The sequence below is a fragment of the Leopardus geoffroyi genome, chromosome A1 (genome assembly GCF_018350155.1).
Source record: "Leopardus geoffroyi isolate Oge1 chromosome A1, O.geoffroyi_Oge1_pat1.0, whole genome shotgun sequence".
In the NCBI taxonomy this organism is placed as follows: Eukaryota; Metazoa; Chordata; class Mammalia; order Carnivora; family Felidae; genus Leopardus; species Leopardus geoffroyi.
This window is the reverse complement of record NC_059326.1, coordinates 203363491-203507669: the sequence shown is the minus strand read 5'-3', so window position 1 is coordinate 203507669 and position 144179 is coordinate 203363491. Positions and strand designations below refer to the sequence as shown.

At 37.7% G+C, this 144179-nt stretch overlaps 1 protein-coding gene and 3 long non-coding RNA genes across 10 annotated transcripts; 2 read left to right on the top strand and 2 right to left on the bottom strand.

Annotated features, from left to right (window-relative positions):
- Positions 1 to 36409: 36409 nt before the first annotated feature.
- On the bottom strand, positions 36410 to 115277 carry LOC123576921. 7 transcript variants are annotated; one of them, XR_006701636.1, is made up of 10 exons: positions 115170 to 115277; positions 81682 to 81846; positions 81445 to 81561; positions 80730 to 81029; positions 75658 to 75794; positions 70779 to 70872; positions 69786 to 69999; positions 67772 to 67922; positions 37429 to 37466; positions 36410 to 36609 (listed from the first exon to the last, which is right to left on the bottom strand). It is a non-coding gene; the product is annotated as an uncharacterized LOC123576921 (long non-coding RNA). The 7 variants fall into 7 exon arrangements; XR_006701631.1 differs by having other exon boundaries at positions 81445 to 81846; XR_006701632.1 differs by having other exon boundaries at positions 80954 to 81029; positions 81445 to 81846.
- LOC123576932 lies at positions 89703 to 95060 on the bottom strand. Its single transcript, XR_006701644.1, has 2 exons — positions 94857 to 95060; positions 89703 to 94820 (listed from the first exon to the last, which is right to left on the bottom strand). It is a non-coding gene; the product is annotated as an uncharacterized LOC123576932 (long non-coding RNA).
- Positions 115235 to 122793, top strand: MRPS30 (mitochondrial ribosomal protein S30). The gene is made up of 5 exons (XM_045438494.1): positions 115235 to 115875; positions 117470 to 117615; positions 118363 to 118468; positions 120151 to 120327; positions 122426 to 122793. The coding sequence occupies exons 1-5, from the start codon at positions 115287 to 115289 to the stop codon at positions 122713 to 122715; spliced, it is 1308 nt and encodes a 435-aa protein (XP_045294450.1). The 5' UTR covers positions 115235 to 115286; the 3' UTR covers positions 122716 to 122793.
- A 6474-nt stretch (positions 122794 to 129267) lies between these two features.
- Positions 129268 to 130189, top strand: LOC123605611. Its single transcript, XR_006715828.1, has 2 exons — positions 129268 to 129322; positions 129556 to 130189. It is a non-coding gene; the product is annotated as an uncharacterized LOC123605611 (long non-coding RNA).
- The last annotated feature ends 13990 nt before the right edge of the window (positions 130190 to 144179 follow it).

Below are 144179 nucleotides of genomic sequence, written 5' to 3'. Positions count from 1 at the left end.
TTGTTTCCCAGAGTTGTTTTACTACTTTACATCCCCAAGAGCCATTTATAAGAGTTTAAATTGTTCCACATCCTTACTAACACTTGGTATTTTCCGTTTTTATAGTTTTAGTCATTCTAACAGGTGTGCAATGGTAACTCATTATGATTTAAATTCACATTACTACATGAATAATAACATTGGGTATTTTTTTCATGTATTTTATTTGTCTGTCTTCTTTGGTATAGTGTCTATTTAAATATTCAGTCCTTTTTATTGGGTTATTATCGATATTATTTAGTTACAAATTCTTTACACATTGTAAGACACACATATTGTGAAGAATTTATTTCAGTCTATGGCTTTTCTTTTGATTTTGTAAAGGAGTTTTTCAAAGAGCAGACTTTTAAATTGTATACAACCTTATGAACGTTTAATTTATCTACTTTTAAATTATTAGTGATTTTGGTGTCCTGTTAAAAAATGTTTGCCTACTCTAAGGTCAGAAAGATTTTCAGCTATGCTTGCTTCCAGAAGTTCTGTAATTATAGCTCCTACATTCAAACGTATGATGGATTTCAAATTAATGTTTTATTTTGGTGTGATATAGGGTTGAGTTTCATTCTTTTTTGCCTATTATTTTTTGCCAAGTGTTTCAGTATCATTTGTTGAAAAGACTGTCTTTTAAACAGAACTACCATGGCACCTTTGTCAAATATCTACTGACTATATATGTCTATTTCTGGGTTTTCTCTTCTATTACATCTATCTATGTGTCTATCCTTATGCAACTTCTATACTGTTGTGGTTACTGTAAGTTTATGGTGTTACTTTAAATAAGAGAGTGGCATTTCTCTGAATTTGTCCTTAAAAAATTGTTCTGACTACTCTAGGTATTTTGCATTTCTATATAAATTTTACAACCATCTTTCAATTTTTACAAAAACAACTTGATAGTATTTTGATGGCTTTATATTTAATTAAGGGGAACTGAGCATTTAAAGAATATTGAGCCTTCCAAAACATGACTATGGTATATTATTCCATTTATTTCTTAATTTAACACATTAATTGCAATAGGATATTTGTAGATACCCAGGATGTCCTGTATATACCGTTATATTGTCCATAAATAAAGGCCATTTTATTTCTTTAATTCCAATATATTTCTACATCTGTCTGTCTATCTATCTACCTACCTACCTACCTACCTATCCATTCATCCATCCATCCATCCATCCATCTCTCTATATTTTGATTTCTTTTCTTACCTAATTATACTGGTCAAGACCTCTAGTATACTGTGGAACAATGATGGTGAAGGTAGACAGCCTTGCCTTTTTCCTAATCTTAAGGGAGAAGTGTTTCACAATTAATTAATATTAGTTGTAGGTGTATTGTATTTGCCATCATCATTTTGAGAAAATCTGCTATCATTCCTGGGTTGCTGAGACTTTTTATTATGAATGGATATTGAATCTTGTCAAATGTTTTTCAGCATATATTAAGGTAATTACATGTGGTTATTTTGCTAATAGGATCAATTGCTTTGATTTTTGATGACAAACTATCCTTGCATTTCTGGGATAATCTACTTTGCTATTTTTATATACAAAATATTTCACTAATATTTTGTTAGGAGCCTTCATTATTATGTTCCTGAGGAATCTTTGTAATTTTATTTCCTTGTTATGTCTTTGCCAGATTTGATTTCAGTGCAATGCTCGGTTCACAAAAAGAATTTGGAAACATTTTAGCCTCTTTTTATATTCTGAAAGGATTTGTGTAAAATTGGTGTTTTTTATATTAAATATCTGAAAAAAATTTCCTATAAGTCATCAGAGTCTGTAATTTTCTTTAAGGGGAGGAGATTTTTACTTGTAAATTTATTCTTTTTTTGGAGGGGGGAGAGTATGCAAGGAGGGGAGGGGCAGAGGGAGAGGGAGAGAGAGAATCTTAAACAGATTTCATGCTGAGCATGGGGCTCAATCCCACGACCATGAGATCATGACCTAAACCAAAATTGAGTGTCAGAGTTCAACTGACTGAGCCACCAGGCACCCTGTAAATTTTATTCTTTTAATCTTAAGCTATTCAGATTTTTGAAAATGTATTGTATTCTTGTGTCCGTTTGGAAATTAATGTCTCTCAAGAACTTTGTCCATGTCAACTTGAATTTATTGGCATAAATTTGTTTATTATATTCCTTTATTTTCTTTTAAATATGTCTAAGATCTGTGGTGATAATCTTTCTTTTATTCCTGATATTGGCAATTTGGGTTTCTCTCTCCTTTTTTCTTTATTTTTCTAGCTAGAGATTTAAAATTCTTATTGATTTTTCAAACTATCAGCTTATAGTTTCATTGATTTTCTTTTTTGTTTGTTTATTTTTTAATCTGTTTCACTTCTACTCTGATATTTCCTTCTTTCTACTTTGGATTCAACTTTCTCTTCAACGTTTAAGTTTGAAGCTTAGATTATTAATTTTTTATTTTCTTTTTCTAATACAAGCATTTAAAAATGTTTTGATGTTTATTTATTTTTGAGACAAAGAGAGAGAGAGAGAGAGACAGAGAGACAGAGCACAAATGGGAGAGGGGCAGAGAATGAGAAGGAGACACAGAATCTGAAGTAGGCTTCATTCAGGCTCTGACCTGTCAGCAGAGTCTGACATGGGGCTTGAACCCATGAACTGTGAGATCATGACCTGAGCCGAAGTTGAGCCACCCAGGCACCCCAGTTTCTTAATTTTTTAAATTGATTTCTGAATAGATTCATTATAGTCAGAGAACATAGTCTGCATTATTTCAACTTTTAAATTAATGCTTGTTTTATGTTCTATTAGTTTATACTGACGAATATTCCATATGCTCTTGAAAGAGTATGTTTTTCAACATTAGTGTGCATAGTGTTCTACAAATATCAATTAGGGTAATTTGTTGTTCAATTTTCTAACTACTTTTTATGTCTCCTTACTTTCTTGCTTCCTTCAGTTAGATATTCAACTGAAACTTAGATATGTCTGTTTCTCCTATCTATTTTTCACCTCTAGAAATTCATTGCGTTTTTTAAAATAAATATCTTCCACTTACCTCTTTATTATGTTCACACTTTCCTTCAAATACTCAGACATATGTAAAATAGCTGTTTGAAAGTCCCTGTCTGCTAATTCTATTATCTCTAATATTTCTGAATTTGTTTTGATTGATGGATAGTTCCACTGTTTATGGGAAACATTTTCCTACTTTTACACATGTGTAGTCATACTTTATGAGATCCTAACATTATGACTGCTACGTTGTTGAGTCTCTGGATTTTATAGTTTTCCTTTAAAGAGTGTTAAAGTTTGTTCTGACAGGCAATTAAGTGAGTTGTAGATAAGCCTGAGCCTTTTGAAGCTTGCTTGTAAACTTTGTCAGGGCAGGGATGTCTTGAATAGCCTTTACTTTAAGATGGTTTAGCTTTACTGTTAAAGCTAGACCCTGCTAGGGATACCATTATGTACCCCACATGTTTAACAAGTTTGTTTCTCTTTGGCTAGTCAGAGCGCAAGCATCTCGTAGCCAATGTTAGTTGTAGAAAGTGTTTAGCCTACAGCTCCCAGCACTTAACTCTTTTTCTGGCAGTTAGCTTTCGCCTGGCCTCATGGAGTTTCAGCCTACACAAGCACAGCTCGGTATTCAACTAGTCACTCAAAGAAGCTATGCAGATTTTTGGAACTCTATCTCTGCGTAGCACACTCCTTTCTGGTCTTCTTCAGAGGGACTGGCTTGCCCTGCTCGGGGTCTCCACAGTTTCTCACAGTCCAGAAAGCACCTACAGGCAGGACTCCGAAGAATTTGTAGGGCTCACTTGGTTTGCACCCTTTCTGTTAGAGATCATAGTCCAATATTGTCTGATGTAAAATGTCTAGAACCACTTGTGTCATATAGGTTGTGTAGGTTTTAGTTGCTTATCATGTGAGAGCAAGTCCAACACCAGCTACTTCATTATATCCCAGAATGGAGATCTACAGGTAAATATTTAGCTCGTAGAATGTTAACAGAGAAAAATGGGAAAATATATAGTGCGGTTTTATTTTTTAAAAGTTCATAAGCAATGAAAACTAAACTATATAAAAAAATCCACGTATAGATGGGAAAAATTTAAAAAAAAAAACAACAACAACAGGAAGATGAGAATAATGGTTAATTCAGGGTAAAGGATGGTGATCAGAGAAGGGTACACAGTGAGGCTAGGGGCTAGAAATGTTCTATATCTTAATATGGGTAGTGATTACAGTCTGTGTCTAATTTAAATTTATTCTTTGAAATATACACATAAGCTTTATGCATTACTCTGTATGTATGGCATATGTCACAATGTAAAAAATATTTTATACACATACATATATGCCTATAATGCTGAAACCACTGGGAGAAGATCCTATCTTTGATTTTGTCTCCTGCCCCTGTGTGATGACACTAGGGAGGGAATGGCTGGTCTTCACAGTCCATGAAGAATGGTCATGTGGTGCAAAATTTGGTATTGAGGTGGCACAGAGCTTAATAAAAGCTTCAGAATTTAGAAGCATTTACTCTTTCTCAGTATTTAAATAGAGTATTTTCCTCGAAAGGGTCTTCCCTGGAACAAAGAAATGCCTTGTAAGAGAAGTAATAGAAAAGTTTTGGCGAGCTTAGTGACACCTTTAATCTTCTAATTTTAGCATTTCAGAATTTTCCAGCAAAATATCAGACCATATGTCTTTGTTTTAGCCCTGAGGATCCTACTCATATTTGATGTCTGTAGATATCACTAGCAGATATCACTTTGTCTTACCTCTTGTGTATCATTTTGCCTTATTTGGTATCCAATGTGACTTGTTAGGAGGCAAACCTGAAAGCCAGAAAGGGGTTGCTTGAGAGTGCAAATCACTGTCAATTGCATTGGAGGAAAAATGTGCAATACCATAATTTTCTAGGAAAGAGTCTCTTATAATGTAGAAAATGTCCATTATTTAGTATTCAAGGCTTTCATGGTTAATTAACATCTGAGTAGAAAAAGACTCTTTTTTGCTTTCTGGGAAATGTTTATATTTCATTTACTTTTCTTCAGAATATTTAGTCCATTTCAGTTATCAGGTAAATCAGTTTGATTCCCAGCCATGAAAATAAAACTTTCCTTCTGATAATTACGATGTAAAGTTATGAAAGTTATTCCTGCCAGTATGTAGTCTCGTGTGCTCGATGGAATAATTGCTCTGTTTTGGGCTCTGGGTAAGGTGAGTCCAAATGCTTGAACTGACCCATGGTGTAGCTGTGGAACAACAATGTGAGTTCCAGCACATTAATTAGAGGGAAGTGGTAGGCATGGGAGGTTGTTTGCATTTATTTGTTTTGAAGTTTTACATCAATCAACCCAATATAATGGGGCTTCTCCAGTGTTAAGTTCATGGTTGAAAGAGAGGAATGTAAGGGAAACTAGTGCATTTAACCCACAATCTTTGCTTCACTGATTCTCCACTTCTTTTTGGATCTCATAAGAATGGAAAGAAAAAGATACAGCCCCATCTAATGGGAGAATGGTGTGTCTTGTTTCCACAATGCAATGTTTAGTGCTTAAGGATATTACTCAGAGTTATTGGATTGCCCAGATCTTTATTAAGAAAACAATCAACAAATGTAAGAGGTCCAGATATTTCAGAAGTGAGCTTCAACACCAAAACCTGCACATGTTTCTTGTGAAATTGCTCACTGTGAAGTTGTACTGTTCTATTTCAGACACCTCTAAATGAGATGATGAACTAGTAAGTTCAAGGAGTCAAGTCACATACTTCATTTCCATTCTTAACATGGATCCTACGTTTGTTATGTGACACTGAAATATGTTTGACTCTTAGTTCAATAAGACTTGTATTGAATGTATTTCTTTACTACTATGTTTGTGACCTCCAGCACGTTCATTTCTGGCCCTTGGGGCCTGAATTTTTCAAAGAGTGAATAGCATTTGTCTAATGGCCACTCTAGGATCTTTTCTGATGCCAGTTACTGAGATCTGCTTATACTAACAAGCACTATTTATTGAGGAATTAAGTCATGATTATATTCTAGGAATTGTGCTACACAGTGTAAACTCTATGAAGTTGAAAGTCATAAAAAAGTCAAAAAATGATTGAGATTAAATAATAACCAAAAGTAAAAAAAGTAAATGCCTAAGATAAAGATTGTATCCAGACTAAAAGCAAATTATAGAAAAAATTCACATTAGAAAATATAAGAACTATAATAAGCAGAATGAGCTTGATAATCACATTGAGTCTGAATACAGAGGAAAGGAAGAATAAGATCAAAACAATGGAAATGAAAGTAATAGTACAGCAAACAGAATTATAAAGAACAATAAAAATTAGAAGAGAATGCTGAATGTGCTCATTAGTATATACAAAAAACTGCCCCTTAAAAAATATTTTTTAAGTGTGAAAACTGAAAGGACTTGTTTCTTTCAGAAAAGAGAAAGTGAATATTGACCCACAAGTAAAAAGACATTTGGAACTTTTTTCATTTCAAGAAGAGGTTAAACCTTCAATAAGCAAGCAGGAAGAAAATGAGGTTGTGTACAAACAAGTAACATTCAGATTAAGATCCAGGCTTCTTTGCAACATTAAAAGCCAGATGCCAATGAAACAAAAATCTATGAAGTTTTGAAGCAAAATCTATAATCAGAGTTATATCCTCAGGCAAATAATCATTTTGTGATGACAACAGAAAAACTTTCTTGGTTGGCTAAGGATTCCAAAAGCATACCACCCATATTATGCTAAGTGAAATAAATCATTCAAAGACAAATATCATAAGATTTCACGTATATGTGGAATGTAAGAAAGAAAACAAATGAACACAGGGGAAGGGAAGGAAAAGTAAGATAAAACAGAGAGGAAGGCAAATCATAAGAGACTTTTAAATAAAGAGAACAAACTGAGGGTTGCTAGAAGGGAAGTTGGGGGGATGGGCTAAATGGGTGATGGGCATTAAGGAGGGCACTTGTTGGGATGAGCACTGGGTGTTATATGTAAGTGATGAATCACTGGGTTCTGCTCCTGAAACCAATACCACACTGTATGTTAACTGACTTGAATTTAAATAAATTAAAAAAAAACCGAATGTTATTTTTCCTTGAAATGATCATGCCACTTGGGTTTTAAGATTAAATCGACCAAAACCTGACAAAGCTATTGATATTCACTAGTGATTTTTCTATAGAATGTAATGCTTGTTGTATCAAACAAAATAAGGGTTTGATTAAATGTTGAAAACTGTACTATAAACTCTTAGTTAGCAATTTACCTAAAAAGATCTACTCATTCAGCAAATACTTATCCACCTCTCGTTACAGAGGTTTACAGTCTAGGAAGAAAAGCAGACCAGTGAATGGACAATCACATCACAGTGACTGGTGCTCTGATAGAGGAAATGAGTGGTGCTACAAAAACACAGAGCAGTCCCTGCCAATCACCTCCAGAGATAGCAGAAGCATTGTGGAAGAGGTTAACACCTAAGGCTCAACCTTAAAGGACACTGAAGAGGGGCACCTGGCTGGCTCAGTAGGTAGAGCATGCGACTCTTGATCTCCGGGTTGTAAATTCAAGCCCCACATTAGGGGCTCCAGCTCAGAGCCTGGAGTCTGCTCCAGATTCTGTGTCTCCCTCTCTCTCTGCCCCTCCTCCATTCACACTCTCCCTGTCTGTCAAAAATACGCAAATGTTAAAATTTTTTTTAAATAAAAAAAATAAAGCAAACCAAAGTAATCCAGGTCAAGGGAGGGTCTTAAAGGAACTGACAGGAGGGAGTTTCACATTGTAGAGCAGGTTATAAGTGAAGGGGCAGTAACAGACAGGGTCAGTGTCCATTGCAAACAGGTCTACTGATTGAAGTTTAAATGCTCTGTGGTCACTGTCACAAAATGCTTAAAAATTTTGTCTTCGGGTTTTTGTTTTAGAATTAATTCTAAAGTTTATTTATTTTGAGAGAGAGAGAGAGACAGAGACAGAGTATGAGCAGGGGAGGGGCAGAGACAGAGGGAGAGAGAGAGAATCCCAAGCAGGCTCTGTGCTGGCAGCCCCACACAGGGCTCTGTCTCATGAACCGTGAGATCAAGACCTGAACCAAAATCAAGAATTGGACACCAATTCTGAGCCACCCAGGCACCCCTAGAATTGAATTCTGATGAACCAATAGAGTACATGCCAGTGACCCAAAGTTGGGCTCACAGGCGATGCTAATTCCCATTGTGTGGACTATCCTGGATCAGTTGCCAGCCCCTGGGTCCCCAGAGCCCTGGGCCCTGCCCAGCCCAGTGATTGCTGCCCCATTCCACAGCTGCAAGATCTGGGCTCTGGAAGGTTGGAGTTCGTTGCCTCCAGAATCTGGCCTCTGAGAAGAGTCATCTCCTTTCTGCTGCTTTCTGCATAATGATTAGGACTAAAGGAATGGAGGGTTATATAGACCTACTCTGAAAAACTGGAATCGCACCCTGACTATTGCTAGGTCTGATGTGTCTTATTTCCCCTATTAGCAACTCTAGTCACAAGGTTAGTTGGAACATTATTCAGATGGCAGCTCACCCAAAAGAGGGTGAAGAGATTTCCAACTTCCATCTAGTTCAGCAGCTGTATTCTCCTGCTGTATTGTTCTGGTCCTAGATCATAAGGGCAATGGCCACTTGATCAAATACAGTTCTCATTAGGTCCCTCTACCTGAGCCTAAATGGAAGACATACTGAATCCCTGTCAGTTTACAAAAGTGCTCTTGTTCCTCATGCACCAGACCCTCTGGACAAACACTTCTGAGTGCAAGAAGAAGAGAAGTAGGGAAAAATGAACTAGAATGGAACACTCTGATTTTGTAGTGGTGGATGGAGAACAACATCCCCCAGGCCTACGGAAGGAGTAACTGACACCCCAGGAGGTATGGGGGAGGGACAGTAAGAATGATGTGTCTTTCATCTCTTGCCAAATAACTTTGACCATAATTTGACCACCATTCCCCTTGACCTTCCTGAGTGGTCTATCAGAGCAAGTTGGGAATGGCTCTAGCTCTTACATTTCCCATACAAAGCCCCTGCCACCTCCAGACCTATGTCTGTTGCTCAGTCATTTTGGGGTTCAGATGAATGCCCCATGGCTGGTGGTTTGGACATACAGGACATTTTGGACCTGCTACCCTCAGAGAGCCCCTTTAAGAATAAAAACTAGACTTGATTTTTCAAGCTGAGCTGAGAACCCAAAGCCTACCAGCCAGCCAGGGGGCACTGCCATGTTGTACCTCCAACTAATGCAGGTCTCACTTGGGGATCCCAACAATTACTAACATTTTCTTTCTAGGGGTACTATGTGTGACTTGGGATAGTAGTTTTTTTGGTAACATTTATTTATTTTTGAGAGAGAGAGTGAGAGAGGGTGCATGTGAGTGGGGGAGGGGCAGAGAGAAAGGAAGAGAATTTCAAGCAGGCTACACATTCTGTGCAGTGTTCGATGTGAGTCTCAATCTCATGAGTGGAAGATCACAACCTGAGCCAACATCAAGAGTCAGACACATAACCGACTGAGCCACCTAACCTCCCCTGGACAGTACTTCTTGAGAGGAGGCCAGGCACTAAGTTGTTAGTAGAGCAGTGGTTAGAGCCTTAATCAGCCCAAGAATCACAAAGAAAGTGAGGAAGTCCATGGCCTTATCCAAATTATAAGAATGATAACTTTTATCAAGAAGGGCCATCAAGAAAGCCATGGGCTTTTTCTTTTTGATCTTTTTTTTTGTGAAATTATTTTCTTTGTTTTTCTCCATTCTTTCTTTTCCTGGCATTTTTGTGTTCTGGTTATCCTTTTCTCCTCACATAAGTCATTCCATTCCTTTACATTACATCAGATCAGATAAAATGAAATTGCTCCTTAAGCGCAGATTCCCAGCCATTTAGAGCTATCTCCTAGACATATGTGGCCATTTAAATTTCAATTCACTGGGGCATCTGGATGGCTCAGTTGGTTGAGTGTCTGACTTCGGCTCAGGTCATGATTTTTTTTTTTTTAACGTTTATTTATTTTTGAGACAGAGAGAGACAAAGCATGAATGGGGGAGGGACAGAGAGAGAGGAAGACACAGAATCGAAAGCAGGCTCCAGGCTCTGAGCCATCAGCCCAGAGCCCGACGCGGGGCTCGAACTCATGGACCGTGAGATCGTGACCTGAGCTGAAGTCGGACGCTTAACTGACTGAGCCACCCAGGCGCCCCTCAGGTCATGATCTTAAGGTTCCTGAGTTCAAGCCCCACATCCAGCTCACTGCTGTCAGTGTGGAGCCCACTTCGGATCCTCTGTCCCCCTCTCTTTGCCCTTCCCCCGCTTGTGTGTGCTCTCTCTCAAAAATAAACACTTAAAAAATAAAAAATAAATTTCAATTATTTAAAATGAAATAAAATTTAGTCACCCAGTTGCACTAGCTGTATTTCAAGTGCTTCATAGCTACTGCATGGGACGGTGCAGATATAAAACCTTACCATTATTATAGAAAGTTGTATCAGTGATGATCTAGAATAACAACTCTCCCTGTCAACTCACATGATTTAATGACAGATCATTGCAGAATGTTAAATGCACCACTAGCTTCCAAACCTAGACAAACCTGGGCAGTTACTACAATGATAGTAATTAACTTCCTGGAAATTAAAATGTTATAATATTCTACTGATGTGATATTTATTTTAAGGCACATTGGATTTTTTAAGCATCGTATGGAAATATTTCTATAGTCCTGTTTTAATTTAGGTTTGAAACTTAAATATAATAACTTATGCTCTTTTATTGGTAGAAAAATACCGTTTAAAATTTGTTTTAAAGAGGGACATTTAACATATATACCCCCTCACACACCCTTCTAGGCCCACAAACAGGTTCCCAGCCTTGAGCAGACTGAACAGTTGTCTGTGCACTCATAGTTCCTTTCCATCCAAGTCATACGGTATTATTACACACATAAATATTCAGGTTACTTCCAGCACCCCCGCAACACTAAAGGAAGAATATTTGGGTAACATTTATAATTAGATGCTTAATTTTCGGTCTCACCCCCTAACTGTGAATGGCCACAGGTCAAACAACTACAAGCACATAAACAAATACTTCCTGCCATGCGCCCTTTATTCTCTGAAGATAGTACAATGGACAAACAAACACACAAGTGCATATTTTCTGGAGACCCTCAGTCTAGTGGTAACTGGGTCTCTTATTTACTTATTTCTTTAACACTCTTCTTGGCAATGTAGAGCAGCTTTTACCAAATGTTTGTGTATACTGATTTGAGGGCAAGGACCAACCCTCTAAGTAGACGAATGGCTCTCAAATGGAGTGATTTTGCCCCCTAGGGGATACCTGGCAATGTCTGGAGATATTATTGATTGTCACAACTAGAGGGATGCTACTAGCATTTAGTGGCTAGAGGCCGGGGATGCTGTTAAACATCCTACCATGCACAGGACAGCCTTTCACAACAAAGATTTATCTGGTACAAAATTTCAACTGTGGCAAGATTGAGAGACCAAGATATAGTCCAAAGAGTCTTAATCTGGGTTTAGCAAACCCCTAGTGGGTTAAACAAGACTTTAAGAGGTGATCCAGTAATTTTCAGAGATTGTATACAAAACGATGCATGTTTTCACGTGCACTTGTATTCTGAGGAAAGAAGTCCTTAGCTTTCAGTAAACTTTTAAAGAGGTTAAAAGCAAATGATTATGGGTAATGTAGATCCTCTCTATCGCCGACACTTGGCCTGGAGTCTCAATATCTTTCATTATTCCATTTACATGTTTAAGCAAACAGTTTCATTCCATATTCATATATTCTTAATGTAATGGTCTAACCTGTGATCCCAGGAGGAGGGAACCCTGGCCATTAGACAATGAAAAGAAGATATGCAAATAGAATATAATAAGGACTATATGAGCAGGTGCGACCACCTATGAGGAGTGTTCCAGAGGGAGGTGTTATGGGTTGAATTGTATTTCCCCAATATTCGTACATTGAAGTTCCATCCTTCGGTAGCTCAGAACGTGACTTTGCTTGGAAAGAGAGTCTTTGCAGGTGTAATTAGTTAGGATGAGGCCATAGTGGAGTAAGGTGGGCCCCTCATCTAGCATTACTGGTGTCTTTACAAAAAGACATGTCCTAAACCTGGAAATTTGAACGCAGGCCTGCACACGGGGAGAATGCATGCGAGCACAGAAGCGCGATCAGGGTGAAGGGACTACAAGAAAACCACAAAGGTTGCCAGCAAACCACCAGGAGCTTGGAAGAGGCATGGAGAGATTCTGCCATAGTTCTCCGAGGGAACCAACCCTGCTGACACGTTGATCTGAGACTTCCGGTCTCCAGAATTATGAGACAATATGAGTTCCTGTTGCTTAAGCCACCCAGTTTGTTGCACTTTGTTAAGGCAGCGCTAATGAATCCAGGAGGGGTTATTTTTCTCCACCTGCATAGAATAGACTTACTATCCCTTCTTCTCACTTTGATGCCACCTTACTAGATTATGTGATTAAAAAATAATAACACTGCTCTAACACGTACTGAGACTTTACATGCTATTTACCATGTGTCCACTTTAATCGGTTAGATGATTTATTCTTCACATTTTACTAAAAAGTTCAGTTCTGTTATTATCTCGTTTACACAGATAAGAATAAAGGGGCTTGAGCGCTGAGTAACCTTCTCCCAGCCGTAGAGCCAGTCGGTAGTCAGTAGAGTGAGGTTTGGATATCTGGCTGTGAGCTCCGCAGCTGATACGCTGGCTGTTCTGTTCCGCTCTCCTGTGGCCTTTTGGCATTCAGGTTGTGGCAAAGGACAAGCGGAGAACTGCACTGGCTTTCATCCTTGCTTCATGTCCTAAACCTGGGTCTCTTTCGCTAGTGCAGTTGGCGTGAGACCCGGCTTCTTACCCTCACCTGCCACAAACCTACTCACACCCGGTCTTCTATGCAGCGTGCCCTTCTGTCTTCATTTTCCTATTGAATCTTTGATCTCATGCTTCTGTTTTCTGAGCTATGCTGGACGTCAGAAAAACCAAAATTATTTTTAAGGTCATGTTAGTGTTCCAGTTATTCACAGAAAAAAGAGAAAGTTTACAATCCCCAATATAATTTTAGATAATGTTTTATTCACATTTTACCAGAAAAAGGCCATGGCTTTAAATATTCCTCACTTCTTTAAAAAAAATTTTTTTTACATTTATTTATTTTTGAGAAACAGAGAGAGACAGTGGGGGAGGAGCAGAGAGAGAAGGAGACACAGAATCTGAAGCCCGCTCCAGGCTCTGAGATATCAGCACAAAGCCCAGCGTGGGGCTCAAACCTACAAACTGTGAGGTCAACTCCCATGCTCAACCGACTGACCCCCCAGGTGCCCCTAAATATGTCTCAATTCTAAAGAAATCTTCGCTGTTTGCAAATGAAAATTAGGACTTACGTATTTAAAAATGTTAGACTCACTAGTTTTTTATGTATTTAAAAACATCTGGATAAGAAGAAAACATGAAGGTGTTTGGTGGGTTTTAAGTAGCACCCTAGAATACATGCCTGTGAGACTAAGTTGGAATATTCACCTCTGTGGTAGAGAATCAATGCGGAAATTATCCAAACTTGTGAAAATCAGAAATATAAAGTATTTGGGATTTGTTTTATAAATCTATTCTAATTTCATTACTCATTATCTCAAATAATGATCTATTGTAAATTCAATTAGAGGAATTCTACTAAAATAAGAGGTTAAATGATTAGCTTGATTAATGATATATATGTAGTTAATAATGTGGGGGGGGGGCACATATGTGAACTGACTACTCAATTCAGTAACAACATTTGCATATACTATAGAGATCTACCCAGCTCAGATCCCTAGTTGATACTTAGAGACTAAATGCAAGAAGTGTTCGTGCAAATTGCCAAAAGCTCAAAAGAGGCCTAATGTGTTGCTTGCTTTGTTTCCACAAAGAGATTAATGCTAAGCAGAGGAGTCATGATAGACTTAAGGCAACTATGTTTAATACCCTCCTTCTCAATGAGTTTTGTCATTCTCATTCAGTCAACTTGTCAATATAATCAAATGATGGACTCGTTTTTTAAAAAGCCAACCCAGTTGACGTGATAGACTTGACATAGGAAAATTCACTTTTTTTGTGTGGTAACTCCTGCTTTCAGAGATCTTTCCTCTTTCCCAAAACGCACACACGTACCGCTTGCTATGACCACACTGAAATTCCGTTCATTCCTGAATATGTCATCTTTTTTAAGGCACCTGTTAGTCTGCAGGCACTAAGTCAACCTGCCCTATTTTCAGAGCTCCTTTCCATGTCTTCAGACCCAGTTCCAATGTCGCCACCTACACGGTTTGATGTTAGTTTCTATTTGCTGCTGATTCAAATGAAGAGACTCACTGAAGGGACGCATCACTCTATCTTGAAATAAACAAAGGAGATTTCTGAGTGGAGACAAGTGATTTTCTTGAGAGATCATTGGAGCCAACCATTTGTCATAAAATCCCCCACGCCTGCGAGTCACAGCCTCGAGGAAATTGGTTTTTCCCTACATTCTGTGCACAAATGGGAAGCTGGGTCGTTCATTGAGATAGGATGTCTCACCTAATATCAGATGAGTAAAAAGGTATCTGCATTAGAGGGAAAAACGAGCCAGTGCTCTGACTAGAACATTTGATGAACTCATGGACTACTGACCCTGCAATTCTTCCTAGTGTCATCAGTTGCTGTTCAGAGATTTAAATTTCCTGAGAGGAATCAATAGTCTTGGGATAGCATCACTGATGAAACTGTAGAGATACCCAATTCCAAACCCACATAACTGGCATGGCATCAGTGTATTAAATCACTTCTCAGGGTGACTTAATAAAAGAAAAGTGACGAGAATATCATTTCTACATTAGAATTTTTGAGGAGAGAAGTAGGGTATAGGTAGTTTCCTCTGGGAAAATAAAAACAAGGAGAGATAAACATATAAACCAGAGTCTGAACCCTGACTAAATTAAAAAAAATAAAATTTCCTCTGTCCTGTCAAAGAAGGGGAAGGGTTTAATATTTTTCATAAAGGGTGACATATGAAAGAAAAAAACACGAATTAGCTTCTAGCTGATATGCTTGACTTAAAATTGTTTAATTTTGTAATACGTAATATAAAATTGATGTGGCCTAAAATCCTTAGGCTATCTGGAACTGCAGGAGGTAACGGTGACCAGGTCCTTGTGGCATCATGGGCTACCTTTGTGTGATTTAGCTATCAGAACTAACAGCATCATATGTCACCTCTTGGTTTTCCTTGTGGCAGCTCAAGAATCCTGAGCCTTGCAGGGTGTGCAGTCTTGCCTTTTCTTACTCTAATGCTGCCATTGTCATTCTTGAATCTGACCCATCCTCCAGCCTCCCACCCCTTCCAGATCCTTTTCCTATACTCCCAGAAACATCCCATCTGTGATCAATACCATCTCCTATATCCCCATCCTCTTCCAAATCTTTATTTCTCCGTTTTGCCTTGACTAAAACCAGATTAAGCTGCTTCCCCTGAGGACTTTTCAGATGGAGGCTATTTTTTGTTTCCCCAGGACCTGGCATTATGTTAGATGACCCCTTGCTGCCCATTGCTGCTTTGAAGCCACTTCATTTCCTTCTTCCTCCTTCTAAAACCCTAGGTCTTTTAACCTTCATTTCATCCAACTTTGCACTTCATATAGCTGCTCTCTAGGCCCCTGGTCACTCCCCCCCACTGACTGAGGGCTCTCATACTCTTTTCTACTTACAGCCCTGTCATATTCCTGATGACTCTAGCATCCAAGGGAGTGATATATATCACAATAGTCAATCATTTCCTTATCTGCCTCACATGCTACAATCTTTACAGTAGGCTTAGCCACTCACTCCCAAATCCATGCCCTGGGTTACTTTATCACTAGTAAGGGCACCATGTTTGAAATCCTGATTTCAAGTATTTCCCAATCCGATCACTATTTTCTTTATTTTCAGCTTGTTGCAGCAATTCTTCTGCCACATTGAGAGACCTCTAAACCAATCCACTCACTTCATCACTTTTTCAATGACTATCATTCCCTCCTGTCTTCACTTTTGTCCAATTCCATGATTCATTATTGTAATATTTGCTTGCGAATACACTAAGTTCCCCTACCTGGAACACTCTGACCCTCTTTGGATCCAAGTTTCTGCTTTCTTTATCATTGTGATTATTATCGAATAAAATGATATAAATGGTTTGACTGGTCTTATTTTAAGTTATCACTTGCAAATGCTCCTGTCAAATGAAATGGATCCCATCACTTCTTGTTCTCACAAGGATTTTGCCTCTATAATCATCTCTTGTATTTTATGCAGCATCAGTATTTCCTTTCTATTGAGTTATTCCCATCATAATTTAAAATGTTTTAATTTGTTCCACCCTTAAAAAATTAGCTTCCTTGGGGCATCTGGGTGGCTCAGTCGGTTGGGCATCCAACTTCAACTCAGGTCGTGATCTCATGGTTTGTGGGTTTGAGCCCTGTGTCGGGCTCTGTGCTGATAGCTCAGAGCCTGGAGTCTGCTTTGGATTCTGTGTTTTCCTCTCTTTGTCCCTCCTCTGCTCATTCTCTCTCTCTCTCTCTCTCTCTCTCTCTCTCTCTGTCTCAAAAATAAATAGACATTTAAAAAAGCTTCCTTTTAACGCCATTTTTTCTTCTAGCTGCTGTCCATTTCTGTGCTTAGCATCACAGCAAAGCCTCTTAAATAAATGATCTACACTTATAATATCCACACCTTCACCTCCCATTCAGATTCTGAGCCATTTTATTTTCACTTTTATCCCACCACCTTTGAAGCATCTCTTTCCAAAGTCACCAAAACCATCATACGACAATTCCAATGACATATCTCAGTCTTTATCTCCCTTGATTTCTCAGCGATGTTATACACAGTCAACTACTTAAAGACAACTCTTTAAAATACTCTCCTTGTCATTTTTGACATCACTGGCTCCTTATCTCCTTTTCAGTTTATCCTATTCATCTTGTATCTACTTCAACCTTGACTTTTTATGTTGGAGTTCCTCAATTTTCTTTCCTGCGTTCTGTTCTTTTTTTTTTTTTTTTTCATTTATACTCTTTGCCTAGGTGATATCATCAAGCCTCTTGACTTTAAATACAATCAATACTGATGATTTTCCTGTTTTATGTTGATATTTCTAGGCCAGATCATCCACTGAGCTCCATATTTGTATATACAACTGTCTATGTGATGAATGACTCAAAGTTATCATGTCCAAAATGTACTAACCTACAAAATCTGTTTCTCATCCAGTCGTCCACATCTCAGTTAATGCCATCCCCATCTACTCAAGCAAGCAAGCAAGGCAGAAAGCTAAAAATACTCCTTTTCTCTCACCATCTTTCATCAGATACATTAGTCTTTCAACAAGTTCTTGCGTATCTATCCAAAATATACCTAAAACCCACGAGTTTTTCTCCACTTATTTCTACTGCCACCATTCTAGTCTCTCACCTGAACAACTGCTTTGTACATCTCCATGCTTATATACATGCCCTCCCAATTTGTTTTATCCATAGGAAACAGACTGTTCTATTAAAATTGTAAGCCAGATCATGGTGGTCTCTTGCTTAAAAGAATTATGACTTCCATTTAGTTGGAATAAAACTAAAAATTCCTATTGTGATCATTTGACTCCTATCTACTTTTTTGTATTATCTCATAGATACTCACTTTTCTGGCAAATATACTGAAAATTATACTATATATATATATATACATATATATATATATACATATATATATATAATTATATATGTGTGTGTGCATGTGTGTATGTGTGTGTGTATAACTTCTTACTCCTTTTCTTAACATCCTTAGTTATGCAGATGTAGCATTGCTATAAAAACATCTCTCCCAGGTTCCTCAGTTGATTGTTGCCATTTTATATCCTGGATTTAGTCTAGGTATTTTTGTAGGACATAATCTTTCTGGGCATGGTTTGCCATTTTAAGTTCACTTCCACCTCCACAATCATGGACTTGCTATCATTTCTACCTCCCATAAACATAGATATCAGAGTCACATAATCTATCCTGATCCGTGAACTGTCTGGTTGGGCCTCTTTCTAGCCTGCTTTTGCCAGGAATTAGATTTCATCATTACAGACATAGTGAAATCTCATTAATTAATAATAATGGCGGGTATAAATTAGTTTAACTCAAATGATTTCCTTAAATAAAGATGCACGACAAAATTTCAATTTAGAGTTGATCTTTTTTACAGAGTAAGGTGTAACAAATCTGTAAAGCATAATCAATAATCTTTTGTGGGATGCTGAAACTGAAGCTTGGTGGAAGGATTAAACATCTGTTTCATCCTAACTTTGAATACATTGCTGATTTTAGCCTCAAGGACTTGTAAGATTTTGAATTCATATTAGATGAAATATTTAGAAACTCACTAATGGTAGTTTCCATATATATTTAATTCTTGCTAGTTGCATATATCTAAACTCAATATCTCCAAGTGATTTTGGAGGTAATAAAAGCAGAAATTATGTGCAAAACTGGCTTTGTTTGTTTGTTTTTTTCCATTGGGAAGTACCATGTATTCTAAGCAGGTTCTTATAAATTATGAGTGCCAGAGAATAGGAGAATGTGACCATTTAAGGAAAATTATACATCCAACCCCATGAGCTATGGTAAGTCTGTCCTTTCTCCTATTGATGATGAAATCAATAAAGTAATAATTTTTTGAAATCGTTAGTATTTCACTATTTCATGAAAAGAGGTAGAATAAAATGAAAATATTGGCTAGTCCAGCAAGAATCCCGGTAGCACCAAGAAAGTCAGGGAAGTTCTCTGTTAGGTACAGAAAAGGTGATTGGTGGAAAACACATGGTTTCTTCAGTAGGCATTATCAATCTCTGAAAATCATAGGTAACTGGACAGACAGCCTATCAGTGGCATGTGAGAATGTAGGAGGGAGGGGGGAGAGGAGTGGCAGTACTATCGTTATGAGAAATCAACATTTGCCAGAGAAATTGCTAACAGAGGAGGAGGGCAGTATTGTTAGTAACATATTTTTTACTAATATTTCAAAAAACTTGGGAACTTTGAAACAAAGTCATAGGCCTATTACTATTTTAATATTAGATATCCCTGCTTGTTCATTATCTTTTATTAAATATTTATTTATTTTTGAGGAGGGGAGAGAGAGAGCAAGAATGAGTGGAGGAGGGGCAAAGACAGAGGGGGACAGAGAATCCGAAGCGGCTCTGTGCTGATAGCAGAGAGCCTGATGCGGAGCTCTAACCCTTGAACCCTGAGATCATGACCTGAGCTGAAGTCAAGATGCTTAACTGACTGAGCCACCCAGGTGCCTCATGCTTGTTTATTTTTACAGGTTTCTTTCTGGTATCTTGTCACTTAGATTCTTGTCAATGAAGATGCAATGAATTATCAGTTGATGGGTATTTTTTAGCTTTCAAGATTTTTTTTTTTCAGATTTCAAATGACTAAATCCTTCCATTTCAAAAGCTCCTCTTATATAGAGTTTACCTACATGGGTGATGACTTCTAAATTAGTATCAGTTAGGAACTGAAGTAATTTGAATTAATGGAGTTTAACTTTTTGAAACTGGTTTTAGAAAGTTACATTACAATTCATTGTCATTCAGAAAAAGAAAAAAAATCTTTGAAAGTCTATTTGAAAGCAATGATGATCTGGGAGTTGTTAAAAAAAATAAGCTACAAAAGGGTCAGTTTATGTTAAATTTGGAGGTTTTTTTTAAGTTTCCAGGGAAATAGAATATACAGAAATTAAAAACAGATGTTATAAAACTGATGCTCTGGAAAAGCCCCAGGAGGCTTAATCCTCTTCAGGGTAACATTTCTTACCCCAAAACTTCATGTGCCAACTTTTTTTGCAGTGTGAATTTTGACAACTACACCATTCCCAGAACAAACATATTTTCACAATATCCTAATGCTTTGTTTCTTACTGCCCCTCACAGTGTTGAACAGGCCGCTCACCACTGTCTCACTCACAAGTTAAAGCAGGATATTGTGTTGTTTCTTAAATAAGAAGCCAGGAGGTGCCTGATTGGCTCAGTGCATTAAGCGTCCGACTCTTGATTTAGGCTCAGGTCACGATCTCATGGTTGTTCATGAGTTCATGAGTTCAAGCCCCACATCAGGCTCTGTGCTGCCAGCGCAGAGCCTACTTGGGATTCTCTCTCTTTCTCCCTCTCTCTCTGCCCCTCCCCTGCTCACTCTTTCTCTGTCTCTCTGAAAATAAATAAACTTAAAAAAAAATTTTTTTTTAATAAGAAACCAGGACAGGTTTAATACTTGGCAACTTAACATGTAAATCTGTAGCCCAATTTCCTACTAAATTCATGTTGGCTAAGGTTAATTTGAAAAATAAAATCTAATATTTTTTGTCCCTAGTTACTTCTCTTTACTTGCAAATCATTTCAGCAAAAAGAGGGGTGGAAAACAGAGCCATGTTTCATAGACCTGCAGACTGATAGGTGGCCTGTTTATTCATCTACTATAGGCCAGTGTTTCTCAGCCTTGGCACTATTGACATTTTGAACCTGATCATTCTTTTTTTTAGAAAAAAAAAATTTTGGAAAAAAATTCTTTAATTTTATTAATTTTATTTTATTTTTGAGAAAGAGAGCACAAGCAGGGGAGGGGGAGAGAGAGAGGGCTGCATAGGATCCGAAGCAGGCTCTGTGCTGACAGCAGCAAGCCTGACATGGGGCTCGAACGCATGAAGCGTGATATGGTGACCTGAGCCGAAGTAGGTGCTTAACCAACTGAGCCACCCAGGGGCCCCTGAACCTGCTAATTCTTTATTGTGGGAGGATGTCCTCTGCATGGTAGGATGTTTACCAGCTTCCTTGATCTCTATCCTCTAGGTACCAGTAGCATACCCCCATCTCAGTTGTGACAATCACAGATGTCTCCAGATATTTCCCAGTATCACCTGAGGGACAAAACCATCCCCATGTGAGAAGCACTATTGTAGACAAAGCAAACATGAAAGAAGCTTGCAGCAGAGAAGGTTGTTTAGGAGGGATATGTGGTGGCACTGAAGAAGATAGGAGGGGGCCAGCAGGTGAGCCAAGGAAGAGGCTTAGAAGGAGAAGAATTCATCTGAAAAAGATACAGTGACCAAGTGAGTTGTCTTGAACTTCATTTCAGGAAATGTTTATTAAGTTATTGCTATGTGCTGAGTGCAATGTTTATTGCTGTAGATATTTAGACCAGGGATGCATTTAAATTGCTTGATGTCTGGCAGAGGAATTGGAAAAGGAAATAATTACAGCCATGTATGAACGGCAAAGGGAACTTAACCCAGTTGATTCAGAAAGGAAATGAGAGAAGCCAACAAGAAAGGCTTCCCAGAAGATTGACCTATGTGATGAAGGTCAGATAAGAGTTCATCACATTTAGAAGGGTGTGGGAAGAATACCGTACTTGGAAACAGCAGGTTGCAGTGCACTTATAGGAAACAGCAGGTGCAGAAATGTGTAGTGTGTGTGTGTGCATGTGTGTGTGTGTGTGTATCTATGTCTGTGTGGAGGAGAGACAGACGGGCAGACAGAGAGGGTTAGAATGTAAGAGACTAGTACATTTAGAGAAATGTAAGTAATTCTCCCTTGGCAGAGAAAAGGTGTTTAATGGAAGAAATGGAAGAGTAATAAAGAGACAAAGCTGGAGAAGAGGTCGGGGGCAAAATTATAAAGGGTCTTAGAAAGTAGTTCAAATTTCATCTGCAAGGACATAAGAAGGATTGTAAGTTGAAGAATGACATGATAAAATTAGTGTTTTAGAAGGATGACTCTGGAAGCAGTGAAGAGAAGACATGGGAGATGAGAATAGACCAGAGGCAGAAAACTTGGAGGCTATTGTAGGTATCTACCAAGGAACAAAGAAGACTTAAGAAGTGGAAGAGTAGAGGGTATTGCAGCAATCTACCTTTGCCCCTTCCCAGCCCCCAAACAGATCAACTAAGGTTTAAGTGGTATGAAAGGAGAGAAGTATACATATTAGATAGATGAGTGAGACAGAATCCAGAGAAAAGCTCTGTGGTGAGGGATGAAGAAGGAAAACTACTGGAATGATCCCAGGTCTCCTGTTTGTGTGATTGGTTGTGTGGTAGACTCATTTATCAAGTGAGGAGAAAAAATAAGAAAAGGAAAACAATCATGTGTATTGGGAATGGTGATAAATTTCATTTTGGACAAATTAAGCTTAACTTGTCTAAGGGATATTTAAGTGGAAATGTATAATGGGTAATCAGATATATGGTGTGCAGTTCAGTAAAGGGAAATCGGTGAGAGATGTAGATTTGAAAATCATTTATGAACACATGGTCATTGAAACCAGGGTTATAAAGAATATTACTTTGGAAAAATGAGTGACAACACAGCACAGATGGGAGAGACCATAGAGCTGGGGGTATAGCAGAGCCAAGGATTGAATCAAGGTTTGTGGATGAGAACACGGTGGGTTCCGAACCGCTGTACAGTTTGACTCTAACTTTCAATACTTACCTACAACTTATTGTTAGAAATGATATTTCAAGAATTGTGTCTGCGGGGCCTTTACTCCATCTCCCTGGAAAGACCAGTAGTACTCCTGGGGGCACCACTGTCCCCTGTACATGCCTTTATTGTAGAACTCACCGTGAATTGCATGCTGTTTTATTTATTTATTTATTTTTTTAAATTTTTTTCTTTCAACGTTTATTTATTTTTGGGACAGAGAGAGACAGAGCATGAACGGGGGAGGGGCAGAGAGAGAGGGAGACACAGAATCGGAAACAGGCTCCAGGCTCTGAGCCATCAGCCCAGAGCCCGATGCGGGGCTCGAACTCAGGGACCGCGAGATCGTGACCTGGCTGAAGTCGGACGCTTAACCGACTGCGCCACCCAGGCGCCCCTGCATGCTGTTTTAAATTGGATATTGTTTGGATATTAAATTGGAGGGAAGAGACCTTTTTGTAATCAGCTTGTATTTCCTGCACATGACAGAATTATTGCATGCACTAGCTTCTCAATAACATTTTGTTCATATGTTAAATAAGGAAAGTGGGACTATAAGAGATTACAAATTGAATCATGGGGAGTACATTCTTGATAAGCTCGTCTGTTTGCCACGCTCGTCTGTCTGCCACGACTTAAAAATTTTACTAGCCTGAAATTATTTTATACTCAATCTATTTTAAAGTTATATAACCATCCACAAGCTTAATATTCACCCCATATTCTCATTTTTTCCATTTAATATCACTAGCATTTCTCCCATTAAAACCAAACTACAAAGTTCAGTAGAAATGCAACTTTGGAAAAAAAAAAGAAATGCAACTTTGGAGAATAGGAATAATAACAAATAGGCTGTCTAATTGGACTTCCTCACGTTTTACAAATGCAATTCTGGAAAATGGCAAAAGGAATAAGATCCAATTCATTTTATAGTTAATGTTCATAACAAGGTCATTATCTCTTAATTTAGAATTATAAGTAATAATAATTCAACCTACTTTTTTTATGATCTGTGTTTTATTGTGGAAATTTGCAAAGTTAGACCAATATACACATTAACAAAAAACATAAAGCATGGGTTTTTCCACTCATTTTTAAGAGTATTATCCAAATCACTATAGATAGCTCTTATTTCTTAAATTATATTAGAAGTAGATATGTATGTGTGCCTGAGTGTGTATTGAACTTCTTTAAAACTTCTTTAAAAGTCAAAATGGATTATAATATTTACGTGGCTATTTATATCTATATAAAAATTGCCTGTGTATTCTCCCCTTCTTTTGGCATAAGTCAGACTATATTCCCCTGGAGCACTAACCATGCAATTTGTATGATATAAAAATGTTCATTTAAAGTGGCCTTTACAATAGTAACAGTAAACCAATACAAATAAGTACCCCGAGTACTAGCAAATTACTTACCAATGTGTAATTTGCTTTGTGAGATTTCCTCTCATCATATAAAAGTTGAGTTGGTCCAGAAGATGATTCAACCTGACAGAAGACTAAGGTGCCAAAGTGAAGAAAGTCCTGTAAAAAGGTAAAGGAAGAAGGCACGCAACCAAATCAGGGTCTAAGGAGAAGAAACTCCTGAGCTTACCAGCGGTCAGTAGGTCGAGATTCATTTGTACAATGTGGTCTTGGGACCATTTAAGCTCTAAAGCCAAACAAAAGAGAGAAGGGAAAAGATTAAGTAAGGTGAAATGTCTGTCCTCTGTTCTTGTAAAATGTGTTTTTGGTGAGATTTACAACAAAATTATAACTACTGCTTCTAAGCCTGTTCTAAAAGCATATACACAGGACATACAGAATATCAACCGCCCATAGACAGCACTGAAATGGCTGCCAATAAAATCACAACTGGTTGGAGTAGCTTGTTGTACATCATGCATGAAGATGATGCAATACATCTATAGTCAGCTGGGCATGTGCTCTGAGCTGTTTTTCTAGTTGTGGTGATAGATTTGAATTGGTTTGTCTGCACTTTCTCACCCACTCTGCTTTGTGGCCAAGGGCACATATTTTGTGGACAGCTGTCTGAGGCTAGTGGTAAAGTCTGTGGCCGTGGAACAGAGGAATTCAAACTGGCCAAACCCACAACCTTGGCCTCATTAGTTACTGCGCTCCAACCGACAGAGCTAACTGGCGGCAGCTGCATTTCTTGGTGCCGCACACATTTTGAGAGCATTCCAAAATGGGCCCATCAGATACCAACTGGGCACAAATGAATCCTTGTTTATTTGCATTGAGGCCAAAGAGCTGTACATAGTGGTTTGGGTTTTCTTAAACCTCCATCAGAATTGCCTGCCATTTCCCATGTTTATGGCTAAATGAGGCTCAAGGCATCAGGCTCCACTTCTGACATGAGGTTTTTATCAGTAGAAAAATGGAAGCAGATGATTCCGTCATCTTTTAAAGTGGTGACATGGGGTGATGCTGACATCATGTGAAATCTGTGTTGAAACCCCCTTACTATCCACCAATTACTTCTGGAAAAAAATTAATGCCTTTAGAATTTTACATAAGCTTTTCTGAAAGGGCTGATTCTAAAATATTTAGTTGGGGATGTTTCCTCTTGAATAGTGCTTTGCCTTGGTTTCCCGCAAATTTTTTTCTCATGTGCTTATCATAAAACAGGTTGGAGGCAAAAACAAGGACGAAATTGCCTTAAAACAGAGATTCTCAGCCTTGGATACACATTGGAGTCATCTAGGAACTTTAAAGATCACTGATGCCTGATCTGAGTGGTCTTGGGTATGGTCTGGTTCTGGGGAGGTTCAGAAACTCTCCAGGTGACTCTTAAGTTCAATCTCATTGTAGACTGCTCCTTTAAAATTTAGGGGCAAGAAGAATGAACTGCACTCAGTATTTTGAGTATTTGAGAGTTACTCAGTATTTTGCATTTGGCAGAATTCTTTCTGAATTCCCATGAATTTAACTAGCTAACACCATTTCCATATAAATATTCTGTATGACATGATATCAATCCTAGAATCTATGTGAGATTTGTCTGAACATTTATTTTTGCCCTTAGAGAAAAAAAGCCCATTGTTCACTAAATAAATGCAAACTCCTAGGAAATTTGTTAGGCTTTAAATTTCAGGCTTCTGACTGAACTGAGATCCAAATATTATAAGTTAATTCTAGATATTGTATTTATTTATTTGTTTTTAGATATCATATTTAGAATAATATATTGTCATGATACTTATTTTCTAATGCTTTTTGTAAAGGGAGTAAGTGAACTGACTTTTCCAGCTAAAAAAATAACAGATACTCTATTGTCAGCATCATCCACCAGTCAACTTGATGGTTATGGTTTCTCATCTTACATTTTAGGAAGGTAGGAAGGTTTATATGCCATTTTAAAGAGATCTTCTAATTTGGGTCAGAAAAAAAAGTAATTAGAATGTCATATTGACACCTTAAGGATGACATTCTTTAATAATGACAATCTCAAGCACCAGATTACAAATTTATTCCTGGGGCCCCTGGGTGGCTCAGTCAGTTAAGCTTCCAACTTCTGCTCAGGTCATGATCTTGCAGTTTGTGGGTTTGAGCCCCATGTCGGATTCTGTGCTGACAGCTCAGAGCCTGGAGCCTGCTTTGGATTCTGTGTCTCCCTCTGTCTGTCTGTCCCCACTCCCCACTTGTTCTCTGTCTCTCTCAAAAACAAACATTAAAAAAAATTTGTTCCTATTACTCAATGCTATTTTTTCATTCACATTCCTAATAATCCATGAGAATTCAGTGTTCTTGTTCTTATTTTATAGGTTAATAAATTGGGAGTCAGGGAAATAAATTCGTTTGTGTAGATCACACAGCTAATATATAGCCAAGGTAGGTTTGATTCCATGTCTGTCTGAATCCAAAACTAAGTCCTGAAGTCAAATCACTCAGATAATGATTGGGGTATGATAGCAGCTTGTGTTCTAGTGACAGAGGAGAAGACAGAATATAAGCTTGGAGGAGATTTAGGTTCAATTTCCTAGCTTTCTCTTTTAATGGGGTAGATGAATTTGGTTGCTTAGAAGGAATAGAAATACATTATTCAGTTAATGGAAAATGCTTCACAACGTTTTCTGGATTTTAGTTCGTATATATGATATCATTTATTAAAATCTGAAATTGAGACTGGACCAGTAAAGGCTTACATAATAGCAAGGTATTAAAATATTTGACCATGTCTCATCAGTATTAACCCCTCAACAAGAAGCACAGTGGTAGCAATAACAGCTAACATTTGCAAGGTGATATCCAATTTACAGAGTCCTTTGCACAGTACTTTTGTAACTCACTGTTACAAAATTTTTTTTTTTGCTTGTTTGTTTATTAATTTATTTAGAGAGAGAGACAGCATGAGTCGGGGAGGGGCAGAGAGATCTGGAGAGAGAGAATCCCAAGCAGGCTCCGTGCTGCCTGTTCAGACCCTGACATGGGGCTCGAATTCACAAAACCCTGACTGGGCGCTTCTTTAAAGAAGCAAAAAGACTTATGAAATTTAGTTGTGTCACTTTTCATTTTATAAGTGCTTATGAAGTACTGCTTTTGAACTTTTCCTTAGTAATTTTAAGAGGTGTTTGAAAATTCACAAGTCTTAAAATGGCAGGTGGGTAGAAATCTCCCTCTAAGTCAGGTGCTCTATGTGAGAGAGTTTCTACAACTTGCCTGTTAGGTCATAAGCAGCAAGCAAAGGAGCAAAACATTAAAACTTGATTTTCTCCCCTGGAACTCCAAATGGTTTTTACCATGCTATATCCGGGCTCTGCCATTTCCTAATAGTGTAAATGTCGGCTAACTATTTAAACTGTGTATGCCTTAGCATTCGTATCTGTAAAAACAGGGAATTTAATTGTGCTTTCTACATAGACTCATTATTATACCAAATGGGATTAATACACATTAATGCAGAGAGCAGTGCCTGGACGTAGTAAATGAGAGCACAGTCAGTGTGTGCACTCATCATTACACATATGTCTCCAGCACATATCAGAATGCAAATCCTGTACTGTGGTTAGAACCCGCTGAACGTGTAGATGATATATTCTGTGAACTTCTGCGGTGTCTTCAACTATTGAAGTCCTTCAAATTTGGCCACAAGCTGTATATGTATGCTGTTGGTGATCTCATAGTCCAGTGAAGTTGCTGGAATAGTCAGTTTGTTAGATTATGCACATATTTGCAGTGGGCTATAAGGTTAGGTATAATTACATTCCACTAATGAATTGCTCTTGGAAGAACTGGGCAAAGATCTGAGCATGTCTGAATTTTTATTCTTCTCTGTCTGAGATGATCTTTTTCAAACAAAAATCAATAGATGAAGAAGTAAACGTGCATTTCAGATCGTGGGTTATTGCTGCAAAAGTAAGCTTGTGTCACAAAATGACCACATCGTGTACCAGCTTCTGCACGGTAAAATTACATGGAGTTACATATTCAAAAGTTCAAGTGTGGACATGTTTATTTTCTACAGAAAATTGGGGTGCATCGGATTCTCAGGGTCCTCATTCATCATGAAAAAAAATTCAGAAGAGTTTTCCTTGGCAAGTTTGGTAGACAACATTGAAAACATCAAATTGTAAACATGTCTTATTCAAAAACACTATTCATGTTTTCTAATCTAGCTTACATCTCCTTATTTGGTAGAAAAGTACAGAAATGATTAGAAGCCTCTGAAAATAGAAAAATGTTAAATTTAATGTTCATTTGAAAATGAAATCCAGTAGCTTTCCTCCATATAGTTTTCGATACAAGGGACTCAACTTCATTTTAACCTAGAAACTCCAAGGCATTGTATGATTTTACTTCTTTTTTTTAATTATTTTTTTAACATTTATTCATTTTTGAGAGAGAGAGAGAGAGAGAGAGTGGGAGTGGAGGGAGGGGCAAAGAAAGAGGGGGACACAGAATCTGAAGCAGGTTCCAGGCTCTGAGCTGTCAGCACAGAGCCCGACGCAACGCGGGGCTCGAACTCATGAACTGTGAGATCATGACCTGAGCCGAAGTGGGACGCTTAACCGACTGAGCCACCCAGGAGCCCCTTACTTTTTTTTTTTAATGGAGAGCTCCTTTATAAATTATTTTATTTACTTAAAGTTTGCACATTTGTAAATAACCTTAAGGTGCTAAAGATTTTTAAAACACCTATTTCAGTTGTTTGTCCCACAGCAAGAGTTTCCTATATGGCATCACCAAAAAGGCATTGACCACTTAAAGTGATAGGAAGCTCACTACCTCTTAAGCATCCCATTCTACCTTTAGAATTGTTCCACAGTGCCTCCTTACATTGGGCCAATTTTATTTCCCAGGACTTGCCATCTTTCTTTGTGCTTGTTTTTGTCTTTAAGAGCGTATAGACCCGGTCTCTTAGCTCTCCCAATGGACGGTTTTCCAAATGTTTTAACACAAAAACCATGCCCTCTCTAATGTTCTTTACTGCATTTTAACATGAGTTATGATTATAAGTATATAGTTATTTGCAAAATTTATTGATTTTATAAATACCACTCTAGAATGTAACGCCCCTGGAGTAGGAGCTACACCTCTCTTCAGATCAAAGTTAAATCCCTGAATCTCAGTGCAGTGCCTACCACATAGGATGTATTCAAAATATATTTGTTGAATTAAATAAATAAAGGGTGCTTGATTACATTTGTGTTTCCAAATATTTAATTGTGCTTGCTGTAGGAAGGTTATATATCCTGTTATCACTTGACTGAGTGCCTCCCGTGACAGCATCAGCCATCTTGCCCACAGATGTGGGACCTGGGCCATGTCTGAGCAGATGTTCAAGAGGCCTTGCCTGGTTCCATCAGCTCTCTTGTTCTTTCCCTCTGCCACAAAACTGGCTTGTCCCAGCAGGGGGCTGCCCTTGTGCTTGGCTCTTAAAGAGCACCAACAGCCCACCTCAACCTGGAACAGAGGTGCAAAGGACCCTATGTTATGTGACATGCCAGAAGATCCTAGACCTACCATTACATAATAATACTAATAAATAATACACATAATAATATATATTCCACACAAAAATATACATCACCATTATGTGATATGTATAATATATCATATTTGTATATATATGCAGCAAAATTACTATGCATGTTCTAACATCATGCCCTACTTCAGTACCAAATTATTTGATTTCCAATTAAAATAAGTTAAAATGTCTCGCCTTTTGACAAGGATGATATTTATTAGTTTCCAGTCTTCTGTGATCTTTTCACAAGTCTAATAATTGAACAGACAAGTATTTAGCAATCTATTTTGCAATTCTCTAAGTGCCTTGAGAGCTCAGCCTCTCTTGTAGGGGTGATGAGTATCACTAGAACTATGAAAATTATAATGCTCTCTTACCAACATTTGTTTTGTTTTTCAGTAGAAGTTATACTCAAGAGGAAATTGAAGCATCAAAAAGATTGCTAAGCTTTCTATTATTCTCTAACACTAGATTATCTAAATACATCCAGGAACTATGGAAGTAGTCATGTGCTTTGCCTCCATAACCCTGCCTTAGGGATTTGCCCCACAAACACTCCATACAAGAAAGATGACCAAGGAAGGATGATGCAATTCACATTCTACAAGATAAAATGTAGGAAAATATACAAGAAAGAAATTAACCTAAATGCCTATTAGGCAATAGTTAAGTCAGTTGAACAACTGAACGCAGTTCTAGTCCTATGGTTACAGTTTAACCACTTATTAAATTACTGTCAATCCATTTTAAAATTCTAGCCAAATCCATGTATGACAAAATCAGTACACCATAAATACTGACTTTGTAGCCTTAAGGCTTGCAGCATTACCGAGGCCACTTGTTTCTGAAAAGGTGCTTTATGAAACCCTCAGGTCTCAAGGAAAGGCCTATGGTCTTACTCATTTATGTCCTCCTTATATGGCACTAAATCAACTTAATAGAAATGGAAGATCCTTGTGGATCTGAACAGTGTTCGGTGCATCCCACAGTGTTTGGCCTTTGAGAAGGGGGGAAGAAGGGGATACTGTTTCTGTCCCAGTAATTGCTTCTGTGGGTGGAGGGGGATTCTCACCAACTTCCCCACCCCTCTCAGCCCCTTCCCATCCCCAGAGAACACCCTTCCTCACGTGGGTCTGCAAAATTAGGAAATATGCATTTTTCAGTAAATAACATGTAGCTTCCATGTGGATGCCCTGTAATGAGTATACACAAAGCCTGAGACTGTAACCAGTGCTTTTATCTTACTTATTTGTTGTCTTGCCTGGATTGTGTACTTAGTTGTTTGAATCATGCTCTTGATGTGTAACAGGAAGGCAGCTAGTCATTAAATGAGATCCTGCTTTTCACTACAATCCTTCAAAATCATCCTGGTTTTGCTACAACTCTCTGATCCATGTATGAGACTCAAAGCCATTCCTAGGTCAGATTCTCCTAAACATACTTGAGAGTCAACAAAGGAATTTTGTTTGAATCCAGGCTACAGGACATGAAATAAATGTTCCTGAAAGAAAGTTCTCTTCTAGCTTGTCTTGGTTCAGTGCATCCTGCACTTTAACTCATGCCTCTGGTTCTAGAATTTGGCTCTGTCTCTCACAGTGTTAAGCATCTGGGCTTTCAGGCTTTTCAGAATGCTATATACTTTAGGAAGGTCAGCACTTTGTAACAATTTTCCAAAGAAAACAGTCTTTGTTGCCATAACCTTCTTGTATAACCAAGTTCACAGAGCCTGGAAGCATTTTGTAATTGTATTGAAACAGCAAAAACTGCCCTGGGGGACCACCCAAGGGACAGGGGTAAATTGGTTACCTCCATTAAGTGATCTTTAAGCATCAAATTTTAGTAGAAATGTTGGGGAGTAAGCAATCACTTAAAAAAGAGGTTGCCTGAGGTCTGAGAGTGCAAGTTGGCCTATATTTAATAACTGCAAGGTCATTGCATGAAATCAGTAAGAGGAAGCAGAGAGAAGTGGGTATCTTATTTCCATACTGTGCTCTGATGGTTGGTGATGTCAGCAGACCTTCAAAATGGAATGATTGCCTTTAAAATATCATATCATCTTGTTAACGAGAAAGGAGATCAAAGAATTTACTCCAATATCCAGTCATGACACTATAATTTAAAAGTGCTCTACAATGATTCCCATCCCAGGACCTCAAATTCTTTCTCTTAATTAATTTCATTCATTGAAACTGCTCTAAGGGCCAGAGATTTTTATGGCTCTCTTGCAAGGAAGTCAGGTTACATGCAGGGAATTCTCAATTATGCACGCTAATAATAGGGGAGATCAGGAGTGAAGATTATCCTGAATAGTGGATAATCCAAAAATCCTCTCTGTTGGCCTTTGGAAGGTATGGCATTATTATTATGTGTTATGTTTGTTGCTGCTAGTGGTTTTATTATTTTTTTATTTTTTATTTTTTTGGCATGGGACATTGAGCAGGATACTAACAGAAAGGACCACAATGCCAACTTGACCAAGCACTGGTTCAGAGGGTGGCTTGGGAACATCCTGAATGGCAACAGAGAGGACACCTGGTATAAGGCATGCATGCGATAGATGAAGGACAGCAAACACATATAAATCTGAAGTTTATGTTGTCAGGGAGAAAAGCAATCCTTGCCATTTTTTCTCTGCTCTCTTAATAACCTGGCTATTTCTCTTCAGTTAAATGAAGAGGAAAGAAAACTGAAATGAATGTGAATTTGCGTTACAAATTTGAAATGGTGAAGTTTAAAAAATTTCCTCTATTTGTCACATATATAAAAATAGACATTTGGGGCCCAGTAAAACCTGGAGGGGCTTATTATGCAGGGACTTGTTTTTGCTAATGATTCTAAGTGGGATCAGCAGGTAATCAGTTGAGAATGGAGTGTGAAAGGGGAATTAAAATATACACTTGGTACTTGGTTCAAAATACCCCAGAGTGTCCCAGGTATTCATGCTCCCTGTCAGCCCTCATAGGAAGCATCTTTGTCTTGGACACATAGATCCTAAACACAGTTCTTCTCCATAGTACTTTCCCTAAATTGATGCACCAGCAGATGTGCAGAATGTCTTCTGCGTTGCAGCCACTGGTAGGATAAGGATCAGGAGCAAGAACATTTATTCATTCATCTATCCATCTATGTATTTACTTATTTACCTCCTGTATACAAAGCACTTTGTTAGACAGGTGAAGGATACTGAATGTGTCTACGATACACGTCGTCTCTGAGCATACCATCTACCCAGTAATATAGGATACTTCATGTAAGAAGCAATTAACTAAGCAAGTAAAGTTCAAATGATACGTAAGTTCTGTAGTCAGTGTGAGGAGTGTGTTTTGGGTCAGACCTTCTACCTTCTGCCTGAGGTGTCTACTTATGCCAACTCCCTTCATTCTCACAAGGAGCCTGTATAACACCCAAGTATAAAAAATGGTGCTCAGAGAGAGAGGCTGGAACCAGACTGCAATTCAGCTCCGGACTTCAGATTCCAACAGGACATTCCATATCCGTTCTCCAGGAAACAAAAGGAGAAAGTGGATGAAGGAGTCATGGATGGAAATGTAAAAAAAAAAAAAAAAAGTTGACCCAGTTGGGATGGAGGGGAAGGCATAGTTTGCATATGGAGCTAAATATTCAAAAAGAGAAATCCTTAGTCACAGCATGCTGAGGGAAAATAAGCAACTAAAACTATGGCAACTAAATTGGACAGGATGAGTGAATGCCACCATATCCTTTTCTGGGCTCATGACCTTGCGATTATGAGTCTAGGTTTCTTCCTCCACTGCTCAGGTTACCTCATAGATGACTGAAAAGTTCATATTATATGCTGTACATTAAGATGTTTTTAAATTGCCACAGTAAATTGAATATCTTAAATTGGCAAGTGCTTTTATTGAAAATACTCTTTCAGTCACACCTAAATTCGCTAAGCCAGAGAGCTCTAAATTGGGATAAGCCACAATTGTTTTATGATGTCATTATGAAGCTGGCACTGAGAAGTGTTAGTTCACCAATTGCAGCTTTGAGATGGCCTTTTCTAGATCCATTGGTCCATATTATATGGTGCAGCTGACAAAGAGTTATTGTTGCATATTCCGATGTCGTACCCTAAGCCCCAGTCTGTATCTATTGAATTTAACTGTTTGATAAATGAAGACAGAAAAGCTAAGCTATTTATTGCTGTCAGCATTAGATAAAGAAATTTCACTTAAAATTAGAAGAGATTTCACTTAAATAAATTTCACTTAGATAGGAAGTTTCACTTAAAAATTACCAAGAAGAGTTACCAAATTATTCCATTGCTTTTCTAGTGATCGTTGCACAAAATGTTGCATCGAATTGTCTTTTCCAGTTGCAGAAACGTTAAGAATTTTCTTCATGCATTTAACCTTTGCCAGCCACCCTCTACATGATGCAACATCAAAGGAATTCCTTTGGGAAAAACTAGATAATCAGGTTTGTGAGGGAAGACCTTTCATATGTCATCATTGCTTACCTAACTATAGTGAAGTATAATTTTGTAAGCAAGGAAGAATCAAAAAAGATATGACAGAAATCCTTTTTAGCCAGGTTCTTAAAAACTGACCCAAACAATGTTAGATTTTTATCTTCCATGGCAAATCAGGTGTCAAGGTGAATTTGGATACCACGTACATTGAATGAACTTCTCAATTAGATGACAACCAAACGATATTCTCAAGTTCCTATAACTTAACAATATAGAAATAAAGGCCTTTAATCTCTTATTTTCCTCCACAATCCTCTGTCCAGTCCAGCATTGGAGAAAAGAGGAATCTTGTTATGAACGCTTTTGAGAACAAAGCTTTTTTATTAGAGACTGGGAGCACAGCTTATGTATACATGCCTCAGCGTCAGGTAAATCAATGACTGTTGTTTTTTGTTTTTTTCTTTTTCTCTTTCATCCCTGGAAAACTTTGATGTTTACAATAGAAAGCCACCATTAAACACAAAGATTACCACTGACGCCAAACTGGTTGCAGTAGAACTTGATCTCTGCTAAGTGAGGATGCTTGCTGTAGAAAGAGGTATCTTTTGTCTTTTCAGACTAGATGGTGATTACCTAAAACGTTAAATGCGTAGCATCTACACATACAGGCACTTTACTATGGCTTTACTATGACTGCAGTTAGGTCATCTGAACAAATGTGAAGCTATTTTCCATTTCTATGTAAGAATAAACTGATTTTTAGTTGTGTACTTTTTAGAACACTTTCAACTATATTATCTCTCAATTATCACGACAGTTCTGTGGTATATATTAGGTACATGTTTCAAAACAAAACAAAACGAAAACAAAAAGAAGAAACAAACATGCAAGTTTTAGAGACTTTCCCTAAATCTTATGTAAGTTTAAATGATGTGGCAGCATCAGAAACAGATTTCATAGTGTCTAGAAATTTGTCTAGAATATTTACAGTCACCTGTATCCTACCACTTTCCTCAATGACAATGAAAATACTTGTTATGAGGATCAATAGCTCTAGAAATGGATAGTGTTGGAATATGGTTTAATTTTATTGGTCAGTCATATTCTATATTTTAATGGCTACCATTTTAGCATGGCATTTTTTAGTGGTTATTACTCGTGAGATATAGATCACAGAAAAGTTCTAATTTTCATACATCTGGCTAGCAATTTTTAACATCAGGAGGCCCCTAGAATTCCTGTTTACTTATTAGATGTTTAGACAGACATGATAAAATAGAATCTCAACAAATGCATGAATGCTGGCCACATCCCAGAGACGTTGGGAGTCAGGTTCATGAATGTAAGAATAAAGCTCACGAATAAGAGCCATGAAGAGCCACTCTAAAAAGGGAGGGGGGTAAGGTACAATTGGGGTAGGGAGAGCAAGTGTTATCCAGGGATAGCTAGTAACTTATCTGGAGGTAAAAGATGGTCAGAAGATATTGACGCCCTTTTAAAAAGGGAAACAAAAAAGTTTGGTGTTTTTTTTTTTTTTTTGTACAGCAGTGGGTGGGCTTTCTCAAATTCCCTTTCCCTGTTCCCTGTTTCGTATAGTTATTCAAAATGAGGAATAAGCCATTGCCAGGATCCAGTTCTGTTTTGTGCTCACAAAGGGCAAGCTGTTCCAACAAGCTGTGCCTGCTTGAATGCATGGCTGACTGAGAGGTAACATCATGGATTTGGGGGTGGGGAGGAAGAGGATAAAGATGATCTTATGAGAACCCAATATGAGAATAGAACAGAGCATGAGAACCCAGAGAACAATAGAAGGGATAAAGTGGGACCCAGGAGAGACAAAATGGTCAAAGATGTATCCATTAAAAGTAATAGCTACTTGAAAGCAATACCTATACTACTAAAGATATAGAATAAATATAACTTCTGGGAACCTTGAAGACCCAATGATAATCATGAAATGCAGAGGTTTTTCATTGCCTGTATGACTGATTGAAGAACAAAAATGCTAAACCATGCATTTTGTCTCATTTGGTTGAGAGCAAACTGCCATTTTAAAAAGTCTGAGAGGAGATCGGGGGTGGCTCAGTCAGTTAAGCGTCCGACTCTTGATTTCAGGTCAGGTCATGATCTCACAGTTTGTGAGTTTGAGCCCCACATTGGGCTCTGCACTGACAATGTGAAGACTGCTTGGGATTCTCCCTCTCCCCCTGTCTCTGCCCCTCCCCAGTGCTCGTTTTCTCTCTCTCTCTCTCTCTCTCTCTCTCTCTCTCTCTCTCTCTCAAAATAAATAAATAAACAAACATATTTTTTAAAAGTCTGGGATTTCTTGCCTATGCTTAACTCCCTTAGAAGATCGTGTATAGTGTTTAAGAACAAGGAATGAAGAAATGTAAGACAGGAGTTTGAATCAGCTCTACTATTTAGTATCTGGGTGATGACAGATAAATTACTCAAATTCTTTTGACCTCAGTCTTCTCTTTTGTTAATTGAGATAGTAGTACGTTCCTTGCAGGTTGTTAAAAAGGTTCTGTTCCATGATGTACGTACAACTTTTAGCACAGTGTTCAGTGCTAGACTCAAGTCAGTGTGTGATGATAGCCCTGGATACTGCGAAGAAAAAATAAAAAATGTTCGTGTCACAAAATGACTGAACTTTTAGCTGCATTCCACACAAGTGACCAACGTGTTCTGTTGCCTCTAAATGATTTCTTTTTATCACTTACTTAACCGTTTGGCTCTCTCCCAGTTTTCTTTCCTCCAAGAAGCATCCAAACTGATCTTTGAAAAATGCAAGGCAGGTCACGATACACCACAGAGTAAGTCTCTCCTTTGTCTTCCCTTTGCACTCTACATAACATATCCAATCTCTTACTGGGAACCATCTCCCTCTCTACCTCTCCTCCCACTTTCCCGAGATAGGTTTCTTCTCATTTCTCAAACACATTACACAAGTTCCTATTTTTAGGTATTTGCTATAGACATTTTCCTCTGCCTGGAATATTCTTCCAGCAGACAACTCAAGGTTGATCAGTTTTTGCCATATCAATTTTAACTTCATGCAGGATCTCTCAATCTCTATACAATTAACATTTTAGTCTGGGTAATTTTTTTGTTGTGGGGGAGGAGGTCCTGTGCTTTGTAGGATATTCAGGATTATCCCTGGGCTCTGTCTGCCAGATACTGGTAGCAAACCTCTTCTCTCCCCCAAGTTGTATTAAGACTGTTTGCAGGCATTGCCCAATGTCCCCTTGGGGGCACAATTGTCCCTCCTCCCAACACACCACTGGCTTCATGTTACTTTCTCAGAGAAGCCTTTACTCATCTTTCAACCAAAGGTAGCCCCTGAGTCACGATCCCTACCATCTACTCCCCATTATCTACCATAAAGCACTATAACCCCTCATCTTTTCTTTCTCACTGACTTACCTGGTTATTATCTATCTTCCCCAGTGCAGTGTGAGTGCCTTGAAAGCAGAAACCATGACTGGCTTATCTATAATAAGGATGTAATAAACACATACTTGCATATATACATACATAATGGCTGAACAAATGGATTGATGAAGACATGTATGCAGTGTCCAAACAGCAGTTTAGTTTTATAAACGCTGCCTCCAAACATGATTTATGTTAGTAATTTAAAGATTAAATTTTATACTACACCCATCTGTCAAATATGTGTGCTTCCTGTGCACCAGACATTATTCTAGTTGTTTTACAATACGGTGGTCAACAGGGAAGAAGAAACTTACGTTAATTCTAAAGTCATTTGCCAGGCATTTTAAGGCTGCAAGGTGGGGAGAAAGAATATTTTTGATAATGTATACTTGTTGCCAGCATTGTGTGGGAAGAATGAACATTCTCTCTTTAGACCTTAGTTGTATATTTCTTCTAAGTCCTTCACCAATCCTAGTTAATTTTTCCTTATAATTATTTTTAAATGTTTCTACAGCTTTTTAAGTAAAAAAATTTTTTTAATGTTTATTCTTTTTTTTTTTTTTTTTTTTCAACGTTTATTTATTTTTGGGACAGAGAGAGACAGAGCATGAACAGGGGAGGGGCAGAGAGAGAGGGAGACACAGAATTGGAAACAGGCTCCAGGCTCTGAGCCATCAGCCCAGAGCCTGACGCGGGGCTCGAACTCACAGGCTGCGAGATCGTGACCTGGCTGAAGTCGGACGCTTAACCGACTGCGCCACCCAGGCGCCCCTTTAATGTTTATTCTTGAGGGGGGGCGAGGGGCAGAGAGATACAGAATCTGAAGAAGGCTCCATCCAGGCTCTTAGCTGTCAGCACAGAGACCAATGTGGGGCTCCAACTCGGAAGCCGTGAGATGAGAGCATGACCTGAGCCAAAGTCAGACGCTTAATGGATTCAATCACCCAGACATCCCTGTTTCTACAGCTTTTTAAATTTGTATCTAGTAGATCCTCTAGAATTTGTTGTATAGAGTGAAGAATTTAGTCTTTTTTTCATAGACAGCCTAAGTTATTAGAATACCATTCATAGGACAGTGCATAATTTTCCCACATATCTTAAATACTACATTCAATATACACAAAATTACCGAAATTATGAAGCTCTATGTCTTTCAGAACTCTTGTGTTTAATCAATCTATTTAACGTGGTGCCAGTATCACTGCATTTTGTTAAACATGGCTTTATAGTATATTATGGCATTTGGTAAAATTTGGTAAAATTTGGTAAAACTTTCCCGTCAGCCATCTCCCAGTTAAACTTTTAGTTAAACTAATCTTGTATTTTTTCTCTTTTGGCTGAATTTTAGAATCAGCTTGTCAAATTTTATTTGAAAAATTTGTCAGTATTGTATTTCTTTCATAATCAAAAATATGGTGTTCACATAAATGGTAACAAAACTGTTAAAAATTAAAATATATAATAACATTCAGTATTGCAAAATGCTATTGGATCTCATAAACTGAAACACGACTTGTGGCAACTTGGACTGTGTCCACTTGTGCAACACTTTTGGAAATCAGTTTTGTATTGAACAAAAATACGTGTATGTTTTGATTCAGTAACCCTTGGTATGTTTCTTTAGGAAAAAAATATTTGAAAAGGATAAATTGATATGTACATAAATACTCACAGGGATATTATTATAATAGGCAAAAGACGTGGAAAGAACTTTAATATCCCATGGCAGAAAAAAGGTAGGGTAAGAGGCATCAGCAAACTTTTTCTTCAATGGCAAGTTAGTAACCCTGTGAGATTGCAGGCCGCATATGTCTGTGTAGCAAACATGCAACTTTTCTGTTGTATTACAAAAGAAGCCGTAGACCATTTAGAAACAAGTGGGTGTGGCTATGTTCCAAAAAAAAATTTTATTTATGAAAACAGGTAGATTGACTTATGGGCTGTAGTTCAACAATTTCTGTGACAGAACCAAAACAGTGCACAAGAAGCTAGCAGCAGGTGTATCTTGAGAATATCTTGTGATAGAGGATGTATGAGAAGAAGCAGAGTAAAAATGTATCCACATTGTGACTACAATTAGGAGCAAATTGTAGAGAAGAAGCGCTAGTGAGGAACTGAGGAGGCGATAAAGCTTCTCAGTTATAACCCAATTAGGTTTAGGGAGTTTTGTTTTAATTTTCTATTTGTTCCTTGTATCAAACAGTATTGTGCAGTCTTTATAAAAATATCAATATCCCCTTCTGTACTATTTGTTTCTTTCGGTATTCGTCTTTCCCCATCTATTTCTTGTCTGGACTGCACTTTGATATTTAGTAATGTAAGCTCTGCCCTTAATGGCATATCTTACATTACTGTCTCTTACTTTCTTTTACTTCCAGTCTGCTTATACTATAAATCGATTCACAAATCTGGCCCTCTACTTGTAAAGACTGCCAAAAGTAAGAAAAATCATAAATGATTTGATATGTGCTAAGAATTTTCACAAGTTAAGATTTTCCTAAGTCATTTTCTGATATCCCTGAAAACACTGAAATATATTTAGTTCTAAATCAATATTGAATTCTTTGTCAATCATGCAAAAATGCACAAAATATCTACAATTTGACAGGGAAAAAAATCACATCATAATTGGAATTCTTATTATAAACGTTGAGCAGGGTGCCTGGGTGTCTCAGTCAGTTAGGCGTCCAACTCTTGACTTCCACTCAGGGCATGATCTCATGGTTCATGAGATCGAACCCCACATCAAGCTCTGCCCTGACAGTGCAGACCCTGCTTGGGACTCTCTCTCTCTCCATCTCTCTCTGCCCCTTCCCTGCTCACACTTTCTCTCTGTCTCAAAATAAATGAACATTAAAAAAAAAAAAAAAAGCAATTCAGGAAACTAGAAACCTGTGCATAATTATATATAGCCTGGATTAGCAAAACCTTAGAAAACTTAAAACTAATCTGAGAACAGATTGTTTGATTACTTTCTGTCCTTAACAGACCTGAGCTGTCACTTGGGGGAAGTGCTAAGGGTGCTACTGTTATATTGTAAGCAAACTGCTGTCATCCTCCCTTTATCAAACAAGTCTAAGTTAAACATTATATGAATGGACCATAACCACCATAAACTGGCTGAAAATGACTAAGAGTCTGGGGGGGATGGACCAGGAGGTCACTGTTTGGAATGCCAAAGGTTCATAAATGTATAATGAACACTTTGCAATATATATTTATTATAATTTTTCATTGCATTTCACCTGCATAGTGGTGATCTGATGTTAAGCACATGAACTTTTTAGAGGTATAAGCACACTTTTATAAATAAAAGAGTTCATATCTCTGGTCCTTTTATCAGTCTATATTTCATTACTTTTTGTGAATATGTGCCTAGCACAACTAAAAGTCCCTGATGCCTGGCTGTTATGCCATGAAACTCTCAGAGGGGTATGCTAAAGATCTCCAGGAAACACTTAAAGTGGCAGCAGCAACTGAAATAGGAATAAATTTTTGAGGACCATCTGTTGGAAAAACCAAAACATCTGGATAAATGTAGACCCTAAGGCTCCTGAGGTTGGCAAAAACTATTCTATCATGAACAGGTCTTGGACTTAGAGGGGATGATTTCATTTGACTAGAAATAAGAAACTAATATGGGACATATGTGAGCCATACTTCATGTCATTGTTTCACATCTCAGGTGCGGAACATTTGGGGTCACTGTCTCCAACCCCTGTAGTAAGTCTGCACGTTGTGATAGTGGCAATCGGTAGACTTACTTCCCTGGGGGACATTCTGAACATTTTCATATAGTGAATACTTACCTTTTTAGGTGGACATAAATCATTTCTCTAAATAATTTTTTTTTTAAAAAAATATATAGTTTTTCTTTGCTTTTAAGATCAGAATCCAGGCTTTCATAGCCAAAGAAGCATTCACACATTAAACAGTAACTATCTCAACTGTCATACATTACTTAAAAATATATTGGAAGTATTAAAATAGAGAAAAAATACATATATATGCCACTTCAATCTGAGGATAAAAAATATTCCACTAATTTAAGAATATCTGTAGGAAACTAAACACTCTTCAAAATGTTTGATACAATTTAAAATTATGTTTATTCTTTACTTTCTATTCAAATTGAGTGCTTTCTTTGAAAAAAATATTCTTATATCTCTTTTTATTTTTTTATTTATTTTTTTTATTTAAAAAAATTTTTTTTCAACGTTTATTTATTTTTGGGACAGAGAGAGACAGAGCATGAACGGGGGAGGGGCAGAGAGAGAGGGAGACACAGAATCGGAAACAGGCTCCAGGCTCCCAGCCATCAGCCCAGAGCCCGACGCGGGGCTCGAACTCACGGACTGCGAGACCTTGACCTGGCTGAAGTCGGACGCTTAACCGACTGCGCCACCCAGGCGCCCCCTTATATCTCTTTTTAAAAAAAGTTTGCATGCCTATCTCTAGGTGGTCACAGAAGAATGTTTGCAAATGGAAAATGGGTTCCACTAGTTTATGGAAGAGATCCTAAAGAGGAATATCTGAATAACAAAGCTTATTGTTTTGTAACAAACATCCTCTTCTCATTCTTGTTGGACCAAGATCAAGTCTCCATTATTCCCACCTCCCCCCACCCCCCAACATGCTAAAGTATCATAGTTCAAGGTCACTTGGCATTGTTTTGAGTGAGCTGGTTCACTGCTTCGTGCCTCCCTGATCGCCTACCTCTTTCCAACATAAACGGGCCACTCACTGAGCAAAGCCACTTCTATGCTTCAATCTCAGAAACATAAAGGCAGCAAGTTACAAAGAAGTCAGAAAACATTACCTTGTTACAGAGAACAACTTGACCTGAAAACAAAATAACACAGATGTACAGCCAAACAGAGAAATCAGCAAGCTTGTGGAATGCTCAGTGACAGCCTTAAGCACATCCTTACTGAGTCTTTCAAAGAACAGTCACCTTAATTGGCTGACCCAGAACAGTCCACCCTCGGGCTGCAGGTGCTGCAGAAAACCGCAGCTCCATTGGAAGGTGCCACTCTGCTATTTGCAATGATTTCAAAAAGGAGATACAGACCATCTTCAGCCATCTTTTCCCAGTCTTTCATCCCACACTGTCCCCTCAAAACACGACTTTAATCACAAATATCAGAGGAAACACACACCATACATGAGCACAACTTAATCCCTAACATATTTTCTGCCTCTTCTCCTATAAAAATCTGTATTGGCAAAGAAAAAGAGCAAGAAAAAAGATCTTTTACAAATGCTAACTTATGAGTGGAATGTTAAAATGCATACATACAAAAACCTTAACGAGTCATCATAATTTGAAGAAAACTAATCTAAATTATTAGAATTTACATTATGACAATACTTAGAAAAATTATATTGCTTATAATAGTTTCAAGGATGTTCTATTTAAAAGAAATTTTGTTATGTAGTAAAGATTTTTTTAATTTTTAAAAAATCTTTATTTTTGAGAGAGAGACAGTGTGTGAGCAGGGAGGAGCAGAGAGAGAGAGAGAGACACAGAATCCAAAGCAGGCTCCAGGCTCTGAGCTGTCAGCACAGAGCCCGACGCGGGGCTCTAACTCATGAACTGTGAGATCATGACCTGAGCTGAAGTCGGATGCCCAACAGACTGAACCACCCAGGAGCTCCTATGTAGTTAAGATCTTTAAGGCTTTGATCAGATGAGTCACTTTTCAAAGCATGGCAAATAAATGAATATTTTAAAGTGCATAAATGTTTTCAAATTAAAAAAAATCTTAGCTATAAGCTCGTATTCAATAATCCTATGCTTTTTTCAAGAGAATGTGAGGTAAACTATAATTGTAAACTATATCTGGATTAAGAATAGTTTCTGCTCAATTAGATCCAAAAATGATGTTTTATAATCTATAATTACAATTCACAGTTTATAATGTGGTAATTCCTACAAATGTTTATTGCAACCTTTAATGACTTCATTATGTTTACATATATTTTGAAAATAAGATGTATTTGCCCAGGTGTGCCTGGGTGGCTCAGTCCAGTTAAATATCAGAGTTCAGCTCAGGTCATGATCTCAGGGTTCATGAGCTCAAGCCCCACATCGGGCTCTGTGCTGACAGCTCAGAGCCTGGAGGCTGCTGTAGATTCTGTGTTTCCCTCTTTCTCTTCCCCTCCCTCGCTTCCCCTCCCCTGCTCACACTCTGTCTCTCTCTCTCTCTCTCTCTCTCTCTCTCAAAAATAAACATAAAAAAAGGATGCATTTGACTATATGAAAATTTTGTTTCAAAGTAACTAAGGGCATAATTTTTCAGAACAACTCCTAAGATGTGTGAGAGTAACTTGTGTTAAAAAGACATATACACTGTCGATCTAGGAATAATCTGAAATGAGTGAAATTATTAGATATCTCAGAAATCTGGGGGTCTCTGAAGCCAGAACAAAAGACGTGCAACCAGGGCAAAATCAGAGTGGTACCAAAGTCCTACACGATGATGAATGTGGCAAATGGATGGTTAATCACAGATAGTTTCAGCATTCCTGCAATTTATATATAATATCTGATATATATATATATATATATATATATATATATATACACACATATATATGTATATGATGGTCATATTTTGTTATATTTAAACCTATTACACAACTGTATGATAATGCTTATCAGGAAAGCATGTGGTGGGTGGACAGTTCAGTGTAGTGAATATTACTAGGTGCAATGCATGCAGAATAGAAAGTTTAGAAGAAATATGCTTTAGACTTTAGTGTTTCTCAAAATTTACCGTGCATACAAATCATCTAGAGATCCTGAAATGCAGATTTTGATTCAGGCATACTGGCGGTGCCTAAGAACCTGCTTCTTCATAAACTTCTAGGAAATGCCGGAAATTTGCTAGTTTGAAGACGAAAACTAGAGTAGCAAGAGCTGATATTTAGGGTGTAGCTGAGGCAGTACAAAGTTCTCATGCAAAGACTGGGGTAGAAATAAAATAAAAAAGTGGCCTGTCTTGATGGGACTAATATTATAGGGTTCCTACCTTGTACAAAGCACTATAAACTGTATATGCATTGTCTCATTTAATATTTCCCTAACCCAATGGATGAAGTGCCAATATTAAGTTATTTTTGATTGGAAAGCTTTAGAATCATAGAATTAGTATAAAAACTGGCACTTAAACACAGGTTTTTCAGGGGTGCCTAGTTGGCTCGGTCTGTTAAGTGTCCAACTTCGGCTCAGGTCATGATCTCACGGTTTGTGAGTTTGAGCCTCACGTCAGGCTCTGTGCTGACAGTTCAGAGCCTGGAGCCTGCTTTGGAATCTGTGATTCCCTCTCTCTCTGCTCCTCCCCTGCTTATGCTCTGTCTCTCAAAAAATAAATAAACGTTAAAAAAATTTTAACACAGGTTTTTCCATTACTAAGCCACAGTTCCTCTTATGTATTTATTTAATGGTATTGTTTCATATAGAAACTTAAAGATGTGATGGAGAAGACAGAGTGGGGATATACTTAGAATTTATATTGGTGTAATTTTGAATTACAAATGCCAAGAAAGCCAAGTAATTCACAGAGTTAATTAAAGTAGAAACCACTATTGTATAGGGTTTAATTTGTCATATGCACTGTTCATCCTTTCTTGATTTAGTATAATGCGTATATCTATTTTGAAGACTATATCACTATAGGACATTTGAAAACAGCATGAGGAGGTAGCATTTCAGGTTAAGATGATTTCATGTGCAAAACAGCGAAACCAAAACAGCATGTTGTGGTTGGGGAAATAGAAATAATTTAGTGTAGAACATTCAGTGTGAGAAGAGCCTCTACAAAGAGGCCGGGGAGCAGGGCATGGGTCACATGATGAAGGATCTTTCAGTGGAATTTGGGCTTTCTGACATAGGTAGAATGCCACTGAGGAAAAATGTAAACACAGATTTGTTATTTTTAAGAGAAGATTGTCAGAGAAGAGGAGGAAGGATTAAAAGGGGCACAGAATGAAGGCAAGAATACCCCTTTGGGAATTTTTTCATAGTCAAGGCAAAGGAAAAATGTTAGTTTTAAGGTGGTTCCCACTGAGGGAGAGATTCAAGAAATATTTAAGAGATAATATTATTGAGACTTTGTGAACAAATGGGTTGAGAGAAGTGATAAAATTAGTTAATTTGGATTATAATTTGAACGTTCAATCACTGTGTTTCAAAGGCATTTTGCTGGCTGTCATTCAATGACCTTTGGTGATTGTGGACTTCACCTTGGATGAGTGGACTTTTCTGGACCCCTCTTAGAGAAACTTACACAGAGATATGGTACTGGGGAACTACAAGAACCTGAGTACAATGGGTTATCAACTCTTTATATGCAGTCTGATGTCATGGTTGGAACAAGAGTGGAGGACAGTAGAGAGAGGTAGTCTTCACGGTTCTTGAGGTGATTTGAGATTTTGTTTCATGATGTGGCATTTCTTGCTGTGAACTTCCCTCCTTGAACTGCTTTTTCTGCGTCCAAAATTTCTGGTATGTTGTATTTCCATTTTCATTTGTCTCAAAGGATTTTTTTTTTCCTCTTGACTTCTTTTTTGATCCATTAATTGCTTAGTAAAAACATATTGTTTAATAAAAAAAAAGATATCACTCAACCATCACAGCATGAAGGGGTGCTTCAAGATGATAACTCTATATAGCATTAGACAACATTGATATTGCCAGAATAATAAGAAACTTCTCACTTAATAGAAAGGGGATGTTTGGCATACTAGAGGCAGGGAGAGGCACATATTAATTGTCTTGAACTTCCACCCCACTGCTCTGAGTTCTTTCTATTGTGCATCTCTACAAGCAGTGGATTCCTCAGCTACTCTGTCATGATACTTGCCCTGGCACCCAATACTGGCCACAGCAGAGCTGTTAGCTGTTCAGTCTGTGTAAACTGAGGTCTTCTGAAAAGCAGACACCAAGAAGGGACTAGACATGCAAGAGAATTATTGGAGGGAACAGGTGAAGAATAAAATGGAAGAAGCAGCTGTAGGCAGAGAAAGCCTTTTTAAAGCAGTGTGGGTCTGTGAGAGGAAAGGATGAAGGACATTTTAGCTGGGTATACTCTTTCAATGGCAGTAGTATTCTAATACATGTTCTAGTGAACTTTCAGGCAGGGCAATCAGGAGCCTTTTGAGCCAAAGTTGCCCATTGGCGAAGTCCCATGACTCGTAGAAATGAGCTTGCATTAGCGTCACTGTTGTGCTTGGTCACTGATTGGGATTGACTGGGAGTTGCCCAGGGGAATAGGGTAGATGCTGAGGGTTGGCACATGGACTGTCAATCAACTATACTCTGCAGCAGATATGAGTGGTTTGTTTCCATGGCTGCCAGATCTGTGTGTGTGTGTGTGTGTGTGTGTGTGTGTGTGTGTGTGTGTAGTGTTTAAAATATGATAAATGTGATTTTTCAAATTAGTGGAGAAAGAATAATCTATTTAGTAAATGGCACTGAAAAAATTGGTAAGGATGCTCCTATCAGGAGCAAGCTGGCCATATTTTTGATTGGAGCCCTACTATCTAGAAATATACCTGGCATACCATCATTGCTCAAGACAGTTTTTAAAATTATGTTGAATAGTCTATCCTTAAATAAAGTTAGATCCCTACTTCATACCTTTTGGTAAAATTAATCTCAGATGATTTAAGTAATTGATCATAAAACTAAAAGCATTGAAGAAAGCAGAGGAAATTGCATTTATAAATTTATGAGAGGAATAATAATCTTAGGTGAAAAAAATAGTACAGAAAAGTTGATACATTTGGTTATGTTTAAATTTAAAGTTTATTTCTAAATTATTAAAAGAATGGTAACAAACTAACATATCACTGACAGAGGATTAATATACAAACATTTTAATACCTATGTATCAGTAAGAAACAGAAAAAGAACTGTCAATGATCATAAAACAAATGCCCAATAATCATAAATGATGGTTTTTGAATGTTTATTTATTTTGAAAGAGAGAGAGAGAGAGAGAGAGAACGAACACAAGCAGGGGAAGGGTAGAGAGAGAGGGAGAGAGAATCCCAAGCCGGCTCTGCACTCTCAGCACAGAACCTGATCCGGGGCTCAGTCTCATGAAATGTGACATGATGACCTGAGCCAAAATCAAGAAGCAGACATTCAACTGACTGAGCCACCCAGGCGTCCCATGAATGATGTTTAATAGCTGGTAATCTGGGAAATGGAAATTGAGATAACAAGATAAATTAGATTTATAAAAATATAAATAGCTTAATAAAGTGACACATTGGTAAGGCTGTGGTGAACAGATACTTTCACTGCTAGCACAGCTATATTTTAAATAGCCACTTTGACAATATATTTAGACTATTTTGGCATACACTTTAAAGTTAATTTACATGCTCTATTAATGCTCATATATTAATATATATATATATATACCAGTAATTTAACTTCTAGTTTTCTATTCTAGAGAAATATTTACACATATACCTGTAAAAAAAACCCTCTTGTACAAGGATGTTCACTGTATAGGTGCTATCATTTTTAACAGTGAAAAATTGGAAGCAAACTGAATGTCTATAGAAATAACGATGACTGAAGATATTGTTGCATATTTATAGTATGGAGGCACTTACAGCTGTTAAACATATGAATATATACTAAGTAGAAAAGGAAAATTATAAAACAACCAGAAACTGTGATATTGTATTTTAAGAATGCAGTTATGATAATAAGAAGTATTGGTGAGAATGCGGAATATAAAATGGTGCATCCACTTTGCGCTTGTTTTTGTTTTTGTTTTTGTTTTATACTTCTTATTATACTAACATGCCAAGCATACTCCCTCTTCTGTATTTTAGTTTCTATTTATTGAGGTATAGTTGACATGCAATGCTACATTAGTTTCAGGTATGCAGCATAGTGATTCAAGGTGCATCCACTCTGGAAAATAGTCTGGTCATCCCTCAAAAGATTAAACACAGAGTTACCATTATGACCCAGCAATTCCGCTCCTGGGTGTACAGGCAAGGGAAAAGAAAACATTTGTCCACACAAAAACTTGTACGTGACTGTTCATAACAGCATTATTCATAATAGGCAAAAGGAAGGAACAACTCACTGCACGTCTGTCAACTGATTAATGGATAAGTAAAATGTATATTCATAAAATGAATAGTAGTCAGTAATAAAACACAATAAAGTACTGATGCATGCTGCAACATGAAGGAACCTTGAAAACTATGCTAAATGAAAGAAGGCAATCACAAAGGATTTCATATTGTACAGTTCTATTTATATGAAATATTCAGAATAGGAAAATCTATAAAGACAGAGAGTAGATTAGTAGTTGCCTAGTACTCAGGGAGATGTTGGTGGGGTTGAGGATTTGCAAAATAATAGCTAATGGGAACGGGATTTCTTTTTGGAGTAATGTTCTAATATTGGTTGTGGTGATAGACACACAACTCTGCCAATATACACGACCATTGAATTGTACACTTTAAATGAGTGAATTGTATGACAGGTGAATTATATCTCAATAAAATTGCTAGAAATATTATAAGGCAATATTATTTATTTTTGTAAGAGCAAACTGAAAATGTTCACACACCAAGTTGATAACTGTATTTCTGAGAAGGAAGACAGGAAACTAGCCTTGAAAATAATGTTCTCAAAATTGATTTATATCCTTAATGCTTTCAGCTTTTTTCAGGTAGCATGTATTTGTGCACTTAGTATAATTAGCAATTAGTTCTCTAATAGAGGGTTCCCCTACCTCGGACCTATCAAGCTACTTTTATAAAGGGAGGTTCAGATTTCTTTATCCCACCAAATCTTGTGAAAAAAAGAAACAAACAAACATAAAAATAAGGTATGTCTAGAATGTGTTCTTGCCAAGTGCAAAGTGGAAATCCCAAGAAGTGTACTAAAGTGCCACCCAAAATGCCATTTTTCCACTGAGCAGTAACTTGGTCTAATAATGTAAAGTCACAGCCCACAGATAATGTGTCACACTCACTCTTATTTAGCTCTAGATTCTAGTAGGAGGGCCCTCCTGCTTTATGAGAGATCTAAGAGTTGCTTCCATGACATCTGGCTTACTTTGTTTTTTTCCTTCACCTTCCCCAAATCTTACCAGTCCCACCCAAAACCCATACCAGTTGGCAGCTAGAATCTCTACTCCTATGTTGAATTAGTAAGAATGAAACAAAGATATCAATTTGAACTCATTTTGATGTGTGAAAGATATGCTACTGAATGTGAGATATTTCTGAAAAATCTAAAACTTTAAATAACAGAATTTTAGTGGGAAAAATCTGGAAGAACACAATAAACTACTCGGCTACAGCTGCAAAGTAAAAATTTACTTCTGTAAATCCATAAGTTTCAGTTTAATGAAAATATATTAAGGTTATACTGGGCATTTTTTCCAGAGCTTACAGAATGCCAGAGTAGCACTTCAAATATTTTCCTTCTCTAAGTACAGTAGAATTTAATTCACAACATCTTGAATTTCCAAATTAAAATCACCTTTAATTAAAGAATTTCAGCCAGCCATAGAAACAAAAAGTGCTATATTTTCTAAACATAAGTGATTATAATATTTATTAAAGCTATATCTGTATTTAAATGGAAAAGCCTAAAAAAATAATAAAGCAGGATTCCGTAAGCCAAAAAGCAATTATTTCTCAGGTGTTTCCTGTTAATAAATTAGGATAAACTTAGGGCCAGACTCGTGAAATTATTTCCATTAATTAAAAAAAAATCAAAAGTTCAATGTTTATTCTCTTTTCCCAATGTTGAACTGGAAAGCTATATTCCTAACTAGACAAGAGAACATAGTTGCATTTATCCTGAAAGCCGTGAGGTGCCACTTTGTGTTTTCAAATGACCAGATGGGAAACTGACATAATATGAAGGACTGAAAAATCTGAAAACACCGATTTTTCAATGAGCAATTAACTATGGACCGCCTATTTTGTATGCATTAATCTGGGAGCCAGGATTGACACACTGCTTATTAACCACGTCTCCTGCCTCAGGAGATTCTCAATCTAAAATAAATTAAGTAACATGATTCGGTGGTATCCTGGGAAGACACCTTCTACGTCATATTTTAAACAACTTCAGAGAAGATCCTATCTGTGGAGGTCTCCTGTTGTGAGGAAGTGGGACGGGATCTGGAACTTGGAAGACTGGGGGACACGCAGAGGTGAAGAGGATGAGACAGGATACCGGGCAAGTCAACCAACACAATAATGGCACAGAGTGCAGAATGAGAGTGCTGTGCTCAGTGAAGAAATAAAAACAAGTCTTCCCTGATGAAAGGGAAAGGTGTATATACGAGAGTAAAAAGAAACAGGACAGGTAGGGTAGGCTCAGGTAATCAATGCCTTAAATCCACCTGCAGTAGCCTCCCCTGACTTTGATTGGAAATAAGATCTTATTGCAGGTTTCAGAGTAAAAGAGACCTTATTAAAGTGGTGGGTCAAGTCCAGCTGGCATTGGTTTTGCAAGCAGGAATCACTCTAAATAACTCTATTGTAGCAATGCGTGTAGGTGGAAGCAAAATTGGATTAAAAATTCCCTGGGGCACCTGGGTGGCTCAGTCAGTTAAGCTTCTGACTCTTGATTTGGGCTCAGGTCTTGACTTTAAGCCCCGCATCCAGCTCTGTGCTGATAGCACGGAGCCTGCTTGGGATTCGCTCTCTCTCCCAAAATAAATAAAATAAACTTAAAAAAAATCCCCCAAAATGTGTGTTTGCTTTCACTATTTACTAATTACATGTATCAAAGGAAGGTATGAATTAAAGATAACTTCTTGCCTTCAGTCCCAAGGAAGAATTGACAAATGTGTGGTGGAGAAGATTATGAGTTCACCTTTGAACGTGTTGGGTTTGCTGTTAACACCAGAGAACCCATTTAAAAATATTAGTGCCCCTCCCCCACTCACACTGTCTCCCCAAAATGAATAGATGTTAAAAAAAAATTAAAAAAAATATATTAGAAGGTATAGAGACAAAGCCAGTGATTAGAAGAAAAAGTTCCGGAAATGCAGATCTGAAAGTCCTCAACATAGTTGCAAAGTGATTACATATGAAAGAAGACTAAGATCCAAAAACTGAAGCTGGGAAGTATCAGTGGTTAGAGAGGAGCCAGGAAAAGGAAACAAAGGAGGATTAATCGGGGAAGCAGGAAGACAGCACATTATTTCACAGAAGCCAAAGGAGTAAGATAGTTTAAGAAAGTCATCAATTTCAAAAGCTGTGGTATCATGGGCACCTGGCTGCCTCAGTTGGTTGAGCATCCAACTCTTGATTTTGGCTCACGTCATGATCTGAGCCCTGCATCACAGGCTCTGCACTGACAGCAACGGAGCCTGCTGGGGATTCTCTGTCTCCCTCTCTGCCCCTCGCCCACTTGGACGTGCTCTCTCTCTCTCTCAAAATTAAATATTTATAAAATATAGTTTTTAAAAAGCTACAGAATCAGTAAAGAAATTGAGAACAAAGAAATGGCCCTCGGGATTTGCAGGCACGCGCGCACACACACACACACACACACACACACGTCTTTGGTGACCCAAAAAGAATACACACGGTGAAGTTTTTAAAACTACATACTAATAAAGCACAAAATAACTTACATGAGATTTAACATATTGTTTCTGTTTCTCTGTGATAGAGACAAAGCTGGCTTATCTGGCATTTGTATTACTCAGTGCCTTGAGACATTTGCAGTGCTATAAAGCTGAGCATTATAATAATAGTCCTAAGATACTTAAAGGTGATTTTATATCAGAAAAAGTCAATGGGCTATATAGCTTTCTACACAATTTCTGCTTTACCAAGTTAAAGGTGCAGGTGACAGAAAGACATGCCTGATGACATGACAAATTCTGCATCTTAAATCTTGGGGCTCATCTGTAAATAGTCAAAAGTAAATAGCAAAACTCTACAAATATTGAGATCAACTACACTGTTCTTGATTCCGTGTATTTCCCTGTATTGTCATTCATTTTGTCAAATAAGCCCTCTATATTAAAGAGGCTACTTAATTTTAAAGTTTATTTATTTTGAGAGAGAGGAAAAATGAGTGGGAGAGGGGCAGAAAGAGAGAGAGAGAGGGAGACTGAGAAAATCCCAAGCAGGCTCTGTGCTATCAGCTCAGAGCCCAACACAGAGCTCGATCCCACGAACCTGAGATCATGACCTGAACAGAAACCAGGAGTCAGATGCTTAAACAACTAAGCCACCCAGGTGCCCCTAAAGAGGCCACCTGATGCTACTTGACCAAAACACAGCACCCTGGAGAGTTAATTGCTTAGAAAGAGGTGGAGAGTAAGTCTGAAACTTGTGACTATTAATTACAGAGTGATTGTCCCTGGCCTGTCATTTTTTTTTTCTATTTTTCCTGAAAAAACTATACTGCTTTATCTCCAACACCACAGGAATATCGTTATAGTTAGAAATGAAATTAGTAATATTCTTGCAAAATGGCTGTCTCTTGCCATAATAAAAATGTTTTATTCTCTTTTAAGCAAGAAAATAGTCTTGTGACAGAAAGGATTGTCTTGGGAGCAAACCCGGCTTCTTTCATACCAGCTTCCCCAAACCACCTCAGCTGAGTTCCTTAACCACATCAGTCTGATTTTCCTGTCTTTCAAATAAAAATAATGATGGTAGCCCTATTTGCCTCCTGGGATTTTTATGGAAAAAAAAAATAAGTAATTAACGTAAAAATCTTTGACACAGTAAAAGGTATTAGCTCTTAGAGATTCAATCAATCCTTTTCATGCTAATTATAATTATTGCTTACAAGTATTAAAACGTAATCCACACACAGCTTGGTGAAAACAGTTTTCACACAACTGAAGCCTGAGTCCAATTCATCATTAAAATGATGAATTTTTGCAGAAACTACATGGTCCCAACATTCTAATTCCCTCTTGTTAAGTGGATTGTTGCATTTAAAAGGCTGAAAGAAAAATGTGTCTTTCCCCCTGCCTTTACTTCTTTTTTCCTTCTTTTGGGCTTGATCACCTTTATCACAGGCTTCTCTTCTGAACTTTCTTTCTTGCCATAGCTGCATTAGCATGTTTATATTAGCTGTCAGAGTGGAGTAAGCCCCAAAGCCACAGGCAGCCTGGCCAGCTCAAGGGGGCCGTGGCAGGGTCCCACAGAAGGTTTTTATTGTGGCAAGAGCAACTGTTCACCATCACACTTCGAGACTCCCCGCAACCAGAGGGTTTGTTTTGTGTCTGTACGCACTCTGGGCACTTTCCTTATTACGTGAAGCATTACTCACCAATGTATCCAGCCCATTAACACGTGACTGCTGTCCATAGTTGACATCTGACTGCTGTCCACAGGGCAAAGCTGCATCCTCCCGAAGAGCAGGCAGGAGGTTAGACAAAGACTATGGGGAGTTCTAGGCTCAACAGATCCTCTTAATTAGCTTTTAATTAACCATTATGAATAAAAATCTCATTCTGATCCACATTTACTAAGCAGGCTGCCTGAGTAGGTCTAGCTTTGCAATGGGCAGCTACTGCTGTATTTCTGGACCCCGAGTTGTTCTCTCCCACAGCCCTGCCTTTTAAAAAACAACCCTGGGATATTTCAGAGAACAACTCCTTAATTATCTTCCTTCTTCCTGGCTATTCTTTCTGTAGGAATCCTTCAAAATATTCATATGGTTATTGCTATATATGCTCATGGGACGCATCTTTTAAATGTATTTTTGAGGGGCGCCTGGGTGGCGCAGTCGGTTAAGCGTCCGACTTCAGCCAGGTCACGATCTCGCCGTCCGTGAGTTCGAGCCCCGCGTCGGGCTCTGGGCTGATGGCTCGGATCCTAGAGCCTGTTTCCGATTCTGTGTCTCCCTCTCTCTCTCTGCCCCTCCCCCGTTCATGCTCTGTCTCTCTGTGTCCCAAAAATAAATAAACGTTGAAAAAATAAATGTATTTTTGGTACATTATGCTTTACTTACACCCTAAATCAGGTCAAAACAGTTTTTATTTTTTTTTAAGTTTAGTTGGCCTCTCATAAATCCTCATTCATTTTTTCTTCTGTTTCAGTGTTTCTAAGCACTTATTAGAGATAGAAATTACTAAAATCCAGAGTATCTAAACAGAAACCTCAGAAGAACCCATTGCTGTGTTGTTTTAACTTTCAAAGCCTGGAAGCATCCAAAGTATTTTATCATTGCCACATATGTCGACATCTTCTATCAATTTACTTCAAGGAAATGCTAATTAAAATTTTGAAAATATAACTGCCTAACAATCATTGAATCTTCTGTTGACCTATTGCCCAGGCCAGGGATTGCTCTCATCTCCTATAGGCCACCTTTTATGTCCACGAGACATGACCCTTTCTACAATATGGAGACTTGCTTGTTCAAAGCCAAGAAGAGCAGTTCCTTGGCCTGTGGCTACTCCTTTGAGCCTTTTAAAAAGAGCTTTCCTGGGGGCACCTGGGTGGCTCAGTCGGTTGAGCATCCGACTTCCGCTCAGGTCATGATCTCATGGTTCGTGAGTTCGAGCCCCACCTCAGGCTCTGTGCTGACAGCCCAGAGTCTGGAGCCTGCTATGGATTCTGTGTCTCGCTCTTTCTGCCCCTCCCCCACTCATGCTCTCTCAATAAATAAATAAATCAATAAATAAATAAATAAATAAAATAGCTTTCCTGATTAGGTGAGGCCCACCCAGATTATCTTCCTTTTGATTATGTTAACATCACCTGATTACAGACTTAATTATACCTGCAAATCCCTTCACCTTTCCCTGCCATGTTACATAATCTAATCCCAGAAATGATAGCCATCATCTTCATGTGTACTGCCCACAACCAAGTGGAGGAAATTATACCGGAAGTGACTGTCGGCAGGATCTTAGGGCCATCTTAGCATTCTGCCTGATATAATTCTGCAATTTTCATAACTCAGACAACACTGACATTGCTGATGATACTGTTGTTCTTTTACTGGAGTCAACTTAACAATCACCTCACCTCTTTAGGGCACCGCAGGGAAATATAACCTGAAACTTTTGTTGATGACATCTAATAGACATGATTATAAGAGATGATATTCCTAAAGATTGTCTGATTGCTCTAGATGTTCTAAATGTTATTCTGGGAGGGAGCCAGACCTACAAGGAGTTGAATCACATGTGGTAGATTGTTTGGTCCCTCAAAGATTAGAATTTACTAATCTTGGCTTTCCTATTACCTCTCCACTTACATTTCAACTTAGAATAAACATCTCTAAGAATCTCATCATCATATTTACAATATGGTTGATGCTCACTATATTACATCGTCTCATTTTATGAAAGAAATTTCCCTCAGGTTTCAGTAGAAGGATTAACCATATGTACTCAGGGAAATTAGTTTTTATTTTATGGATGTTGATGCATATAACGGATCAAGATTCCAGTTTTATCTTTGCTACCATGAAGCATAAAATCAAATATATGACATACCCCTATGGACTATACAGGACATTTTGGATAAATCTTTATCCAAATTTTAATTTAATTTTCTTACCTGTGTTTTCTTTTTTAACTGTAACTTCTTCGCTTATTTCTTTTTAATCTTGTGGGTTCCACAGATAAAGTACCTTAAATCCTTCCTGAAATAAATCAGCTAATATTTTTTGAATGTTGTAAATTGAGTAGTTTTAAATATGGTAGTAGGAGCCTAAAATATATTCTTTTAGTTTTCCCACCTCTCAAAAAGAAGACTAGCTAATGGGTGTGCAAGGCAGTTAGGAATGGACATTACAAAGGATTAGAAGCATGTTAAAGGTAAGACAGAAGTGAGCATATATAGTAACTATTATAACATACAGCAATATAGCACTTTATAGTATAAATGCTCCTTCTTTTGTATAAACCACATATCATCAGGCATTTCCTATGGTACAGATTAAATCATATTAATATTAAATTTTTAAATGTTTATTTATTATTTTTGAGAGGCAGAGACAGAATGTGAGCGGGGAACGGGCAGAGAGAGAGGGAGAGACACAGAATCCTAAGCAGGTTCCAGGCTCCAAGCTGTCAGCACAGAGCCTGACGTGGGGCTCAAACTCACGAGCCATGGGATCATGACCTGAGCCAAAGTCAGACACGTAACCAACTGAGCCACCCAGACACCACTAAACCATATTAGTATTAAATCATATTAATCTCTCAACCACAGGCTCCTCATCTAGTGCCCATCCACTCATGCAATGCCTTAATTCCATTTATAGTGTACCCTCCAACTATCCTTTCGAGTTCTCCAAAGGATGCCTCACCCTCAACCCAGACTGTCAGCCACAGTTGCCATGTGACATGTATCTTTATGTTTTTCCACTTCTGATCTGGCTCCTATTCCTCAACACCTGCACAGTCTCTTGAAAGAATGACAGTATTTGCCCTGGTGAAGGTGCTTCTTACGAGACTTGGAATATCTGTACAAACAATGATTTCTACCAGTCCTCCCAGTCTGCTGGTGATGGTTAATTTTATGTGTCAGCTTGACAGAGCCACAGATATTTAGTTAAACATTATTTCTGGCTGTGTCTGTGGAGGTATTTCCAGATGAGACTAGCATTTGAATGGATAGATTAAGTAAAGTAGATCGCCCTTCCCAATGGAACTGGGCATCAACCAAGCCATTAAAGGCCTGAATTAAACACAAAAAATGGAAGAAGGGAGAGAATTTTCACTAACTTTATGAGCTGAGACATCAGTCTTCTCCTGCCCTCAGACTGGAACTTACACAAGGACAAATGATAGTTCAGACACAGACCAGAACTTAAACCACTGATTCTTCTGGTTCTTAGGTCTTTGGACTCAGACTAGAACTATACCACTGGTTTTTCTAAAAAAAAATTTACAATGTTTATTTATTTTTGAAAGAGAGAGAGAGACAGAGTGTGAGTGGGGGAGGGGCAGAGAGAGAGGGAGACACAGAATCTGAGGCAGGATGAAGGTTCTGAGCAGTCAGTGCAGAGCCCGACCCGGGGCTCGAATCCACAAACTGTGAGATCATGACCTGAGTCGAAATCTGATGCTCAACTGACTGAGCCACCCAGGCACCCCACCCCTGGCTCTTCTAGATCTCAGCCTCAGCATCCATAATCATATGAGCTAATTCCTTATAATAAATTATATAATTTATATATAGTTGTCATTGATCACTGTCTTTTCCAAAGACACAGTTATTCTGGTAAATAGACACAGATCCCTTTGGGAAAACATTAAAAAGGAGAGTCAAAGTATACACTTAGAATATTATAACAGAGTTCAAGTTCAAAATTTTCTATCCCTCTCTGGGTCAGAGGACCAGTAGATATTTGAACTAACCCACATCTGGAAGTTGGGTGAAGAAATGTTATAAATTTTGGTGACTTAGGTAAGGCCTCCACTCACTAAGTCTAGGGTTTATTCAGTTCTTTGTTCATTTCAGGGGCCCAATGATCAATATACCACCACAAAGTACCTTATGGATCGTACCATTCTGATCCCTTTGCTGATACTGCTGCTGTTTGGAGTCACTGTGACTCAACCTAACAGGTATGTTCCATTCCTTATCTTCTGACACCCTGGAATCTAGTATCACAATGTATCAAGGAGCCCTTTTCAAGTGCAGTATCACACACAAGCATCACTTTCTTCCAGAGTGCAGCCCCTAGCATCACCTTTAAGAGATGTTGGGACTCCACTCCCTGGGATATTTCTCAAAACCTTGGAGGAGTGAATACATGCTGGCCCCTCAAGAGAGGATGGTTAGGGAGCAGTTGAGCAGTCTGCTGTGTTCACTCCTCTCCAACATTTACTAATCTGTGAGCCTCTACATTCTTTTCCTCTACATTATACTCAAGAATTTGAGTTCAGGGTAAAGTTAACCAAACTGGGAGGGAAAAAACGGAAAGAAAAGGAAAAGAAGAACCACACCCAACTGCTTTAGCTAGCATAGTGAATCAAGGACCAACTTGGTGACTGAATCTGCATTGATTAGTTCAACCTGTTCTAAAATTATTCCTTTCCCTCTTATGTCTAGAATTTTCATATTCCATTCTTACACATATTCTCCACATCTGTATCCATGTAAATTATAAAAATTATCAAAATCTCATCATCCCAGGGGCTTTGTTTGTAGGTTCTCTGCTCAAATATTCTTGATTCTAGTTCTGATTATAGGTCTGGAGCAATGTGAGGTGACATGAGAACCTGGCATGATCCTTCCACCTAGGGAAGTCAGTATCTTAGAGTTAAGACCTATTTACAGGAAAGGAGCCAATTTCACTGTCCACGGGAGGCTGTTTTCCTTCTGTATGTTCCTATTCCAATTTTCAGAATTCCAGTTTTCCTCAGGTCAAAGGCTTGGGGAATTCAAGCTAGCATGATAATCTGGCAAACTTTCAGTTTGGTTTGGGCAGTTGCAGCCCTGAGGACACTGGACAAAGGATAAACTTTTAGTATGTTTGTATGAAAATCCAGCCATTTGGACTTAAACTAAGATTTGAAGATTTTTGTCAATCATTTTCTTTAAGCCATGCATGTGATTAGAACCTACTGACAACTACCAGTATTCCTTCCAAGGAATCATTGCAAAATTTCTCCCCTCTAATTATATCCATCATTAAGGACTCAAAATAAACATGGATAAGCTATTTTACATGGACAAATTGTTTGAAAATAGTTCAAAAATTGTTTCTTATTTTCAGCCCAATGAGATGAGAGCCCATTTAATGAAGGCATTTGGAGAGAAGGACTTGAGCAAGAAGAATAAATAGGTAATAGTAGTTTTTTCAGCTCTATGTAAATATGGAACTTTTATTTCCCTTGGTAAATAGTGCTATCTATTTACAGTTATATATATAAAGCTATCTACTAATTAGATAGACAGATGATAGATGATAGATATAAGTATATACTTATGTAAGTACATTGACACATCATTATCATCTAAAGTCTGTCGTTTACCTTAGGGTTCACTGTAGATATTGTAGGTTCCATGGATTTGGACAAATGTATAATGACATATACCCATTATTTTAATATTTTCACTGACCTGAAAAATCCTCTGTGCTCTGCCTATTCATCTCTCTCCCTCCTTCTCTCCACCCCTGCCAACCACTGATCTTTTTATTGTCTTCATAATTTTGCCTTTCCAGGATGTCATACAATTGGAACTATATAGTGTGTAGCATTTTCATACTGGCTTCTTTTACTTAATAATATGCATTTAAGGTTTCTTCAGGTCTTCTCGTGGCTTGATAACTCATTCCCTTTAGCGCTGGACATACCATTCCCATTGTCTGAATATACCACAGTTCATGTATCCATTCACCTACTAAAGGACATCTTGGTTGCTTTCAAGTTTGGACAATTATGCATAAACCTGATATAGACATCTGAGTGCAGGTTTTTGTGTGAACATGTTTTCAATTCCTTTGGATAAATACCAAAGAGCACAATTGCTGGATTGTAAGAAACCCCACAATGTTTCCCAAAGTGGCTGTACCATTTTGCATTCTTACCAGCAATAAGTGAGAATTTCTGTTGCTCACATTCTTGCTAACATTTGGTGGTTTCAGTGTTCTGGACTTTGGTCATTTTACTAGGTGTGTAAATATGTGTATTTTTTCATACTCTTTTCTGATCCTTTAATTATCTCACACAGAAAACCTTATTTACATATGTATATGTACATCCACATGTACATACATATGTATAAACATATATGGAAATTCACTGGTTTATGAGAATTCATTAATATGTTAAATACAATTTAATCTTTGTAAAAATATTTTTAAGTTTATTTATTTTGAGAGAGACAGACACAGCGTAAGCAGGGGAGGGGCAGATGGAGAAAGAGAGAGAGAATCCCAAGCAGGCTCTGCATTGCCAGTACAGATCCAGTGCAAGGCTCGAACTCACAAAACTGTGAGATCACGACCTGAGCCAAAACCGAGAGTCAGATGCTCAACCAAATGCGCCACCCAGGCACCCCAATAAAAATGTATTCTTAATTCAAATAGTAGTTTTTTACATTAGTTTACTAGGTGCTACAGAAAGAAAGTAAGGAAGATGAAAAAGAAATATCCAACATCCAAAAAATACAAGGTAGTGTGTGAGAGAATGTTATCAGGAGTTACCTGCATGAAGTTAGTTGACAGTCATATTAAAACACAGTAAGTGGCTAAGTGTCAAAAACCATACTGACACCAGTTAGAGGGAAATGTGAGACCAGAAGTTAAGTGGTATTTCTTTGGGACATCAGGAGTTGAGATAAGAGTTAAAGGAAGGAGTGGCTTTATTAATTTGTTAAGAACCTTAAATTCACAAAATAGTGCTTGCTTCGGCAGCACATATACTTAAATTCACAAGATAAATTCATCAGAGAAATCTGTATATTTAATACCATTATTCTAATAAAGATTAAAAGAAGAAATTCAAGTTTATGCCAGTGCTATTGTTTAGTCTGTCAATTAACCTTCTTCCACACCTAAATGTGACTAATTTAAGTGGTATTAGGACCTGTGGCTAATTTTTGAGCTCCAATAGACTAGAAACTTAATCTCTGATGTGCATAAAAAAATAAGCCCAGGGGAATTTGGCAACATGCTCTTTGCACAGTACACATTGATAGATATTTGATTGATTAGGCTAAGAACTATATATTAGCAATAAAGTATATTTAAAGTACAAAGTGCTTAGTTTTAAAATACTTTTAAGCACTGTATTATTGGAATGTGAAAAGTAATTATTAGACTGACACCAGAGAACTTTCAATGTAATTTCAGGCTAAAAATGCTTAAGAAAAGTAAAACATGTTGATTCATTAGCTACAGGATTCTGAAGTTTGACATTATATGAGGGGGTGTGAACATATCGATTTTGGTATCCACCAGTGTTCATGACTCTGTGACTCATGCACATAGAACTCATACGCTCCATAGATAATAATCAGCTCGTTTAAACATGCTTTCAAATGCTTTATTAAATTTTTTTAAATGTTTATTTATTTTTGAGAGACAGAGAACAAGCAGGGGAGGGGCAGAGAGAGAGAGAGAGACACAGAATCTGAAGCAGGCTCCAGGCTCTGAACTGTCAGCACAGAGCCCGACGCAGGGCTCGAACGCATGAACCACGAGATCATGACCTGAGCTGAAGTTGGACGCTTAACCAATTGAGCCATGCAGGTGCCCCATCAAATGCTTTCAAAGTCATTGAACATTGCTTGGTTAATCCTGTCCATTTAGCAATCTTCAGATACGCCATTACATACGTGACTCTAAGTAGAATACATTTTAAGACTGTGACTATATAGCACAACTATATAGGTTTTCATGAACATATTATGGCATGACTTTGAAAGTATACACTCTTGAACTGAGTCTCAGTTCTTTTCAGTGTGGTTTGTATAGGCAATCTACATCCAGCTTCACCGAAAACCTTTGCTCCAAATATGCCAGTGAAAGATTACGCATGGAATTGAGATGTATGAAAAATTATCTGGTACATGCCCTTACAGTAATTTTTAATAATGCCCCCAAATTAATATTTGATGGCTGTGCAATCATAACTCAATGACCTACTTCACTATAACCTGGTATAATTCACCATAGTCTGCTGCTCAAGCACAGTATTTGAAAATCTTTCTGCAGGAGAAGTTTCTATATTCTTTTATTTTGCAGCCATATTTTAATGTATAATACTGAGCTTTTATTTCTATGACAACATAAGATAAAAGTACCAGCTATGAACAGAGCTGTTATTAAAAAAAAAAAAAAAAGTAAGTTTTATCTGGCCTTCATGCTAATGAGAAGAAAACAAAGTAGACCAAAATATCACAAGTGACATATTCTTTAAGGTTATTAATGAAGTTCTGTCTTCAAGCCAGTTGGTATGCTAGAATATAGTCATTAAACAAAAAAATAGTAATTTTTTAAACAAGGAAGGATAGTTAAGAAATTGACTGTCCATTGATTGTCTCCCATAGTAAAATTAGTAGATGAAATTAGAGTAACTGAAAGAAAAGAGGTATATCCAAGTTAAAAAAAAGAAAAAAAGTTCTCACTCTTTCAAATTAGGCCATTCCAGGGGTGCCTGGGTGGCTCAGTTGGTTAAGCGTCTGACTTTGGCCCAGGTCATGATCTCACAGCTCGTGAGCTCGAGCCCCTGCATCAGGCTCTGTGCTGACAACTCAGACCCTGAAGCCTGCTTCAGATTCTGTGTCTCCCTCTCTTTCTCTGCCCCTCTCCTGTTCATGCTCTCTCTCTCTCTTTCTCTCTCTCTCTGTCTCAACAATAAATAAATATTAGAAAAATTTTTAATTAGGCCATTGTAATAAAGTAGATCAGATGATACAATAGGGGTTACAATTAGGAACAGATGGAAAGATTACTATTATTGGACAACTTAATGGTTATCAATATCCAAAATACCAACTGTACTTAAGAAAATCTCATATCATTTCTTTTCTCCAGAGGTGCAGTAGGATCATTTGCAATTTTGTACTTTCTTCTATGCTAAATTAAGTTTGTTTTTTTCATGTCAAGACTGACTATACACCATAACACAAGTAATCATTCCCATAGATTCTTAGAGGATGAACATCTGGCCCATATTTGCTAATGATGATCATGTTTATGTGTTCCCGCCAGACTGGACCTGACATGCCAGTGTAGTAATTTTGGTGGCTGCTACCCCTAGAGGAAATATGTGATGTTTCAAATCAATCGTTAAGATATCTGAAAGCACAGAGAGTGATAACCTAGTTCAACCTGTGGTGCTTGGAAATATTTAATAACAATTTGTGTGCACCTATATTTAGAAATCTCATAACATGGCATTTTCCATGAATACCAATCCTCAAATATTTAAAGCAGTTTAACCTAATAGAAGCAGTGGAAGAATTTTCTTGCACTTGCTGGTAGATGTTCATTTGGCTATAGTAAAGGGACCAACAAATTTCTCTAAATACTCTGAAACTGATTATTAGTGTAAAAGATAGATAAATTGGCTCAAAAGAGGAGGAGACAGTCCACCTTATTTCCCAATATTATGTTCTCCTTTGTATGTAAAATGGTTTCCTAGAACTCAAAGTATATCAGATAATAAAGTAATTTTCATTTATTGAATGGGTACTATGTGCTAGATAGACTATAAAATATGAAAATATGAGAATTACTTCCCAGGTAATGAAATACCTTTGAAACGACTTTGAAAATTGTCTAAGGGGTGCGTGGGTGACTCAGTTGGTTAAGTGTCCAACTATGGCTTAAGTCATGATCTCACTTGAACTTTGTGAGTTCAAGCCCTGCATCGGACTCTCTGTTGTCAGTGCAGAGCCAGCTTCAGATCCTCTCTTCTTCTCTCACTGCCCCTTTCCCACTTGTGCACTCTCTCTCTCTCAAAAAGAAATAAACTTAAAAACAAAATAAAAAAATAAAAATTGCCTTGAAGGTAAGAACTAGGATTTTGAAAACAATTGTGTATTCGTTGAATGAAAAAAGTGACATATTATGCTAATACCACACATTTTTCAATCTCTGATTTCTGTAAAAACCACTTTATGAAACATATTTTAAAACAGGGCTTGAATAATTCTCTGAAAAATTTTAAGCTGTCTTTTAAATTTATTTATTTTTAAGGATTTTATTTTTAATTTATTTTTGAGAGGGAGAGACAGAGCATGAGCAGGGGAGGGGCAGAGAGAGGGAGACAGAATCTGAAGCAGACTCCAGGCTCTGAGCTGTCAGCACAGAGCCCGACACAGGGCTTGAACCCACGAACTGTGAGATCATGACCTGAACCAAAATCAGACACTCAAACGACTGAGCCACCCAGGCAGGAGCCCCCATTTTTTCTTTCTTTTTTTACTATTTATTTTTGAGAGACAGAGAGACAGAGTATGAGTGGGGGAGGGACAGAGAGAGAAGGAGACACAATCCAAATCAGGCTCCAGGCTCCAAGCTGTCAGTACAGAGCCCTATGTGGGTCTCGAACCCATGAACTACGGGATCATGACCTGAGCAGAAGTCAGACACTCAACTGACTAAGCCACGCAGAAGCCCCTAAGCTGTTTAAAATGAAAATTGGTGCAAGCTCACTTGCAGAGGCAACACGCAGTGGCAAGGAATTATAAAGGAAAAAAATGTCCAAAATGGAACAAAGACAAACGTGAATAAGTGACAGAGGGAGTGCAAAGTGTAAATTCTGACAACAAAACCTGAAGATATTAGAGAAAAATGTAAAGAAAGCTTGAAATTAAAACTTAGAGGAAAGAGGACTGACAAAATAAGATTAGAGTTCATGGAATAAAAAAAACACAAATAATGAAATAAAGAAAATTGTGATGAATATAAAGAAAAATTATTCCATTTAACTAACATTTATTGAGTACTCTAATGCATCTGGCATTGATTCTGACGAAAAGAAAATCACATATTTGACAAAGGAGCAATGGGCACATATCGACATGTTTAAAGCCTGTGAGATTTCTTCCACTGCTCTATATGTTTGTCGTACTACAGGCTAGGAATTAAGCTGCTTAGTAAAACTTTTAAAGTATTACTATTTTGTGCACAAATTCTGTTAAACATTTTATAGAAATGTGTTTAAGTATTTCCCACAAAACACATTCCCTCTTAGAGCTCCAAGTGGCCGGCCACACATCACCCAGGGTAACTCTGCTTTGTGCTCGTTGAACTTGTTCCTATAAACTCCTCAATCCCTCCCACCCAATTAATGGGACAAAATGCCTAAATAAACACGAAAGGAAAAACCTTTAAAAGCTCTACTACCCCCAATAAAAGGACTTCATATTGAATGATTGCAACTCCGAGTTGACACTTTACTATGCCTTACGGTATAGACATTCCCGCCCCACCACTTACACGTCTTCAGTAATGACACTCACCTCACCAACCTTTGAGAGTTTTTATATATTGGCAGTTAAAGTCATTTGGCCTTTGGCCTTGTGCCTCCAGGGGTTAGAGGCATTGACTTAGGAGGAAAGATTAAATTAACCATAGCTAGACCAAAGAATAACTAAACAAAATAAAAAGGCAAAAAGATGAAGGCATGGGGAAGCACATTAGATGGTAAAATGAGGAAGTCATTAAACAAATGAAACCTTAGATTGAATAATTGGGAAAATTTCCTGAAACAAAAGAGCTCTTAAACTCTAAAGTACTGTTGTCCTGTGACCAAAGTGATTGAGCTTCTGCTTGGGTCAAGTGACACTAGATTGCCAGCCCAGGGCAAGCCAAGCCAGACTAACAGCACAAGTTAAACCAGGGAAATTCCATGCTGCTTAACACCCACCCAGCTGTGTCTGTGGCAACATCAAACCAGTGTTATTTCCTTCTCACTCTGAAAAAGTGCAAAACTGTCCAGGAAACTGTACCAACAATCCATTTCACAGTCCACTGGACAGAATTTTTTGTCTTAACATTTCAGAGTCTTCTAAGCAAAAGCATCTTTTGGGAAGGATTCTTCCTATTCTTAATGCCTCGTATAATGCATGACCCTGAATATGAATGATGAGTGAATATGTCTGATGAGTTAGCCTAAAAAAATATGCTGGGCAAATCATTTTGAAACAACTTCTATATTTTTCTAATTTCTGATTCTGGATCCTCCTGATTTCCTTGCCTGTGTTTCTGAAAGTATAATTCAAACGGGACTGTGGTCATTCATAAATGTTTGTTGCTCGTTATATACTAAGTTTCACTCTATCTCACCATTCATAATGTTTTCCATGTTGTGCAAAATTTAATAAGGCACAGGGATGTTTGTTTTCATCTCCAAGCCGATTGAGGTGCCACTTCTCAGGTTCTGTGTTGAACACAAAAGTGCCCTTAATAAATGAGTCCAGATGGAGTGTGTATGTGAGGCGGGTTGGGTAAGTGCGTGAGATGTAGACCACAAATAGCATTATACTCAATCATTCCATAAGATGCCACATGGCCTGGGGTGATTTTCCGTAGCAGAATCTAAATAACATTGTTCATCTGCTAATGGTCTAAATATCATAATTAGGACATGTTGCTGTTATAGAACTCTAATTACTGATAAAAAGCAACTTTCATCATGACCTTCTTCTGTTTAAGGGAAATGATCATTATACCTAACTCCAGCCTTTCAACTCCTTGATCGTTCCAATAAAGCATTTCTGAAAATGCCAAACACATTGCTTGCTTTAGAATTGTTCTAACTGGGAACTAATGATTTATGTCTTTTTCAAATATCATACGTTTGGAATCATTACCAGGTGAGAAGCAAAATAGCAAAAAGTAGATGTCTCAGCAGCCAGTAGACACATGCTTACCAAGGGCACAACTAGCCACTGTACCATTGCGGCCAAGACAGGGTATTTTCCCTCTTTTCTTTCACTGCATCTCATACCACAGGCCTTACCAAGAAAACCAAAAGGAAGTTTTATCTAGTCAGGTTCAATTGCAGGAGTATAGTTCTATGGCTCTTAGCATCCATCAGACTCGTTGGTTCTCTTTCCAAATATACATATCTGTACATTTCTATATAACAACAAAGCTAGGCTAGTTTTACGAAGTGATGCACAGGCTGTCTACATAATATGATTATATAGAATGTCTCTGTTTAAAATAGTACCTCCCAGTTGAATATTACAATTCTTGAAAGTTTGTTACCAGATTTTCTTTAGATTCTAATGCGTCCCCAGTGAAAATTCAGATACCCTTTAAAGGAAAAACATGGCAACCTATATCAGTTAAAATCTTGATGAGTTGAGAATAAGCTGTGAGCAGCTTATCAGGGTAGACAGTAGTAACAGGGTCTTGGAGCAGTGAATCGTCATTCACTCATTCATTTAGAAAATAAGCACAGAATGGGACCTTATCTTATTTGAGGCAATGATATAATCTTAGGTCACAAAGATGCCTGAGTATGATTTCTATATTCGAAGGGCATAGAATTCACTGGAGGAGACAGGCAAGAAATAAGGCAATCAAAGTAGGGAAAGTATAGAAAAAGGGAACTACAGAAGGATGTGGGAAGGACATCCATCCTGGACTGAGTTGAGGGGAACAATGTGGAAGCTTCCTAGAGGAGACTGAATATGAAGTAGATTTTAAAAGTCACCCTGTAATATGGCCTTATAGAGTTAAATATGTTTTCGTATTATATTAATGAAAAAATACTGCAGTTAACTTCCTTGACTCATAGAAGGTCAATCAATAATAATGTCTGTGACTTCCTGGATATGACTGGTTTTACTATCAGAATTGCAACATGACCCATAATTTTTCTAACTTGGACTCTGTTTGTGGAAGTTGAGCAATTACCTGTCATTTTGTGTCTTGACTCACTTGTGAAATGTGCACTTGGCATTTCCAGTCCTGTTTTGTTTCGGGTATCTTCCCAGACCACGTTGGGGATGGAGTTGGTACTTTATCCAAGGCTCTGGGACAGTGGTCAAGGTCCCCTCTCTCCTACCTTCGAGAGAATAAGTGGTATGTGAGTGTTCATGGCAAATTTTACTTATTTTACCATTTTGTGTACAATTTTGTACTTATTTCACCAAATCTCTATCTGTAGGTAATAGCTCATTATGTTTGCCATCACATTTGAAAGTTTTCTCTAGAAACTTACTTTCTTAGAACATTATCTAGAGAAAAAAATACATTAAACACCACAGTTAATTTTCATAACAGAACACAATTTAGTTAAAAAGATGACATAGAGAATGTAATTACTGAACTTCTTTAAATTTTCTTTCTGCAAGCTTTCATTAATTGAGGCCATATTTTTAAAGAGCAAAGGAAGAAAAATAGGCCTATTAACAATAATTTTTAGCCCTACTTTACTAGAAGTTTTTTTTTTCTGAATTACACTCTTGCAAATAATAGGTCAACTTTCCAAAGGAAAAATCTACATTAATAAAAATAGCAGTGTTCAAAGCCCACTCAAAATGTATTTCCTCTTACATATGTAGGTTTTATTAAAGAATATGAGTAAAAAGAATTATATTATTTTTCCTGTAAAATTGTCTGTTGTTATCTTATGAGAGTGAAATTATAAGCCTATAGAGAACAAACATGAATTGAATCCAGATTAATAAAAACAGATGCTCACAAGGGCATTCTTTATATGAATTTTTAGGCTAAGAAAATCTTCAAAATCCACAAGCTTCCTTGAGAGGTGTGAATTTGGATGGAGGAGAGGGACATAACTAAGAATAAGATGACATCAAAAAGTGTGGTTAAATGATCATGGAAAAAGTAAATCACTTCTCAGGGAAAATGCATCAAAAAATTTGTTTCGTATAAACACCCACTTGAAATAGACCAGAAATGTTTGGCCTTCCTGAGATAATCAGCTCCCTGTAAGAGAGTATCAATGTGTTTGAGGTATGAATGTTAGGAGCAGTGAGCTTGTCATTATCAGAAAGAATAAGGTTTGCTCATCTGAAAACTTAAGTACTGCTCTGAATCTTCTTCAGACAATACCATAATTGGAAGAGATGGGCTGTCACAAATGCCCTGTGTCTTACAACCAGTAGTGAACATTGCAGTCCTCTGATATAACTAAGGTTATGGTAAATCACAAGAGAGGTTCGTCTTCTAAGGATCAATTAGTTCTGTTATATAAGCAACAGATTAATAAGTATTTCTTCAATGTCTGTCCTTTTGGGGTACTGTGACTGCTTTTTTAAATACTAAGATTCTATTGGATTTTCTTTGGCATCAGTTTTCATTATTTGAAACAAGCCCATACTGTATAGAGAATTGTAAATCCCAAGCTCTTCAAATTGTAGAACATTACATTGGATTCTGAAGATAAAGTGTAGGCCAATGCAGATTTTCTATAAAGTCAATCAAGAAGGGCAAATTAGAATTATGACGGCTTTAGTTTTCTTTAGCAATTGTTCTTTTTTAAAACATAATATAATATTTTATACCAATATAGAAAATCTTTGTTACTCAATAATCGTAATGAATCTCAGGGCACCCAGGTGGCTCAGTCAGTTAAGTGGCTGACTTCGGCTCAGGTCATGGATCTTTTGTGGTTCGTGGGTTTGAGCCCTGCGTCAGGCTCTGTGCTGATAGCTCAGAGCCTGGAGCCTGCTTTGGATTCTTTGTCTCTCTCAAAATTAAATAAACGTTCAAAAAATTTTTCAAAAAAGCAATCACAATAAATCATGAAATGATGAGCAACGCTATTTGTGAGCTAATGCTTTGTTCATTGAATTTGAAAATAGTATCCCTACAAAGAGCTTTCTTCTCATCGTTGACTCTCCTCCCACAACGTCTAATTTCTCTCTCTCTTCTGACCTTGGGAAAAAAGAATAAGACTCACAATTAATGGTAATAAAGCTTTAACGAATTTTGCTATGGCGCTGCTGGAAGAGTCTCTGGGGTGGGTGTCTACATTTCTTTTCACCAGGGTTTTGACAGTGGGACTAGGCTTTCAGTCCAAGTAGCTTCCTTGGGAGGTGATCCAAAAAATCACCAGACGGAATGTCATACAATATGGAATCGATTTGTGTTCTGGACAACAGGGCTCTGTCCAGCTAGGGATAATGACAGACCATAGATCATACATGAGAGTTGTCCCACCTACGTGAGCAGGAAGTGGAGGTGTTTACCTCCAGCTCGCATCAGTTTAGGGTCGAGAGCTAAACAGGGGGAAATGACCAGGGATGGCTAGAAATGTGAAAGAAATATAAAAGTCTTTTGCACAACTCTATTCAGTTACTAAAACACAGATGTCATGTAGTTTTCTAAAAAAAACACGACATTTTGCCATAGGTGAAATATGAAATCTAAACACAATTATAGTAAAGAATTGAGAGGATTTTCAAATATTCACTTTGAAAACACACCATTCCTGAGTGGAGTCACAGGTGAAGTCAATTACACTTTGAAGGAATGGAAAATTCCAATACTTTAAACTTTTTTCCAAGTGTAGACTGCCAAAACTTTTGACAGTCAAAACATATATAGATACATCATTTATGAATGTTAATGTAAAACCTCAAGCAAATCACATATATATAATCCTGCAGTGTATCTAAAGACTAATATTTTTAAAATGGAGTTTGTTCCAGGAACATAAGGATGATATATTATTTAAAAATCTGCTAATATAATTCATCATATTAATAAGTTGAATGGCCAAAAAAATAAGGCCATTTGGCAAAATTCACCATCCCATCTTGACTTTTGATTAAATGAATATTGTCAGTTATCTATGGCTACAGAGCAAATTACTCCAAAACATAAAAATTTTTAAAAATAAGTACTTATGATCTCACAGATTCTGTGGGTCTGGAATTCAGGAGGAGTTTACCTGGGTGCCCATGGTTCAGGGTCTGTCATAAGGGTTTAGACAAGGTGTTGAGTTCACAGTCATTTCGAGGCTCATCAAATAGATTTCTACATAACTGTTTATACCAAAATAAAACTCTAATGATCAAACATGTAAACACACACAGACACATACACATACAAATATTAAAGCATACAAAAATTAAATGATTTCTTTTTTTAACCTTTGATAGGAAATGCCTTTTTATACAAGACTCAAAACCCAAAGGCCATAGAAGTAGATACATTTGATTTATAAATGTTAAAACGTCTTTGCAATAAGGACATCATAAACAAAATAAAAACAACACAACCACAAAAACAAACTTGGGAAATATTTATATTATACAACAGAGTAAAAAAAAATCCGATTTCCTTAATAGAGAAAATCTTTCACAAATAAATAAGAAACTCTAAAATTTTATTAGAATAATGTACAAAATCAAGAGTTCACAAATAAGGAACTGAAAACAGCTTATTGCTGCGATAAGATCCCCAGCCATTTTCAGATCCCATCATTTTCAGTGTTTCCATATTTCCAGGGATCAGATTAGCAATAATTTTAAAATATGAGAATTCCTGGCAAGAATGTGAATAAACACACAGTCTCCTACACGGTTAGAAGTTTATATTGCTATAATTGCTTTCAAAGATAATTTTTAATTAAAAATATGCTTGATATTTAGCACAGGAATTCCGTTTCTAGAAGTCTAGCCTATAAAAAATTTATACTGTTTAGTGTATCTAAATCATCTACAGGATTATTCATTTCTGTTTTGTTTATAATTGTGAAAAACTGGAATAATCTAAAAGCCTTTCAATAGAGGAGTAATTAAGCGTACCCATATAATAGAATATTATAAAGTTATTAAAAGTGAATGTTGTGCAGGTAATGCAGAGATATCCAAAGGTACAATTAAGGCTGTTTTTGGGTGCGCCCAGGTGGCTTAGTTGGTTGAGTGACAGACTCTTGATACTGGCTCAGGCAGTGATTTAGCAGTCCTGGGATTAAGCCCCTCTGCCAACTCTACACAGAGCAGAGCCTGCTTGGGATTCTTTCTCCCCCTCTCTCTCTGCCCCTCCCCCACTTACACTCTCTATCTCAAAATAAATAAATAAACTTAAGAAAAAAGAGTATTCTGAAAATGACCCAAACAGGGATTAGGATATGGGCCTATTTGTATAAATGTGTAAAAACACTTCATTAGAAAATCTGTGTGTGTGTGTGTGTGTGTGTGTGTTAACTTCTGGGGAGTCAGACTGGATTTTAGGATGGGAGACAGGCTAATTCTGTATTCTATCCCCTATTTTATAGTTTGACTATTAAAATTGTGAAATAACTTGTGGAAATAATTTGTGGTTGATTACTTTTATCAAATACATAAATTATTTCAATACTTAAAATTGTGTAATTGTACTAAAATTATAATTGTATAATAACCCTCTTGAAAATTAAAATAATAATATATTCAGTAATTTTTTGGAGGAAAAGTAAAGGCCAACTTTTTCCAAAGTATGTTTTGTAGAAATACAGTCTTGGAAATGGTGTTAAAACAATGCCATGAGCAGCCACAATAACAATATGACAAAAAAAAAAAATAACAATACGTCAAAATAATTAGAAACAAATTGAATTCAAACAAATTGAAATAGAGAAAAACTGTCTTATGTTATGCAAATGAACTCTACCTCTGACAGCAATAAATGTGCTGAAAATTTTCATATTCAAGCCTCTTACAAATCTTGCAGGAAAGAAACTTTTCAGATATAATTGTTTTCCAAATGCATTTATTTAGGTAATCTTGCTGTACTTGACTTATCACCTATTAATATTTCACAAAACATACCTGTAACATTCATGTAGATCTCTACCAGAGACAATGTGATCATTTCGTCTATGTTTAAGATTGCTACTCAAACATTTGATTTAGATTTTCTAGACTGACAACTGGAGAAATTCCAGGAGGATGGCATTTTGGCCACAGTCCTAGGTGCCATCGTCCTCCCTTCTCTCTCTCTCCGGGCATTTACAAAATACTGAGAGGCATGCTGCCCTCCCCTGGAGGGGACATAGCAGGCTCTTTCTGAGATCCAGGGGGCTATAGGACTTCATTCTCTTTGGTACCAGGCAGGAGCCAAGAAATTATTGGCAGAGAAGACGACTGCTTAGAAACTGAGCACAAATCTTACACGAGTACTTCAAGTGGCAGAATCCTGTTGGTTCCTTTGCAAAATGCCTATGCCTGGGCTTGCTCTTGGTGGCACTGTTGGTTCATGCCAGCGCTGTTAGAACTGGAGGGACGCTGTGCTACTGGCCTGAACTCTCCCCAGCCTTGGCAGTTGGGAGAGAAAGCAGTTGGCATGTAGAAAGAACCTGGAGGAGAGAGACTTCTCCCACATGGCTACTAGGAGGGTAAGGGTTTACTAGTTGCTTGTTTGTTTGTTGTTTGTGGGAGCAAAAAAAACCCACTTGTGTTTATTCTAATGATAGATAATCTAATAAATTAGAAATTAACAATAAAGGGTGTAATATTGGAAATTAAGAATTACTTATACGTAGCTCGAGTCAAAGAGAAACTAAAAATAAAACTGACCTAGGAGACATAACAAAAGCTGCACTTATGGGAGAATTGCTGAAATAATCTAAATGCCTAAATTATCTCAGAATTACAGGGAATAAATTCTCCATAAATGCTTGCATGTGAGGCAGGTGTCATTTTTTTGTTCGATGACATTTTCCCTCATAAATGAATCATTAGATATTTAAGCTCTTACAAAGCCTCTTAAATAATGTATCATGTTCTCAGTATGTTTTAGAAAATAATACTCTATTTGAGGAAGACATATTAGCCTTAAATGACAGCCCTCAATGCTAGTTTGGGATGATTATAAAATCTACCTGACAGAATTAAAGAAGGTAGTAAAAGAGGTTGAGTGTATATTTAGTGATTATCCCTGAGTAAATGATTTTTTAATTATAAGTTTGAGATTTTATGAGAAATGTGGATTTTAAAGATTATTCAGAATAAAAAGTGGTTACAGCTTAGAGTTCATTAGAAACCATTTTTGGAACAAATTGAAACAGAGAAAAACTGTCTTATGCTATGCAAATGAGACTTAAGTGTCTGAGAGAAATTCCTGTGAACCATCAACTGTGGGTTCAAAAAGTGCCAGAGCAGAGACCTCCACAGAACTGGCTCCCAGGGTGGGACACCTGCCTGTTGTCCGTGAACTGCTGTAAGAGAATAAAGATTCTCTTCATAACAGTGATAGCCACGAAGTAGGAGCAAACAGTTACAAAAAATATCCAATTGGAAATACTGAGAGTGAAAAATAAAATTGTTTAACTAAAGGGTTCATCAGAGGGGATGAATAGCCAAATAATGAATTAATGAGTAAGAATTTCAGTTGACTAACTTTTTCAGAAGACGTCACAAAGTAATAAAGAATTGGGGGACTCTAAGAGCTAAGAAATTAATACATTATTGTATGCTCCCCAGAATGTCTAAAATTAACAGACAAACAATATTAAGTACTGGCTATCACAGATAATAGTGATTCATGAAAACAATATTCCAAAAGATCTATAAGCATAAAATATTTCTCCATCTTACTGATAGAAAGATGCAAATTAAGTGTCCCGAGTGTAAATTACAAGATCATTTTGGATATTAAGTTTTAAATAATTTTAAAAGTAACAATACATTCATCCTTGGACTTCGCCAATTCATTTTTGACAATATGTTTCATAGAAATAAAAGCATAAAGATACATGTTCAATATTTGTTTCAGCATTGTTGGTAGTGGGAAAATATAGGGGAGGGGAGATCCCTGAATATCCTACGCCCACACCCACACCTACACATACACACACACAATCACACACAAATGATTAACCATACTATAGACACTGTATAGCTATTAAAATAATGGTGCTAATCATCAACTATATTGATCTGAATGGTAGGGACATGTAGTTCAATTTAAAAAGCAAATTTCAAGGGTGCCTAGGTGGCTCAGTTGGTTACGCCTCTGACTTCTGCTCAAGTCACAATCTCATGGTTTGTGAGTTTGAGCCCCTCATCGGGCTCTGTGCTGATGGCTTTGGAGCCTGGAACCTCTTTCAAATTCTGTGTCTCCCTCTCTCTCTCTGCCCCTCCCCTGCTTACCATCTGTTTTTCTCTGTCTCAAATATAAATAAGCATTAATTTTCTTTTAAAAAAAAGCAAATTTCAGGGGTACCTGGGTGGCTCAGTCAGTTAGGCCTCCGACTCTTAATTTCAGCTTGGGTCTTAATACCAGGGTTGTAAGACTGAGCTCCAAGTCAGGCTCTGCACTGGGCATGGAACCTGCCTAAGATTCTCTCTCCCCCTCCCTCTGCCCCTCCCCTGCTTTTGCGCCCTCATGTGTGCACTCTCTTTCTCTCTAATAAATAAGTTAATTAATTAAAAAGCAAATTTCAGAGCTATTGTTTTGGTTTCTAAAAAATTCAAGTGCAATAAGAACAAAAAATAAAAAATGAATATCCATGTATATAAAAGTTTATAAGTATTTATGAGGAGGGAAAACCATGGTGGAGAAAACACATCAGGCTATTAGCACATTTCCCAGGACAATAAACATAGAGATTTTGGAGGAGGAAAAAAGAATTTTAACCTTTTCTTTATATATCTTGTATTATTTCGCAAATTAATATGAGTATGTAGTACTTCTGTAATTTTTAAAACAATGCATTGAAAAAAATAAAAGTAGAATGATAAAAATTGCGATGAAAAAAATTTAAGGAGAACCAAATAGCTATAATGTTCATGTTCTGGAAAAACACCTTAGGACTAAAAACTTCACTAAGAACTAAAACTTACCTCGACTTTTTCTAGCCTCTCTGGTGAATGTGATAAACAGCAAGGGTTCGTTGGGATAGATTTGTTTGTTTTCTGTGAAACGTTGGTGCCTTTATGCATGACTAATGTGGACATTTGGAATTGATAGATTTTCTTATCTGGAAAAAAAATGTGGCAGATTTTGAAGAACTCTTTTCATAGCTGTTGAATCTTTTTGATGACAGTTTTACTCTGTTTGGCATGCTTGGTGCTGTGTCTCTTTCACATTTTTATAACTACTTTTTAATGAACATCTTTAAACACTTTCTTAATCTTTCTCAATTCATGCCGGCTCAACCAGAAAGATAGCACATTTCCTAAAGTGTGAAATCAGACACTTACTTAAGGAGCTGCATTTTGATGATTATTTCTTTGTCACATCAAAACAGTGCTGGCCTGAGGAATCACATAAATGCCTATGTCTTTCTGTTTAAATAAAAGTAACTGTTATAAATAGTTTATATTCTCGGTTTTAAAAAAAGGTATATTCTGCATGTTATCTATAGCCACTTAATTTAGCAAGACAGTAAAACAGAAATTAGATCCATATCATTTCTGGGTTTTAAAATATGGTTGCATTCTCTAGGCAACTAAAAGATACACATACAAAGCTAGGATGTTGTCACATTTCTTCATTTTGCCAATTATATCAAAAGAAATGTCTAGGAAGCAATATGAATCTGCATTTCTTGGATGACTTTTAATATAAACTCTGTTTTATTTATATATTAAGAATGAGTAACTGTTATATGTTTCAGTGTCTTAATTCTTATCTGAACATGTGTTTCAGGAAGTTGTCTGCATGACACGTTAAATGACTTTCAGTAAATGGAGTATCCTTTTTTTCCTCTCAACTTGCATCACATTATTTATACTATTATTATTCTTTGTTATATCAAAGTTTGATGACTAGAAGCAACTTTTTATTTTTTAATTTTTATTTATTTTTTTATGTATTTTGAGAAAAAGCAAGCATGACTGGAGGAGGAGCAGAGAGATAAAGAGAGAGAATCCCAAGCAGGTTCCACACTATCAGTGCAGAGCCTGACATAGGACTTGAACTTCTGAACCGTGAGACTGTGACCTGAGGCAAAATCAAAAGTCAGACACTTAACTGACTGAGCCACCCAGGCACCCCTAGGAGCAACTTTTTATTGGTTGAAATAATTAACAGTGCAGAAGTTACTTTAAAATGTTATTTTGCTTATTATGGTTTGCTCTCTGTTTTTTAAAAGAGAATCACATTTAGGTGACACTCCTGAGAACTCTTAATGTGTATGAATTTTCTTTAGAGAGTTGATTTTAATGATCCATTATCATTAATAGATTCTAAATAAATATATATGTTTACTTATTTCAAATCATTAGTAGATTGGGATTAAACAAACTCATTTGTAAACTGTTGCTTAGAGTTAAGGATTCACTGTGTGGTAACAAAATAAACCAAAACTGTACAGAAATTATACAGTAATTGACTAAGTCTTGGCAATGATTTTTTGGATTTGACACACAAAGCAAAGAAGCAAAAGCAAAAATGAACAAGTGAGACTACATCAAACTGCTGTAGAGTTTCTGTCCAGCAAAGGAAACCATCACCAAAATGAAAAGGCAACCAATTTGCAAATTGTATATCTGATAAAGGGTTAGTATCCAAAATACATAAAGAAGTCATGAAACTCAATAGCAAAAAGCTTCAAATCGTCCAATTAAAAAATGGACAGAGGAACTGAACAGACATTTTTCCAAAGAAGACATATTGAGGTGCTTGATATCACTAACCAGGGAAAAACAAATCAAGGTCACAATATCACCTCACACCTGTTAGAATTGCATCACCAAAGAGAAAAGAGACGAGCATCAGCAAGGATGTGGAGAAAAAGGGAACACTTGTGCACTGGTGGGAATGCAAACTGGTGTAGCCACTATGGAAAACAGTATGGAGGTTCCTCAAAAAATTAAAAATAGAACTACTATACCATCCAGCAATCCTACTTCTGGATATATATCCAAAGAAATGAAAATACAATCTTGAAGAGACATCTGCATTCCCATGTTCATTGCAGCATTATTCACAGTAGCCAAGACATGAAAATAACCTAACTGTCCGTCAACAGATGTCAATGGATAAATAAGATGTATGATATATGTATGTGATATTGTATATATACAGATATATGATATACATATATATCACATATATATCATTATATATATCATCGTATACATATATATCATAATATATATCATTGTATATGTATATATCATTGTATATATGTGTGTATGTATATATATATGTATACACATATATGTGTGTGTATATATATATATACATATATATACATATATATATATACATATATATGTATATATATAAAACAATGGAATATTATTTAGCTATGAGAAAGAAGGAAATCCATTTTTACAACAACATGGATGGAACTTGAGGGCAGTGCAAATTGAAATAAGTCAGTCTGAGAAAGAAAATTCAAATACTGCATCATATCATTTATATGTGGAATTTTTTAAAAAAAGGTTAAACTCACAAAAGCACAGAGTAGGAAAGTAGTGCCAGTTGCCAGAGGCTGGGGGAAATATGTAGAAGTTGATAAAAGGGTACAAACTTTTAGCTGTAAGAGGAATAAGTTCTGAGGATCTAATGTAAAACATGGTGACTACAATGGATAACACTTCATTATATAACTGAAATTTGCTAAGAGAGTAGAACTTAAATGTTTTACACCCCCACCAAAAAAAAAACTCATAAAGATTCAAAATTAAGAAACAAAAAGATTCATAAACTTTCCATTAACCTCATTTCAATGTCTTTCTCTTCTTACATCTTTCTACTACTATAGTGTCTGTGTTCTGTATTTTGGTGGACTGATTATTTTCCCCCATATGGACAAATTTTAGCTCTTTCCACATTCAAACTCTGTGTTTTGTTAATTGTCTTACCTTAAAATTTTTTTCATCAAATTGTTCATTGGCATTTTTCTTCACAGACTTTTTCAAATGGAAAATGCAGTTCTGTGTGCTGATCTTTTAGGTGGTTCATTAGTGAATAGTGGTGTTACATAGAAGAGCGTTGCACATGAGTTTGGGAGGAACCACAAAAGTTATCTGTATATGTAAGAGATTTTTGCAACATGGGTCTGTGCCTGCTATGTCCTATGAAGGCTTGCTAAGGGGGTTCGTCTTGCAGGGACTGTACCAGAGGACCCATGGCAATCTGGTGTGTGCCCAGATAATTAGATTTACATATCATGTTATCAAGTTAAAATTCTGAAGTAAGCCTTTAAAGGGTGGCTTTTAAAAGTTTCTGCAAAGAAACCATGGATTAAGCATGAGGCCATAATGCAAGCACATGTGAGCAAAAAAAATGGCAGAGCTCACATTAAAAATCATTTGCTAAGATAATTTTATTATCTAAGGAAATCAGACCAAAAATTGAAATAACTAAGAATACTATTTGAAGGTGGATTTATAACAAAATTCATTGAAAATGAACCTTTCTTTTAGCATGAATTGTAACTTGAGATAGTAAGCATTAATCGAGGTATGCATAAAACATTTATGAATAAAAATACATATAGTGGGGAGCATGCCTTAAAATTTTTTATTGATGAATTGTTTAAATGCAAACTTTTTGAGACCGGGTCATAATGATCTGTGGCTCCTGGCTTACTGTCTGCCTTCCCTTCTGCAACGCTGAACTCTCTAATGCAGAGGACATCCCAGTTCATGAACAATAATATCTACTAAGGTTGAGGAAGTGGTTTTTAATAGATCATTCAATATTTCAGATTATTCAAAGAATAGACTGAGATGCTGCCATCAAAGAACTCACGGTTTGTTGATAACTAATTGTGACTAATGACGTTTTTCCAATGCATATAATACTATCCATTGTAGAAAATTCTGTTGCCAGTAAAGACTTAAGAGTTGACAGCATCCAGAGTCTGCTTTATGAAAATCAAACGATAGTCCTGCTGAACTAAAACTAATTTCTCAGGTGTGTACTTGCATTTTGTATTTTAATCTTATTTCTAGTTCCCTAAGTTCTGTTTTTGCTATCTTCTCTCTAATTCATTATTGGTCATATGCTATTGTTGTTGGCTCATCTCACACACTCTGGGCAACCCCTGTTCAATAGATATGAATTCTCCCAATATAGCATCACAATGAAGCATCAATGCAGCAGTGAAATGGAACAAAGTTGGCAGACCGTATGTTCTGAAATATAGACTCTCCGGGGGAAGAAAGGTGCCATTAAAAAAAAAAAAGAAACATTTAAAAAAATAAAGAAAAAAAAAGAAACAGAGAAACACAATAAAAAGACCTCAGCGTCTTTGTTCATTAGTAGTATAAATCCAATTAAATGTTTTATACAGCAGCAAACAAAATCAGTTTCAAAAATTAGGTATTGGGGCACCTGGGTGGCCCAGTCGGTTAAGCATCCAACTCTTGGTTTCGGCTCAGTTCATGAGCTCACGGTTTGTGAGTTTAAGCCCCACGTCGGGCTCGGTGCTGACAGTGCAGAGCCTGCTTGGGATTCTCTCTCTTTTCCTCTCCCTCTGCCCTTCTCCCCACCGTCTCTGTCTCTGTCTCTCTCTCTCTAATAAATAAATAAACTTAATTTTTTTTAATTAGGTATCTAGAAATATAGTGATGTACATGTATAAACTATGTAGAAACTAAATCACATCAGATTAAGACTTCAGATTCAAAGACGTAATATCTTAAAGAATGCTGGCCTCATATTCCAAAGAATAAGAAGGGGACATTTAAAGAAAAATATAAATAAAAATATCAAATCCCTTCACAAAGGGAAAAAAGATATGTAACTAAACAAATTACATGACAACTCAAAAGTATGCTGTTTGTTTCTCATGCCTTTTTTAATCCAAAAGGGATTGTGAAATCAGATGAATAAAGAAATGTATACTGCTCCATAGAAATATATAAATAATGTAGATGTTTTTAACTATATGATAAAAGTTTAAAGAGTTAGAGAGACAGGACATACACAGAAAACCTATTACTAGAGTAGTCACCTTAAAGATCGTGACCTCATTGCTCACGGTGCTGGCCTTCTGATTTTTTGGTGGATGTCTGAAGAATTCTCTTAAGTTCTCCAAATCAGTGATGCTATTCTTTCAGCTGCTAACAGCAGCTAACTCTCTGTGCTTCATTTTAATAATGAAATAATTGCATTCTGGAATAAGATTTAACTGGTACATTGTTAGATCCACTGTGAGGTCATTTCAAAAGCACAAACCTTTGTTCCCTTGTAAAGTACTTCAGTGCTTGGGCAAGAGCACCAAGCACATCAAAATTCTTGTTTCTTCCCACCTCTGAGTCCAAAAAGATAAGGAAAGGTGAGAATTAATACAATTAAGCATGACCAGATATCCATCCGATGAATCAATTTAGTTTCAGTAGATTAGGTTTACAATAATACTGTAAACATAAAAGCCCCAGATCTTAACCCAATAATTTTTTGTTACATCACACTTCATAGTCTTGCTTCAGTTCTTCACGTAGGTCTTCAAATGATCTCACGTATAATTTTGTATTTTTTTCCAAATATAAGCTATTCTCTGGCAATCCAGATCTCACTAAGGCTCCTGCCTAAATAAATACATTTTCTATTTAGCGCCCATGAAGGGGAAATTGTCTTTAGTGGTAAAAGGCCATAGGCTGCACACAAAAACATTAATAAATACATAATAATAATATAATACTTACACTCCAGAAAGAAAAACTCACCTGATTCAAGGACTATACATAGACTGTGGTATTACAAAATAATCATTACTACCCTTTGTTTGGCTGTGATTCAGTGGTGATGGGCAAGTCTGTTTAGTCATTGTATCGGTACAAAAACTGGAACGATAGTAGGTTAAGAGATGGGGATAGATGTCACCAAATCCAAAGAAATGAACAGATCCCAGAAGTGTGTGCAGAGTCAATGTACAAGAAGCTTGGAAAGGGAGGGTCACCAACCCAGTTAAGAAGCAGATGTAAAAATTGTACTGAGGTGCCAAAATCCAGGAAATCAGAAGATGGGAGTAATTGTAAGCAGGACCAGAGGGGAAAGAGGTTTCTGGTGTAAATGGCATATGGTCTGCAGCCCAGGATCCAGCTGGTCTCAACTCTGCACAAAAATATCTGTGAAGGCAGAGGAAAATCACAAAAGTTAGAGCGCTCTAAACCAGAATTGACAATAAGCCCATTACGAGTATCCATGAAGAATTTTCATAAACTACAAAGTTAAGAGAATTGGGTAGAAAATTGCAACAGGTACTCCAAGCTTATTTTGACAATTAAAAATAGGTAAAAGTTTTCCTCTCTGCTATTTTTCCTGTGTCAGAAGTAAATCATCAGTCTAGAAACTTAGGTAACTATTAAACGGGTGCCTTATTGGGGCGCCTGGGTGGCGCAGTCGGTTAAGCGTCCGACTTCAGCCAGGTCATGATCTCGCGGTCCGTGAGTTCGAGCCCCGCGTCAGGCTCTGGGCTGATGGCTCAGAGCCTGGAGCCTGTTTCCGATTCTGTGTCTCCCTCTCTCTCTGCCCCTCCCCCATTCATGCTCTGTCTCTCTCTGTCCCAAAAATAAACATTGAAAAAAAAAATTTAAACAGGTGCCTTATTTTGAGATTTCTCTTCACTCCCACAACACAATGGCTATTACTACTATGACTCTCTCTCCTTGTACATCTCTTTGGAAACTATAAAGATAGAAAACAGCTGGTCAGGAATGTGTGTGTGTGTGTGTGTGTGTGTGTGTGTGTGTGTGTGTGTGGTAGGGAAAGGTGGTCTAACATCCTAGAAGGTATAATCCCTACAAATGAAGTGTCTTGGAAAGATATTAATGAGAAAGAACTGAGAACAGTGAATATTCAAGTTTTGAAAACATTTTGCCAGAGTACTGAATTAGGCGCTGAGGTAATAGGAGACCCTATCTCAGATCAGCAGCACCTCCCTGGCACTTAGTACCTATTTGGCTAAGAATTCTGCACATCAACCTGCCTTCTGTTTGTGGTCCCGGGAAGGGATTCGGCCAGCATGCAAGTATATGGGGAGGGCCAATGGCAGTCCAGTCAATGCAACTGGGACATGTAGAATAAGATGGTGAGAAGTGTATTTTTTCAGAACATTCACTGGGGTTACTCAAGCCCCTTCAGTGAGACGCAGTCTCATATAAACCTTTGTAACTATTCGAACTTTCTAATGCCTTCTGGGAATGAGCTATTCCATGCCTGGAATCGTTCTGTACCACTCTCACTAGGCCACTATTAGTGATCTGAGGGTGTAAATGAGGCAGCAGTTCTACATTTTTATTTCAAAATGTCTGATTGCCACAACAGGTAGTAAATAGCTAATTTAGTCTTTTGCCTTTACATGAGATTATGGTGAGTGTAGGGGTGAGATTTTGGAAGTAGAGTGAACAAGCAGACGCATAAACATGAATTCTGCTAGCCTTCTCTGTGAAAAATATCATTGAGCTCACTGTGTGCTAAGTGGGCTGTGAAAGCAATTTTAACATAGGAATTTCAAAACTGAGCTTGTTAACAGCAGCCTCAGTGGATTAGAGATTAATTTTGTTTGGTGATTCATATGCTGGACAATACACATCTAGAGGTATACGCTCTGAGATGTTTGCTAAAATACCAGACACACCTAAATTCCTCTCTTTAATTATTATTATTTTTTTTTACTTTGGTGGGGGAGCAGAAGGAGAGAGAGAGAATCATAAGCATGCTCCAACCACGGTGGAGCCCGATGCAGGGGTCGATTCCACAACTCTGGGATCACGGCCTGAGCCGAAATCAAGAGTCTGACGCTCAAGTGACTGAGCCACCTAAAATTCCTCTTAATGTTTCATAGCCGCTCTTTCAAAAAAGGCTTTTGGGAGACTCACGGAGTATTTGCTCTAGATTTTTCCTGGTCCCTCAAGACTTTATGCCCAGATACTTTTTTGTTGCTCAGATCAATTGATTGGGGTCTGTGCCTTGTTGGGCCACTTTCCTGGCCTCAGTCCTCAAATCCAGTGCGCAGTTGTCCTTGCTGATCTCACCCTACGGCATCTGCCAGGCTTCTTCTATGGTAGGTAAGCTTCTAGGATAAGAATATGGGCCTATTAGCCTCTTTCCTATTTTATCAACTCAACCCCCCTCACCTTCCCTGTGGCTTCTCAACCCCTGACATGATCTTTCTCTCCCAGTTCAAATGAGACTACTGCTTGAAGTTACAAATTGAGTTGTAAAGTCGTTATATAGGCAAAGCCACTAAAACAAAACAAATTGATAAAAATCATTCACGCTGTACTTTTATTTTATACACTTTGCTTGATGTTCACATGGAGAAATCTGATGTCAATGGGAACCGAGGCCAGAAAGTGAAGAGACAACACTGAGTCCTCTTTGGGGCCAGATAAAAATGTAAACAGATGTAATTAAAAGATCGGGAAAATTCTGTGAGAAATGTGAGCAGACAGACAGTGGGTCATAAGAATGATTATTACCAGGTTCTCCCATGGCTTGAAATAGTCAAAGCTAATTTATTTGGGAATGCTTAAGATGGTTTTCCTCTTAAATAACAAAACTTTTTACTGCTATATTCTGGAAAATGTTGCGCATGTCTTCTCTGCATATTGAGCAGATTTTCAATGGCCGCATCTGAGTTTATTTAAATTCTCACACTTACATCTTCCCATCTGGAGAAGGTTAGGTTTAGGAGACCTGTCTTTCAACTGGTCTCCAACCAACTTCACTGCATTTGCATTTGTGGCTTTTCTTTCCCCAGTAACGTGCATGACTCAGGTAAAGAGGAGGTGTGAAGACTGATGAATAGGCTCTGGGAGTTTTTTCACTCTTCAAACTATCTTAAAATAAAATTTCTAGGCCTACATTCACACTGAGTTTCCGAGCTTGTGTGCAGTTAATTTACTGTTCCACGTTGTCTTGATGCAGGACTGGTGCCTTTGTTTGTTTCCTGTGAGTGGTCTTTCTCCTCCCATTTAGGGGAAGCAAAGTTTACGAATGTAAATCCATCTTACTTCTATTTAGTACTTTTCCAAGACCAAGCTTCACAAATCAAGGCCTGAACTTTGACAGCAGCAGCCGTTTCAAAAGGTGTTTTCCTCCACCTTTAAGAGACAAGGACTAGGGGATTCCTTTCTTTCTCTTCTTTTTTTTTTTTAAATGTTTATTTATTTTTGAGACAGAGAGAGACAGAGCATGAACGGGGCAGGAACAGAGAGAGAGAGGGAGACACAGAATCCAAAGCAGGCTCCAGGCTCTGAGCCGTCAGCACAGATCCCCACGCGGGGCTCGAACTCACGGACCGTGAGATCGTGACCTGAGCCGAAGTCAGACGCTTAACCGACTGAGCCACCCAGGCGCCCCTTTTTCTTTGTCTTCTGAAGATCAACACTGGGAGTGTGGGGAGTTGACGGGATCAGGGACTCGGCAGAGCCCCTTTGTCCAGAAGTAAAACTGTTGAGCTTAAAACCCTGAGGTCCCTCAGGTAGAATACTATCAGTGCGATTATTCATGTTGCTTTTCTATTGGTAAGTCAATCCCCATTTTGGGAAGGGAAAAATTAAGTGGAGATCCCTGCGAGGTACTTTGGACTGTGTGTCAGGAGACTGTGGCAAGCCCTAATCACCCTGAGTCTCACTTCTCACCCACGTGAAATAGTAGCAATGATGGCTACGATTTATTGAACAATTAAAGGGTGTGAGGTCCTTCTCGATTCTATTTCTAATCCCCACAATAGCCCACTCGAGAGCCTGAAAAAATTAATTTAGGGAAATGTGTATAAAAATGCCTGTCATGCTATCTAATGTTCTTGTGAAAATCAAATGGGACAATTTGTATAAAAACCATCTGAAAATTGAAGTTACCACTCCCACTGGAAAAGATTCTTGGCTACCTCACTTAAAATCAATTTCATAGCTATGTTTTTTTCATAATTCAGTTGCTCTCAGAGGAAAAAGAAATCGTGTAAAGATTGTAAGTCTTGACAAGAAATAAGTCAAAATAAGAACATATAGGTACACATCTCCCCCTGAGTAACAACTTGGAAAAAGTCAATGTAATGCTTTTGATGGATATTATTAACAGGAAATTGTGGAATTAAGATACTTAAGTCTGATGCGAAAAATTTTACATTTGTCTCTGGAACTCAATAAATACATCACTAATTCAAGAAAAGTAGCCAAGAATCCTTCCATTTTTCTTGGTTATAGTAAATAACATTATGGATGAATATGGAGTGCATTTTTTGAGTTAATATTTTCATTTCCTTCAGATAAATACCCAGAAGTGGAATTGCTGGGTCATATGGTAGTTCTACCTTTACTTTTTTGAGGAACCTCCATACTGTCTTCCACAGTGGCTGTACCAGTTTACATTCCCACCAACAGTGCACAAAGGTTCCCTTTTTGCACATCCCCTGATATACACACTCTTGTGTACTCCCTATCAAGAACTGTAAAAAAATGAGACCAATTGGCCTGCCACAGTTTCACTGTTAGTGGTAGAGGATACAAGATACCTTGGTCAGAGCTAAGAGACAGATTGTTGTTACTCTTAGCAGTGGTAGTTGCCAGAGGATTATCATGTTTGTGCTAGTTACATAAGTCTCAATCCTCACAGAGTGACCTAAAGAGGACCATATTACACCTGCACACATAGTAGGTGATGTTGGAGAGGGACTCCAAGCTAATAGAACCCAAATCTTTTAGTATGGGCAGTAAATCGGCTTACTGCTCTGAAGGGAGACATTAGTTTTATTATACTGGCCTTTGGCATCAGGAGACACTGTATCTGTCTTCAGTGCTATTTATTATACAGCTATCTTTGAAAAGGTAGTCCAGAACAAAGGCAGTTAAGTGCCTCTGTTTGAAAGAAGTGCAGAAATGCAAGAGACCCATGGAGAATTTTCTCCCAGAAATTATTTCCAGTTACTAGCTGAGATTTCTCTTTGTTTGCTATGGTATATATTTCTTTTTGTTGTAAAAATTTAAAAAAAAATTTTTTTAATGTTTATTTATTTTTGAGAGAGAGACAGAGTATAAGCAGGGGAGGGGCAGAGAGAGAGAGAGGGAGACACAGAATCCGAAGCAGGCTCCAGGCTCCGAGCTGTCAGCACAGAGCCTGACGTGGGGCTTAAACTCACAAACCGTGAGGTCATGGCCTGAGTCAAAGTTGGTTGTTTAACTGACTGAGACACCCAGGTGTCCGTGTTGTAAAAATTTTAATGTCAGTTCAGTTCAAGGATCATCCCTTTCCCTGATCCACCACAAACTAAAAATCTTCCCTCCTCAGCTCTTGGAAGAAGGAGGCAGGTTCTGGCTCAAAGAAACCCCATCTTCTTCCCTTTCTAGGTACTTATTCTCTGCTATTGGGGGCATGGTGAAGCAAAAATAGTGTTGGTGACAGAGAAATATCTCTGGCCTCACTCTGGTATTGACTGCTCTCATCTTCTTCTAGTATCTTCTATTAACATGATGCTTAGGTGATATTTGGGCATATTTTTTTCTTCACCTTTCCTTTTCTCTTCTCCTTTCTGTCTCCAAAGGACAGCCCTGACTCCCTTTGACAGGCCAAAGGTACAGAATCATCAATCCTGTCTCTGGTATGAATGCCTAACCACTTGACCTCTATGACCTCCTGAGTAGCTCTTCAGCTCATGCCCACCACTAACCTCCATGCTCCTTTGCATATAGCATCAGGGTGGCTCAGTAGGTTAAGAGTCGGCTCAGGTCATGATCTCATGGTTTGTGAGTTCGAGCCCTGCGTCGGGCTCTGTGCTGACAGCTTGGAGCATGGAGCCTGCTTCGGATTCTGTGTCTCCATCTCCTCAAAAATAAATAAACATTAAAAACACACAAACACACAAAAAAACCAATGCAATCCTCTCTCGGACTCTTAAAAAACTGCAGAGAACTGGGTCAGGAATAAAGTTACCCCATCTTCTTCCCAGACACATGGGCCCTTGAAAACCAGAAGGCATAGCCCATTCCATTAAACCTCCGGGCCTCAGAAATCTACCAGAAGAGAAACATGTTTCTATTTTCAAATTTGAGGATGCATGTCAGGTATCTTTAATTTTTCCTCATACTTGAAGGAAAGCATACTCTAAGCTTTTCAGAATATTATTCTGAGAATTTTCTCACTGGAATGTTCTTTAGTGGTGGCTTGAGTTGGGCTATTTTTGTCTCTGCATCTCAGAAAGCCTTGAATTGGGAAAGACCAGTTGCCAGGCATCTCTTTGGGCAGGGACTCTCCAGTTTTTATGAAAGATTTTCAGTGCCTAATGTGGCTTTTGGGCGGGAAGAGCAACACTGCTCCTACTATGCCAATTAAGCAGTGGTAGTAAGACTGTTTCCAATGCCTCTGAGCAAGCCCTGCAGCTTAGAGGCTGGAGCCCACTCTAGACATCTTTCTAAACCTGGGAAATGGAATGCTAATAACAATTTGTCTAGGTTTATTTCTTTACTGAAATTTCTTTCTCTACTTTATTATTATTATTACTATTATTTATTTTAGAAAGAGAGAGAGAGCAAGGGAGAGGGGCAAAGGTGGAGGGGGAGAGAGAGAGAGAGAGAGAGAGAGAGAGAGAGAGAGAGATAATGTCAAGCAGACTCCACACTCAGCGTGGAGCCTGACATGGGGCTTCATCCCACGACCCTGGGATCATGACCTGAGCTGAAATCAAGAGTTAGACACTCAGCCGACTGAGTCACCCAGGTGCCTCCCTTTACTGAAATTTTTAAACAAAAGGAAAAGTCATATTCAACATTTCAAATCAAAAGAAAATTCACAATATAGATATACACAAAGATAATCTATTTCTACTGCATTAATGTTGCATCACGTTTTGTTGTTGTTAAAACCTGCCCAAATGCTTTTTGGAAAAGTGGGCTGTTAGAATATTCCATTCATAAAGCAGACATCTGTGTCTATAGCATGCAGACATTACCCTTGTCCTCCCAAGTTTTCTATGTATCTGAATTACTTCTGGATTAGAGACTCACATGAAAATCATAATTAACAAAAGTAGAGCCAAAGTGAGAAACTGAGGAAGGGCTGGAATATAATGTACTCCAGATATATTTTAGACGACTTCAGATCAAGGTCTTAGTTCTCCTTAGCAGTCCTTTTTTTTTCCCCTGCCTCATTAATTCTCTATGAACTACCATAATGATGTGAAGCTTTTACGACTCTTCTCAAATCCAACATCATAAGTTGTTTCTTTCACTTACACCTCTTGTTCCTTCTTTTTCATGTAAATAAGGATCACCTATGACATTTGTTAAGATAGCCAAGTGTCAGGGCACCTGGGTGGCTCAGTCGGGTAAGTGTCCGACTTTGGCTCAGGTCATGATCCCACGGTTCATGGGTTCAAGCCCCGTGTTTGACTGTGTGCTGATAGCTCAGAGCCTGCAACCTGCTTCAGATTTTGTGTCTCCTCTCTCTCCGCCCCTCTGTCGCTCATGCTCTGTCTCTCAAAATAAATAAACATTAAAAAAATTTTTTTAAAAAGGTATCAAAGTCTCAAGCATGCAGTTTGTTTCAAGAGCTTGAATTTTCAAAAAATTTTTCACATGATTCGAATGTAAGTGACATATAGGTCCCTCTCTTTTCCCACCCATATCAGAATGGAGAGCATTCTTAAAAGTAGAATAAATACTGTGGACACAGTATGGTATCCTGGAAGAAGCATTGGCCTTGGAGTCAGCCAGATGTGCTTTGCAATCCTGGTTCTGTTAATAAAGCTTTCTTCTTTTTGAAAGAAGATAATCGTTAGTGGTATCTAAGAAGAATTAACTGGTAATCGTGCCTTAAATATGATAATCAGAAGTGTCTAGTTTTCTATAGAGGGTGAGAGAGTAAATATTTTCAGCTTTTTCAGTAAATATTTCAGCAGGCAACATGATCTCTACCACAAGTGTTCAACTCTGCTGTTGTAGCTATATATAAGAGCAGCCATAGACAATAGGTAAGCAAATGAGAGTAGTTGTGATCCAATAAAACTTTATTTACAAAATCAGATGGTTGGCAAGATTCGACCTGCAGGCTATATAGTTTATTGACCCCTCTCTAGAACATGAAAGTAATACAATTGAATTTATAAATGTGTAAATTATTAAACATAATTTGGTGATTAATTTTATAATTATACATAACTTTTTCTAAAAGATAGGAAAATCAAAACAGGATTTGATCATGGGAACATATTGTGGAGAGATTAACCACCACTGGGCTAGATTTGCATCGCTAATTGTTACTAATCGCTAGATCCTTATGATGTGGTGTCGGTTATTTTTAAGAGGAGATTTGTGTCGAAGTGGATTACTTTTTTTGTTCTTTGTTCCATCCATAGTTATTGAATTATCCATCCATATTCTTTGGACTGTAACTTTGGCAGTGCTTTTCTATAATTGGAGGAGCAGACTTTCCCACTCCTTGACAAAGGGTGTTTTCCTGTGACTATCTCTGGTCAGGGAGATGTTGGCATCAATGACATAAGCAGGTTTATAATCTGTCTCCTGATGGGCTCTGTAGATTAGAACTTCTGGCAGCACAGTGAGAAGGGCAGCTTAGGCTAGCCTCTGGTCTCCTGAGGAGGATATCAACCGTGGGGTGGAACAACCGCTGGCCTAACCAAGCTGGCTTCAGAAGCCGGAGTGGGTCCAATTATGACCAGTGGAACCACCCAAACAAGCCCAGCTTTGAAAACGTTCAGCCAATGTGCAGATCAATGAGTACAAGCAGTTTAGTGTTTTAAGCCAATTTTGTTTCAAGAATTTGAATTTGTAACAAATTGTTCATATGATTCTGATGCCAGTTGTATATTTGGCTATTTTCCCTCCTGTTCAGTTTGGGGATGATTTTTTAATGCAATGTTATTTTTGTCAGGGTTAACTGGTAAAGGAGTAATGTCATATGTATTACGGCCAGACAAACTGACAGACACATACATATACACACACATGCCAAGAGGTCTAACTGGCCTAGAACTTGCATTGAAATTTCCTTCTGTTTCTATAACACTTTTTTTTTTCCAGTCTCCATTGCTGGTTTTAGGAAGTGATGTTAGAGAGGAAGGCAAGAACCAAATAAAATGATGTGTGCCAAGTTAAAATTCCGTAGCCATAAGAAGTCACTAAAGGATTTTAAGCAAAGATCTCTCTTGTTTATATTGTGGTTTAAAATGGTCATATTATTAATCAGCTGTACAAAAGTACAGTTTTATCTTGCATAAAAGAATTATTTTTGCTCCTAGTCCTTATCTGCTAATAGAGAACAACCTTATAAACTTCACCCTGCAAGGCAAACCAGTTTCTTCTGGTTAAAACTTGGTCTTTTCAGATGAGCTGGCTAAATCAAAGACTCTGCCCAGTGCTAATTCTCCCATTCCACATCACCCTTCTTCCTCACCTCTTCCTGGAGGGTGTCTGAGCACAGGGAGAAATTTCTAAGACTGAGATAGAAGGGGCCTCTGTTCCACGAGCTGCCCTCTTGATCCTTTCCAGCTTCAGATCCCCAGGCCTCTTATTATCTCTTTCACGTGCCCTTGGCAAACAGGAACTTGTGAACCATTTTACTCACGAGGAGGCTGTGGGGAATTAGAATCAAGGGTTATCTTGGGCCCATTCTTTCCGCTTGAGACACTTTGCATGAACTGGAGGCGCTCTTTGAGAGGTGTCTTCCCAAAATTCAAACATAGAAGGAAATACAAATGCCTGTTTTCAGCTGGGTTTGAAGGTTATTAAGAAGACAGAATCTAGGATAATGCGTCTCAAACTTAATGTACACATGAATTGCCTAGTAATCTCTAAAATATAGGAGGTCTGGATTGGGGCCCTAAATTCTGTATATCAGCAAGCTTCCAGGAAATGCAATGATGCCAGTCCCTGGACCATACTATGAGAAACAAGGATCTCATTAAATTCCAGAGCATTTGGAGACTCACTGGAAAAGATCTGAGGTAGCTCACCATCCTCTAAACTGTCCTTGCCGACTGTCCAGGGCTATTACAACTTTCTCCTCCAGCTACTGCCCAAACCCTGAAAATTTACTTTCAAGGTATCATTCAACACGCTGTATTGAAATTACTTTCTGTTTCTCTCAGTTCCTTGAAATAACTCTCTGTGTCTAATTCTTTGGTGCTGCTTTTGCCTGATCCAGTGGAACATGGAATATTCTCAAAAAAACATATGCTGATCTGTGCTCTTAAGTGTGCAAAATATGCAGTATCTTTACCAAACCTCTGAGAATGAAAAAAACAAGTCTCCATCCGCTGGTTCCTTTTATTGACAACATAGAATGAACAGCCTGGCCAGTTGCACTTTCTGGTTACCGGATTTGAAACAAATATAAAAGAAATGTATATGTAATACCTAAAGTTGAAAGGATTATTCACCTTCCTCCTCTCCGCCCTCATCCTGTACCCCCGCTCATAATATCTATTGCTTAAGTGTTAGAGAGCAAAAACTAAAATATTATCATTAATCTCTGATGGAATTTTGTTACAGTATATGTTTATAAGATCATAATTCATCTTAAAAGTTTACATGCTTACTGTTTTTCTTAAACGATGAAGAAGCATAATGTAAGGGAAAATTTTGGAGTCTATCTTGTTTCTAGAAATATAATCTTTCTCAAAATATGAAAACAATTATTATATTCTAGGTTTCTGTACAGCATTCAAACAACCAGTTGATGAGGTAATAAGTCAAATGAGAGAGGAGGAACTGATCCAAGTATCAATAATGCATCTCCAAAGCAAAATTTGCAACAGAACATGTTTACATCATGGTTTTAATCTATGAATGATATTATTATCATTAAACTATTATTTCCCAACTGAATTTAAGCTCCCTTTGGTGTCCTGCATGCTACATTTCATTTTAAGGTCTAATCCAAAATACCGAATTATTTTTGCTTTACATAGAAACATCAGTGGCTTTCAAATTATCCAAGACAGATCACCAAAACATAAACTTGTTTGAATAATTTTTAAGTGATTCCAAGCTACTAATGAATAGAATGGGGAAAGTTTTAGCTTCAAATTATGAACTTGCAAAAAATTTGTAAAGAACTGAATGTAAGGGGGGGGGGTATGGAAAATATTTGGTCACTTTAATTACAGGTTTAAATGCCACAAATGCTATAATAATACTTTGTACTTTACTTTTTTTTTTTTTTTTTAACTTCGGGGCAAAAAACCACGTTACAAACATTAAACCCAGTATCTCTTTAAAGAGATCCCCTTTGGGCATCATTTACAGATTGAGAAAAACAGGCAAAAAGGAAGTGTTTTCCTGGAGGCAGGTGAGGTACTCTCCATGTTAGCGTAGTTCTGAAAATGGTAACCACAGTTCTGCCCAAATTTTTACTTTTCCTCTCTGTAACTGTTAACTATAATAAAACATACTGAAATGTTTTTCTTAAATAATAGCTCCGGTCTGCTATTGTGTTTTTATTAATAGTTTTACTGTATTTCATTTATTATTATGAGGGAAAAAACAATTTGGGGATCTCTTTTTCCACCACCCAATGTTATTTTCAGCAACAGATGGTTTTCTGTTATTTGACAGTATTCTGGAAACCAACTATTCATTCACGTTTGATGTGGTCAGCCCACTGTGGTGAGCTAAAGACCATCATTACTGTTTGTGTAGTCCTTACATTCTGTTGAGCAGGGGTTTCATATTAGTGGCTGCGCTGGGTGATGGGTCTCAGGTAATTATGGCAGAAAACAGCGGGGGGATGCGTGCGTGGCACAATGCAAGACTGGAATTCTCCATCTTGCCTTCGAGGGAACAAACGCGTTCTCACCACAGTCACCTTTTTCCACACTGTCTCCCATGTACAGAAAATGTTTTCTCATGATAGATGAAAAATGATGCATTTAGTCTCTAGAGATTTTATGTTTATTAATTTCACATGTTGTAAACATATTTTGCCCGAAGACTTAGTTATATTATTCTTAGATTCCACTTGTTTGCAGCTCCCATTAATTTATTTATTTTAAAAAAATATTTTATGTAGACAAAGGGGCTGTGGCTATGTCCCAAGATCCTTAGGCAGTTCTCCCATTAAAGTTATCTATTCTGTTTGTGACATGATAGCTTAGCAAGACACAGTAGGCCATTAGGAAAATAAGCAAATTCTTATCTGGAAGTCATTAACTAGAATCACTTTTTTTCTTTTGCCTGGAAGTTGGTTCTTTTCTCATCCTGGAAAAATATTTTGATAGAGAATTAAGTGCTGGTGAAAAGTGAATATGTGGCAGATGGACAGGAAGGGGGAGGGGGCTCAAGCTACATTTGTCTATGTGATCACTGGGGGAAGGGCAGGTAACAAAGACAAGGGCAGTGACGAGCTGCTGGCATTACCGGAGTTCAGTGCTTAAGTTCAGATGCAGAAATAGATCCATAGCCAATTCATTCTACCTCATTGGAAGGCTTCTAATCCATATTAGGTAATAGATAGAGTTAAGTAACAGAGTTTTAATACACAGTTTTTGATGATGATCCATGGAAATCATCTAGAACTGCAAATTAAAATGAGCCATTGCAAATCCAACAAGTCCTATAAACTCAAGACATTAAGTGAAGATGATATTTGTAGTGCCAATAAGAATTTCAAGGAAACTTCCTGGTCCAAAATCATTAATAGCAGAGAGTCTCTCTGCCAGATTCCCTGCTGATGCCCATAGTGCATAAATGAGAGCAGAATCTGAGGGATCTACTCAGTAGAAGGAAAACATGCTTTTCTTTGGAAAACCATGTCAGTTTTGTAACATTACAGAGCCATGCGCACATGGGGAGATCAATCATTATAAGCCTCCCTGTTCTCACAAATTTGTCATTTATAAGTGAATTGTGATATAAATATCCATTTCGTATTCACATGCCAACGTTGGTAGTTCTTTTGGTTAGCTATCTTACACAAAACAAACATGAAGTAAAGCTAGGTCTGTCTTCCAATTGTAAGTCAGCACACCGCTCCTGGTATTCACCGACCAACTTTAGAAGCTGAGTCAACGTCGTCATATAAATTGTTTAGTGATCCATTGGATTGCAAAGGCATTGTGTTTTAGAATCCAGATTATTTCACTTATCTATTCTGTTTGTGACATGATAGCTTAGCAGGACACAGTCAGTCAAAGAGGACTGACTGAGAGTCTGGGGCCATTGAGCCAACAGGCCCAGTGTGCTCTGTGATGTTTTCCTGGAACATTTATGGTCTATAAGCACAGGGTTGAGTGATGAACTTCTACCAACTCCCACAGAGAGTCTGTCCCAATGCTCAGATTGCGCTGAGCTCCAGAGTGAAGAAGGTACACAGATTTAGAGCCAGCAATCATGTTGGTGGGTAGTCCCCCCTCTCCCACCGCCCATCTCCAATTATAAGAAGACAAGTGAAGGGGACAGCTTTTAGAGAGGACTTTTTACTGTCCTTCCTGACAATGTCCTGGAACATACATCATCGCTGACCTTAACCATCCTCTGAGAGAAAAAGGCCAGAGAGTGAGGTTTACAGTAATTTGTGTACAGTCTTGTACATCAGAAAAATCAAGAATGATGTGTCCTTCAGATAAAATCAATATCATTGAAATTAAATTAAAGAGAACTTAATGAGATTGTGCTTGTTGCTTATAAATGCACTCTAAGTATTGCCTCTCAAGCTAATGTATAGATTCCTTTCAAAGGGAAAAACTGTTCTCACAAACTGGAAAGGAACGGAACTATGGATCCAAATTTGAAATTCCCTGACTTAAGAAGGTATCTTTTGCGTGCAAATTATCAATGCAAAAATAAAGTTTTAGCTTTATATATGATAAAATTGTCTCTTTAATAGAGTAAGATCCAAAGAAAAGAAGGGGAAACCCCTACAGATCTTGTAGATCCCTAAGTCAGGACTGTAGTCAGGATATCTGTATGAATAACTTGACAAAATACCTGTGACTACAGAACTTATGTAGTAAATTGCTAAAAGAATTAATAAATTTTATCAAATTGCCTAATTTAAATTTCATGATACCATAGAGCCTGTAGGTGAATATGGCTCAATCTGCTTTCCTAATAACTCAATAACATACATAATTCATAATAGCAGATCTATTTTGTAACTGTGACATATTCTAGTGTCAGACAAATCAGTCGGAACAAATCACTAGATTATCAGTGAAGATGAAATGGTCACTGTGCCAGAGCCAAATTGCGTTGGGGCAACATATTGTAAGACCTGTGCCAGATGATGAACTTCTGGTGAAAGACTGATAACGATGGATACTGGACATGGGAGGAAAGTCTGTCGTTCTTTAGTTTATAACACAGTATTGAGAAATTCATCATCTGATTTCCTGCTGAACTGGCTGTTTAAAGGCACCCATGGGATGGGAATGAGGTAATGGTGAAAGCCTTTTGAAATTCTCCAAACTGTCTTCATTTAAAGGAACCAATACAGAGGCCTTGATTTTAATGGAACCATCTTCTAAAATACCAAGGGAATAAAGTGTGGTTTATCATACAAAGGTTTTTATTTTCCTCCAGCAAGTCTCAGTTTTTTGAGAGCCCCAAGTTGAAAAGAAGACCCAGAATTTGAAGAGGTAGTGAGGAGAGAAACGAAGGAGGTTTAGCTACCCTCTCTGTCGTGACCCCATGCAGACTAAAATTTGGTGGTCCAATAAACCAGAGCCAAATGCTACTATTGCCACATTCAGGAAAGGAGAAAGATCACTTGGTTAGATTGCTGATTAAGCTTCAGTTAAAAATCAGTCCTCTGTGAGATAGTTCTATCCCATCACAGGAAGCCAATTCTCCAATTCTTGACAGCTTTTTCATAAGCACTAACTGGACCACAGAGAGGCCAGGTATTCTGGTATCATTGTAAATCCATCAATGTGTTTCTTTAAATATGTCAATTCTATGTATACAGAAAGTACGAATGTATTTAAGAATTGTTTGCTATTAATCATAATAGCTATATTTCACTGAGTGCACTCTATGGACCAGGTGCTATACTAAGAGCCTATATACCTCACCTCAATTAACCCTGACACCGACCCTGGGAGTAGGTATCAAAGCAAATACGGGGGCTGCCCAAGAATCATAGCTAGTAAGCAGGAGACACAGACTTGAAACCAGTCCATCTGTTTCTTATCCTTATATCCTAAGCCACTTCACTATCCTACTATCCCATTGTTTGCTATTTATATAGCCATCCAGCTTAGGCGTTGTATTCCAAGAGAGTTCGTTAATTCCTAAGTTAATTTAGGTCCTAGGTTTTAAATCTAGATGACAATTCAAACATTTGGGATTTCAAGTCCAGTTCCAGTTGGCCTGCTTTGGCTACATTATTAAAGAAATCTAGCAAATATGACTTTCCCCTTTTCTGTACTATTGATAATCACATGGAAAGATTCCACATGAATGATATAAGAACTCATTGGATATATATAAATATACACACACATACACACATATACATGTGTATATATATATATATATATAGAGAGAGAGAGAGAGAGAGAGAGAATTTTATGTCAAACATACACATCTTGGCCTGTGTCATTAAAAGAGGAAGTGAAACTTTTTTTCTGTTTGGTCAGCCATAACCTAGATGTCAGAAGCATTAAAGTTCAGAATAAGGCTAGAGAGGTAGATGGGAGTCAGACGCATACACACACAGACACCAGACACATGCACACACGCTCATCAGACCACTAGGAACCCAGGTGGCAGTATTTCATTAGCAGAGGGTTTACAAAGGGTTGATAAATTAATAAAGTGGGTAATGTCTTCAGGTTACCAAAATGGCCCCAAGGCATTCTTCGCTCCTCCAGCTATGTCTACCATATTAAATTTCAGTTCTGTGCTTCACATTTTAAGAAGACCATTGCAAGTCTATAATATCAGAGGAGAGTGGTAGGATGATGGAGATCTAAAAGCAGGACTAATATTAAAATGGCCAAAAAGTCTGGGTGAGTTTAGGAAAATGAAAGAGAAGCTTAGGGAAGTAAAAGACAATTGTCACCAAGTATTTGAAAATCTGTTATGTAAAGCAAGAAAGGATTTAGCTTTGCATGGTTCCCAAGGACAAAAGTAGGGCCAGTGGGTAAAAGCTACAGAGAGGTAGACAGGTAGCTCAACTATTAAGAGCTTTCTGGTCATTAATGCTATTCAACAATGGACAAGGCTACCCTAAATTCGTAAAGAATGGAACAAATGAAAGGTACTGTCAGGGGCAGAAGAAAAACAAGGGGAGAGAAGACTCTAGAGAAAGTAGGGTGAGTAAACAGCAAAACCATAACAGAGTCAGAGTTACAGGATCTGCTTTGGAAATTAAAACTGTTATATCCAGGAAAGTTTAAATATGGATATGCTGGAAGTAGGGGGTTAAAAATAGACTTCTTTCCTCTTTACATGCAGAGTCATTTTTTAAAATTATGTAGTGGAAAAGTAAAAGATCCAAATTTAATAATTTTATTTCTAAATTATTATTTGGGGATAAGGCCCATTCTAGTTATGTAAAGCATCGTGTATGATGCTCTTTCATTTTCTATTAAATTTTTTTCTTGAGGAAATCCTCATTAGTGAAAATAACGCTATTGTTATTGGTCAAAAGGATAATATAAACTCAGAGTGATTTCTGTGGATTTGTTTTCTATTTAAGAATAGAGCATTCAACTTCATTAAAAAAAAAAAAAACATATTGTTTTAAATTAAATTTCCAAATAAATAGACTTGGGTGTGAATTCCAGGGAACATTTTTTGTGAAACTCAAAGACAAAAAATGTAACATCCCAAACTCAAAACATTCTAGTGGTTTTGTAAAACTGAAACATTTTGGGGGTTACTTATTGCCAAAGTTTTAAAATTATGGGTTCTAACCACATATGCCTTGCAAAACCTAACTGCTCTTTGAAGCAACCGTCTTGCTCATACATTAGTTAACAGCGACATCTTGTGGTCAGTTTTTACTTTAAAAAAGCATAGGTAGGTATGCAAAAACTATATCCTTTTGCATGTGTTTGTGTATATATATATGCAAAGTACAGAAATATATCATCTTACCTTACTACAAAAATACCCAATTTCTCCTTGCATTTCCAAATATATATATGGTGTTTATCCCCTATGCAAGTCTGTAATTGTTAAATTCTTTGTTTAAAATCATCACAAAAATACGTCATGTTGATAGCATGTATGCTTGATATAATTTGATGAGAATGGCACTTTAGCTCTGTGGTGCTCCTCTCTGAAACCCATAACCCCAATCTAACCATGAAAAAATATTAAACAAACCTCTTTCAGAGGTAGTTTCCAAATAAACTGACCAGTACTCCTCCAAACTGTCAAGGTCATGAGCAACTAGGAGAACCTGGGAAGCTCTCACAGACCAGGGGATGCTAAAGAGACGTGGCAACTAAATGTAATGCAGTATCTTGATGGGCTCTTGGAACAGAAAAGGGACATTATAGAAAAACGAGTGAAATCCAAACAAAGTGGAGTTTAGTTAATGAATATGCACCAGTGCTGGTTTCTTAGCTGTGACATACACACCATGGTAATGTAACATGTTAAAAATAGACACTGGTTGAGGGGTATACAGAAATAGAATTCCATAATATCTTTGCAACTGTTCTGTAAATCTAAAAGTATTCTAAAATTTTTAGAAGTTTATTTAAATTTTAAAATACTCTCAAATTATGAAATATGATGGGATTTATTGGATGGGACATATCACCCTTTCCAAAAATAAGAAACAAACAACAACTACTACAAAGATTTACAGAAAGAAAAAGATCGTAACAGTTTCTAAATGTTCCAGATCTTATGCGGTGAATTTGTATTGCTGTAAATATACAATTAATAAAAACCTTATTTCTTTACAGAAAGAGGGCTTAGGGCTTAGCCCTGGATACCAACCATAAACAAGCCGATTTCATTATGGGATTAGAAATACAATGGAAGTAACTCCTGCTACCATTGATATTATCTCCTATTCCTCCTTCTGCTCCTTACGAGCCTATGCAATTATTCTTTTGTCTGCCTGAAACTCTCTTTGTTCAGATATCTTCAAGGCTCACTCCTTTATTCCCTTCAGTTCTCTGTTCAAATGTCCCTTAGGGAGGTTTGTTTTTTGGTTTTGTTTTTGTTTTTTTTTTTAATGTTCACTTATTTTGAGAGATAGAGAGCAAGTGAGGGAGGGGTAGAGAGAGAGGGAGAGAGAGAAACCCAAGCAGGCTCCACAGCTGCCATTACAGAGCCAGATGCAGGGGCTCAAACCCATGAACCAGGAGATCATGCCCTGAGCTTAAACCAAGAATCAGACACTTAACCAACTGAGCTATCTAGGCGTCCCCCATAGCGAAGTTGTTTTTTTTAATCAACTTGATTAAAAAAGCAACCTCCCCATCATCACTCTCTGTTTTCTAATCTTGTATCTTATCATCCTCCAGAGTGCTTATCCACATGGAGTATTACCTATTTGTTTATTTTCCATCCCCCTAGGCTAGCACATCAGAGCAAGAATTTTGTTTTAGTCACAGCTGAATCCCCAGTGCCCACTCCAGTGTCAATCACATGATAGCCATTTGTTCAATGACGCTAAAATTTTCTCATCTGAAACTGGTGTCTACTATTTCAGTCCTTCTAACTGGAAGTAGGAAGAGGAGACACTGAGGAGATGCCTGATCTGTCTTTCGAATTACCGCCTATATTAATGACAGTGCGCTCAGCTCCTATTTCTGTCGGCCTCTTTGCTCAGGCTTCACAGTATAGCTGCTGGTTATTGTCCATTTGCACCCAGCTTCCAAATCTATTCTCTGTCCTTCTCTGCCATGCTCCCTAAACTGGGAAGCTGAGTCCTGAGGACTGCCTGCCTTGGGGCTCCTTTGCTGACTGGTTTGTAGCTGGTTTGGATAAAGAATATGAGAGGAGAGAAGTTAGGGTATTTCTTCCTTATGTCCTCCCTGTTTTGTATTTCCCATGATGACAGATCCCATCAAGTGGTTCCTCCTTCAGAGCACAGGTCTCTCAGGGCTCTGGTAATATGCTTTCTTTTTTTCGCCCGTTCAGAACTTGAGGTGGGCATGTCTGACGACAGTGGCTAGTCTTTGAGTATTTCGCCATCCCTCATTTGGTCTGTTAACCCTGTCTACCCCTCTGTAAGTAGTCTGTTAATTAAAATCTATATGTACCATATGGGGTAAACTCTTTTCCCAACCATGACCCAGAATGACACCCTAAAGCAGTGTTTCTCAAATTTTAGCATGCATCAGAATGACCTAAGGCATATGCTAAAATGTGCATTGCTGGGTGCCATACCCCCAGAGTTTCTGTTTGAGTTGATCTAGGGTGAGGCTCCCAAAGATACATTTCTAGTACCCAGGTGATGCTGATACTGTTAGTTTGAGGTCCATACAATGTTATCACTGCTCTACAGAATATTATTTTATGATCCCAAGTGGTACGTGTTGGGGGTGTTATAAATGAAAACTTCTCACAAACAGAAAATAGATATTGTGTGAGTGTTGGGGGATCAGGCGGTGAGGGCAGGCTCAGGAAAAGTAGTGTCTGTTATCTCATTAGGATGTGTGGATTAGTTCATCTCCCTGATCCCTATCCCAAAGATGACAGAGCGCTAGATAATCACAACAGCAGCTAAAATTTATTGAACATTCACAACATGCTTATCACTCTTGGAAGCACTCTGAAGTAGCATCATCTTATTTAAACCTAACACTATTATCAGGTAGATAGGCGATTGTTTCCATTTTAAAGATGAACTCAACAACTCAAATGATTTAAATCCTGAATGAACTAGACTGATCCTCATAGATCTCTAAGTGCTACCAATTCTAAGGATCGTTGCCATCTACTATTTGAACTAGAGATTGAAGTCTACTATTTTCTGATGCATAAAAGTTCAACTTCATTGTACAAGAGGCAATTTGAGAAATATTAATATTTGCTGAATAATGTACAAAAACCAAACTTGAGAATGTTGAGGGTTGGCTCTGTGTACATACATGTGTGTGCTCTTGTGTGCACATGTGAACATACTATCCTTCCTATCTGATTTGTGATTATTCTAATCACTCAACCTATAAACCTCAATGTCCCATCCTCTGAAATTTGCAATATCCTTCTGTACTAACCCCAGCTGTCTTTTTTACTCCATTGCTTGGGAAAACATTTAGAATCGTCTAGATTTGTTAGCAAATTCAAGTTTCTACATTTGACTATTCCTTCAACAATATTGTAACACTCAGAGTTCAGCCTGATTGTTGAGAGCAGAATGTGTTAATGCAGGAAATTAGAGGCAGGAAAGTTGCTTTCAGGAAATCCAGAAATGCAGCTATTACAGGAATGTTACCATTGATCTCAGCTACCTGTAGTATGGGAAGAAATGATTTATTAGTCATAAGGAAACACATGAAAAATGGGCCCTTATCTCACACCATCTACAAAAATCAATTCCAGATGAATTAAAGATTAAAATGTGAAAAAATTAATAAAACAGGTAATATATCTACAACAGCAGGGTTGCTAAGTATCACTTCAAACAGATTTAAAAATGAGCAAAACATAAATATGACCACCCTGAAGTTAAGAAATTATATGTATCAAATGATACAATAAAGAAAGTGAAAAGTCGGGTCATAAACTGGAAAACACATTTACAAATCATTTGAAAAAAGATGAACAAGTCCTGAACAGGCATGTCAGAACAGAGGAAATATAAATGACCAGTAAATGTATTAAAGCATGTTCAAATTCACCAGTAGTCAGGGAAATGTAAATTAGAACCACACCAAAAAGGATCATTTTACACACACCAAATGAGCAAAAGTTTAACTCTGACAATATCAAGTGTTGCTGATGATAAATTTCTAGTAAGTGGAAACAATTTCTTAGAAAAAATATTTGACACCCTAATAAAGTTGAAGATGACCCAACTGTTCCACTTCTGGCATATACCATAGGGAAGATACATTCAAGGAGGATTATTTGAAATACCCAAAAATGAGAAAAATGCAAATGTTGAACAGGAGGATTACCCTATTGAAATCTTTCCATAAAGGTAATTCTGTATAACCTAAAAGCAAACTACAATTACCTATCCAAAATAGGTAAGTCTCAGAAACCTAAAGTTGAATGGCTAAACTCATCACAGATGAAAATACTTAGCATGACTCCATTTATAAAAAGTTCCGAAACATCAAAACTGAACAATATACAACTAGGACTACCTTGAATGGTCACAACAGTTGTTCACTGCACCAGTCCAGGGCTGACCTTCAGAGAGTAAATATTTAAGAATATCCACTCAGATAAAACTATACAGACAAACAAAAGAACTGCAAACACAAAATTCAGGATAGGGGTTACCTCGGGGTGGGGAGAAAGAGGGATGAGATTGGGGTCTCAGTGGAAGGAGAATTCTTCAAAGCTGCTGGTAATGTTCTACTTCCTGAACTGAGCACTGGGTACCTGCCTGTTTATTTTGTTTTATTCTTTAAATTTTAGAAAAATATTACCAATATCATTTTGCATGTATTCAATCTTAAATTACAGTTTTTTAAAAGAACTCATGGATTCCACCTCCTCGCCTACACAACCCACAGCAATATCGTTTTCAGTTTACTCCATAATTGTGTTCTCACTTGTGTCAGTAATACCTTCTTTGTTCTCAAATCAATAGGAATGATCTGTTTCTTATTTGAATTCTCTTCAGGGTTCAACACTATTTGGGATTCCCTAGTATGATTTCTACCAAACCTCTCTTTCCTGGCTTTCTCCCTCCCTCTGAAGAGGTTTCTCTCCCTTTACCTTGGCAAAGTTTCTCTAATCTGTCAACCCCTAAAATATTGGTAGCCATCAAGTCTCCAAACCACTCTGTTCTCATTCTCAATAATGTCTTAAGGCAATCTCACTGATGCTCATGGTTTCAACCTACCACATATTTATTGATCCCAACATCTGTATTTCTAGCCTCATCCTTTGTCCTGAGTTCCATTGTCATATAGCAAATGGTTGGTTAGAAGCTATCCAAAACTGGATTCATCATCTTTTCCCACAAACATTTTTTCTTAACATTTGGAAAATGATGCCACCATCTGTATTGTTTACCTTAGAGTTATTCCAGAAGATTTCTCATTTTCTTTATTTCCCTCATACAAATTCCGTTCATTATACACCCAAAATGTCTCTCCTATAGATTGCTCTTTCCACCACTACTTCAGCTAGCTTTGTTCAGATTCTCATCATTTTTCTCTTGATCATTGCAATAGCTTTATTAAAACTTCCTATGCCTCCATTCTGACCCCTTATATTTAATCTTTGCTGTCATCAGCAACTTTCTCATATGGAATAATTTATCTGCTCATAGTTCCGCCCTAGTTGGCCATCGCCTCAAACATCATACACGAAATTTATAATGGCCTACAAGACTCTACACAGAGATATGGCCATTACAATATAAAGGATAAACTCAGGTCCAGAGGCTTCAACCCACATCACAGATTTCATATTTTGATGACTGCTGGGCTCAGGGAACCATGGAGGTGTGGCTATAAAGGCAGCTCCTCTGTCAAAGACATTACTTTCTCGCTAGTTCAGAATGACACTTCGTGGGCACAAGTCTAAGATTCTGTTTACTCTCCCATTGATGTAGAGTGCACACAGGCTGGATGTGACATTGTGCCTTTTACCTTGGTCCTCTTCCTGCTACCTGTCTCCTTGGGAAGCCTCTGCAAGGAGAAGCCATCTTGGGTTCTGGGAAGCCATCTTGGGAAGCCATCTTGTTGTTGCTGTTTTGTTTTGTTTTTATCAGTTCAAGTTGTAGGCCATTAAGCCTGCACTTAAACCAAAAGTGAGCTTGTTCTGGGGTAACTGTTAACTTGTTCTGATTCCACACTGGCTTCTTTCAGGTTATTCTCTGTTTTGACTCCACTTCTTCTGATAGCTTCTTCCAAATTCTAGCCCTTGAATTTTCTAGTTTATTCTCTCCAATTTGAACTTGGGTGAGCAGACAATTAAACTTTGACATGGAAGGTCAATACAATCTAACCCAGAATTCTACTTTGGGTTAGAATTTTACTACATGATCAGATATATTTAGCAAGTAATTGGCCATCTGGTGGAATGATATCTGAGGCATCTATTCAGATTCTGGTAATATCTTACTTTTTTTCTTAACTTCTTCTAAGTTAAATTTTGTTCTGATTTGTAAAAGAAAGAAAGAATAAAGATAAATTAGAAATTACAGGGAAGAAAAATGCCAATAATTTCATCACCTGCTTTCAACCTTCGTCAACGTTTTAATTGCACTTCTTTCCTGGGTTTTTCTACGTGTCTTTGTGTGCTAATAAGATCATGCGGTTTATGCAGGTTTTCTTGGAAATCTTGGTTTTAAAATTTGTCTTTATTTCAAAAGCATTTTATTATTATTTTTTAAAATTTCTTAATGTTTATTTATTTCTTTTTGAGAGAGAGGGAGAGCACAAGCGGAGGAGGGGCAAAGAGAGAGGGAGAAGAGAATCTGAAGCAGGCTCCAGGCTCTGAGCTGTCAGCACAGAGCCCTACACAGGGCTCAACCTCATAAACTCACAAATCATGGGATCATGACCTGAGCCAAAGGTGGCATTAACCGACTGAGCCACCCAGGTGCCCCAGCATTTTATTGTTTTATAAATTTTATTTTATTGGTTTCATAGTATTTTTTAATTTAAATGTATGACACCTTATCTAAACAATCCCTTGTTATTAGATAATTGTGTGTAAGTATGCTATTTGCTATTACAAATGTTTACTGTTTACGATCACAAATTTCCTATGACAAATAACAAACATTATATTGCAAAGTGCCAAGCAAGTTATTCTTTATGTCTTTCCCTCTTACCCTCTTTCACTTTTACCCTGAGACCATTTTTTCTACCTCAGATGTCACTGCAAGGTAAACAGTGATTGAATTCCTGTAACCTGAAGTAAAGACCATGTGTTCAGGGCTATTTTCCTTCTCATGCATGACTATATAAAACAGAGCCTAGAGGAAGGAGAGAAAGAGGCAAAGTGGAGACACAAATGCAAGAAAGAAGACAGTCGACAGGGCAGAGGGCGCACTAATTGGAAAGGGGAGGGAAAAGTGTTCTTGGTGGAGGACCAGGAAGCTGGGTGGAAGGATGCACAGACAAGCAGTCCTAGACAGAGGACTGATCCCATATGTGGTTCAGTGGTTCTGGGATCTTCAAACATCCCTGATAAGACAGCAGGGACTTAGATCGCGTAGGGGGTGGTGACAGTGATGGTAATGGTGCAGTGAAAGGTCAGCCTCTGGCCCCGACTTGGGCAAAGCTCAACTTTTTCCTGGGAGTGGGCAGCACTCAAATTATACTGAGTCACTCTCTTTGAATTATGAGTAATTTCCTCAGGGTTAGTAGTAATGGGCGTTTCAGGAGGCTCAACTGTATCACCAAAGTACTCTCCCAAAAGGCGGTAACAATTAATTTTCCCACTGTGAATACCATACTTTGATAACTGCTTATAATAAGTTGTTTAAGATTATTGTAACTACTTGAGTTATTTTAGGAAAAATTAATTTTTAGACCCACTTATATTGATGTGAATTTGAAAAAAAATGTAATGAATAATGAGAGGAAAATCATGGTCTTTCCCCTGTGTCATATTGCAGACAAGTTTCCATAAAACTGGGATGATGACTTCACTTGTAAAAGACACTTGATGTATCAAATGCAGCCATATGTTCCAAATATAACAGATTACTGCCATGTGCCTAAGGAACACTGTGTTGTGTAAGTTGAAAGAACATTTGAAATATACGTTTGCATTTCAGAAACTTTATATTGCAGACATGTTCACATTTCAATGACAAAGAAATAGGAAAATATGTAGCCTTATGCTTAGGGTATAATCAGTTTGGTGAGATACTAAGCAATATTAAAATCTAGCCCTGTATATAAGAAAAAAAGTATATTTAATTTCATTGGTATCCTCCTAAAAAGTTCTTGGTGGGGAGCGAGGACCAGAAACAACCGGCAGATAGAGAAAAGGATGAAGGGAAACTCACCATTTCACATTTAAGAAAGCATCATATGCATGCTTGTCGAGGCTCACTTCTTGACTCTGAGTAGATTGTGACTATATCAGTGCTTCTCCTGATCCTGCCGTTTTAAAAAAATGTTCATAGTTTGTTCATCATGGACTTTTTGATATTGATTTTGATTTTTAAAGATGTTTCATTAAATTATTATTTATGTTGATTACTGAGTTTTTTGCACCCCTTAAGGTTTGCACTGGAGGTGACTGAGATACCTTATTACTGGCTCCACATGTTTGCCCCACTTAACTCTTTTTCTCCCCTTTTAGTCCTGTCTCTGCTGAGGAGCACAGCATATTCACGTGACCACCAAAAGAATCAGAAGTTCCTGCTATATTCTCCCAACCAGACCTCCATCTTTCTTACTTTGCTGCCACCAAATAAGTCGTAAATACATTCTATTCCTAGATTTCTTCTCCTAGCTGGTTGTAGGGAAGATAATAATCTATATGGCACATGAATATTGAAAAGTAATTATATTATTATTCTTTGGGTATATATATGTGTTTAAAAAGGATATACCTAAAGTTAAGATCTCTTCTTAGTTGCCTACTGTGGAAATCTATATTCTCCTGGTGCTAGGGAGATAGCTGTGACAAAGACAAGATTCTGGCTCTCATGGAATTTACATTATGGGAGATAATATCTATATGGAGGTATGATCAAGAATGGTGACATTTCATATACTTTGGCAAATATGGTGAGAATGTGAGAAAATGTGCATTTATGACCAGGATGGGAACATAATGGTAGGTAATATGTCTAAATATAAAAATGCGGGGCGCCTGGGTGGCTCAGTCGCTTGAGCGTCCGACTTCGGCTCAGGTCATGATCTCGTGGTCTGTGAGTTCAAGCCCCGCGTCGGGCTCTGTGCTGACAGCTCAGAGCCTGGAGCCTGCTTCCGATTATGTGTCTCCCTCTCTCTCTGCCCCTCCCCCGCTCATGCTCTGTCTCTCTCTCTCTCTTTCTCTGTCAAAAATAAATAAACATTAAAAAATTTTTTTAAAAAATGCATATTATTTGTGTCCCAGAAACTCCACTCTTCAGAGTCTAGCCCACAAAAATAAAAGCATCAGTACTTAAAAATATTTATTACCTTACTGCTTATAATGTAAAAAAGGAAAGAAAGAAATTTAAAAAATTGAATTAACCTGAATGTTCTTCCAAGAGATTGCCTAAATAAATTATGGTAAATGCATAGCATGACTATAATGCAGCTACGGAAAAAAGTGAGTTATATTTTTATCTATTGCCCTAGAGGACTGTTCGTGGTATGTATGAGATTAATTCTCTTTTTATTTAAAATAAATCCTCCTCAAACAGAAAAATTCATATGTTTTCTCTCTATATAAGCATCAATATAAAATATTTATAGTTTTATGAGCTTTGTGGGAGGCAGTGATCAGGTCTGCTGCTCTGAAGCCAAGAGTAAAAGAAAACAGATTGCAGATAAACATATCTATAGCATAGCAATAAACCTGTGCTTATTGTTCATTTTTTCCCCCTCCCATAACAAAAAGGCTGGAAGCATGCGTCTGGACTAGTGTATGACTTAAAGATGATATGAATGTCCCAGGAGCACCTATTTTTCTGCTTCTTATCCACTCTTAGGATGGGGCTTTTGTCTTGATGGTTTATGTCTTCCTGCGTCTTCATTTCAGGAAGAGAAAAAAAAAAAGAGTTGGGGTGGGGGGGCAAAGAGCCTCTACTTGTGAAGCTTGCCTTTGTGTTCTGGAAAGATTGCTTTCCCCAGGGACTTTCTTAGTAAGGCAAAAGATGAGGAAATGGGTGATTTGATTAATCAAATGTTTTTGTCCTTATAAAATGACCATACATTCCAGTGGGTGACCAATGCTTGTATTAGAATGTAAAACTCAAAACTTATAATGAGAATATTTGAGTCCTTAATTATATATGAAAAATGCTTTCAAAAAAGAGGGCATAACTGAGAATAAACTGAAGGTGGCACCTGTTGGGATGAGCACTGGGTGTTGTATGGAAACCAATTTGACAATACATTTCATATTAAAAAAAAGAGGGTATCTCTCTGTCTCTCTCTCTCTCCCTCACCCCATCTCTGTCTCAATTTCTCTCTATATGTACACATACATAACATTATACGTATAATATATACTTTAATATATATACTGTAGCATATATACTAGATATGTATATATAATATACACACATGTATACACGATAATATATAATATGGCATATATGCATATATGTATATATAATAATATTATATATCTATATATGTGTATATATAATTATTGCTGTCTTATTTTCAGGTAAAGCCCCAAAACATGAGGTACCAGCTAGTTCCACTTTAGGTAAATTGCCAGTCTACCCATGCAGGAATTGCAAAGAAGTTTATAGAACATAATTTTGTGTTTTTAACCCCTTCCCCCATCCCAAAAGACAGGAGAGACTGATAGGGTACACCAAGAATCTGTCTCCCCAACGTCGTCATTGAGAGGGCAGAAAAGGTGATGCCCTTACCTTCAACTTAGCTAGAAAATGACCTTCTAATGGGACCCTTTGGAGGAGCTTAGTACTGGTCTTCTAGAGTTTGGGAGGATAGTGGACTGGTGCCTGATTCACAACTTGGCAGCCTATTGAGCTGGGTGAGAAGCTGCTGTGGGGAAACAGAGGAAGCCTGTGGCAAGCCTGCCCTCCTCCTACAGCAAGCAGACAGCCTAGGCTGACTGGGAAAAGGGCGGAGAGAAGACAGAACTTTAAATAAAGTTGACAGCATTTTTTTTTTTTCTGTTTCTTATTGCACTGAACTGAGCATGTAATTATAGGACTAAGATATTTTTGTGCCTAGAAGCAACTGGAGGACTTATCTAAGATCAATTAGAAAAATAATAGAACTTGCCCTAAATTTTTTCCAAGATGCAGGAAAGAAATAGCTTTTCAGAGCAGGCTTGAATAGGCAGTCAGTAACAAGAATAAACAGCATCTCACAGGACTTCTGAGTATGTGTATATGTACATAGGTATTCTTATGCAGGAATGTCATTCTTTAGAAGAATGTACAGAAGGCTGTTGACAGTAATTGCCTCTGGAGAAGGAAAAGGAGGGACTGGGAATGAGGAAGGAACAGAGAATTTTACTGCACATTCTTTGGACTCTGCATTGGTTAGCTTGGCCATGTATCATTTAAGAAAAATTAATTTTAAGGGGGACACTAAACCCCTCCAGTGGCTCTGATTTACCTTTGTAAAACATTGATTATAAATAATGTAAACATGCTGAAAAGTAGCAAGTTCTGATCAAAAGAATACCAATAAAAGAAGCTAACCAAGAGGTTGGAGAATCCTGAATTAGCAGTTTCTTGTAAGTCTGAAATGCTATCTACTTGTTAATCAAACTTATCTTGAGGAGTGAAAATCACAGACGTGTTCTCACGGGTAGTTATTTTTGTAGTTGAAATTTTCAGTTATGAAAATGGCCAACATATATACTTTGTCAAAACAAGAGTTACACCCCTATTTACATGTGTACTGCTTACCTACCCCCAATGCCACCAGCACCGCCACCAAGAATGATAAATACAAACTTATACTTTGCAAGTTCTTAAGAGGGTACTTTGCAAGTTATTTTTTTCTAATAATTTTATGTTTAAGTTTTGATCCACTTTAATTTTTCCAAAAGATGTAAGAGGTCAGATGTTTTTTTTTTTTTTTCTTACTTTGTTTTGGTTTTGACCTGTTGATGTCTAGTTCAACACCATTTGCTGAAAAGGCTATCTTTCTTCCACTGACGATGATCTTGAGAGCCTTAAAGTCAAGTAGCCTGAGGGGCGCCTGGGTGGCGCAGTCGGTTAAGCGTCCGACTTCAGCCAGGTCAGGATCTCGCGGTCCGTGAGTTCGAGCCCCGCGTCGGGCTCTGGGCTGATGGCTTGGAGCCTGGAGCCTGTTTCTGATTCTGTGTCTCCCTCTCTCTCTGCCCCTCCCCCGTTCATGCTCTGTCTCTCTCTGTCCCAAAAATAAATAAACGTTGAAAAAAAAAGTTTAAAAAAAAAAAAAAAGTCAAGTAGCCTGATCCTCCCACTTTATTCTTCTTTTTCAAAATCGTTTTAGCTATTCTTTGTTCTGAGCAAGAGTTCCATGATTTTGCAAATAAACCAGAAGAAAAATAATATTCCCTTTGGAGCACGACTGTGAGATTACGGGAGATGACACATATGAAATATCTAATATGGTACCTGGCATAAGATGTAGATACTTAGCTTCCTTCCTGTGGATTCTAAACCAACCATCAAAAATACTTCACACCCGCGTGCACACACACATACACACACACACACACACACACACCCTCCCCTAGTAATACTTTATATTTTCAGTTTTGTGTAAATGTGTTACATATGCAACCAGGTAAGAAATATATGTGAAGGAAACAGCTCAAAAGGACCAGCTGTCACTCCCATCCATATCTGCACATAGAAAACATCCTGTTGCCACTTCCTTCCCACATCCTCAGTTGTAGACCTAAGAAGCTCGGCTAAGGATTACAATCAACTAGGCGGCTTTTGTCTCACCCAAACATCAGCAGAACTGTTCTGATGCCCAACCACGACAGGGGGGAGAAACTGTGATTATAAATATCACCCAACTCATCAGAACCTGTTTCTGAGTAAGATACTGGCTGTCACTGACAAAATGGCAACATCCCATTCCATGTTAGCCCACTGGCCTCCACGCTATTCTTCCCACTTTCTAGGTATACTGTGGCTTTTGCCCTTTCTCAGATTTGTCCTCTGGATGTGCACGTGGCCCTATCCTTCCAGGGGGGGGGGGGGGGGCGCAGGGAAGAGGAGCTTCTCTGCCCTGTCTATTGAAATCACTCCGCTCAACCCTATACTATTTGGTCTCCTTCCCTGCTGTATTTTTCCTATTACCTCCTATCACCATCTAACATAGACACGTATATTTGATTCTTTGGTTAGATGATTTTATCCACTAGCATGTGAGCTCCATGAAAGCCGTTATTTCACTGCCATAACCTGTGTACCTAGAACACATATATGCTGGCATATAATAAGTCACTTGATAAATATTTATTGAATGAATCAAGTAGAGAGGGCTCAAAAATCCTTGGTGAATGTCATAGCTTTTGACTATAATATTTAAATTGAAGACCAGTGGTAACCTTACTACGGAAGATATTAATATCCATTTTCTTCCAGGAGAATGTCAATTAAATTTTGTTAGTGTTTATTTATTTTTGAGAGAGAGAGACAGAGTGCAAGTGGGGGAGGGCAGAGAGAGAGAGAGGAAGACATAGAATCTGAAGCAGGCTCCAGGCTCTGAGCTGTCAGCACAGAGTCTGACATGGGGACCGAACCCACAAACCACGAGATCATGACCTGAGCTGAAATTGGACGCCCAAAGGACTGAGCCACCCAAGCGCCCCAGAAGAGTCTCAATTATATAAACACATATAAATAGATAAATTCACGTTTCACAAATTCTCCTATTTCCTTCCCCAAATCAACTCACTCTCCAACATCCACCCCAGAAAAATATGAGAGACTAAAGGAAAAATGCATCTCTTGTCCATAGACCTTCTCGTATCTGACTGGGCGACTTTCTCATACCTACATTCGGTTCAGACTCTGTAACCACTCACCTTCTTTACTGCTATTGTTGCTTCTAGCCAGAATCAAAAATATGCCAAATTGTCTTCTAATGGTTTCACTGCTTCCAAATTTGACCCTCCACAATCTTTATTTCCCAATCAGCCATAGTGTTCTAGACTGAGTTGTGGCCTTCTAAAATTCATATGTTTAGGCTGTAACCCCCAATGTGACTGTATTTGGAGGTAGAGCCTTTAGGGAAGTAATTAAGGTTAAACGGGGTCATACAATTAGGACACTAATCTGACAGGCTTCTCTCCTTATGATAAAGGACACCAGCAAGCTTAGTCTGTCTCTGCCATGTGAGGACACTGCAAAGCAGCTGTCCTGAAGCCAGAAGAGAGCTCTCACCAGAGCCCAATCATACTGTTACCCTGATCTCAGACTTGCAGCCTTTAGAACTAGGACAAAATACATTTTTGTTGTTAAATCACACAAGCTACCTAATACATGGAGTAATTCTTTTAAAACCTAAGACACACGAGGACCTCCCTCTGAGTAGAAATTTCCAATGGCTTCCCACTCCTCCCCGACTATGAAGAGTCTTAATAATCCTAGGAATTGCCTCTGGGAACCTATAAGTTCTGGTTCAACTTCTAATACCATTTCCTTCTACTCTCCACATGTGTCATTTCCTTCAGTCTCACTGGCCTCCTTCCTGGTTCTTGAACCCACCAGGTATGTTTCTATCTCAGCGTCCTGCTGGAATCCTATTTCCCTGGATATTAGCATGAATCATTCCTTCACTTCCCTCAGGCTTTCACTCCAGTGTTTTCTTTTCCATGAGCATTACTCTTGACTACATACTTTAAATTGCAAACCCTCTCCCTGCAGACTGCATTGATGAGCCTTACTTCCCCTGCTCTGTTTTTTTATTCCATAACGTTTACTTCCTTTTAACAAATCATATCATTTACTCATTTTTTATATTGTATCGTGTGTTTCCTTCTGTTAGACTACAAGCTTTTGTCTGTTTGGTTCACTGAGTATCCCAAGCACTTTGTACACTGCCTACCACATAAAATGCATTAAATAATTATTCATTAAATACAACTGACAGAGAGGCAGATAACCTGGATTTTAGTCCCGATACTGCCCCTACCACGCTGTATGACTTGCCCTTTATATCTCTTTCTTTGTGTGTAATATAAGAACTTTGGATCATACTGGAAAGAAAGCCTACTTCTTTCCAAATGGTCCTGACTGGATTCTTTCTCACTAGTATGCTCTTTTGTTTATACTTATGTGGTCCTGCCCCAGCCTTCAGTAAGCATGCTCTTTCCTTTCCCAGAGCCTCCCTCCTTGGTTCGTAATGTTGACAATCAGCAAATATTGGATAATTAAAATTATTTTGATTCACAGACCAAAAAAGTATAAAAGCAATTTCTGAAAATACTGTTCTGTCTTACAGTGTTAATTGGTCTCTAGTTCTGATTTCTAATCCTAAAATCTATGTTGGAATAGTACGAAAATACCTAGAACTGTTGAGCTAGGATTTCTATGATATATTCTCTAAAAATATATATATGATTTCTTCACACAAAGAAGGGTCACTTTGGGTAATACTGAACATGTCGCTTTTACCTTTTGAATACTGAAAAAAGCTTAAAGATCTTAACTCTCTTATGTCCCCCTTTTGGTATATTAATGTCAAGATATTTGAGAATTCTGCTAGCAACTTCTCACAGAAGATATTATTGTAATGAATTTAAAGTATGTGTTTCTAAATGTCAGTTTAATAGACCTGCAACTTCATAGTTAAGTTGTACCATCACTTCTTATGCAAAGGTATACATAAGTCATAACTTCCTTTTAGCAACAAAATGTTTGGTTTTCAATACCCTCAAGAATTATTGCAATAAATGCAAACAAAGATGATTCCAGTTCCTAGTTGTAATGGAGAGTGAGTCCACAAACTAGATTGCCTGAAATAAGCTAAACTTTTTAGTGATTTAGGTGACATTTTCAGCTGGTATTTAGTGATGATCTACTATGCACAGGTATTGATTGATTGCTGAGGATTAAAAAAATAAAAGTTCCTTTCTTCAAGGAGCTCACAGATTAGTAGGAATCAACTCATGTTGAAATAATGAGTTTTAACACAAAGCAAAATTTGAACATAACTCCTTAGTGTTTTTTTTATTATTTCCTTCCTTTTTTTTTTTTTTTCCAGCTAAAGCCAAGTAAAAGTATATTCCCCGTTTTGAAAAATCAGGGGAATTAAAACAAATTAAGCCAATTATCTATATATCAATTAGCATACAGAGACATGGAATTATTTTCTCAAAGGCTAGTAATAGTCATTTATAAGTGCTGCTTGCATTGTTTAAAAAATAACGTATTATCAATAAAACATTTTAGAACAATATTTTTAACAAATTTCAACCCTAAGAACTAAAACAGCAGAGAGGTGGATGTGCCACACACAATGCAGACTAGTAAATGTAACCAAGGGCTAGAGGTTACGGTGCAGAACGTTCCTAAATGGTTTCCTGCAGGAGGTTTGTGCCGTGGTGGGAAGAGCAACCTAGGTGGCGGCAATTCCTTCTTAAAAGTCTCGCTCTTCCCAGCCAGGCCGGTGGAAAACCTACTGGCACACAAGTTCTGCCTTCGGTCTACAAACACTGCTGGACACTGGAAACTAAGTTGGAGGAGTGATATGATTGGCTAAGAAATGAATGACGCAACGTACCTCAGGCCCTCTGAGAATCGGCCTCCTTCTCAAATTCCGCTTTCCATTGGTCCTTACGGCAAAGAGGGCAGGGACATTTGCTGAAATTAACCTCTGGGTCGCAAACCCCGAGCAAAGATGGCGGCGGCCAGGTGTTGCAGGCTAGCCCTCCGCGGGTCGCGGCTGTCATTGCACACTGCGGCCGAGGCCGCTGTCGCGGCTCCAGAAGTGACCGGCGCAGTTGTCGCGGCGGCCCCCGTCGCGCGCTACCCGCCGATTGTGGCCTCTCTGACTGCCAAAAGCAAGGCGGCACGGCAGCGGCGAGTGGAGCGGTGGCAGGCGACGGTGCACGCGGCCGAGTCGGTGGACGAGAAGCTGCGAATCCTCACCAAGATGCAGTTCATGAAGTACGTGGTTTATCCGCAGACCTTCGCCCTGAACGCTGACCGCTGGTATCAGGGCTTCACCAAGACAGTGTTCCTGTCGGGACTGCCGCCGCCGCCGCCCGCCGAGCCCGCCGAGCCATCGCCCACTCTGGACCTGGAGGCCCTGCGCGCCGCCGCATGTGACTGCCTCCTGCAGGAGCACTTCTACCTACGGCGCAAGCGGCGCGCGCCCCTCTACCAGGACCGCGAGGCCGTCGCCTCGCCCTTCCTGGATCAGCTGGTGGCAGCCCTCGTGGGCCTGCTCAGCGCACACAACCCTGCTCTGGCCACCGCCGCCCTCGGTGAGCCTTGGGGCCGCCACGTCGGGCGAGGGTGGTGGGGGCTGTTCATGTCTTTCTCTCTGCGTTGTCATTTTTTTTTTCCCCTAGTCCTTTCGCGCCTTGCTGGGTGCCACCAGGTTTAATAGTACTGAACTAGCAGTCTGGAGACTGGGTGGGTTCTCGGGCCGGTGCTGCCACCTACTAGCTGTACAACCTTGCACGCCTCCAGTCCTTGGCTCTGCTTTGTGAAGATCCAGCCAAACGGAAGAGCAGTGTTGGTTAGGAAAAGGGGCTCTTGGAGGGGGGACAGACCTGGAGTTGGCTTTTGGCTCTTCCACCAAAACGTCCCGTGACTTTATGTCAATTCACTTCCTCATAGAATTGTGGACATTAAAGGTGATAGGGTGATAGGGATTAAAATACCTGACATTTACTAAGTACTTACTGTGTACCAGGCCCGGTTCTAAATTTTATATGTGCCAACCAATTTAATCCTCACAATAACCGTTTATGGCAGGTAGCATTGTTTTATAAATGGGGCAAAAACAGCCTGAGGTACAAAAAGGTAAAATGAACCTCGTCGAGAGCCTCTAGCTGGTAGATTGGAATTAAGGATTCAAACCTAGCCATTTTGGGCTCCCAGGAAACAGTCAGCAACTTTTATGAACTGCTTAGTGCAGACTTGAAAAATAATTAATGGATAGTTTTAAAAGTCAGTGTTTCTGACGTCCTGTTTATTTTATATCTACCGCCTAGTAGGTGTCTTAATAAATACCTGTTGGATTAATGTTATTATTGTAAGTGTAGATGTGTGTTCAGCTGAGTTTTGTAGCGTGCGTGATACTTTACTTCGCTCGCAGTTGGGAAAGAAGTGGTCTTGAGCGAAGCCTCACCGATTTTGACTCCTAATTGTTGGCCTAGGGAAACTTGCTTGACTTCGTCAAGACCCAAATTCCTCTTCTATAAAATGGAGGTGATGACAACCATACATACCTTTGAGAGTTACTGTGAAGATGGAATTAGTAATTTTTTTAATTTAATTTTTATATAAATTTTTTTTTTAACATTTACTTATTTTTGAGAGAGAGGCAGAGCGTGAGTGGGGGAAGAGCCTAGAGAGAGGGAGACACAGAATCCCAAGCCAGCTCCAGGCTCTGAGCTGTCAGCAAAGAGCCCGATATGGGGCTGGAACCATGAGCTGAGCTGTGAAATCATGACCTGAAGCGAAGTCGGATGCTTACCCGACTGAGCCACCCAGGCGACCCTTGAATTAGTAATTCTTAAGACAGCTCTGACTACTAAAAAAACTTACTATTTTTCATGAGTGATATTCCTGTTGGTCTTACTTTCGTTGTTTATTCTTAACTGAGAAACCTCTTTCATTACAGTGTTTAGTGTGTGATGCATCGCACAAGTAGACATTAAGTGTTTGAGCGTAAGTCCTGATCATTGAAGTTAAATCATCCTATAAGCCAGACTCTATCTTACATCAGAGTAATTTTTGATATATTTTTAACTTACACAATTATTCTTGAGTTCTGTATTGCTGGTATTTTAATAATAACCAAATTTGTCTAAATGACAAGATAAGAATATCTTGAATATCTTTTGATAGATTGTAAACGCCCAGTTCACTTTTACTGGTTGCGTGGTGAAGAAATTATTCCTAGTGGTCATCGGAAAGGTCGAGTTGATGCTCTGCGATACCAAATAAATGATAAACCACACAACCAGATTCGAATGTCCAAACAACTCCCAGAGGTAAGGATTTGTTGCATTATATATCTACTGACATCTGGTGAGGAAATGTCGTAGGCAGCCTAGGTAATGGGCTTAGTAGGATAAAAAGTTTTGGATGGGTCCCTTTTGAGTTTCTTGCAAGTACATCTCATCTGAAATTCTTTTTTAGCTTTTTAACCTGTTATGGAATGTCTAGTCCTTAAAGGTCAAATAATCATAAGATTAAGGCATCAGTTTTCAAGACCATACTTTTTCTTACTATAAAAATAGAAACAATTGAAAATAGTTTATGATTGTAATTTATAATAGATTACACTGCCTGATCATCAATCAAGGCATTTTTATAATTATAAGCTGGTCATTTTACATATTACAGTTCTTTTGGAGAAAATAAGTATATTTTGAATGTTGTCTTTGCGTCTGTATCAGAAGTTGGCACATTTTTTTGGTAAAGGTCCAGACAGTAAATATTTTAGGCTTTGGGGGCCATAAGTCTGTGTTGCAACTATTCATCTTAGTTCTTATACTGTAAAAGCAGCTATGGACCATATGTTAATGAATGTGTGTGACTATGTTGCAGTAAAACTTTGTCAAGTAGGTGGCTGGCTGGATTTGGCCCACTTGGTGGTGTTACCAAATCATTTTGTAAAAAAAAAAAAAAAAAAAAAAAAAAAAACCTCATTTTAAGATTTTTAAATCTATTAGGAATGTGAGTAAAATGTGTACATACTAGTGTTTCTGTGAATTCACTTATGACTTTCCTTTAAGTTTGTGCCACTGGATTATTCTGTACCTGTCGAAATCCCTGTGATGAATTGTAAGCCAGACAAACTTCCATTATTCAAACGACAATATGAAAATACCATATTTATTGGTAAGTTCCCCCTTTTTTTTTTTTTTTTTTTTTTTTCAAAGTTTATTTATTTTTGGAACAGAGAGAGACAGAGCATGAACGGGGGAGGGGCAGAGAGAGAGGGAGACACAGAATCGGAAACAGGCTCCAGGCTCTGAGCCATCAGCCCAGAGCCCGACACGGGGCTCGAACTCACGGAGGGCGAGATCGTGACCTGGCTGAAGTCGGACGCTTAACCGACTGCGCCACCCAGGCGCCCCCCCCCTTTTTTTTTTAATTTTTCTTTTTTTAATGTTTATTTATTTTTGAGAGAGACAGAGACAGAATGAGAGTGGGTTGGGGCAGAGAGCGAGGGAGACAGAGAATCTGAAGCAGGCTCCAGGCTCTGAGCTGTCAGCACAGAGCCTGACACGGGGCTTGAACTCACGAGCTGTGAGATCGTGACCTGAGCCAAAGCCGGACGCTCAACCGACTGAGCCACCCAGGCGCCCTGGTAAGGTTCCCTTTTGAAATATTGTGCCATCAATGTGTCCAAAGGATCCCGTGCAAATTTACATAATTCTTGATGACCAAGAGGTTTCACATAGTTTACAAGCAGTATAATCCATAATCTCAGGTTGTTGCAATATGCATGAAAATTGAAAAGAAAATATTCTTTCAGCTCACCATTTAAAATTTTACTTGTTTCTACTTAGTTAGCAGTACTTTAAAAAATGGCTACATGTATTAGGCTTTGTTGATTTATTGTGTAAAAAAAGTAATTTGTATTTTTTCAAAAGTAAACCGGTATAGAATCAGACTTAAGGCAGTGATTGTTTTTCTTTTCTTTTTTTTTTATAAAAGCCTTCTGTTAGTACCACACACTGTGATAACCATTAAGAATATAAAAGTTAATAAGGCCTGATATCTGTCCTTGTGCAGCTTGTACTTTTGCTGTCTTTTTGTCTATTAATTCCTAGTCGATTTGATGGTTTTAAGAAACCAGCTTTATACTAGTCTTCCAGACCTGCTCCCACTGGGTCATTATGGTCTTAGAGTGAATTATGGGAACTGTTGGTTGAAAAGACTACTACTAAACTCAAGAATATCAGCATTTTATGAAATATTGGCTATTCTTTTCCCTATTTGGAAATATAGTATAAAAGTCATTTTTTTAAAATAAGAACAAAGTATGTAGTTATTACATTAAAATGATAAAGGAAACTTTTAAATAAATTTTACATACATTCTCTTGACTTACCCTGTGTCATAGTGGGCTTGATGATAGCTAGCAGATTGTACTTTCACGTGAAGTTTAACTTTATTATAATCCATGAAATAAATAATAAACGTTCCCAACTGTGTATTTTGAATAGTGATCACATGATGTGTAGAGGAGAAGGGTGGGTTTGAAGCAAAGACTAACGACATGTTGCAGATGTTCACATGTACATTTCATCTGAAATGTTTTTATTTTGGGGCGCCTGGGTGGCTCAGTTGTTGAAACATCTGACTTCAGCTCAGGTCATGATCTCGCAGTTCGTGAGTTCAAGCCCCGCGTCGGGCTCTGCGTTGACAGCTCAGAGCCTGGAGCCTGTTTCTGATTCTGTGTCTCCCTCTCTCTCTGCTCTTCCCCCTCTCATGCTCTCTCCCTTCTTCAAAAATAAATAAACATTTAAAAAAAAATTAAAAAAAAAATGAAATGTTTTTATTTTGCTCTTCAGGCTCAAAGACAGCAGATCCATACTGTTATGGTCATACCCAGTTTCATCTGTTACCTGACAAATTAAAAAGGGAAAGGCTTTTGAAACAAAACTGTGCTGATCAGATAGAAGTTGTTTTTAGAGCCAATGCTATCGCAAGCCTTTTTGCTTGGACTGGAGCACAAGCTATGTATCAAGGTAAAACTAATTTTATGCCATTGCCGTTCTTGGAAGATTTCTGTGACATTTTAAGAATTTACCGGTTTAAATTGTTTTCTTTGGGTTAAGATGTAGGTTGAATCTTACCACGTTGAAAACTTTGGTTGCGATTTTGCAGTTTCGACAAAATACAGTTGTTTTAAAATTCATAATTAAATATTTAACATTTGCAGTTGGCAAGTGGCATTTAGATAGTTATTTTGATCTTTCACTTTGACCAGTTTTGTATGAATGAATTTTATTCTGATGTTCTCAAGCATGTGAATAACTATAACCAACCAAGTCAACTTTGTAGATGATAGCAGCTTTCTGAAGCCGGAAAAGGAAAGTGCTTTGGTGGATTAAATTTCAGATTAAATTACGACTATCCTATGTAATATCTTTAAGGGCTATATCCAGGATGTGGTGGATTAAGAGGGTGTTTATTCATTCAGTAAATAGTGAATGCATGGTTTTTATGAACCAAGCACCGTTGGCCTTGGAGATAACAGTGTTGAATTGAGGTGGGCAGATCTTGCTGTCCAGGAGCCTATAGTGAGAAGAGTAAAGGATAATAAACATGTAATACTTTTAGCTAGTGGTAATACTATGGAGGAAAAGTACTACATAAGGGATAGAATGATTTATGGGGTGCAGATGGGATATGGAACAGAATCTATTTAAATGGAGTAATTCAGGAGAGGTCTCCAAAAAATGACATTTGAACAAAGACCTGACTGTTGAGGAGCTGCCTAAGCATAAACTTGGGGGAAAGACACTTTCAGGCAAAAGGAATACAACTAAAAGTCTCTGAGGTAGGAACAGAGTTGAAGTATTTAAAGAACAATGAAGAAAGGGAGGGGGAGGATGATGGAGGAAGAGATAGAGGAAGCCAGCAACCATATCACTTAGGACTTTGAGAGCCCAATGTGAAGCATGGGCTTTATTACAAAACCCGAAGTGATAAACTGTAATATGTAACCAACCAGATTAATCCTATATGAGTTCCCAGGAGGAATTTTAATACTGATTTAATTATTTCCAAGCTCACTTTTTTCCATATCTATCTATATATATAGATAGATATAGATATCTATCTATGTATCTATATATATCTATACATCTATATAGATATATCTATATATCTATATATATATATACATCTATATAGATATATCTATATAAATAGATAGATATGTAAATATGTATAATTTATTGTAATTTTTTACTCACAATTGTTGACTTAAATGGATAGAATGAGAATAGGATTGGACAGAAGCAGAAACAGAGGAATCTTTCTCAAAGATAGATTAGAGTGGCACTGTTTATGCATTAAAGATAAAGTGCTTCTTTTTTCCTGTCATTAATTACAAAACTAACAATATTATTCATTGGCTATCTTCATTAAGGCTGATAGAAGCTATGTATGAAGAAATAATACTACTGCTTGGTCCTGGCACTAAGTACTAAAACCAGTCAGTCTAGAACAAGAAGCAGCCAGCAAATTTGAGTAGTAAAGGCTTCAAAGGCCTCCTGGAACTTTATGACACAAGATACACAAGACAAAATGACGGCACCTCATAAAACCAAATTTGAAATATGTAAGGGAAGATATAGAATTTGTCTAAGGACATGATTGAAGTCCTTAGAATGTCTGAAGGTATGTTTTTTAGGTTTGGTTGAAGTAAAGGGCTGTAATGGTTACTGGATGGCAGGTGCTGCTGGTGCTGGGAACATGGGAACCTATTTGAAGTCAGTAATGATGCACGTGGTTAGTACCAGATACAGGGGACATTGGCATAGATCGAGCTTGCTGCTTTTTTTAGGTGAAGTGAGTTAAGGTTGAAAGCTGTTGAAGGCCCAAGTTGTTGAGAATGTGTCCTGAGTTTGGGGATGTTAGAAGGGAGGAAATAATTTTTTATGCAGAAATAGAATATAGGGTTAGAATGGAGAAGATGAGGAAGACTTCAAGATCTTCAGGAATTTGGTAGATAAAATATCTAGGTTTCAGGTGGTATTTTTGATCCCTTTAATGTGTATATTTTGTTTTGGTAAAATATATTCTATGTGTAAATTTCAGTGTAACTTTTTTCTATAGGATTCTGGAGTGAAGCAGATGTTACTCGACCTTTTGTCTCTCAGGGAGTGATCACAGATGGAAAATACTTTTCCTTTTTCTGCTACCAGTTAAATACTTTGGCACTGACTACACAAGCTGACCAAAATAACCCTCGTAAAAATATATGTTGGGGAACACAAAGTAAACCTCTTTATGAAACCATCGAAGATAATAATGTGAAAGGTTTTAATGATGATGTCCTACTTCAGATAGTTCACTTTCTACTGAACAGACCAAAAGAAGATAAATCACAGCTGTTGGAAAATTAAGAAGAAATCATTGATTCAGGACTTTGGGAATACTTAAATTTCACTGGAGGAAAAATAAAAGGAATTTTAATGACGAGACCTGTAACTGTCAAGTGCATTATTTTGAGACAAATATTTCATATGTGAACCTGTGATTAGACTCTCATTCTGCTCAGAGTACACACTGAAAGATTTCATTTGAAATATAGTATGTTGATTTTAAGGTAATTTTATTCATATATGACTAACTGATGAGACTGAGCTATCTTCAATATCTGGTATTAATTACATGTTATTTTGAAAGTATTTTAAGGGCAGTAACTCAAAAGCTTGAGTATGTAGATGTGTTATAGTTTTCTTTTTTGTTTTTATTTTTTTCATTAATAACATGATAGTTTCAGAGTCCTACTCAAACTGAACAGTATTTTGCAAGGATAGGAAACTGAGGCCCAGAGGAGTTAAGTGAATTTTCCACAATTTCACAGATGGTTAATAATATAGCTGATGAAATATGTGGAATTTAGGTTCTTAGCACTCAGAAGTAATGTTAATATATTTCTGTTTATGTAATTTGCTCCATCCCAAAGATTATGTTTCAAAATCAGTTGTCAGTTGATAAAATTGTTAACCTTGTTGAGAATTAAGATTCATTTGAAACATTTTAGTGAGGAAAAAGAATTACCTTTGTATAGTCATGCTGCTTTTTATTTTATATAACCTCCTGTTATGAATATTTAAAAAACCCCATTATGTACTGTAGTCATATGAAAATCTCTGTTCCCACCCTCCCTCCCTCCTCCTTTCCTCCCTTCATTCCTTCCTCCTCTCCTTCCTTCCTTCCTTCCTTCCTTCCTTCCTTCCTTCCTTCCTTCCTTCTTCCTTCCTTCCTCCTTTCCTCCCTCTCACCCTCCCTCTCTTGTTATCTTTCTTTCAAGATGGAGACCATAGTTACATTGATAGATTCCTCAGCCAGAAGCCTGGGGATTATTTGCCGCAAATGATTGCTAAACTAAAGGAATAACATTTGAACAATGGCATTCAATTCAGCCAAGAGCTTGCTTTGCAAGGCAGTGTGCTATGTTCCATCTTCAGCACATTAGTTTCAGTTTACCCAGAAAGCCATGTAATTACACACCACCATTTGTTTATTTAAGCAGTTTCCAAACCTTGGAATACTGTTCTCTACCCGGGGTCCTGTCTGTTCAACCTGTCTATTGCATTCCCATTTATCCCTGATGGAAAAATGCAGATGTGTAGAGAGAAGCGACCTTACCAAGCTCCAAGTACAATGACACCTTTCTTAATCTTAGCTTTCACTTTCTAACTCTGTACCTTGAGCAATTTGAGTTGCCATCCTTTATTTCTGCAAAACAAAATTATCTTCCAAAGTTTAAGGATTAAATGAGCTAGTGCAAACTAAAATGCCTTTAAAATTCTATGTAATTAAGATATGTTGGATTCAGTAGAAATGCCGTTGCATTCCCTAAACTGATTATATTTAATTCATGTTTCATTTCCATCCTTTGAATACTTCTACCTCTGTAGTAGCACCTGTTTCATTCTCTTGTAATGATATTTCTCATGACAAATGGAGAACATAACATAAATACATACATACATACCTATATGTATATATCAGGACTTCACATAGCACTTAATTATATTCTAGAGCGTGGACTCGATATTTTACATGCTAGCTCGTTTAATCATCACAAACACTCCATGAGCTAGATACTATTCCCATTTTGCAGATGAGTTAAGAAGGCACAGGGAGCCTAATAACTTCGATCGTACAACTAGAATATGGCAGGGTTGAAATCTGAGACCTGGTGCTCAGACTCCAGAACCTACTCATCACCACTCTGGTATATATTCTTCAGCAATACACCGTAGACGTCAGTGGTGCAGTTGTATAACAGTGGCATAAATTTAGATAAAGGAAAGGTTAATTCTGACTAATATGAATCCTGGAAATGTGTGTTAGCGCAAGTGGCATTTAAATTGGTTCTTGATAGATGGCATTTTCCAAAAACAGAGGGACAGTCAGTGAATGGAGCTGTGAGTGAAGATGGAAAGCTTCAGGACGTACTTGGGAAATAGGTAGTGGCTTGATTTATGCAAGTTGGATGTGGCCTAAAAGCAGTTGGGGAAAACAAAAATTATTTATCAAGAAAAAAAGTCTTAACAGGTCGCAGACTTCTGCATAGCTCTGAACATTAGGAAACAATGCAGCAATGTTACAGACTTCCAGAGGAAAGTCACAGCAGAAGAAATCTAGGACCAGCCTAGATCTAGATAATGCAGAACAATTGAAAAAAATGTCGGAACACCCACGTCACTTACAAAATAAGTTTATGAAAATGTACTGCAATTGATGAGCAAATGATACTAGGGATCAATGAAGGAGAATCGAAATGAATATAATGAGTACACAAGGTCATATCAGACAAAGCATAAGGCAGGGTTAGCAGTATTAATTTCAAACAATTCAAGGCAAAAACAAATTCCAGTATTAAAAGGTCATTATATGTTGCAACTTGTAATCAGTATATGAAATGTTAATGTAAATCTTAAGCTGTAGTAACTAAAAATAAGGAATAATTAGTAAAGCTGACTTAAAATTTGGTAACTTAGAAAAAAACAGATTTTTAAAAATGTGATAGAACTTGTATACAAAATCATTGATTAGATTATAGAAAGTCTCGGGAAATTTAAAAGTCAGCATTATATAGGTCATGAACTCTATTCACACCACAATACATCTAAAAGTTATTAATACAGTTTTTAACCAGGAGCATGTAATCATTGGGAAATAAAAGTGTATCCCTAAATAACTATAGAGTTGCTATTAACTTGCCTGGACAGAATATTCAATATATAATCAAACACTTCCAGAGCTATGTCACAATCTAAAAATGAAAGCTGTCTTACTTCCCTTTCCTTTTTTAGTCAGATATTTTTATATAATCTAGATATTTGTACATTTTCTGTGCTTAACTAATTTCTTTGACCAAGAGAGCATTATATTAATGTAAAAATATAACTGTAACTAGACTACAATGTAGTAAAGTGCATATAAAGCTAGCGGGATAAAGTTATTCTGAACACGTTTACTCCTGGATACATGAAGATGCTGCAGGAAGCAACCACTAACTAAACATAATCCGTCTTCCCTCTGCAGTCGTCAACTGTCTTTGCTTTAATACCCCAAGAAAAATTATATTTATATTAAAACACATGGAGTAGAATGTAAAAAGCCATATATATTTTAAGAGAGAAAACATGAAGTTCAAAGAAATTTTCACTGATCTCAGAACTCTGGAAGAGCTTCAAGTCTTTTGTTCCTTATAGTCTTAGGTTTGAGACCTGGTTGCCAATTTACTTAATGGCAAATTTATAATGCTATATGTGTATATCAAATAAGAAAATAGGGGCGCCTGGGGGTTCAGTCGATTAAGCGCCAGACTTTGGCTCAGATCAGGATCTCACGGTTAGTTGGTTTGAGCCCCATGTCGGGCTCTGTGCTGACAGCCAGGAGTCTGGAACCTGTTTGGGATTTTGTGTCTCCCTTTCTCTCTGGCCGTCCCCTGCTCATGCTCTGTCTGTCTCAAAAACAATTTAAAATAAAATCAGCATTTGCCAGAGATTAAAAAAAAAAAAAAACCTAAGGAAAATTAGAACAACAAAAAAAAACAAATGTAGAAGATGATGCGGAAAAAAAAAAAAACACATAAATGCTATAACTGGTTCTATAGTCTCCCAATTTTTAAAAAAATCAGTAAGAAATTTATAAGTTAAATGCACATATCAGTGTAAATGCAGAAATCCCAAATAAAATGCTAACATATCAAATTCAACAATTAAAAGAATCCATCCTAAAAAGGTAGGTTTAAAGTAATGGGTTGTTGTTATGATGTTAGGAAATATGCTAATAGAGGACATCAGTAGTTCAAAGGAGAAACATAAGGCTTTTGATAAAATCCTTATCCTTGTTTAAAAAAGGAAAGAAACCTAGGTAAGATACTTTAATGAGAGCCTTAAGTTAGTCAACATCCTACTTAGGTTTAATGGTGAAATATAGGTGCTATTCCCACTGAAGTCTGGTAAGACTGCCAGCTTTGACCTTTATGTGTTAATTCAAGTGCTGGAAGCATAGAAGTAAAGTTTGTTGAATGGATAGAAATTAATGAACTTAAGCTAGTTTTTCTAATTTGAGATTTGGTGTATATCCTTATTTGTTTGCACTTTTTATATCTCAGCAAAATTTAACATTTTCCGTATGAAAGATTTCATTATGCCTAGATTTTTGTGCAATTGTGAATGATTTTTTTTTCTTTCCAATTGTATGATTTATAACTTTTAAAAATGGCTTTAAGTAGCTAGTATGGATATATATTTTGTAAAAGTCCATTTAATTGGCTCATTAAATGAAGAGTTTTTTTTAGTTGATTCTCATGAGGTGTATAGGTCCAATCTGATTTGGGTTCCTCTAAAACTGCTTATCAGCATGGACGGTTATTAACCTCCAGGTAGCAAAGTCCACTGGACAGGTCTATGACCTTATTTAACTCAGTATATCTGACTCATCTCACATGGTTGACCACCCCTTCATTCTTCATCTAGCGTTATATGGGATCCTATTGCCTTCAGTGAGAAATACGCTTGGTTTTCCTCCTTTCTCACTGACCGTTCTTTCAAATTCCCCTTTGCTGTTGTTCCTCGAATCTTAATTCGAGGCGTATTGGTATGCCTCCATGTTCTGTCTAGGCTCCATCTTTTCTTTGTCCACACTCTTTCCCTTTCCACCTTATCAAGTCTCATGGATTTAAATATATTTATAAACGCTTTCAAAATTACAGTTTGAGTTCAAGTTTATATTGCATATGTGAACTGTGTGCATCACCATTGTAACTGAACAGGTGTGAGTAATTAAGACTGTTGGTGATTTTTTTTTCTCATTTGTAAATTTTCTAAATTCCCAGAAAATACATATGATTTTTAGAATCAGAAAAAAATAATTTCATTTTAATTGAAACTAGTCATCTTTCTTAAATGGACTCTAACACGGAACAACCATTCTCTGTCAAATTCCACTCCCTCATAAACAACTTCACTGTGAAATTGTATTTGAAAAAGCTTTTTTAAATTATATTAGTTATTTAAGAAAATGTTTATTCAACAAGATTCACATAAATTTCATCACACAAGTATTCTAACTTATTTTAAGTTGTTGGCCCCTGGACACTGAAAACTTAGATGCTAGACATGAAGGTCTTAGATTTTTTTCATGAGACATTTTAATAGACAAGTTAATTACTATGCATTCTGCATTTTATATCAAATTCTAGCTCATTTTAGATGATGTTTAAGTTACATGTGAGATAAGGTTAATTCACATAAAATGTTAGGCACAATAATTTTTGAAATTTACTCGTTTACTATTACAGAAATTGGAAAAATGTCTTTGGATAGAGGCAGGAGAAAGTATGAGGAGAAAACCAAATGAGCAAAAACTTTCTAGTGAATATCGAGAAAAGAAAAAAACAAAAAATGGGGCCGCAGGTGCACAACATTGATATTGACCAATATTTAATTGGAGCAGGTTGAATTTGTCATAGAAAGGTCTTCTTAGTTGTCCAGAGTTTGGTATGGAAAGCTTTATAAAACCAACAATAGCATTTTAAAAAACCCAAACCAGGGAAGAAGAAGTAATTCCACAAAGAATGAGAATGTATAGGTAATTATATCCCAAATATATAGACATGACTACTGTCTTGGAGTAATAAGTGCATTGTAGACTAAAATTTGGCCATAGGTACTATCAAAATAAGCCTATCTCTGCAGAAAGGTAGCTTACAGGACTAGATAACTTTGAGTATTCTCATAATAGCCTGCTTTAAATACTGCTTCTCTAAGTCATTCTTTTTAGTACAATTTAACCTCCTTTCTCAATCACATTTCTGTTTGTTCTTTTCCTGTGTAAAACAAAACAAAACAAAACCTGAATTCTGTCCCAGATCTTGATTGCATTTTGTGTTCATTGTCATCTTACAGAATTCTGCATGACACTTTGTAAAATTGTAAATAGCATTTGACACTTCAAATTGGCTTCTGAAACTTGTATAATAGTTTGTATGCAAGTCTGAGGTTTAATGTATAGGTTGTAATTCTGACTTTCTGCATTAAAAAAAGTTTTTTAGGGGCGCCTGGGTGGCTCAGTCGGTTAAGCGACCGACTTCAGCTCAGGTCATGATCTCCCAGTCTGTGAGTTCGAGCCCCGTGTCGGGCTCTGTGCTGACAGCTCGGAGCCTGGAGCCTGCTGCAGATTCTGTGTTTCCCTCTCTCTGACCCTCCCCCGATCATGCTCTGTCTTTGTCTCAAAAATAAATAAACATTAAAAAAAAATTTTTTTAATTGTTTTTAATGTCTTATTTATTTTTAAGAGAGCATAAACAGGAGAGGGGCAGTGAGTGGGGACAGAGGTCCAAAGTGGGTTCTGCACCGACAGCCGCAAGCCTGATGTGGGGCTCCAACTCAGGGTTCGTGAGATCATGACCAGAGTGGAATTTGGCCACTCAACCAACTGAACCACCTAGGTGCCCCTGGTTTTCTGCATTTTTAAAAGAAGGTTACGGGGGCGCCTGGGTGGCGCAGTCGGTTAAGCGTCCGACTTCAGCCAGGTCACGATCTCGCGGTCGGTGAGTTCGAGCCCCGCGTCAGGCTCTGGGCTGATGGCTCAGAGCCTGGAGCCTGTTTCCGATTCTGTGTCTCCCTCTCTCTCTGCACCTCCCCCGTTCATGCTCTGTCTCTCTCTGTCCCAAAAAAAATAAATAAACGTTGAAAAAAAAAATTTAAAAGAAGGTTATGGTTATAGTCATTTGATTTGTTTCTAAAACTGTGTAAAAGTACTGCCATTGGATTTAAAATACAATATTCTCTAGAAATGAATTAAATGTATGGAATCCCAAATTGATAAATGCAAATGCGATCTCATTAGTTTGTTGTTGTTGTTGGTGGTGGTGGTGGTGGTGGGTTTTTTTGTCCTTTTAGTTTCGGGATAAAATAAACGAAGCTTTACGTTAGTGCTGGCTTGGTGACATATATATACTTAATTAGCAAAAACCAACACATCAGTCAGTTTAGAAAATTTTTGAATTAGATAACTGTATAAATGATTATAAACTTGATGCTTTAATATTTTGATTCAATATATATACCCTTAGAATACTTTTATGATAATTGTGTGTGATATAAAGACATTTGCAAATGTACCATCTTTTAGGTGTGATGTGTATATACAAAATGAGGATCATGATACTCATTTTTGCTATGGACTTATGGCTTTTTTCATATTGTAAAAATATTTCATAATGCAGCAATATGTACCCCAAATAGCTTTATAAATGAACTAGCTGTATTTTTTAATTATTATTTTAATTCCAGGTTTGAAACTAAAAACTGTCCTGATTTTAGGAAAATGAAAGCTTGCATGATACTTAGCCGCTTGGGAAGTATTTCTTTGGATCATTAGTCCATATAAAACTTTGCTTTTGGGGCGCCTGGGTGGCTCAGTCGGTTAAGCATCCGACTTCAGCTCGGGTCACGATCTCACGGTCCGTGAGTTCGAGCCCCGCGTCGGGCTCTGGGCTGATGGCTCAGAGCCTGGAGCCTGCTTCCGATTCTGTGTCTCCCTCTCTCTCTGCCCCTCCCCCATTCATGCTCTGTCTCTCTCTGTCCCAAAAATAAATTAAAAAAAAAACGTTAAAAAAAATTAAAAAAAAAAAAAACTTTGCTCTTACTTGCAAAGTAACAATATGTATGTTACAAGCACTTTATTAAGATCTTGTGAAATCTTTCAAGAAGAGTTTTCTTTCAATCATTAATAGTACTGATAAAGAAGGTAGGTAGGATTTAAACCTGAAATGGCATCAGGGATAATTTAGCTTAGCAGCTGAGCCTTGTTTATGCTATTTATCTTTATGCTACACCATGTGGGTTTTTTGTTTTAATTGTCAACAATAAAAGAGAGGGGTTTTAAACATCCAGGTTTCATATTCTTTTGAAAAATGTTACGATATGGTGACTCCCGGTTTACATTCTACTCGGGGTCAACATACATTCTGCATGTTAACAACGATAGGAGCTTGAAATTATCTGCTCTATGCCCCTTTAGAGGGGACATACTCTCTCCAGTGGCACAATCCCCCCACTCCTTATTTCTTTCCTTCACTTGGCCGCCATCATCAGGACCTCATTACTTCCTGTTTGATGTTTTGTCCCTGAACATTGAGTTTATGACCCCTGCAGTCCAGATTGCAGATAAGAACTTGTATTATTGGTGGCAAAACTCAACCTTTACAATTACATTTTGGGCTTTAAAAATTTCAGTTTTTTAACAACAAACATGAAAGTAATGATAAATTCGGAGGAATTCAATTTCACTTGAGATAATGAAACAAAACCTGACCTTTGAGTTGGAGGATGCTATATACAGTTACTTGGCAAAATATATAAACTTCTGTTCCCTTTCTGTTCTGCTAAATGAATGGCAAAGTGAATCCAGATTTGTTTTGTTTGACAGTTATAACAAGGTTGGGAGAATTTTTGTCCATTTTCATAGAACCAAAATTGGTAACCAAAGAATATTCGGACACTACAACGAGTAGTTTCCTTTTCTAGCTTAAATTGGGTTGTCTCTAGCATTGACCTCCCCTGTTGTAGAATAGTTAGGAGGTTCTTACAGAGTCCAGCACTTATCAGACTACAGAAGGTGCCCAAATGGCAGCTCAAACACAGATTGGCTAGAAAGATGTAAGGCAACCCATTAAAACAAAAACAAAAAAAACAAAAACAAAAAAAAACCCAGGGGGCCTGGGTGGCTCAGTCAATTAGGCATCCCACTGGGTTCAGGTCATGAGCTCTGGGTTCTTTGAGTTGGAGCCCCCATCGGGCTCAGTGCTGGCAGCTCAGAGCCTGCAGACTACTTTGTATTCAGTGTCTTCCTCTCTCTTTGCCCCTCCCCTACTTGCACTCCATCTCTCTAAAAAACAAATAAACATTAAAAAAATAAAAATTAATAAAAATTAAAAAAAACAAACAAAACCAGAACTTCAGCTTCTGCTTCCAGAAATGGTGGACTAGATTATTCCGATCTTTCTGCTGTAATATCCAACTAAATGTAACACCCTCTGGAGGCGTTAGAGAGCTAACAAGGTAGTGAATAATTGTCAGGCTGATATCTGGAAGCAAATGGAAATCCGAAGAGATGAGTCTTGTATTGAGACTGCTTTTGCTCTGGAAGGAAAGATTTGTTAAGAATAGGAAGCTGAGAGGAGGATTAACATTTTAATAACTTTCTGAGACCAGAAGGACAAAAGTTAGGGTGTAGGACCTCTAAGTTTGAGACTCTGGTAGGATTCTTTGGTGTGAGACTTAAAGATCCACATCCCAGCAGTCAGAGTGAGCCAGAAGCTAACCATTCATATAGAATATAGTTTACAATTGAGTCATCTAGACAGCTCAGAAAAATTGGAACTTTTGAAAGCAGATTGCTATGAAATGTGATATCTAATGTCCCTAGGAATCTGAAAGATGCAAATCTGGAGAAAGAACATTTTCCTAGGCCTCAAATTATTTCTACAAATAATTTTTCAAATACAGTTTTTCCATATAATAACTGGGCACAGGGGGAGAAAGACAACAGGAATGAAAACTTGCAGAAACAGTAGACAATAGAAACAGATCCAAAGTGGCACCAAATATTTGGATTGTGAGATAGACTTTAAAATTCACATGGCTACTGTGTTCAAGGAGATAAAAGATTAAAATTTCAGTAGAGAACTGGAAATTGTAAAAAATATTACTGAAGACTTGCAAGAGTCATATTTCAGAACTAAAAAAAAAAAGTAAATAAAATTAAGAACTAAAAACATTGTATTAGTTATCCAATCTGCATAATTAACTGCAGACTTACCTTCTTAAAACTACACACGTTTATTGTTTTACAGTTTCTGTGCGTGAGGAGTCCAGGCATGGCCTAACTGGGTGGGCTTCAGAGTCTCTCAGAAGCCGCAATCAAGGTATTGGCCAGGGGAGGGTCTCATTTGAAGGCTCAGCTACAGAAAGATCTGCTTCAAATGATTGTGGTTGCAAGCAGTTTGTTGCACAGGGGGCCTCAGTTCTTTCAAGGCCATTGGAAGGAGGCATCATCCTTCAGTTCTTTGCCATATGGACCTCTCTCCAGAGAGAGCAGGTTACAACAAGGCAGCTTGACGAACGAGCCTACAGAGAGAATCTGCTAACAAGACTATTGGTCGGCAGCCACTATGGCCAGTCCAGGAACAAGGAGAGGGGATTACACAAAGTCATGAATAGAAGGAGGTGTGAATCACGGGATGATCTTAGGATCTGCCCACCAAAAGATTATAAACAGAACTAGAGAGAACTACTGAATTGGAAAGTCAGAATAAACTATTCATAATAAAAGTTGTCTTCATAAACTTTTGTTACGCTAACCATCTCCAGTAAGGAGGGGTTGGTATTTACTCATGCCCAGAAACAATGGCAGCAGTAGTGCGGAGAGAGGATAAATAAGGATATGTGTTAATTGAATGTAGAAGTAAGAAGACCATTAGAGAAAGAAATGAAGTATCAAACTAGGCATTTAGGAATCCCATTTGTACTTGTTCTGGATGCCAGTGGATACCCAATCTGTAGTACTCTTTATAATGAGTTCTATCTAATTTGCAGCTGAATTGGTATTTTTGATATTGATAAATAATATGCCGGTACATAATCAGTGGAAATATGTGTCTACAAACTGTGAGCTATTGCGTGATATTTTACCTTCCCTATTTATTTTGCACATTTTTTTCAAGGTGCACACATCATATTTATTTCTGAGAAGCATCTAAGTTTCTTAAAGACAGTATCCTCATGAGAGGATAATATTTGTAAATATATTTTAAGTTAGCATACATTTCAGTAAATTCTTTAAGAGTAAAAACAAAAACTTGACACGATGGCAGGTCAAGAATGAGTTTCAGTTTATCTCATAGGTGCCCTTTCTTTGTTCAGTTTAATTGTAATGGAAAATCTCTTTAAAATTGATAGGATTTCTTTAGAATAAACCATCACTTGTCTGAAAGGCCAGTTTCAGCTGGCAAGATTGGACAGGAAACAGTGATGTGGAAAACCAACTTATCTTTAACCATTGGTAAACAAGACCTCTAAACAAAGTCATTATAATTCTCTTTTTAAAGAATTTACAAATTTAATGTTCGTATCAGTTGCATATTAATTTGATAATGATCTCCAGCTGGATTCTTGCTGAATAAGATCCAGAAACTTTCTTCATAATCTGAATAGATGCACAAGAAGCTACGGGGGAAAAAGAAAGCATATGGTGAGCAAATTTTATAATGCCAGGTACTACATTAACATTAAAGCATTCCACATTCAGTGTTCATATACATTTAAAACTTTATGAGATTGTTCAGGTATTTATCACCAACTACCCAAGGAACATATAGATAGATATTTATTTACAACAACCCTCTGTAGAAGCACTCAGTGAGACTTAGAAATTCATTTTATATATCAGATCATATCTTATGTATTAATGAATTTTATCCCTTTAGGTAAAGAATAGATGAGCTTTTGATTTTTGTTGAGAAATCAGATTTTCAAACTATTTTGTTTCTTAGGTTCATTTTAATCTGTAGAATATATTATTTTGGCTATTGCTGTGAAATACATGATCATTATGGAAAATATGAAAAACACAATAGAAGTGGGGAAGATCACCTCATGCTGTTAGCATTTTGATCTATTGCCTTCTATGCACGCATTTTTGTTAATACTTTATGTTTTTGAGGTCATAAATGTTTTCACATTTTTAGTTCATAATCACTTTCCCAAATTACTATAAACTTCTATATTATATAGTCTTTTGGGGTATTTTGAAAGTGGTTGAATAATAGCAGTGTTAACACGCTAAAAGAGAAATACATAAACATGACATTTCCATAATAGTCAGTTCACATTCATTTACAAGGGGAAAAAGGATCAGGCTTTTCTTATTCTAAAAACTTCAGCATGATAATTATATAAGATTAGCTAATGTGGGTGTAAATATATTTAATGTTGGAATAGTTCACAAGCACGCAGATGATTAAATTCTGACTTTCAACATATTTTCAAGATTTCCGTATCTCACCACCTGGGTGTGATTCATAATTGGAAAAATAAAGGTTCTGTGTATTTGGAAAGCCCTAAAAAAAAAATGAAAATATCTATACAGTCATCCTCTGGTGGAGGGTAATTTGTTACAACCTTTAGAAACTAGAGTTTTAAATATCAGCTGAAAGAACAATGCCAGGGGTGCCTGGTTGGTTAAGCATCTGACTCTTGATCTTGGCCGAGGTCATGATCTCATGGTTTGTGATCTCATGGTTTAAGCCCTGCGTTGGGCTCTGTGCTGATAGTGCAGAGCCTGATTGAGAGTCTGTCTCTCCCTCTCTCTGCCCCTTCCTCCCTTGCACTCTCTCTCTTTCTCCAACTAAATATCTAAATTTTAAAAAAAGAAGAAGAAGAAAGAACAATGCCAGAAAAATTCTTTCAGTTCTAACTCTGTTTAAAGAAAATGTAAAATCAGTTTGGCAGTCAGATCTAAAATCTAGATTGAAGTCTTGCTTCTGTCATTAACTAGCTAAGTGACTTAGGACCTATCGCTCTTTCCTGAATTTAGTTTCTGCATCTCACACATTGAGGGGATTCGACAAAAAGGTCTGCAAAATACCCCCCTAGCGATGCTCATGCTCAACGAATCAGTCCTTGTAAGCCTGTCCTGGCAGATGTAATTTGCCATTAACATTATTTTTTAAAATTTCTTTTTTAAACCTCCTGTTTCTAAATGGCAAAGTGGTAATGTTCTTAAGCGCTAGAGAGTTGTGTGGGGTCTGGTTTGTTGTTTCAATGAATTTCCTCCATTGTGATATTTCTCTTTCCTACTTTTCTTCCCCACAGCACTATCTCCCGAGGCCAGACTCAGACTTTTAGAATAAAAGATAATTTAATGGTCAAGTTCAACTCACTATTCAATGCCTGAATATCCTCTAAATACTTTACACCAAGTACTCACTTGCCTCTGTGCCTAAAGGACGAAGAGGTATTGTCTCTCCTAAGGCTGCCACTTTCCCAGTTTGAACTGTATTTATTAGTAAACAATGTTTATTTTGATTTAAAATTGTTTTCTGATAGTTTCTTCCCATTCATCTTGGCTCTAGGTTTTATGGTAATGCAGGTATCTCCTTCATTCTTTTCAGCAGGTTCAAATACATACTTTAGCTTCTTGCTATGTTCTCCCCCACCTCCCTCCAGTGAGGGTTTGTTGCCAATATTTTCTCTGACATTTTGACTGTTTAATTCTCAAAGTCTAAAATATTACAATGCTCACTTTCCCCAACTGGGCCAACTTCCCAATAAACTTTGAGATTATGTGTTTATTTTTTACCAAGGAATTTGTCAATTTTATTATGGCAGTTATTTCGTTCTTACTAATTAGAATGAGGCCTTTGTGTAACTGTTCCCTTATTTCCTCTACCTTGTGAAAAAGGAGAGCCACTAACATTCACTGAGTAACTATTATATGCAAAGTACTTAGTCACGTGCAGAAATGTCATTTACTCTTCAAAACAACCCTTCAAAGGAAATGTCACTGTCCCTGTGTTTTGCTGCCCAAATGCAGAGTTCTTTGAATTAATATCAAATCTCAAATAATAATAAATAAATACTTGTATGTACATCGAGAAGACAAATAGGATGAAGGTAAAAATGCTTTCCAAGAAATAAGGTGAACACTTTTATTGGCTTATTTTATAAGTTGAAGAAAATTATGCTGTTTATTCTTCTCCTTTTTTGCTATAACCTCATGAATTAGTTATTGGTATGAATGCATCTGTTTTATTCCACATATGAAAATTCATTTGTTATTTACTAAAATTCCCAGGAATTTTAAGCAGTTTATGAAACAGTTTTTTTTCCCTCTCCGGAGAGTAGGGGGATTGGCATAAAGTTTTAAATTGTCCAGATGGAAGAAATGTCTTTATTATTCTCGAAGCTTAGTCTCAAACCAAACTTACACTGCTTGACTTTGCACACAATTGGATCAAACTCATGTTGAAACAGAAAACTGAATGGCTCTTGCTCTACATTTGATATACTAACTTGAAAATTACTGAACACATGTTTGATAAACAAAGATTTCTTTAAACTGTTTCACATGTCAAAGAGGTCACTATGATTTCTAAAGGTTCAAAAAAATAGGGAGTATAAACCCAAACAACACATTGTCTGAAACAAGGACACTGAAGGACTCCATAAAAATCCGTTTTTTTTCTCTTTTTCCTGCTTCTATTCCTTGCTAGGACCTACACCCCTACCCCACTTTACACTTGCCTTGTAATACAAATAGCATATGTCCCCCTTGTAAAGGACAAGGAGTTAATGATTTCTCTAGAATAGATAAGACCTAAGGAAGGACCAGGTGCGAATGCCTGACAAAGCTCTCATAGGTGTGTTCCAGACCACTGGTGAGGAATAACACCTGGGCCCTCATCTCTGTTTCTGGACGCCCGAGAGGACACATACGCCAGACCACTGTCCTCAGTAAAAACCCTCAGACCCCGAACAAAGGGGAGAGGCCCTCTTTTCCTTCCTGAGTCTCCCAGACACTCCTCCTGTATCGTCTTGTATCTGCTCTCTATCTTCAATAAACTCTGCTTTCACCTCCTGCTGGCTTGCGTTTGATTCCCATCCTACATGCAGACAGGGACCCTCTTGACTTGTCCTGCTGGACCCTCTCTGGGTCTCCAGAGCCTGCTTGCCAGCATTAGGTCCACATGGAACACGCATTCTATCACTCTTGTTGAGTATGAAGTACCATAAATCAGTGATTTTTCTTCTGACCAAACCCTTCCCCCTTCAAGTCATGAAAAGCTTCTCAATCATGGCATTTTCCTTCTCCTGAAACTGGCCCATTTGCTGCATTTACCACTGCTGGGTCTCGCTCCTCGTTCCTGAAAGTCTGTGCTCCATTTTGTCCTCTCTTGAACCTTACTACCTTTTCGATTATTCCTCACGCACTCCATCCTCGATTCTTTTTCCTGGACTATGTTAAGTGTTGTTAGCTCTTTGGTGTTTCACTCTGGCCTATAGCTTCTCTTACTCTGTAAAAGTGTTTCTCAAAAAGAACCACGACCCCCTATCAGTATCTCCTGGATCACTTGATGAAAACGAAGACTCCTGGCTCTCACCCTTGACCCAGTGAATGAGAATCTCTGTGAGTGGAACCTGTACTTTAGATCTCCAGATGATTATTATGTGTCATGAACTTTGAGAACTCCTTCTTTATGTCTTTTCCTTGGAAAACTGTGTCCATTGTCCTGATTTGAATAATCACATTCTTAATGAAGACCCTTGAGTTTTGATTGCCAGCCCTGAACTTAACCTTGAAAGTCACAATCACACACTTTGATGTTTAGTGAGTGTTTTTTCTTATAGGCCCTTCAAGATAATTATATTCACGATGAGATCTTCTTCAAAACTCACTTTAATAGTTAATAAGATTACCATTTATTCAAGCTAATGTAAAAAAAAGCAAATCAAAACAAAGCGAAAAACTTCATGTTCATCTTAGATGTTTCCCTTTCTTTATTCACCTCCCACACATCCAATTAAGCAAGACGTCTTGCTGATTTTACTCCATAAATATTTCCAAAATCTATCCTTTTTTTCTGTCCTATGACTACTTCCCTAATTTAAACCTTCATCATATGAACCATTGCAAAATACTCCCAACAGTTCCTCCTGTTTCCTGAATTTCTCCCCTTTGATCCATTCTCCCAACATAATATAAAACTACAAGTTAAAAAAGACATTTCAGGGGCACCTGGGTGGCTCAGTCAGTTAAGCACCTGACTCTTGATTTCAGCTCAGGTCATGATCTCACATTTTGTGAGTTCAAGCCCCACATCTGGCTCTGCGCTGATAACACAGAGCCTGCTTGGGATTCTCTTTCTCCCTCTCTGCCCCTTCCCTGCTTGTGCTCTCTCTCTCTCTCTCTCAAAATAAATAAGTAAACTCTAAAAAGAAAAAAAAGAAGAATATACTAGTTAAAACAATGTTTAAAGGATTTTCACCCCCTGCAAGGATGAAAACTAGTAACATCCAGTATCATGAAGGGAATGACAGAAGAGATATTCTTGAATATTCTAGAAGTATGCATTTCTGTAGCCTTGCATGGAGAGCCCTTTGCTAAATGTATGAGTATGAAAATCCTTCGAACAGCAATTCCATGTATAGAAGTAAATCCTAAAAAATGAAACTACTAGATTACCACACAAAGTATGTATAGTATTCACTTCATTGTTGTTTATAATAGCAAAAATGCAAAACCCACCAAAAATAAATCCAAAAACCTAATTGTTATTTTCTTTTTTTTTTTCTTTTTTTTTTTTTTCAACGTTTATTTATTTTTGGGACAGAGAGAGACAGAGCATGAATGGGGGAGGTGCAGAGAGAGAGGGAGACACAGAATCGGAAACAGGCTCCAGGCTCCAAGCCGTCAGCCCAGAGCCCGACGCGGGGCTCGAACTCACGGACCGCGAGATCGTGACCTGGCTGAAGTCGGACGCTTAACCGACTGCGCCACCCAGGCGCCCCCCTAATTGTTATTTTCTAATTGGAGACAGCCTGATTGTTTACCAGTAAGGGCTTGGCAAACTAAACTTATCTCAATCTATGTAAAAGGAATACTGCATTAGTTTCCTAGGGCTGCCATAACAAATTACCACATACTTGGTGGCTTCAGATGACAGAAATTTATTCTTGCACGCTCTGGAGGCCGGAAATCTAAAATCAAAGTTCTGGCAGAGTCCCACTCTTTTGAAGGCTCTAGGGGAGAATCTTCCCTTATCTCTTCAAGCTCCTGGTAGCTCCTGGAACTCCTTGGTTTGTGATAGCATAAATCCAATTTTTGCTCTGTCTATTCATGGTCTCCTTCCCCGTGTCTCTGTGTGTTCTGATTCTTATAAGTTTGCCAGTGATTGGATTTAAGGCCAATACTAAATCCAGGATGATTTCATCTCAAGATCCTTATTTAATTACATCTGCAAAGATCCTATTTCCAAATAAGGTCATATTCTGAGGTTCCAGGTAGACATGAATTTTGGGCCGATACTATTCAACCTATGATGAATATTTATACAAAACTACTTAAAATGATGAAATGAATAAATATTCACTTGGTCATATTAATACATTGTAGGAGCAGACACTAGTTCTCATTGATGGTTTGGGAAAATCCTATTTTAAGAGATCCATCACCACTAAGCTCTTTCTTACAAATTATTGAAATTGTGTAGTGGTGTATGTTGAGTTGTGTCCTGAAAAAGATATGTTGAAGTCCTAATTCCTACTATCTCAATATGTGAGCTTATTTGGAAACAGAGTCACTATAGATGTAATCAGCTAAGATGAGGTCATACCAGAGGTAAGGTGGACTCTTACTCTAATATGACTGGTGTCCTTGCAAGAAAAAGAGACATGGAAATAGGATGGAGAACATCACATGATGATAAGGCAGAGATTGAAGATAGCTGCAAGCCAAAGAATGCCCAGGATTGTCAATAAACCACCAAAAGACCAGGAAGAAACAAGAAAGGATTCTCCCCTGTGGGTTTCCAAGGAACATGGCCCTGCCTACATCTGGATTTTGGACTTCCAGCCTCTAAAACTGTGAGACAATACACTTCTGTTGTTTTAAGCCATCCAGTCTGTGGTCCTTTGTTAACACAGGTAGTTTAAAAAAAACCCCAAAACCTCTAAGTTAGGGAGGGAACAGGATATCTGAATTCTAAAAACATCCAGCATTACCAGGTTTTTTGAAGCCGTGATGACCCCTTTTATCATATGCACTATTTCCTTGATCTCTGAGGTACTCGTCAGCCCAGAAGTACTGTGACTTTAAACTGAAGTCTGCCTAAAGTAGAATATCTTGGGATTCCACAACCAAAAGAGCAATTTTGAGGATAATTAAGATTTTCCTAGGTTGTGCCTAGTGCCACCTGGAATCTTCCCTGATCTGAAATTTCAGTGACTTGATCAAGAAAACTAAACCTGGGGCACCCGGGTAGCTCAGTCGGTTAAGCATCAGACTCTTGATTTCTGCTCAGGCCATGATCTCATGGTTCCTGAGTTTGAGCCCTGCATTGGGCTCTGTGCTGTCAGTGCCAGAGGCTGCTTGAGATTCTCTCTCTCCCTCTTTCTGCCCCTCCCCCATTCATGCTCTCTCTCCCTTTCTCTCAAAAATAAATAAACATTAAAAAAGAAGAAGAAAAAGAAAACTAAACCTTACACTAAGAGCAATCCATGGCTTGTAGCCAAATAGAATTAGTCTTACTCTGTGCCAAGAAAGGGCTCAGCTTTCAGTATAGGTAAGATTTAAAGACCAAGCTTTCTCTGTCCTGCCGTATCTCTCTCGCAATCTCTTCTATCATTTTTTTTCATTTCGTGAAAATTACTGTTTCTACGTGGTTGACAGGAGATCAACTAGTAGATAGTTTTCTAAAATGTCCAGAAAACCAGAATAGAGAAGTTTTGAAATGCAATACTTTTCCACAGCTATCTTGCAGAGAAAAAGGGACTCAGGCAGAACAATAGGCAGAGATACTGACTTAAAATGAAATAAAAGTAGCAGGGATTTCTAGTGCAAGCAACATAGTAGATGAAGGCATCAACCATTTTCTCCCTTTTATAAATTCTTTATGAAAAAATGCACCACAAAAGAAGTTAAAAATATGACTAAGCTGGGAGGAAGGAAGGAAGGAAGGAAGGGAAGAGGGAAGGAAGGAATAGAGGAAAGGAGGAAGAGAGGGAAGGAAGGAGGGAGGAGGAAGGAAGGAAAGAAAAAAGGAAGGGAGGAAGAGAGGGAGGAAGGAAGAGAGGGAAGGAAGGAGGGAAGAAAGGAGGAAGGAAGGATCTATAAGTGGGAATCAGTGAGGATATTCAAAGCCAGTAAGCCCTGTGTGGCTTGTCTGCAGCCTGGGTGATAGCCTACCTGGAAATGGACTGTGGAATTAGCATTTTAACACTCACCTGGGGAAAGGAGGCATGGACATGGCTAAAGACTTGAGCTCAGAGATTGGAAGACAGCCCTCACCCCCAATTTTACTTTATAATCTGACTCCTCCAAGTGAGTCCTCTCTGTGAAAGGGACTAGAAGAAAGGCAATCCACAGAAAATGAGGCCACATGGCCAAGAAATGTAAGAAAAACCAGAAAACTTCCTAGCCTCTGTGTCAGTGTTAGACGTGCAAATAGACCCTCCCCCACTTGTATACTGTCTCTCTCTCTCTCAGGTATAAATAAACATTAAAAAAGTTTGAAAATGCCAATAGAAATAATGAATTGTGATATCATTCCCACTGGATTGGAAAAAAGTTGGATGTATCACTTTGGATGTGGGGAAATGGGAGCTCTTGCACACTCCAGGCAGGCCTTTAAGTTGACACAGCCACTTTGGCTTGCTGCCTTGTGGTAACCACCGTAGTGGAAGATAAACACGCCCTGTGACACAGTAACTGCACTCCTAGATCACTACTCTAAATGTACCCTGCTCAGGTGCACAAGAAGATACGTAAGAGGATATTCCTTGTGCCACTGTTTGTAAAGGGGAAAAATGGAAAATCTCTAAATCTTTAACAATAAAGGAAAACACACCTAAGTTGTAATATTCATTCATTTAAATGTACCAACTAGTGTTTAAGTGAATGAAGTTTATAAATGTATTAACATGAATGAATCCAGAAAAAGGCAAGTTGTTGAAAAATATGGTATCATCCCATTTATGTACTTTTTAGAAGTCCAGAGGATATTAATTATATTGCATTATATTATATTATATTATATTATATTATATTATATTATTATATGATATTACTAATGGAATTCTACATATATGTAAAATCTAAAAATATGCATTGAAAGCTCTATACACCCTTCAGGATGTTATAGAATGATAAGGCAGGAAGTGGAAAACATTAGAGTGGGTGGGGAATATGTTCCATGGTTATGTTTGCTTAGTTATGTTTGCAACATTTTACTTGTTTTTAAAAAGAGGGAGGATCAGGGTGCTTGGATGGCTCAGTTAGTTAAGCATCTGACTATTGGTTTCTCACCGTCATGAGATCAAGCCCTGGGTTGGGTTCTGCACTGAGCGTGGGGCCTGCTTAGGATTCTCTCTTTTCTCTCTCTCTCTCTCTCTCTCTCTCTCTCCCCTCCCCCACTCTCATGAGCATGCATGCTCCGTCTCTCAAAATAAATAAACTTAAAAAATAAAAAATGAAATAAAAAGAGAGAGGGTCAAGACTATGTATACCAAAATAATATAATAGTATTTGGTAAGCTTGGATGATGGGCATGTTGGTTTTCATTCAATATTTTCTACATTTTTCTGAATGTATGACATATAAGCTTAATGCAAATATAGTATTTGCTGGTTTCAGCCTATTGATAACCACTGTTGTGGCTGGACTAACCCTGGTGGTTCTTATTATGATTGGAAGATGCCTGTAGCAATAACCATCAGGAAACTTTGAAAACAAAAAGGTTTATTACCTACAAGTTGTAAAAATTAGTTGGTATACCTGGCATCACACAGAGAAGTTGAGGGAGAGGGAGGTGTGGGCCTGGGGTTCTGCTTTTATTGGGGTAATGAGTAGGGGCCTAGGGTTTCACAAGGTCACTCTTTTTTTTTTTTTTTTTTTAAGTAGGCTCCATGCCCAACATGTGGCTTTAACTCACAACCCCAAGATCGAGAGTCACATGCTCTACTGGCTGAGCCAGCCAGGTGCCAGAGGCTCACTCTTTTTTGGCAAATTTAAAACATATGAACCGGGGCGCCTGGGTGGCTCAGTCGGTTAAATGTCCGGCTTTGGTTCAGGTCATGACCTTAAGGTTCCCAAGTTCAAGCCCTGTGTTGGGCTCTGTGCTGACAGCTCAGAGCCTGGAGCTGGCTTTAAATTCTGTGTCTCCCTCTCCCTCTACCTCTCCCTCGTTCATACTCTGCATTTCTCTCTCTCTCTCTCAAACATAAATAAAATATTTTTAAAATTAAAAAAAAACACACACACATAAGAGCAGGAGGGGTTTCTGGGTGGCTCAGTCGGTTAAGTGTTAGACTCTTGATTTATTTATTTTTTTTTTTTTTTTTCAACGTTTATTTATTTTTGGGACAGAGAGAGACAGAGCATGAACGGGGGAGGGGCAGAGAGAGAGGGAGACACAGAATCGGAAACAGGCTACAGGCTCTGAGCCATCAGCCCAGAGCCCGACGCGGGGCTCGAACTCACGGACCGCGAGATCGTGACCTGGCTGAAGTCGGATGCTTAACCGACTGCGCCACCCAGGAGCCCCTAGACTCTTGAT

What these genes read in the sequence shown, in the direction of transcription:
- MRPS30 (XM_045438494.1), top strand. Translation starts at nt 115,287, where the DNA reads ATGGCGGCGGCCAGGTGTTGCAGGCTAGCCCTCCGCGGGTCGCGGCTG. An exon ending in TGTCCAAACAACTCCCAGAG is followed by an intron (nt 117,616 to 118,362) that starts GTAAGGATTTGT and finishes CTTTCCTTTAAG; the next exon opens with TTTGTGCCACTGGATTATTC. An exon ending in TGAAAATACCATATTTATTG is followed by an intron (nt 118,469 to 120,150) that starts GTAAGTTCCCCC and finishes TTTGCTCTTCAG; the next exon opens with GCTCAAAGACAGCAGATCCA.